At 47.8% G+C, this 144,179-nt stretch overlaps 1 pseudogene; it reads right to left on the bottom strand.

Annotated features, from left to right (window-relative positions):
- Positions 1-15,676: 15,676 nt before the first annotated feature.
- Positions 15,677-80,974, bottom strand: LOC146871098 (lactoylglutathione lyase pseudogene; annotated as a pseudogene).
- Positions 80,975-144,179: the final 63,205 nt, after the last annotated feature.

Raw genomic sequence — 144,179 nt, forward strand, 5'->3', positions numbered from 1 at the left:
TTTTAATTTATCTTTTGTTAATGACTTATGTCTTCCCCCTAAACCCTTTAAACCTACTTTTATTGGGAGAGGTTGTCATTCCACGATTGACTACTCACTTATTTTGTCAAGGTATTTAGGGTTGATTACTAACTGGGAGACCCTCGACATTCCTATCAATGATAATTATCCCATCGAGGTTACTTTAAAGTTAACCCCGAACATCAACGGCACGGTCAGGCAGAACACCTTTTATTCTCCCCCCCTGCAGTTGAGCACTACCACGGGCCTCTCTCTCAAATGGGACAAAGTAGTCCCCTCTACCTTTCTTAAAAGGCTGGTCACCAATACTTATGATCACTTCCAAATTTGCTTGTCATTAGAGGAAAACCCACAGTTAATATCTAGCTCTTTTTCCGTAATTTTGACAGAAATTAAATCTCTTCTGGCGCGAGCACCAAAGAAATCTGCTCCTTCCCCCCATGGCTGGTTCGACAGGGACTGCTCTAAAGCCCTGCGTTTGCTGAAAGCAGCTGTGAAATCCAACCCTAGAAACCGCCAAGAGATTCAGAATGCCAGATACAACTACCGCACTAAGCGCCAGGCAAGGAAAAAACAGCTGAAGCTGCTGGCATGGGCAGCTCTGGTGGAAGCCTCCGAAAAGAGAGACAATACTGCTTTTTGGAGGGCAGTCAATGCCCCTTTCTTCCGATCCTCCCAGCTTCCGACCTTGGACTTAGCCATTACTCCTGAAACCTGGGTTACTCATTTTAGTTCCTTATATAATCCTACTAACCTGGAAAATCCATCATCTGAGATTTATCCTGTTTCCAATCCCTCCCCCGATCCAATCACTTCTTCTTCTTTTCCCTTAAATATTACTTTTGACCATGTCGAAGTACTAATGGCTTTAAAAGATAGCCCCTCTGGGAAAGCCCCAGGCCCAGACTGTGTCCCTATAGATGTTTTTAAGTCACAGCCTGATTTATGGGCCCCACTGCTTACTAATGCACTGATTTCTCTGAACACCATCGGTTTTATTTCCACCTGGCCAGAGGCAATTGTCGTCCCGATTTTTAAAAAAGGCGGGAGGGATAATCCCGCGAATTACCGCCCTATTTCACTTTTAGACTCCCTCATGAAGGTAGCCGGGCGAATCATTTTAAACAGATTACATGACTGGCTAAGTACCCAAGATATTATTTCTGACATGCAATATGGTTTTAGATATGGTAAAGGAACTATCGAACAGGGCTTAAACCTGTCCCTTATAATAGCGAAATATACCCAGGCGAAAAAAGGAAACCTCTTTATAACCTTTGTTGACCTCAGTTCAGCATTTGATTGCGTCGACCATGGGCAGTTATGGGATTCCCTTACAGAGATTGGTTTAGATCCTACTATTATATTATTCATCCAAGAGTTGTATAGGGATGCATCGGCCCGCGTGAGATATGGCAACAATGGAGAATGTTCAGACAGATTTGCCATCAGCCGTGGTGTAAGACAGGGTTGTATATTAGCTCCTTTACTTTTTACCCTTTATATCAACTCTGTCGGCCACCACCTCTCTAAAACTTTCCACGATTACCCAACAATCAATGGTAAACCGATCCCCATCTTGCTTTACGCCGACGATGCGGCAATTATGTCCCAGATCCCCATGGGGCTTCAGAGGGCTGTTACTGAATTCACTGACTTTATGTCAATGAGAGGTTTAAATGTCAACACCTCCAAAACTTACACCATGTCCTGTGGCTTAGGGACTGGAAAAAAGCCATGCACTATTTTCTTGAATGGTAATAAACTATCCAATGTTGACAGTTTCTCTTACCTGGGCATCACATTTAATAAGAGGGGTACTTGGAGAGCCGCGGCCCAAGCCAGAGGCTTAGCAATGTCTAAAGCAATAGGTGCACTCACAAACTTTTCAAAAAAACTAGGGGGTCGCCCAATACGCCCTTTACTCCAGATCTATCGGGTGAAGTGCACCTCAACCGGCACTTACGGATCAGGGATCTGGGGGATCGAACCCGCCGAACAAATCCAGCGCCTTGAGAACGCTTTTCTACGCTACCTCTTGGCTGTTCCTCCCGGCACTTCCACCCATATGGTGCATAGTGAACTGGGCCTTACATATATTGTAGATTCGATTTACTCCTCTCCCCTTATCCTATGGCATAAAGTTTGGATTAATGAAGAAACCCCATTCAACAGGGAAATTATTACAGATTGCCTAAAATTGACAGAGGTCAGAAACATTAAATGGTTAAACTATGTAAAAGGGTTGTCCACTGACATCGGGCACCCGGAATTCTTTGCTGATCCATCCACTTTAACCCACATTTCTAGAGCCGAGCTAAAGCGACTTGTTTCAAATCATCTGCACCGTAAACGCTGGCTCCTAGAAACACAGAAGACTACCATTGTTGACTATCAAAATTTGATCACCGTCACTGGTATTCAGCAATACTTATTACTAGAACCATCCCCATTCACCCGCATGCTCCTGACCCGTTTTCGCACCAACACGTTTTTTAGACTCCTAACCTTTCCTAATCCAAACTGTTGGGTCACTGACCTACAAAAATGCCCTTGTGACGACCGCTCGCCCCAATCTAATATCCATTGCATCCTTTTCTGTAGATTTTACCAACTGCCAAGGACCATTTTCTTAAAACCACTGCTGAAATCTTGGGGCATACGCTCATGCAAATTGGCATATTTTAAATTAAAAACCCTGGAAACCCCTTTAGTCCTGGCAGCCATGGCATCATACTTGAAAATGACGATGAGGCTGAGGTTATCAATGCAACTCTAACCAGCCTCTTACTTCGTTGCCTGATTGTATTTATCTTTTTAATTCCTGTGATTTTACCATGTTATCAATCGTATGTAATTTTAGCCGCCTTAAGGTATTTTATATGTATGTACTTTTTTGATATTGTTGTTACATATCGAATAAAGTTCAGTGTCTATCTATCTATCACAGACAGCCAATACGCCTTCGGGGTAGTTCACCACTTTGGGCTCCTTTGGAAGGAGAGGAGATTCTTGACTTCCCATGGCACACCCATCCTGCATGGAGATCTAGTCTCTGCCCTGACCGAAGCAGTCCTCCTCCCCACACGGCTGGCTGTGATCAAATGCCAGGCACACAAGAAAGTGACAGACATTATAGGACAGGGAAATGCACTAGCTGACATTACTGCCCGAACCACAGCCGAGAATAGGTCCACGACCCGTATGTACGTAACCAGGTCACAAACTGAGAAATGGAAGGATGCTAGGGAAACGATTAGGGACATCCAATTAGCCAGCTCACCACACGAATTAACTGAATGGGCCCGGGTGGGATTGAAGGACGATGACGGTTGCTGGCGAACTAAAGACTCGAACAAATGGTTGCTACCTGACTCATACTTGATCCCCATGCTGACCATGGCACACTCCCCCGCACACATAGGGTCTGCTCCCATGATCGAACTCATCTCCAAAGTCTGGCACAACGACAAAATCTCAGACTCAGCCAAACGTCTGGTCCAACAATGCCTGGTCTGCCTCCAACACAACCCTGGGAAAGGAACTGCTGTACCCCGGGGAGGGTTTGGGGTTCCCAATCACCCCTTTGAAGTCCTACAAATGGACTACGTCCAGTTAGAAAGGTGCCAAGGTTTGAAGTACGTACTTGTCGTTGTGTGCGCCTTCAGCAAGTGGGTGGAAGCCTACCCAACCCGCGACAACACCGCTATGACTACCGCAAAAGTACTACTGAAAGAATTCTTCCCCCGGTACGGCCTTTGTCGAATTTTGTGGAGCGACAACGGCCCCCACTTTGTAGCCAAGGTTATCCAACTCATCTTAAAGGGGCTGGGTGTAAAACAGAAATTCCATGCGGTCTTCCATCCCCAATCTGCAGGCTTGGTTGAGCGACATAATGCCTAATTGAAGCTTAAGATAGCAAAAATAGTTGCCACCACAGTACTGAAATGGCCAGACGCTCTCCCGCTAGCATTGCTATCAATGCGTTCCACCCCCACCAAACACCACTTAACCCCCTACGAGGTCGTCTTCGGGCGGCCCATGAACCTTTGGACTGGACCGAAACCAACATCCATCCACGACGTCCCGGACGTCCTCATGTCTGACTATTTGTACAACCTAACTAAAACGTTGTCTGTTATCCATCAGCAGGTGCTGCAAGCCATTCCCGATGTTTCCAGAGGCCCCGGGCACGACATCCAACCGGGTGACTTTGTCTTAGTGCGTAACTTCCAGCGCACCAAGAGTCTGGAGCCCCGGTGGACGGGCCCTCTGCAAGTCCTGATCACCACCCGAACAGCTCTTCGAGTGGAGGGGAAGCGCAATTGGCTGCATGCACACCACTGCAAGAAGGTATCATCGACCCTGACGACCACGGACAACATCACCGCCCAAGAGGAACTACTGGACAAAGACCGACCATCCCTGAGCCACTGCCCGGATACAGAGACACTTGAATTAACGAAATATCCCGATCCCACTGTCCCATCCAAAGAAGGGTATAACCTACGACGAAAGGAGGGAACTTCGGCTAAGCAGACCACAAACTAAGTTGAAATCTCAAGAGCGGTTGCCTAGCCACCTCAAAGGCCACCAGGAGAGAAACTAAACAAAGTCTGTGGTTCTGCCCGCTACCAAGTCCCTTGAAGGTGATGGAAGCATCCGACATGAAGATGATGGAAGCAACCGGACGCCCAAAGATCCACTACAAAATCCCAAAGACTGACAAAATGCACAGCTCAAAGACTATTGCACTTTTCATTACCCTTCTCTTTTGCCTTCTCCTCATGGTCACCTTCTGGATCATGGAGGAGAGCGCACCCGCCCATAAGATATTGCTGACCACCGTTCCACCTACCACCATGAAAGAACACCATCTGATCTCACTTTCACCCCAAATCCGAGAAAGGCGTAAGGAGTTCTGGAATAACTCTTTTGTGCAGTTGCTCCACCAACACAATCTTGCCTCCAATGCCACTAATTGCTGGATCTGTGGATTGCTACCACATGCCACCGGACACTCTATCCCTTTCATCCCTTCACCTTTTTCGGTCCATGGTTCCTGCCTCGCCTGGCTAATCCTCCTGCAGGAAAGCTACAAGGACAATGCCACTTCCGGCAAAACTGTGTCGCACTTCTACCATGGGTTCTGGCTGAACAAAACTGGAAAAACTTCTGCCCTCTTCTGTCCTCTGAGATCAAACACTTCCTTTCACATGGACATCCCTGCCAAAGAACGAGTTGAAATGCAGGTGTTTAACAACCCAGCCAGACCCACCTTCTCTTACCTCCGGAAACGAACGGCCGCCACCCTAACAGTGGCCCTATCCGTCATCAACATCACTGGACTTGTGTGCCTCGAAGGCCTGGGGGCGCAGCTGGTGGGCCACAGCTCCTGCCTCATCACCCGAACATTGGACTCAGTTGATCCACCCTCCTTTGTTGCCTCCCCGAATATGTACTTCCTCTGTGGTACTAAGGCCTACACCTGGCATCCGAAAGGTTGGGGAGGCACCTGCTACATCGCTTTTGTCCTTCCTCCGACATATGTGGCTCCAGCAAACCATCACTGACAGAAACGTGCCAAAGACATTGCGCAAGCCGACTCCACCGGAGCACAGTTCATGGACGCAGTAAAAGGTCTTGTTCCACTCTGGGGTCCAATGGCAAACAGCCGTGCCATCCGCCACTTAACCCAGGCAGTCGAAACGGCGATGAACATTACGGCTGGCATCCTCGCCAACAACACCGCCGAGCTTCAGGCCGTCCGCCTGGTGGCTCTTCAGAACCGCCTCGTTCTAGATGTGGTTCTGGCTGATCGTGGAGGAGCATGCCGCATCATTGGTTCCAGCTGTTGTACCTACGTACCGGATAACTCACCCTCAGTCTACAAAGCAATTGAACACCTCCACAGACTTTCTGCAGAGGTTCATCAGGAGCAAGAAGAATGGTCACTGGGAAGTTGGTTTTGGGACACTATTAGAAGTTGGGGATGGAGGCTGTTTTCATTTATCCTAATACCAATTGTGATACTATGTGGATGTTGCTTGGGGATTCAGTGTCTGCCACCTTTATGTTCGCTTTTTATGAACTGCATCTGCCCTAAGACTTTGAACTTTGAAGCGGAGCGAATGAAAGCTTTGTATGAGGTGGAAGTTCGTAGTATTATGGGGATAGATCCGAACTAAACAAGCTGGTGAGATATGTTAAAAGGGAGGACTGTGGAAATTTAGCTTGCGAACTGAACATTATCTGCGCCATCTTGTCTCTCCCCAGCGCGACACACAGGAAAGCGCACGGCAGCCATTTTAGGCACCCTGGTCTCTCCCTGCTCATTGCCGATCGCCAGCGCGTCCCCCTGGCGCTGCAAGCATTCCCCCGCGCGCCGGCCACCCCCGCTCTCTCATACACGGGCCATAAACCCTCTCCTTCTGTGCGACCCTGCCATGGAACCACATCCCACGCCTGACCGACATCCCATACATGGTCATGCATCTCTTTGATAACCCCCTTCCTCTGCGCCCCATTGTCCGAACCGATCCCAGGCCATCACCTAGCCCTGCGGATGCAGTTTATTGCCCCTACTGTAAGGGAAACACCCCACATCAAAGGGATTACAGTAGATCAAGGCCCCCCACCCCCTGAGACCCGACCGGTCGCACACACCCCCGGGAATTGGCGGAATGTCCAGCTGTGTGATAGCCATCTCCTACTGTGGGTGGGGTGGGGACTTCCACTGTAGATATGTGTGGGAACGAGCTTGAAGTGGGGATTCTGAGGATGTTCTTTCATGTATCAAAGCGATCTCAAAAATGTGCCATGTATGATAAACCTGCAATAAAGTCATAAACCTGTGTATAAGAGGCCAGGCCTCAGAGATGCAGTTAGAGCACCTCGTGACGATACCTCGCTGTCTGATCTGATGTGTTCCACTCCGACGGAATAAAACTTTGTTTCCTGCCTTCCAGTCTCCGGCGCCTGCCTCTATTGGTTTAGCATCGAATGGTATAAGAGGCGATTACCGCCGGGCAATACTTGAAAGGTTATCGACTACGACTGCCGCTACCATTTAACAGAAGGTGGGAAAGCAAAACACAAACAAAAAGTATACATAGATACCGACACTACCGGCATGGACACGACTGATGAGGAGGATCCTCCTAAGAAGCGATCTAGAAAGGCAGTAATTTTGGTACCCGATATGCCGCCGCAAAATTCAAATACACCTTTCACCTTCAACCCGGCGGACATCGTGCATCCCCGATGGTCAGATTGGGCTCCAGCTCCAGAGATGGCAGACTATCTGCACGAGAATCTTAGGAAGGGATTCGATAAGGAAGTGTGCAACAGGTTGTGCTCCGAGTACTCTCGACCGGATATCCCGGCCAGGGTGGCAGAAACACCTGATACCGATGCCAGTCCCCTTACCTTCCTCAAAAAGTTTGCGAAGGATCCCAAAAAAAGGAATTGACCGCGCCTGGCGGGGGGTTGCCAGGACAAACTTCTAGATGTGGCAGGGCCTTTGGCCAAAATACTGGAGATGGCCCTTGTGGCAAAAGAATCAGCCACACCAGTGGATCCAGACATATTAGCGTGCTGAACACAGAGATCAATATGTCTTTTAGGAAACGCAAATTGCGCCATCTCTACGTAGAGGCGCAAATCTCTGCTGATGGATTCAAATCTGACGGAGTTGGCCTCGGCCGAATCTGGTCCACTTGCGGAGGGCAACCTCTTTGGAGAGAGATTCGTTAAAGACATTTCAAAGTATGTGGGCACCTTTACATCATTGGACAAAGCCCAATCCAGAATAAAAAGAGTGTTTCAGGCTGGCCTTTTTACCAGGGCCGGGCAAGGCAGGGGACGCTTGCCAGGCTGCCAGTATTATCAAGGTCCCCCTAGAGGAGACTACGAATGCGGCAGAGGTGACTGGGACTCCACCCGAGGTGGAACCATCTACCCCATAAGACAAAGGTTCAATAAGCTTTGCTTCAACAGGGGTGGACACCGAGCCGGGTTCCAAGCCCAAAACTCTGCAGGTAAGGGTTACCCAAATCTCTCATTTACCCTTGGGGGGGTTGTACTCAATTCTTCAGTCACAATTGGGGAATGTTGTCACACGATGCATGGATTTTGCAGACCATTCAGGGGTTTCACCTAGAATTTGATCAAACGCCATTCCAAGACACTCATCCCAGACAACTTAGTTTTGCCCAACAAGCAAGAGTGTGCTTTTATAGATGCAGAAATAGAGGAATTGCTGCAGAAGCGCGCGATTACTTACTGCGACAACGGGCCTCGAGGGTTCTGCAGCAATGTCTTCTTAGTACAGAAGAAGGGTGGTGGTCACAGGTTAGTGTTAAACCTGAGAGAGTTCAATCCGTTTATGACCTACAACCATTCCAATATGGAGGGTATACATCTTTTAGCAGACTTACTAAAGAAGGGAGGTTGGATGGTCAGATTAGACTTAAAGGATGCCCATCTGATGATTCCAATTTTCCCTCCCCATCGTCGCTCCCTGCAGTTTTGATGGCGGAACAGATGGTTGGAGTATTTGGCCCTTCCTTTCGGGCTTTCCTCGGCTCCATGGTGCTTCACCAAGTTAATGAAACCGGTGATAGTGCATCTCTGAGAACAGCGCATCCGTATGATAGTGTATCTGGACGATATACTTATTATGGCCAAGACACAGTCCCTGGCCATTCAACACTTACAAATGACCATTTCACTTCTGCAGAACTTGGGGTTTGTGATCAACGAACACAAGTCGTCCCTTTGCCCCTCTCAGACAGTGGACTTTCTGGGTTTTGTCATAGATTCACGGACAGCTCAATTGAGCCTTCCCTGATCGAAGTTGCGGGACCTCAAGAAGGAGCTCACATCGGTGCTAGCCAAGCAGACTGTCTCCCTAAGGACAATTGTCAGAATAGTGGGGCTATTAGCGTCCTCCATATAGGCGATCTTTCCGGGCCTCCTCCATTACTGAGCACTTCAGAGATTAAAAATCCAATACCTTCGAAAGGGTCTGTCTTATACGGATCTGGTTCCTCTGTCCCAGGAAGTTCGGGAGGAGATGCAGTGGTGGTTGGGTCACGTAGAGGCGTGGAAAGGCAGAGCTATCTTCGGCTCCCAACCAGAGGTTATCATAGAATCAGACGCCAGCCGTTGGGACTAGGGAGCTTGTTGCGGAGATATCTCCCCAGGAGGAAGGTGGTCCCTTCAGGAACTAGACCTCCATATCAATTGTCTGGATTTGTTAGCGGGGTTGTTGGCGATTCGGACGCTTTCCCCCAAAGAGGTCTCTTGTTGCATCCTTCTCAGGATGGACAATATCTCGGCAGTGAGATATATCAACAAGTTGGGAGGTATGAGGTTGTCTTTACTAGTGGAAATAGCGAAGGACTTTTGGCACTTTTGCCTTAGTCATCAGATATCGGTCATAGCGGAATACATTCCGGGACAGCAGTCAAACACTGTGGCGGACTGGAAATCCAGGTATCTGAAGGACTACAGCGATTGGCAGCTCTCCCCTCAAATATTCCAATGTTTGCAGGCAGTATGGGGTCTATGCAAGATAGGTCTTTTTGCATCCAGACTGAACCGACAATTGCAAACATTCTTCAGATGGAGACCGGACCCATTAGCGAAAGCCACAGACGCTTTCTCCCAGGATTGGTCAGTGGGCCTGAATTATGCCTTCCCTCCTTTCATCCTGATTCGCCGAGTGACGACCCAGATATTCCGACAACAGGCGGAAGTGGTATTGGTGACCCCCCTGTGGAAGTCGCAGCCCTGGATCCCAATACTATTGGAGATGAGCTGCGAATTCCCCAGGATGCTTCCGTGGTCTCAGACGATGCTGCAGGGCCCTCATGGAGAACTACATCCGATGGTGAGTCGGAGCAGTTGTCCCTGATGGCATGGAGGCTTTCCGGCAGCAATAGGAAATGCCATGTTTTTCGGACAAAGCTTCCGCATTTTATTAAACAAGCCTGGGTCCCTTCCACAAGGAAAATATATTCTTCAGCTTGGAAAGTTTGGGTATGTTGGTGCTTTGAACATCACGTGGATGCTGTGGGGGCAGAGTTATCCCATGTTGTCAACTTCCTGTCATATAAAGCTTCTGAAGGTTATATTTCCATGATTTTGTAATAAAGTACCCGCCCGTTTGTTTTATGCCTTCTGTTTAACAGAGGTTACGGGTTTCCGTATGTTTAATTTATTTCAGGTTCAGAAAAGAAAACGGAGTAGATGTTCTTCCGGTTGAAGAGGAGGTACGACGTCCCAGTTCTTGGTTATAGTTCTTCCACGTTGGAGGATGATACTTTGGATTTCAATTAATGTTCGCACTTGGACTAAAAGGACTCGAGCAAAGAAAGAGGCTCATGGGAAGGAGATGATGTCTCTTATAGGGTGTGGCAGGATATGATGGGTTGTAAGAGCAGCATTGGAAATGTAGTTTATTTTTTGTATACAGCGTTTTCATTGGCTGCTGTGATTTTAACAGTAAAGAAAGAGAAGCAATAATCCTCGCCTCCGTGTCCTTAATAGAATTGAAAATTCTTGGTGCAAATGCTAGCAAATTTTGTATTCTCTTCTTTTTAAAGCGTAAGGTGTGCCTGTCACCATTGATGCAGGCAGAAGAAGCAGCTAACGCACTAGGCAAATGCTCAAAGAAAAATGCTTCCCACAACGTCGAATGACGTGGTGACATATGAGCCAGGCCTTAAATTGAAGAAGCTGCCAGCCTAGCGCTGAACTGAGGCTGCTGCACACAGTGCGCGCATGCGCGTATATCGCTGAGTAAATTTGCGTGATAGAATCAAGTGCACAAACGGCCGCCACGCAAAAGCTAGCTGCCCGCCAGGAATACAAACAAGCGCGCCTCCCCAAACTTCATGCGAGTGCCGGCACCAGTACACAGGACTCCCAGGATTGCGTCCGGTAGGAGAGAGAATTCCCAACTTCTATGTGCTCCGCGCACACACACCATCAGATGAATGACTTCACTGGAACACACCGTGAGCTCCTCTTTAGATCGTCTCAGCTCGTCACCAATTTGTAGATAATAAACATTCCAGAGGAACGAAGGTAAGCAAGAAGTTTATTGGATATAAAGAAGACCCCACTGTAATGGTGCTGGGCCATAGGCCCTCATGCACTCATAATGAGGACACAGACACAATTGGTTAGATGGTAGAACTGGCCCAGGGCACGTGCACCGGGCCCCTTTTATTGTCAGGGTCACAAGTCCAGTGACGCCTGTGCTGGATGGGTGCGGGGTGGGTGTAAGCCAGCCCTCGGGGAGTGGCTGGTGACAAAACAACTAGACCAGTGATCAGAAGATCACTATATCCCTCCCAAACTTTATTCAAACTGGAATCAATAAAGTCCAACCTGTGGGAAGGAATATAACAAAAATAAAACAAGATAACAGAAACTTCTGCTGAGTTTCTGTAGCTGCTTGCAAACCAAAGTCTATGGTACAACATCAGCTGGGACTTCCAGTTCTATTTGGCACAGTTCATTAGTGCCCTGCGGGTCAAGTCTTCTTTCGACTCTGTGCATGGAAGTTGACATCACTGTCTTTCTCGGCATAGCTCTTGTGGTGACGGAGCGGGTAGAGTGCTGGTGGATCGGATGGATGTTACTTTCCACCAATCATTCCTGGTAGTCGTGGCGGTCCCACATGGGCAGCATTGCATCCCTCTAAGAAATGGTGGAGTAGTTGCAAGACATCCCTCTCACTAGGATGCCCCTCTCATGGGATGTCCCAGAAGCCCTCTTCACCAGGTTTCCACTGGACTGGGAGCACTTCGCCGTGTCGCTCCCACGCAACCTTCAGGATGTGTGGAGTAAGCGCTACGAATTTCACCTTCACGTCCATAGCTCCACCTGAAGGGTAGTTGTTTACGCCTGCCACTTAGCACGAGATCTTCATCTTCCTGGGACCTGCGGAAGAGAGGCTGCAGACTCATCTTTCGTGGCGGGACCGGCTCTCACTGGTGTCCCTGAGGCCTTTGCTCCTGGGTCGCCACGATCTGGTGTGGAGTTGTCGGATCCTCTTCTTCAGGATGTCTGAGCAGTCTCACTGTTCTTTGTGTCTTTTCGCTGTGGCGTCGTGCCACCCCATTTCCTCCGCGGTCTAGTCCCATCTTCTTGCTCGTCTACACTGACCAGGCCTCTCCGTGTGATGTGCACTTCACACGGGTCTCCCTGGTCCTGGTCTACCCCTAGGAGAATGCATTCACTTCCTTCGGTGACCAGACCTGTCGTCGCGACCTTCTACTTGTCAATACTCATTCTCGGTCTTCATTCTTTTATTCCAAGTTTTTCTTTCTCTGACCTCTTTGGTCACCGTCACTCTGACCTCTTTTCCAGTCACTGCTTCCCTGACCTCTTCTCAGGTCGCCGTTTCAGCGACGTCTTCTCAGGTCGCCGCTTTACCGACCTCTTCTCAGGTCGCAGCTTCACCAACCTCTGCTCAGATCGCTGCTTCTCGGACCTCTTCTTCAGTCACTGCTTTTAGTTCTCCACCTGATGGTTCACCCGCTTTGGGTGGCTTGTGCACTCGGTCACTTCTCTTGCGGTGCCGTCCTTACTTCACTGGATGCACCTTTCTCCAGCTTGCTTAGTTTGAGCTTCTCCCTCCGGGCTACACAGTTCATTCTCTGCTTCCCCTCTGCACACAGCAGTTTAGCATCATAGTGTCCCAGGGCTATCCCCACTGCTGCAGCGACCACCTATGGCCACTAGGTGTCACTGCATTCTCCTCACCAATCCTCGCTGCCTTTCCTCTTGGGGTTCCCTTCTCATGTCACTTGCTTAATGGGATTTCCTTCCTTCCTTCTCACATTGCATGACAAAATCTTGGGGTGGGGGTATCTGACACTTCAGTTAATTCCCATTCACTTTCTCTCTGTAGTCTCTTTGTACGCACTTCACCCCCCACCTCCCCCCCCCCCCATCAACTTTGGGTTGCTGCATCTGTCCTTCTGCTGCCGCAGTTTACTTTGCACTGTGGGAGCTTAATCTAAAACGGGGAGAACACTGCAGTTAGGGCTGCCCCTTCATCTCCTACATTTACCCAGTTACCTTTACTTTTACTTCAATAGGCTTTAATGCCGTAGCAGCATGCAAGCTGTCTTTCTGTGCACCATCCTTTTGCATAATTTTTTTATGCCAGGGCAGTCCTCACTATGTTCTAGCCACATATTGCTGTTTCCTTTCTGTAGCTGGTAAAATACTGCGAGATGGCCACTAGATGGTGGTGCTTCTTTATCTCATTTGTGGGCCAGGCTGTTTTCCTGAGATCAATGTCTCCCGCTTTCTCCACTCTTCTCTTTTAGGGACTCCGGCACCAGGATTTTCTCATGACCTCGGCTGCTCCCCGGATGCCCCTCGTCCCCTCACTCACTCACGCGGCGCAGGCGCTAGGTAGGTGCTTTTTTTTTTTTTTTTCTGTGCACATTCGACCTAGGCCCTTCTCCGCTACAGTCATTTACACGCCCGGCTGCCTTTGTGCTCTTTGGCCCTTTCCATTGGAGGCCGCCTGGGCTGAGATTGCACCTGCAGTGCCTAGATCGGCCTCGGCAGCTTTACAAACGCTGCGAGCCTCGCTTCACTGCCACCTCAATCTCGCAGCCACTCCGGTCTCTCTCCTTCAGTCTCTCATTTCACTGGCCGCGCTGGGACCTCGCAGCATGTTGGTGCGGCCTAATCTCTTTGTACCTGCCGGCCACGCCGCGTTCTTCCTGCGGGCGGGGCACTGACGCTGTAGGCTGCTCTGAACACACACACCGCCGGAGGCTCTCTCGTCAGCTAGCAGCACCTCCTCCCCTCTCCCAGTAAGTTTCTTTCACAAGTTCAGGCGGTGTAGGGAGGGAGAGTGAAACACCAGAGCTCCAGCAGTCTCACTATCGTTGCTGTCATTTACCTTGTGCCCCGATGGCCTCTCTTCACTCCTTTTGCTGCACAGCGGCCCTCCCGCTCACTTTCACTTTACAGCCGCACACGCAGCACTCCACCCCATGCTTGCTCACTCGATGGGGCTCGTTCCACCTTCAGCTGCCACACGTGCTTCAGGCAGTTACCTCTCCCCGCTCTTTCGGGTACTTTTCTAATGCCATTCCGATCGGCCGCGGGTAGGACGCTGTCTCCTCTGTACTCTACCCCACCGCAGCAGCCTCTCTCAGTTCACACGCTGCGTGGGGGTGGGGGGCAGTAGCTGCTAACGGAGACTAGCTAACGGAGACTATTGGGCATGGTTATGGGGCGGTGTTCTTCTTCGCGGGGGTGGGGAAGTGGGCAGCTGCTCCGCTCTCCGTCCTTCCCTCAACCGGCTCTCTCCGCTGCCCCTGATTTCCCGCACTCATGGCTCACCTTCCGCCTGATGTCTAATCAAGCTCCGCTCCACCTCGTGGCAGTCTGCAGCGGTGGCCGGTGTTGTGTAATATTTGGTATCCCCTTGGGATCCTGTATCCCCTGCTCTTCGGCTGTCTTCGGAGAATAAACTCAGCCTGGGCATGATCAGACAGAAGCAGTCGATCTCTGCTCGGGCTGAGTGCGGGGATACACGATTTCACGGGATACCAAACGGAGCTAAGGCTATTAATTACTCACGTTTCTTTAATTTACGAGTAAATGCTGCACATGAAGAGACAGGAAGCAAATCTCGAGTAGAACAAAGAAAGAAACGTGAAATAGATACAAAATTATACGCATGCACGGAGTGAAAGAATGAAATATATTTTTGAGGCATGTATGGAGTGAAATAATGGAGTAAGTTTTCGAGGCGTGCACGGAATGAAAGAATGGAACGAGGGATGCACGAAGAGAAAGTATGGAATACATTTTCAAGGAGAAAACGAAGAGATGCTCACTGTATGGAAGCGCAAATAATGGCTACATTACATAAACTCTTATTTCATGGATTTTACATTCTAATTCTTTTCGTTGTTGAAATTATAGTGGTTATTTATTGTGAATCTTTTTAATTTGCTCACACCGTGGCTCTTCTCTGAGCGTTCTGTCATTAGTACAATTAGTGCGACTCTGCTTTTAACACTTTTCTGACAACACATCTGCCCATCTTTGTGTACTGTGCAGTGCGGCTGAACTCAGATTTAACCCATTACAGCATCAAAAATGCAAGTGAACAATTTCCACCAGTCGAGTTTTGGATTTAAAAGAGGCCAAAAGACGGGAGAAAACAATGCTTAATCTCGAAATAAGAATATTTCTGCTTAAATATCAGACGACATTCTGAAACATGTGTAATAGGTTGATGACTGATGTGCTGTAGTGAACTGCATGCTGTAATGACACATTTGCGTAAAGTAATGTGCACACCACCACCACTCGGAACCATGTTTGCATTTTTATATATCTGTTATTTTTCTACAAAACATTAGAAAATATAGTAACACCATGTTCCTGAGGTTGTACAATATACAGACACTAGGTTACCTTTTTCAGCAGAAGGATGGCCTACACAAGATGTTCACAGCACTCAAGAAAGATGACAAAAATCACAAAAGAAAAAAAACGGAGCAATGCGGAGTTAGTCTTTTAAAAAAGTGTTATGTCAAGTACAACAAAGATTTAGAGTTCCAATATTGCTAACAGGTAGTGTTTTTATTGTACATGTGCATTTTCAGCCTCCTGGAGCGATCTCTTCGAACATTTGATGGCACTGACTCAAAAGATAAGATCTTTATATTATATTTAACATGTTGTTGGGACTAAGGATTTCAATCCAGAAACCGTCAGGATTCTGTATAAAAGCAAGTCCTTTCATTTTACCATCATCTGGTTTCTTCCCAAATGTTACTCCTAGATCTTCAAATCTTTTACAAGCTGCGTAGACATCTGAAACTGAAATGCCAATCTGTCCAAATCCTCGCAGGTCAGAGTTTCCGTTATGATAACACTTCTCGTCACTTCCCCACTTATGAGTCAGTTCTATTGTGTCCTTCCTGGAAAAGGTCCATGCTGTTAGTTCTTTTGTATCGCTGGGGATGTCCTTTTTGTCCTCATAACCCATGTAATAAAGTGAAAATTTCATAGATAAAAAAATCACATTTCTGCAAATGTCATTCCAAGAACTTTGGTGTAAAATGTTAATGACTTCTTGGGATCTTTTATCCTAAGCATAGTTTGCTGCATCAAGTAATCCTTAATGCTGGGGTCTGTGTCGATGCACGCGCTGGCCACGTCCTCTTCGGACAGGTCTGCAACTCCGTAGCCAGGACTTCGGACATGATGCAGCTGCAGTGGCAGGTTTCGGATGGAAAGAGAGGAGACCTGACCCTGGGACTGAACTAGGCGGAGAGAGGTGGGAGCTAGGTCCCTTACATTCTAATTTTTAACAAGTATTTCATAGAGTCAAGGTTTTAGATTGGTATGAGTGACATTTTCATAATGTCAGAGTAATTATGAGTGACATTTGAACGACTATGGGTGACACTTTCTCGCCAGCAGAATCGAGCAATACAGAGGAGGGACGACCGCACTGAAATGCGTTACGCCTGAGGAATGGTATTTGGCAGGAGTCGTTGATTAGGAAGACAGATCAGTATTTCTATCCTGTGACACTGTTTGTCTGCGTCGATATTTCATCTTTCTAGCAAATCAACATGCTGTGCACTTTATTGCTGTTAGATAACTTGTAGGCACTGAGTTACTGCTTATCTTTTAAAGGTAGAGCCAAATCCCATCTACGTGGACCTGTTTCTTCTTCTCAAATTCCATTCCTTTCTGATTAATTCATTCTATAGATTATCCATTCTCCCCGACTCATTTATGATTATTGTTGCAAATGTAATTGTCGCTCACCCTTAAACAAACCATACTGGGTGTACTTCACTTATATTAAATACTAGTGCGAACAGTTGCAGTTGCTAGTTTGACATTAAATAATTACCATGTAAAAGTATTGTTTTTTACCTTTATCATTTCTACATTTTGTAAAATTATATTGCTTTCTTTTATTGTTATTTATTACTACTACTGGTTTTTGGAAAAGAAAATACCGCCTTTAACTTGACTTCCAGTGCTTGGGGCAAGGGGTACTAAACTGAAATCTGCACTGTGTAATATGGCTAAGTAGGTTCAAGTCCCTGCTGCTAGGATCGGTGTGAGATCTGCCAGGCCCATGAATGGATATGGTCTCTGTTCTTCATTTTTATTTGACGTTGATTGTGTGGGGTGGTGTGCTGTTATTTATAGTGCTGCGAAGCTCCAGTGATGGTGACACCTCGAGCACTGTAGAAAAACAAACTTTATTATTACCAATACCACAAATCTGTGTCATTGTATGTCAATTGGACTTCAAGGCAGGAGTTACATTTCTTCCTTTGTGGATGTTGTCCCTGTTTTTACTTATTTCTCACAAAATTGATCTATGGTTACTGTGTGTAAAACGAGATTTGTACAAAGTATGGCTGAAGCACACAGGGTGAACATTGTCACATAGAAACTGCACTCCTAAAGGACACCAGTTCTTCTTTTTGAATATGATGTAAAGTGGAATGTCTGCTTGGGAATGTATGCAAATCATTCTATGGCGTGTTTCTGTCTCTGCAGAGTGCCTTTGACCAGGGAGTGTGGAAGTTGTTGACAATGACAGCAGACCCCACACACAGCTCGTCCGTGAGCAGAGGTCCACCAGGGGCTTACTATGGCACGCATTGCTCTGCAGCCCCGAGGAGGAACTGCAAGTTCTTTAGCCGTCGATGAAATGCTGCTGAGGGCAGATCACCTTATAGATGCCCCACTGGATGGAGCCCGCCCTTCGTGCCATTAGCAACTACTAAACTGAACTTAGGCACACTTACTTCTTTCGAGGGTGGCAATGATTCCTCACGCCGCTTGATTCTGGCTAAGCCAGGACCTGAGCACACACGCACACATATCTCAGGCACAGCCGGTGGGGTCGGGTCCGGTTGCGTGATACCGCGAGCGTGCACTGCAGCTGCAAGCTCTTTGCCATAGTGTGCACTGCAGCTGCAAGCTCTTTGCCATGTGCACTGCAGCTGCAAGCTGTTTGCCATAGTGCCAGCTGCAGCAGTGTGTCAGTGCCCCAGCAGGTACATGAGATGCTGGTTGGGTCGGGTCCGTTGCTGGGAACCCGCCACATGGTGCAAGGGGCCATCTAGGCAGCCATTGCCCCAGCAGTCGTTAGTGCAGGCAGCAGCCCGTGAAAGCTTGGCGAAAGGACGCCTGTTCAAGTTGCATGCCTCAAACAACACAACGTCTTGGTAGCCGATGGGCTGTGGCAGGCACTGACTTCGACATCCTGACGTCAGTGAACCCTAATGCTGCGCACGTGTCCTAAGAGTTACATTGTAACACTGTGCAGCTCTTGCAGCTGCGCCAGAACCCACAAGCCTACCTGGAACAGCGCACACTGCATGTTGCCACTTAAGCTTGTATAACGCTACATTATTATATAGCAGCCCTCCGGCTTGACAGTTGAGGTGGCACTATAATGCGTGACTTTGCATTTCAGTGCGGTGATGCGGATCACAACACTGAAATGCGTTAGTGTAACGCCTGATGCGTGGTACTTGGCAGAGCTGGTATTTTGCAAATCATGCTTGTCTTTACATGGACGGTTGGCAATGTGGGTCAGTGTGCATTCATTGACTTCCATTCACCACTGATGTGAAGCATGGTCAGTTTAAAATTATCTTGCAGTCCTGTAAGATTAGGGTTTATAAATGTTAAGATGTTTTCGATTCAAAGAGTGTGATTACAACGTGTGGTGGAGCTGTCGTGATTAGGCTGGGGAAGTGATCTACAGGTCTTATTTTGCTATGGATGGTGACCCTATATCGTTTTGCTTGCAAGGGCATTGTGCAAGGCAGTAAATTGACTGCTGGCACGATTTAGTACCTCTGCATTCTTGTAGGCATTATGCATTCCATCCCTTGTCTAGAAAGGGGTGAGGGTTGCTGGAATTTATATGGCGCAGTCACGTGAATCCTGTCTCTCAAATGAGTCTGGAGGAGGCTTTATAGACTGGATATTCCATATTTGAGTCGTGTATCAGTTGACAATAGCCATTAATACTTTGTAGTTATCTTTCTGATGGATACATCTGCCAGTGGATTCCTCATCTTGTGAATATCCCCTGCGCCAGCATTCCACTGAACTTTTCTTCCCCAGCACTCCACGTCGACGTGGGCGACGTTCAGAATGCGCCGGCTCCGCTCGCGACTCCGATCGACGTCACCGGAGCCATAAGAAGCCCACGTCGGCGTGATGACGTCAGTTCCCTTTTTTCCGCGCCTTCGACGCGCAACGTTTTTTTTTTTCAGTGCTGGTTGGCTACTTTGTAGTTTAGCCGTGTTAGTCTGTTAATTTGAGTATGTCTTCAACTAGAAAGTCGGGATTTAAGCCCTGTAGGGAATGTGGAGGTCTAATGTAGATGACGGATCCACACCAGAACTGTTTATGGTGCCTCTCTTCGGAACATGATATGGAGGAGTGCGGATGCTGTAGAAGCATGAACCCGAAGGCACTCAAGGAGAGGAAGACTAAGCTCTTCATGAAGAGGATCGGTGAGGAGAAGAGAGGAAGAAAAAAGGAGAAGTCGAAGAGGGGGTCATCGACTTCGAAGTCATCGAGATCGAAGAAGCACCACAAGAAGAGGAAACATTCTTCTCGACGTCGGTCCTCGAGGTCCAGAAAGTCGAGGTCGAGGTCGGCTTCGCCCCTTCGACGCCGGAGCAAATGCTTGTCTCCTTCTCCTTCACCTTTGAAGTCACCGAGGTGTTCTCCTTCGAAGAAGCAGACTCCGGTTCAGTCCCCGACCCGGTCATCGGATCCGTCTAAGGAGTCGACTCCGGTTCGAGTGGAGTCGGATGCTTCCATGCATGAAGATGAGCAGGAGGAGTCTGTTCCGGTGCCTGAAGAGTCTGAGGCTCCGGTTGAAGATACTGCGGAGCCGATGCCGGTGACTCCACAAGGGGATACAGGGTCTGTTCCTTTTCCTCAGTTCCCGGCTCCAGGTACAGATTCTACCAATTTCTTAAATGCTATGTATGGCATTTTTAATAGGGCGGCCTACCCATCTGGAGCACCAACTGGTCCCGTGGGTCCGATGGCATTTACACTAGGGGTGCCGCAGCAGTATGCTCAGGCCCCCTTTATGCCCTTTATGCCGATGGCACCATCTTGGCAGTTTCCGGCGCCGTCTGGGGATCCGATTCGACCTCGGAAGGACCAGCGGACTTCGGAGCCTTCCTCGACGCCGAGGCCGACTCCATCAGCGCCGCGTCCGGCGCCGCCGACTCCACCTATGGCGCCGCCGACTCCGGTACCTTTGGCTCCCCCGACGCCGCGTACGACGTCGTCTACGCCGGCTCCCCGGATCCGGTCGAGGAGGGAGGCCCAGAGGGTGTTTGAGGAAAGGAGATATCGGACAGATGTGGAAGAAGGTGAGGTTGACTCTTCCTCAGATGAATTTGAAGGCATTGATGAAGCTAGTGGTTTGGATACAACCCCAGAGTGGGAGCATGCATCTGCCAGGTCTTCTCCACCTCAGGAATTGGCTCCCTATCATGTAGTGATCAAAAAGGCGGCAGAACTTTTGGATTTGCAGCTGCCTTCTGTGGAGTACAAATCCAACTTGCTTACAGAAGTGTTGCATTCTCCGTCATCAACATCAGAGCCGTTGTTGCCTTTCAATGAGGCCATCTTGGAGCCGGTCTTGGAGGTGTGGAAGAAACCCCTTTCATCTCCGGCGGTGTGTAGGCAGGTGGCAAGAAGGTACAAGGTTGCACCAGGGGATCCTGACTTCTTGTCAACTCATCCATCTCCGGACAGCTTGGTTGTGCAGGCTTCATGTTCCAAGCATGCTTCGGGTGCCTTCCCTCAGTCTCCGGCTGACAGGGAATCTAAAAAGGTTGATCAGGCAGCCAAAAAGACCTTTTCCACTGGAAGTATGGCGTTAAAATCAACTAATGCTACATGCCTGTTGGGGCGTTATGTGCATGCGCTAATGGACTCCATTAAGTCTTTGGCCCCTAAGTTGCCTGAGGGGGATAAGTCGTCCTTTTTGGAGGTTGTGGCAGACACTCAGGCGGCTGCCAGACAGGTTACCCAATCAGGGTTGGATACTGCAAACTCTGTGGCAAGTATCATGGGGTCGTCTGTTGCCGCAAGGAGGCAGGCTTGGCTCCGTACCTCTGGGTTCTCACCTGATGTGCAAGCTACGCTGGTTGATCTGCCATTCGACGGACAGAAGCTGTTTGGGGAAAAGGCAGACTCTGCCCTGCAACGATTTAAGGACAGCAGGTTGACTGCGAAATCTTTGGGACTGCAAGCTCCAACTAGGGGTTCGTCTTTTCGAAAATTTAGGGGTTTTGGAAGATCGTCTTTTCGCTCTTACCGGCAGCCCCAACAGCAGCAGCAACAACAGCAGCAGAATCCCCTCTATAAGTCCTATAGAGGGAGACAAAAGGGTCGGAGAGGTTCTGGGCGCAACCCCTCTTCTTCCTCCTCCTCTTCTGCTCCCAATGAAGCTTCAGGGAAGCAGCCCTAGATCCCCCATCCCGGATCATGTAAGACCTGTGGGGGGTCGGGTGTCCTACTTTCTACGGGGTTGGAAATCTGTTACAACAGACCTTTGGGTTTTGAACCTCGTAGAGACTGGGTACGCCCTTCCCTTTCTGGAGTTTCCTCCCCCTTACCCTCCTTGCCAAGGTTATTGCTCGGAAGACCATCTGCTTCTCCTGCAGAAAGAAGTTCTAGCCTTGCTTCAGAAGGGTGCATTAGAGGTGGTTCCGGAGCAGGAAAGGGGTCAGGGATGCTACTCCCGGTATTTCCTGATTCCCAAAAAGGACGGCAGATTGCCTCCAATCCTGGACCTCAGAATCTTGAATTTTTACCTGAAGCAGGAGAAATTCAAGATGCTGACCCTTGCGCAGGTTCTTCAAGCGTTGCAGCAAGGAGACTGGATGGTGTCGCTCGACTTGCAGGACGCGTACTTTCATGTCCCAATCCTGAAGTCGCACAGGAAGTATCTCCGTTTTACGGTTGGGTCGCAACACTACCAGTTTGTGGTCCTCCCGTTTGGTCTTACTTCCGTACCTCGGGTCTTCACGAAGGTGATGGCAGTGGTGGCTGCTCATCTCAGGAGGTCGGGGATTCCGGTTTTCCCCTACCTGGACGACTGGCTTCTGAAGGCAGAGTCCCCAGAGATGGTGCAGCGTCATCTGCAGGTAACATCTCAGCTGTTATTCGACTTGGGTTTTTCAATCAATGTGCCCAAATCTCACCTGGTGCCCTCTCAACGCAACCTGTTCATAGGGGCGGTACTGGACACTACTGTGTGTCGAGCATTCCCTCCACCTCAAAGGATTCTCGACATTCAGGAGATGGTTCCTTTATTCCACAATGGAGCGGTTGTTCCAGTTCTGAAGGTCCTTCGCCTGCTCGGTCTGTTCGCTTCCTGCATTCTGTTGGTCAACCACGCACGTTGGCACATGAGGGCGCTCCAGTGGTGCCTCCGCAAGCAGTGGTATCAGCACAACGGGGATCTCGGGGAGTCGATCAGGATCTCCAGAGAAGCTGCAGCGGATCTGTCTTGGTGGAGCGTGGAGGGCAATCTGTCCCAAGGAAAGCCCTTCCATCTACCTCCATCGGTGGCCACAGTGATAACGGATGCATCCACTTTAGGGTGGGGTGCGCATCTGGGGGACCTGGAGATCAAAGGTCTTTGGTCTCCAGAGGAAAGGTTGCTTCACATCAACCTTCTGGAATTGCGGGCGATTCGTTTGGCGCTCAAGGCCTTCCTCCATTCCCTTCGCGGTCAGTCGATTCAAGTCCTGACAGACAACACGACCGCGATGTGGTATGTCAACAAGCAGGGAGGAGTGGGGTCTCTTTGTCTTTGCAGAGAGGCTTTGCGTCTATGGTCCTGGGCTCAGGACCATCAGATTTGTCTGATGGCAAATCATCTGGCCGGGGTGCTGAACGTGCGTGCGGACAGTCTCAGTCAGCAGTTCTCCGCCGACCACGAGTGGAGGCTCCATCCGGAGGTAGTTCGTCACGTCTTTCGGACGTGGGGAACTCCTCGGGTGGATCTGTTTGCCACTTTCGAGAACGCGCACTGCCCGTCATTCTGCAGTCTCCAGTATCCGATGCAGGGGGCGTTGGGGGACGCGTTTCAGTTGAGTTGGGGTTCACGACTCCTTTACGCGTTTCCTCCCATACCCTTGATTCCTCGGGTTCTGAGGAAGATTCGCCAAGAGTGGGCCCAAGTCATATTGATCGCCCCGGATTGGCCAAGAAGGGTATGGTACACAGATCTTCTCTACCTCTCCTCGTGCCCTCCGCTCCGTCTCCCTCTGAGGCAGACCTCCTCTCGCAGTCGGAGGGGCAGGTTCTACACCCCCACCTCCAGAGCTTACACCTTCATGCCTGGAGATTGAATGGGGCAACCTGAGTTCATTCTCTCTCCCACCTGATGTGGTGGACGTTATTTTATCGGCCAGGCGACACTCCACCAAGTCCATTTACTCCTACAGGTGGTCAAAATTTGTAAGATGGTGTGGAGAGAGATCCATTGACCCTTTAAAGGCTCATCTTTCCAATGTGCTCCAGTTTGCTCTTTCCTTGGCTCAGCAGGGCTTTGCTGTGGCCACGGTCAAGGGCTACCTTTCAGCCTTATCGGCATTACTGTGCCTCCCAGATCAACATTCACTGTTTAAAGCTCCGGTTGTTTTGAGGTTCATCAAGGGCCTTACAAACATGTTTCCTCCCACTCCATTTGTAATGCCTCAGTGGGACCTTAATCTTGTTTTAACCTTTCTAATGGGGTCCCCTTTTGAGCCTCTACATAGTTGTCCTTTGAGGCTGTTGTCCTTTAAGGTGGTTTTTCTTGTAGCCATAACCTTGGCAAGGAGGGTAAGTGAGCTTCAAGCTCTAAGTTCCAAACCTCCTTTTCTTACCTTACATGCTGAACAGATGGTTCTCAGGACCAGGGCTGCTTTCTTACCAAAAGTTGTCACTTCATTTCATTTGGGGCAGTCTATTACCCTCCCTGTTTTCTATCCACCCCCTCATCCTTCCAAAGAAGAGGAAAGACTCCATCGCCTTGACCCGAAGAGGGCTATGAGTTTTTATCTGGACAGGACCAAGGACTTTCGTCTTGATGACCAGCTTTTTATTGGCTACGTTGGTCGTTCTAAAGGTAAAGCGGTGCACAAGCGCACGCTGTCGAGATGGATAATACTGACCATCAAGATCTGCTACGCCCTGGCTGGTAAGACTCCTCCTGAGGGTATTTGTGCTCACTCTACTAGAGCTAAGTCTTCAACATCTGCTCTGGCCCGGGGTGTTCCTGTGGCAGATATTTGTAAAGCCGCGACTTGGGCCTCCCTCCATACTTTCGCAAAGCATTATTGCTTGGACTCTAAGATGAGGAGGGAGGGCCACTTCGCGCGCTCTGTCTTGCAGGATTTTTTGGTATAGGAAGGTGGACACCCTCCTCCGGGAGTGGGGACTGCTGTGGAATCTATTCACAATGTGAGGAATCCACTGGCAGATGTATCCATCAGAAGAACAAGTTACTTACCTTCGGTAACGCTTTTTCTGGTGGATACAGTATCTGCCTGTGGATTCCTCACTGGCCCACCCGCCTTCCCGTTGTCCATCCTTCTATACCTAATGTCCTGTTAATGATGTTTCAATCTACTAGTCTGATGATGGTGTTTCAAGATGTATTATTACTGTCAGAGGCATTATGTCTTTCTTTTGCCTTTTCATTTATTCTCCACACTGTGTGTGTTGCTTTGCATATTGTGTACTGTGTATACTGTGTATGTATATTGCTGTCAGTCCGTCCATGTGCCTCGAAGGCACGGAAAAAAGCGGCGGAACTGACGTCATCACGCCGACGTGGGCTTCTTATGGCTCCGGTGACGTCGATCGGAGTCGCGAGCGGAGCCGGCGCATTGTGACGTCGCCCACGTCGACGTGGAGTGCTGGGGAAGAAAAGTTCCGTGGAATGCTGGCGCAGGGGATATTCACAAGGTGAGGAATCCACAGGCAGATACTGTATCCACCAGAAAAAGCGTTACTGAAGGTAAGTAACTTGTTCATTGTGTATATAGTCAAAGTTCCTGTGATGGGTATAAGTAAGCATATTTGCACTCTGCTTTCATAGCTAATACCGAAGCAGGCGCATTTGGTTGTATGCACACCCGATTAATAAGAACAGCATGCATACGCACATACTTCATGAAAACTTCATGCAGCATGCCTACAGATGACGATACAAGTTTTTCCATGATTCAAGTGCCTCTCTTACCCTGTTTTAACAATCATCTGCAATGCAATGCAATAGGTCTCAAATTTACACGAGTTTGAGCTATTGGCATTGTAAATGGGAATGCCTTTTAATTATGTTTTGTTTTTAAAACATAGATAAAAGGCATTTTCATTTCCAATGCCAATAGCTTCAATTCTCGCAAATGTGAGACCTATTGCATTCCAAATGCTTGAAGGCATCGCTGAGTTGCCCCCTTCTGTCTCCCATGGCCCCTGAAGAGCTCCCCGTTTGCTACGAGTTGAATAAACAAGTCAGTGGTCACTCTTGCAGTAAGAAAAACTTATTAAAGAAAATAGTGCTTACAAACTAAAGAAGACGTACCGTGTAACAACCAAAGTAAAAGTGCCAGTCCTCATGGTAGGTTACAAATGAAGACAAGGCGGTACTAAGGAGGGACTAACAAGCCTAATAACGAATCAGAAGCCAGCATTTACGAAGGACAATGACACAAGTCAATGACAAATATTGGCAGAGAGTGGGCGGGGCTTCAAGTACATACTCCAATACAGCATGGCTCGCAGCGCATGCACTGCCCAGGCTGGACCTAAAAAGGCACAGAATACCCTGCCGCTCAGCTGTGCTCCTCTGTAGTGCTTCTAAGTACAAAACTGAAGTACTGGTTTGTGGTGCAAGATTAACACCCTTTTCAATATATCAACCACCTTAATCAGGGTTAGATTTCTTGTTTTTGCTGCTGTTTGGATGAAATGAACAGCAAACCCTTTTGATTCCCCTCCATGAATCCTTTCTATCGGTACAATTGGATTATGAGAGTGCTATCTATGAAACTGTGCCATTTTGAAATTTTCAACCAGCCAGATTCTTGGTCAATAGTGATAATGCCCTGGTGGACGAGAGGCTATGTCTAGCCACGATCTGAATACTGGCAGAACTAAAGTACAACAGCACATTACTCTTGAGACAAATAGAACAGCTTCTTACTCTTAAATAACGTAAATATCATCCTGTCGTGGGACCTTGTGCCTTTTTGTGTGTTATTAAGGATTGGAATGCAACTCAAGAAATATCTAATGCATTGTTTTATGTTTGAATATTCTGTTCAGGGCTCATATTTACTGTTTGTTTTTGTGATTTAAGTTAATTAAAAGACTAGTGCAATTGATAAGTGGATCTGATACCACAAATGCCTGCATTTTCCAGTTTGAAAAAAATGCATTCAAGGCAATGAAACAGTGGTGTTGGACCCAAAAATGTTCCAGTCGTATGATGCTCAAAAGAACTACCCAACCAAATTTAATAATTTATGGAAATATCACACACTGTTTATCCACAACTTCCCACTTCATTCTACAGTTTCACAGTTATGTTATTTTTATTTTTTATTATGAAACAGGTGTGAGAAGTTGGCCTGGTATATGATGTTCACTAGTTAAAGTGACCACCTTGTACCATGCCAAGCAACCCTTATGGTGTGGTTGTAAGTCAACCTTTTCGGACTAGCTGCCCTAGTGGTAGCGTAGGCTAAGCAGTCTTTGAGGCTAAACTCATTAAAGCATGTTAAGCAAGCTGTTTTACCATATGTAACCCCCTTTTATACCAATGAAAGGACACCACACAGATATATATTCAAAATATATATGTATTTATTACTCGAAGTATCCCCTAGACTCTTTATGAGCACAGGAGCACAAATCGTTAAACAAGAAAGTATTACAATATACAGAAGTTGCACTTTATATGGATGGGCCCTGGTGGCCACTCAAACCATATACTAAAATAGTGGTATAAGTACCACGAACAGGGAAGGGAAAAGGCCTAGGGCCTCTAGAATCGCTGGGCCTACAAGGAGCTAACGTTAGTTAGTGACCAGGAGGTCCACGGGTCGCGTGTGCAGTGAGGAAAGTTACATGTGGGCTCCCATAGGTTTTCAATGGGTGCGTAAAAGTTCAAAAGTTACTGCTAGAAGGGTCTTCTGGATGGACTACGAACTTAAGACTTAAAACACAGACACTAGAGATGTTTCTCTACACTTGGGCACCGGAGTGCCAGCTTTACCTCACCCACAGGAAGTCGGGTTTCGTCTATCTGTTCAATGGAGCCTGACGTCAAAGATGCTGCAGGCGACCGGTCCAGAAGAGATGCGGTGGATCCAAGGGTGGATCGGAGTTGTAGAAGACCTGAAAGCAGAGGGGACAGTGTTCACAGTCACTAGCCAGTGACCGGCGTGGCACCAGGTAGGTACCAGGCGATGTCGGGTGCAAACAGGTGATGAGGTGTAGCTTGTCTCTGCAGCCACGTGGTCCCTGAAGGTCGACGGCGTCCAGGAGTCGGTTCACGAGCTGTCCCACACAGGCTCTCGCTGTTGGCGGTGTCGGCGACTCGAAGGAGGCGAACAAGCCTTGGCAAAAGCAGATGTCGTGAAGAATGAAGAAAGCTGATTACTCTGACCAGCAAGGTCAGAGGGGCGGCTCCTTTGGAGGGGAACAAGGGCCAGTCTGGAGCAGCCAGACCAGCATCGTAGATTTCAAGGTTCGTCGCCAAAATGGCCACTAGTCAAAGGGCCAGGGACCGGGCAGGCGCGTCGAGTTGCAAAGTGCAGAGGGGCCCCACGCAGATCGTGGAGATGCTGGAGGGCTCACCTTTGGTGCAGATGCTGCTCGGATGTTGGGCTTCTCAGGACCCAAAGCACAACTCGGAGGGAGCCTCTGTTGTCGCGCTTGCAGCTTGTCGTGGGTCTTTCAAGATGACTGGCTCCACGTGTCTCGGTGCCTCCACAGGTTCCTTCTTTTCAGGGACTGTGGATCGGGCGGTGAGAGGTCTGGAGGTCCAGGTCTTGTCGGGCTCTGGGCTCTGGGCTCTGGCTCCGGCAGGAGGCGGCGACAAAGCAGACGTCGAGTAGCTGGTTGGTGTTTGCGTTAGCAAGATGGTCACTCCCTGACCATAGGGGAGATTTCCTTCTGTCCTCTGTGCAGCAGAGCGTCGAAGTTCCCGTCTTCTTCTTGTAGTTAAGTTGATTCCAGGATGTCTGAAGTCTTAGGACACAGCTCCTACCTTTAAGCGGATTCTAGGGGCCGGACTACCTGCTAGGTCCCTCCCTAAGGGTGGGACCAGGAAGGGGGTGGTTACACCCCCAATCCTTTGTCCAGCTCGCCCCAGGTCCGGGGCTGGTGTGCCCCAGGACCGGTTTGAACTGGCATATGCACCAAGGCTCCTTGTGAGCCTCAGGCATGTCTGATTCCATTCAAGCCCTACCTGACCAATACACAAAATCCTGTCTGGGGTGGTGCACGCACCTCCCCTGGCAGGAAACCCTTTGTCCACGTCTCCCAAGCTGGAAGGACTCCCAGCAGCAGGAGGGCAGACTTGTGTCTGTGGTGGCAGCATCCATTTTGTGGAGCTGAGGCTATGTCTGATTTTACCCGGGTTTCAGGTACTGTACATGTCGTGTCCCTCTAGAAGGGTGGAATGCTAACCCCGTCGCCAGAATTGGCGAGGGGTTAGTATTCCAATTCGTATGACACCTTACTCGACATGTTTTGATAAAGCCAAACCAAAGATAGCATTTAACCGCGAGGGTCATAATGCACTTAAGAGTATATGGTATGACGATATCTGGAAACGGTAGAAGGAAGTTGTTCCGACCACTGCAGACAGGCTCAGCTCATGCCAGAGCACCATCTCACATGGAACCAAGCACTCTGCCTTCAGGATTGTCAAGGCCTGCCATAGGAGTGACTTATAGGTTACCAGGTGTCCCATTTAAGGTTAGGTATAGGTATACTACACCTAAGTAAGAGGTGGTTACACCAACTTACCCCAGCTGAGTGATCAGCCAGTTGTGTCAAATTGCTAGGCCAGGCCAGGGGTGGCACAATACATGCTTCAGCCCCTGGTAGGCCTTAGATACACCAATGCCCTGGGTACCTAGTGTACACTGGTACAGGGGCTCACAGGGTGATCCAATTCCAATTGGTTATGCACCTAGGGTGCATAGTGTCAATTTAGTAGAGAGAACAGCAGGCTGGGGGTCTGATTAGCAGGCCCACAGCCTCAATATGTCAAAAACCAGTGAAGCAAAAAGCAAAAATTTGGGGTGACCATAGGATAGCAGACCCTACTCTCCTACAACAGGCTACCTGGCTCATCCCATATGGTTAAAGACTACAAAAACATTTATTCGGCCACTTATAAAATATATTAGTTGTCAGTACTAAGCCTAAATTTCTAGCCGTTTTTTCATAGTAACATGCATAGAAGTTAAGCTGTACTATAAAGGTTATTTTGATGGTGATGTTAACAAAGTACATTGACATATATGTTTAAAGCATGGTGTAGGATGATAGTCTCAGTAGTGGACACCCACCCTGTGCTGAGAAATCAAGAAACACAATTAGAGTTCATTCATTTATATTCAGAAGTTGCCACCTGGACTTATTAATTACTTTGTGTGTTATTAAAAGAAAGTCCTTTATTGCTAGTCCACCTTTTATCCAAGGAGTCGGATATTGGTAGTATTGTAAACAAGTAGTAAGTGTGTGAAATGAGTCCAATGCACAACAGTTTTCTCCTAACCCACACATGGTTGGTTGTTTTGGATACACATGTATTGAGTGCAATGAAAAAGATGCTGCTACATAGCCCTACAAGTCTCATTCATCTCCTGGGGCACGACTTCCTGTCCCTGATGACATTATGCTGGGCTGCGGGCTGCCAGGAGGACCTGCAACTCCTCCCTCCTCTACACCTTTTGGCTCACCGGAAACATCAGTTTAATACTAGGATCTCCCAAAGAACCCTACAAAATTCTCCCTGATGTTATCTCTCCTTTGACTCATTCCAAACCTAATTTTTTTACTCTTGATTCTTTCCCCCTAATCCCTTTCTACAGGCTCTTCCCTCCTCCATCTCTCCTTTACTCATCCCAGACTTCAACTTACTACTATGATCTCCCAATTAGCACTTATGAATTTCTTCCCTTCTCTATCCCTCAATTACACTATTCAATCCAACTAACCGACTTTCATGTCCTTCGCTCAAATTAGCTTATACCTTCGATTACAAATATTATGCTCATATTTCCCTATACTAATCGACCACTAATCCTTTTGGGTTCCGGAGTAGCGTGCTACTTGCCGAAAAGTGCTTTGACTCCTCATCAGGGTAGTAAGCTCTATATTGATACAATTACAATTGCTAGAGATGGAATCAGAATATAAACTAAAACATGAGGAGAGAGAATGAGAGAGAAGGGAAACAATGGCAGAGATAAAAAAACTAAAAGGGTAAAACACATCAATATGGCCAAAATATTAAAGTGTGACGGATAGAAAAAGGCAATGAGAAAAAGGAGAGGAAAATGGAGAAATAAAACATTGCAGATTTTATACAATGAATAATTTACAAATCTGTTTTCAAAACGTCACTGTAAGTGCATAACAATGATTCTTTCATTTTATACATACAATAATAAGGCTACCACCTTACTGACATATCACTAGCCTGCATTATATTTCTGGGCCCGAGCCCATTAAAACGAGCATTAGCAGAACCAATATGGTTTGCCTTTGAGAGAGTTATTTGTGTATGCTTTTAAGTAATGTTGTGTAGCAGCATGGCTGTAGAGCAGCATGAAAGAAAGTAAAACATGCATTTGCCATGCAAATTGGTGTTGCATTTGTGAGAGTTAGAGGTATTGGAGATGTAATTGACAATGTCTTTTTCCCTTTTGTTGTGGATTGGCGTGGAGTGGATATATGTGGTGTGTATAGTGGAATTGTGTATTGAATTGGAATTGTTAGATGTGGAATTGTATGGTGTAGAGTGGATTTGTGTAGTGGAATTAAGTGGAATGGTATTCAGTTGCAATGTGTGTATAGTAATTATATGGGATTGAGTGTATTGGAATTATGTGGAGTGTAATTGTGTTACATCGAGTGCAGTTACGTGGAATGGCACTTTGTGTTGTTGAGTTGAATGTTGTGGATTTTGATTATGTGGTGTTCCGTTGAAATCTTTGGCATGATGTGAAATTCTGTGGAGTGGTTTGGATGTATGTGGTGTGTTGTGTAATTGAGTTGAAATATGTGGTTTGTTGTAGAATTATATGGGTTGAATGAAAATGTGTAGATTTAAATTGTGTGGAGTGGAAGTGTGTGGTGTTGAGTGGAAATATGCTGAATGGAATTATTTTGCATGGCATGGAGTATATTTGTGTATATTGTGTTACTAAGTATTAAAATGATGAAACAATTAGAATAAAATGCAGCCTTTCATTGCGCACAAATTTACAAAATCTTATAATATGCAAAGATTTGTCCAAATATCTCAAATAAAACATGCATATTGAATAACCAGTGAAATTTGTGTTGGTGAATTTTAGGGAGGGCTTTAACAATGTGGGGTGCTGTTTGCTAATGGTGCTAGGGCTCTGCACATCGGTGGCATAGGGAATGTTCATCTTAACTCAGCCTGGCACATTTGATGCAGAAATTCTGATTCCGGGGGTCCAAACAAAGCACCCATAAATGTGTATGTAATTCATGGGATTTTGGATTAATTCACTGCTCAGGCGGCAGCAAGTGGGTTGCTTGTGAAACTGAAAACATATTAAATTCCTCAGCATTAGATAGCTATTGAGTGAGGTAAAAAAACAAGCATGAACATTTATATCACATTAAAGAGTGAAGACACCTGCATCATTGCTTCTGGCCGTGCAGAGTAGGCTTACTGTTCTTCCTGACCTTTCCCTCGCTGCATTCTCAATATGAAATTGCCTTGTTTACCTTTTGAGACATGAGGAGGGGGTTGGATCTCACTGGGGGCAGTCTTGTTTCTTTTATAATGATGCTGACCCACCTCAACGCCAATGTGATTGCTTCGTGTTTAGGGATGGTGTGTTTGGGATGGTCATTTGCCACTAGTGACTTAGATCAACTAACAAAGACAATAAATTACACTTTCTTCCAGAGGGCTTGGAAGACTTGTGATTTTATTATTACTGTACTTCCTGAGAAATGGTCATATTCAAGTGGATTTCTAGTCTTTCTGCCCTAGTTAGCATGTCTTCTCAGTAGGTTATGTATTCCCTGCAGATATTACTGTGTGACCTGCAAGGTTGAATTCTAGCAGGACCAGCTCAGCCTTGCATCCATTCAGGATAGATAAAATGAGTAGCATTAAATTGTGTAGCACTTGTTATAACAGCGCATACAGCTGCAAACCTCTGGCATTATGCTACACACTATATAAAACTATTTATCATCATCATTATTATAAACCTTCTAGTCACAGGTTTGATAGTGGCAGGGCCAACTGACTGTTTCATAGTTCTAAAATCAGATAAGTGAGTTGGGTTATGATGACCACTTGTTATTCACAGCGCTATAAACCGTAAACACGTGCAAGCACTGTAAAAATAACCAGTTTCTTATTTGATAGTAAGACCAACAAGTGCACCTAGCAGGTAATCTGCTTGAGATATCACCTGTGCTCTTCTATTTGCAAAATCAAACAGAGCAGAAATGTGTGGGTTTAATGTACTCACATGGCTATTGGGCAATAGTGCAGAAAATAGATGGCGAATCAGAAGGGTAACACAAAGCACATTTCCGAAGAGTTGGGAGAAGAGGGAAGCCTGCCTGACAATAGACTGAGCCAAGAGCCACATCATCACTACTGTGGACAGATTCTAGCCGCAGTGGAGGGCAGGGCATGCTATGGAGTGGGGGTTCAGTGTGAAAAAGGTCTTGTTTTCCAGATTCAGTTTCAAGAACAAGGCAAGAGCAGGTCGCTGACTTAAGTCTAGAGGAGCTGAAGACCATCTGCATTATCGTAAAATTAGCAAAGAGTATAGGGGATGAAGAGGTGAAAAAAGTAATTTTCTTTAGTACCCACTGTTTGCCTTGGAGAATTTTTGTAGGCAAGAGATGACTACAAAGCCCTTTAAGGTGAACTACACAATGCATCTTACATGGTGAGGTGTCCTTTCATAACGGAACACACATTTTCCAACAACTCTGCGCTATATCTTGGAGAAACAAGGGATCATGTGCATTAATAGTTACAGCTTTGAAACGACGTACAGTATCAGTTCTCCAGAAGCAGTCTATACTCACAAGCAAGCGAGGCACAGAGCGCCCTCAGTCTAAATCTCTAGAGTAACATTTCTATTCATCTTTTTTGCCTCTGGTGACCGGTCCCTCAGGTCTAAACATAAGAGCACTGTTAGAACTGGGGGTCTATAGTTGGCAGAGGTATGCGCCTTTGTCCAAGTAGGGACCCTTGCTTCTAGTCAGGGTAAGGGGGATACACACCTTAGATAGCGTCTGCTCACCCCCTAGGTAGCTTGGCATGAACAGACAGGCTTAACCAAGAGGCAATGTGTTGGACTTGGCCCTTTTTGCAGGGCCATCCCTGAACTTTTTGCCTTCTTCCTGTATTGTTTTCGGACCTGTTTTTGTTGGTTTTAGGACTCTGGGCACTTTACCACTGCTGATCAGTGCTAAAGTGCATATGCTCTCTGTATAAAGTGTTATGGTAATTTGTTGTCCATAATTGGTATGTTTGCCTTACTAGTAAAGTCCCTAGTAAAGTGCACTATGTGTGCAAGGGCTGGTAATGCAAATGCTACTAGTGGGCCTGCAGCACTAATTGTGCCACCCACACAAGTAGCCCTAAAGTGAGAACTCAGGCCTGCCACTGCAGTGCCTGCGTGCAGTTTGCTAACTGCCATGTTGTCCTGACAAGTGCACCCACTTGCCAGGTGTGAGAAGTTGGCCTGGTATATGCTGTTCACTAGTTCTAGTGACCACCTTGTACCATGCCAAGCAACCCTTATGGTGTGGTTGTAAGTCAACCTTTTCGGACTAGCTGCCCTAGTGGTAGCGTAGGCTAAGCAGTCTTTGAGGCTAAACTCGTGAAGCGTGTTAAGCAAGCTGTTTTACCAATAGTAACCCCCTTTTATACCAATGAAAGGACACCACACAGATATATATTCAAAATATATATGTATTTATTTCTCAAAGTAACCCCTAGTCTCTTTATGAGCACAGGAGCACAAATCGTCAAACAAGATTATCACAGAATACACAGAAGTTGCACTTTATATGGATAGGCCCTGGTGGCCACTCGAACCATATACTAAAATAGTGGTATAAGTACCACGAACAGAAAAGGGAAAAGGCCTAGGGCCTCTAGAATCGCTGGGCCTACAAGGAGCTAACGTCAGTTAGTGACCAGGAGGTCCACGGGTGGCGTGTGCAGAGCAAATAGTCACACGCGTGCTCCCATAGGTTTCAATGGGTGCGTAAAAAGTACAAAGTTACTGCAAAAGGAATCTTCCGGATGACCTAGGAACTTAAGATTTGGAACACAGGCACTAGAGATGTATTACTACACATGGGCACCGGAGTACCAGCTTTACCTCACCCACAGGAAGCGGGTGCATAGGCCTCAAAGTGCGTCGGGTTTCTTCTATCTGTTCCGTTGAGCCTGGGACAAAGATGCTGCAGGCGGTCGGTCGGGAAGGGATGCAGTGGATCCAAGAGTGGATCGGAGATGTTGAAGACCTGTAAGCAGAGGGGACAGTGTTCACAGTCACTAGCCAGTGACCAGCGTGGCACCAGGTGGGTACCAGGCGATGTCGGGTGCAAACAGGTGATGAGGGGTAGCTTGTCTCCGCAGCCACGTGGTCCCTGAAGGTCGACGACGTCCAGGAGTCGGCTCACGAGCTGTCCCACGCAGGCTCTCGCTGTCGGCGGTGTCGGCGACTTGATCGAAGCAAACAAGCCTTGGCAAAAGCAATTGCAGGAGGATTCGGAAATCAGCTGTTGGTTCTGACCAGCAAGGTCAGAGGGATTGCTCCTTTGGAGGGGAGCAAGGGCCAGTCTGGAGCAACCAGACCAGCGGTGTTTGTCGTAGATTTCGTCGCCAAGATGGCCACTAGCCAGCGGGCCAGCAACCGGTTAGGCGCGTCGAGTGGCAAAATGCAGAAGGGCCCCACGCAGATCGTGGAGATGCTGGAGGGCTCACCTTTGGTGCAGATGCTGCTCGAGGGTTAGGCTTCTCAGGACCCAAAGCACAACTTGGAGGGAGCCTCGGTTGTTGCACTGGTCAGCTTGTCGTAGTCGTTCCAAGATGGCTGGCTCCACGTGTCTCGGTGCCTCCACGGGTCTCCTCTTTGCAGGGACTGTGGATCGGGCGGTGAGAGGTCTGGAGGTCCAGGTCTCGTCAGTCTCTGGGCTCGGGCTCCGGCGGGAGGCGGCGGCAAAGCAGACGGTGATTCGCTGGATGGTGCTTGCGTTAGCAAGGTGGTCACTCCCTGACCACAGGGGAGATTTTCTTCAGTCTTCTGTGCAGCAGAATGTCGAAGTTCCCGTCTTCTTCTTAGTTTCAAGTTGATTCCAGGATGTCTGAAGTCTTAGGACACAGCTCCTACCTTTATTCGGATTCTAGGGGCCGGACTACCTGCTAGGTCCCTCCCTATGGGTGGGACCAGGAAGGGGGGTGGTTAAACCCCCAATCCTTTGTCCAGCTCGCCCCAGGCCCGGGACTGGTGTGCCCCAGGACCGGTTTGAACTGGCATATGCACCGAGGCTCCTTGTGAGCCACAGGCATGTCTGGTTTCTTTCAAGCCCTACCTGACCAATACACAAAATCCTGTCTGGGGTGGTGCACGCACCTCCCCTGGCAGGAAACCCTTTGTCCACACCTCCCAAGCTGGAAGGACTCCCAGCAGCAGGAGGGCAGACTTGTGTCTGTGGTGGCAGCATCCATTTTGTGGAGCTGAGGCTATGTCTGATTTTACCCGGGTTTCAGGTACTGTACATGTCGTGTCCCTCTAGAAGGGTGGAATGCTAACCCCGTCGCCAGAATTGGCGAGGGGTTAGTATTCCAATTCGTATGACACCTTACTCGACATGTTTTGATAAAGCCAAACCAAAGATAGCATTTAACCGCGAGGTTCATAATGCACTTAAGAGTATATGGTATGACGATATCTGGAAACAGTAGAAGGAAGTTGTTCCGACCACTGCAGACAGGCTCAGCTCATGCCAGAGCACCATCTCACATGGAACCAAGCACTCTGCCTTCAGGATTGTTAAGGCCTGCCATAGGAGTGACTCATAGGTTACCAGGTGTCCCATTTAAGGTTAGGTATAGGTATACTACACCTAAGTAAGAGGTGATTACACCAACTTACCCCAGCTGAGTGATCAGCCAGTTGTGTCAGATTGTTAGGCCAAGCCTGGGGTGGCATAATACATGCTGCAGCCCCTGGCAGGCCTTGGGTACACCAATGCCCTGGGTACCTAGTGTACACTGGTACAGGGGCTGACAGGGTGATCCACTTCCAATTGGTTATGCACCTAGGGTGCATAGTTGTAATTTAGTAGAGAGAACAGCAGGCTGGGGGTCTGATTGGCAGGCCCACAGCCTCAATATGTCAAAAACCAGTGAAGCAAAAAGCAAAAATTTGGGGTGACCATAGGATAGCAGACCCTACTCTCCTACACAACCCCCCCCCAAACGCTGGGACATTAAACTAGCCTTGACCAGTCTCGTCTTCATGTCCTAAGTGGAAGTACCTGGAGAGACCATCTGCATTCCCATGGTCAGTACCTGGCCGGTGCTCCACTGTAAAGTCCATCCCCTGTAGGGAAATGGACCACCTAAGCAGTTTGGGGTTTTCACCCTCATCTGATTTAGCCACAAGAGGGGCTTATGGTCGGTCTGAATCTTGAAGTGAGTGCCAAACAAGTATGGCCTCAGCTTCTTCAGGGCCCACACCACAGCAAAGGCCTCCCTCTCAATAGCTGACCAATTCTTCTCTCTGGGGGTCAACCTTCTGCTAATAAAAGCAATGGGTTGGTCTTGACCATCTACATTAAGTTGTGACAGCACAGCTCCCACACCCAACTCAGAAGCATCTGTTTGGACAATAAACTCTTTGGAGTAGTCAGGACTTTTCAGGATAGGTGCAGAGCACATGGCCTCCTTCAGGTCATCAAATGCCTTTTGACAGCTTACTGTCCACTGAACCTTTTTGGGCATCTTCTTGGATGTCAGATCATTAAGAGGAGTCACAATGGACCCATAGTTCTTAACAAACTTCCTGTAATACCCAGTCAAGCCCAAGAAAGCTCGAACTTGAGTCTGGGTGGTTGGAGGGGACCAGTCCTTGATGGATTGTATCTTACTCTCCAGTGGTTGAACTTGGCCTCCACCCACAAGGTGGCCCAAATATACAACCTTACTCTGCCCTATCTGGCACTTAGTAGCCTTGATAGTGAGGCCTGCCCTCTGCAGGGCCTCAAGAGCCTTCTTCAGGTGGATCAGGTGATCCTCCCAGGTGGAGCTAAAGACAGCAATGTCATCCAGATATGCTGCACAAAAGTCATCCAACCCAGTAAGGACTTGGTTCACCAGCCTTTGGAAGGTGGCAGGTGCATTCTTCAGACCAAAGGGCATCACCACAAACTGATAATGCCCACCTGGGGTTGAGAATGCTGTTTTGGCCTTAGACTCCTCAGCTAATCTGATTTGCCAATAGCCAGCTGTTAAGTCAAATGTGCTCAAAAACTTTGCAGAAGCTAGTTTGTCTATGAGCTCATCTGCCCTTGGAATAGGGTGTGCATCTGTCCTGGTGACAGCATTGAGTCCTCTGTAATCCACACAGAACCTCATCTCTCTCTTGCCATCTTTGGTGTGAGGTTTGGGGACCAGAACCACTGGGCTAGCCCAGGGGCTCTCTGAGGGTTCAATGACACCTAATTCCAGCATTTTATGTACCTCAGCCTTTATACAGTCCCTGACGTGGTCAGGTTGTCTGTAAAGTTTGTTCTTTACAGGCAGACTGTCACCAGTGTCCACAACATGGGTACACCAGTCAGTTTGACTAGGTATCAAGGAAAACATATGTGAAAATGATTGTAGAACCTGTCTACATTCAGTCTGCTGATGGGCAGTGAGGTTGCCTCCAAGGGTCACTCCTTCAACTGAGCCATCTTCAGGGTTCTGAGACAACAGGTCTGGGAGAGGGTCACTCTCTTCCTCCTGTCCCTCATCTGTAGCCATGAGCAAGCCCATGTCTGCCCTGTCAACATATGCTTTAAGCCTGTTAACATGGAGTACCCTGTGGGGACTCCTGGGAGTTCCTAGGTCCACCAAGTAGGTGACCTCTCCCTTCTTTTCCAGGATTGTATGGGGTCCAGACCATTTGTCTTGGAGTGCTGCTGGGGCCACTGGCTCCAACACCCATACCTTCTGTCCTGGCTGATACTCAACCAAGACAGCCTTTTGGTCATGCCAAGCTTTCTGTAAGGCCTGGCTTGCCTCAAGGTTTTTAGATGCCTTCTCCATATACTCAGCCATCCTGGAGCGGAGACCAAGTACATAGTCCACTATGTCTAGCTTAGGCTTTTTGAGAGGTAACTCCCATCCTTCCTTCACCAAACACAGTGGGCCTCTCACAGGGTGCCCAAACAACAATTCAAAGGGGCTGTAGCCAACTCCTTTTTGTGGGACCTCTCTGTAAGCAAACAGAAGGCAGGGTAGAAGGATATCCCATCTTCGCCTGAGCTTTTCAGGTAATCCTTTGATCATACCCTTTAGGGTCTTGTTGAATCTCTCAACAAGCCCATTGCATTGTGGGTGATAAGGGGTGGTGAACTTGTAGTTGACACCACATTCCTTCCACATAGCTGTCAAGTATCCTGACATAAAGTTGGTACCTCTGTCAGATACTACCTCCTTAGGAAACCCCACTCTGGAGAATACTCCCAGCAGGGCCCTGGCCACAACAGGAGCTGTAGTGGTCCTAAGGGGAATTGCCTCTGGGTACCTGGTGGCATGATCCACTACCACCAGTATAAATCTGTGCCCAGATGCAGTGGGAGGATCCATGGGACCCACTATGTCTATTCCCACTCTTTCAAAGGGAACCCCCACCACAGGTAGTGGTATCAGGGGGGCCTTTGTTGTGCCACCTGATTTGCCACTGGCTTGGCAGGTAACACAGGAGCGACAAAACTCCTTTGTATCTTCATTCATATGAGGCCAGTGAAAGTGAGGGACAAGTCTGTCCCAGGTCTTGTTCTGGCCTAGGTGTCCTGCTAAAGGAATGTCATGGGCCAAGGTAAGAAGGAAGCCCCTAAATTGCAGAGGTATAACCAACCTCCTGGTTGCACCAGGCTTGGGGTCTCTAGCCTCTGAATAAAGGAGCCCTTCATCCCAATACACTTTATGGGTACCTTGAGCATTCCCAGCAGCCTCAGCAGCAGCCAGCTGTCTGAGGGGTTCAAGAGAGGGACAGGATAACTGAGCCTGCCTCAAGTCAGCCCTTGAAGGTCCCCCTGTCCCCAGAAACTCAACCTGATCAGGTTCAAGCTCTTCAGGGACAGTTCCTTCAGGGTCCTCTAGATCAGCTTCCTGGGAAGGCTGATCATCACTCTGAGGCAGGGGGGAAGGCACAGCCTTGACCCTCCTGTTCTTCTTCTTGGTAGGTGCTTGGTCCATTGTTCCAGGATCCAAGACCTGTGGTTCAGTGAGGCACTTTTTGGCCTGTGACCTGGTCACAGCAAGGACATGTGATGATATCCCTAACATCTCTGCATGAGTCCTGTACTCCACTTCTGACCATAGAGAACTCTCTAGGTCATTGCCCAACAAACATTCTACTGGGAGGTCTGCACTAACCACAACCCTTTTGAGGCCAGTTACCCCTCCCCATGAGAAGTTAACAACTGCCACACTGTGTGAAGTAGTGGCATTGCTGGCATTGGTCACCAGGTAGTTCTCACCTGGTATGTACTGTCCAGGGTCCACAAAGCCTGGTGTCACCATAGTGACACTGGCACATGTGTCCCTGTAGGCTTGAGCCACTTTGTCATTAATTAAAGGAGTCTGTCTGTACTTGCCCAGGTTACTGGGGCTCACAGTCAGGGACAAATCAATGTCCCCATCACAGATCAAGACTGCCTGTGTAAGGGTTCTGTCTAAGTCAGAATCTCCTTCAGTTCCCATAGTGATTCCCACTACACCCTTTGTCTGGGGACCAACACTGCTAACAGTAGTACTGGGAGCAGGTGCCTTAGGGGCAACAGTGTTGGGGGCTCCACCCTTTTTGCAATCACTAGTCCAGTGAGTTGTATTTTTACAATGATTGCACCAGGGTTTCTTCTGACCTTCTTTCTTCTTCTTGGACTGTTGGGACCCACCCTCCTTAGCAGTAGTTTGGGGCCCTGTTGAAGACTTCTGGTCTTTAGGTTTCTGATCTCCACCCTTTTGGTCTGTTTTCTTCTGATCACCCCCTTGGCCCTGGTTCTGGTTCTTTTGCTTAACCCTGGTTCTGACCCATTTGTCTGCCTTCTTTCCCAATTCTTGGGGAGAGGTCAGATCAGAGTCAACCAAGTGTTGATGCAGTTGCTGGTTTTGACAGTTATTTAAAATCTGTTCTCTCATCATCAAATTATACAATCCTGTAAAATCAGATACCTTACTTCCCAGCAACCAACCCTCCAAAGCCTTAGTGGCACATTCAATGTATTCAGACCAGTCCTGAGTCTGTGTCTTTTGGGTGTCTCTGAACATTAACCTGTACTGCTCAGTGGTTAAGCCTAACCCATCAACTAGAACACTCTTCAGGACTCTGTAGTTTCTGACATCCTCTTCTCTAACAGTGAGGAGTCTGTCTCTGCCTCTTCCTTCAAAGGAGAGCCAGAGGATTGCTGCCCACTGATCTTCAGGAACCTGCTGTACTTTGCAGGCTCTCTCAAGAGCAGTTATCCACTTGTGGATGTCATCCCCACTTTTGTAGGGGGGCACAACCTTAGACAGGTTTCTATTGTCGAAAACCCTATCTTTGTCCTTAGGGACAATGCTGCCACCAGTGGGTATAGACCCACTCTCTTTATGCTGTCTAGCCTTGCTAAGTTTCTCTTCCATCAGGGCTACTTCTAGCTCCTGCTTCCTGATCCTCAGCTGGGCCTCTTGCATCTTGGCCTCATGTTCCCTCCTCTGAGGGGTGGTCATCCTTCTCCTGGAGTGACCTTGAGAGCCTCTAGAGCCATGGGAAGCATTGGAGTCACCTGAGCGATTCCTTTGCCTTCCAAGCCCTGTGTTAAGTCCACTGGGGAGATCCAGTGGGTTGAACCCACTGTCAGTCCCCAATAGCCTTGGTTTAGCTGGGCCAAGTATAATACTTGGCACTGGGCTAGTTCTCCCTTCATCCTCACTACTGTCAGTATCCTTTTCACTCTCATCCTCTGTGGTAGGCATCCCATCTAAGGGGTGACTATTGGGAAGGGGTACTTCAGTGGCATCTTTAGAAGGGGGGCCTCCTGTTCCTGTCCCTAAGGGGGCTAACTGGGAAGCTTTCTTGAGTGCTCTCTGATTCTCATCATTCTGTAAGAGCTCTCTGAGCTCAGCAGAGTTTGGGTTCTTGGGCTGTTTAAGGCCTCTAAGAGTTGCCAAATGCCTGAGCTCATTCTGATTAAGGGTAGCAAAGCTGGATGGTGCCCTCTGGGGGTCACTCTCAACAGAGATGGGTACAGTGGACCCCTCTGCCCCGGCCATTGCTCTTAAGTGTGGGTGGATGTGTTGCAATCTACCTACACTTGGGTTTACCTACTAAACCTATCTAGTAGTTGTAGTCAGGGTGTGCTACTCCCTTTGCTCTACAACAACTAAGTTCAGTAGAACTTAAGTATATCTAATCTTGTTTTATATGTACCTACAGGTACCTATGTGATCTTTCAATTGGTAACCAAGAGATTACAATGGTAAAACACAGCAAGCTCAAATCCAACCGCTGCTCACCAATGTGAGAAGTTGGCCTGGTATATGCTGTTCACTAGTTCTAGTGACCACCTTGTACCATGCCAAGCAACCCTTATGGTGTGGTTGTAAGTCAACCTTTTCGGACTAGCTGCCCTAGTGGTAGCGTAGGCTAAGCAGTCTTTGAGGCTAAACTCGTGAAGCGTGTTAAGCAAGCTGTTTTACCAATAGTAACCCCCTTTTATACCAATGAAAGGACACCACACAGATATATATTCAAAATATATATGTATTTATTTCTCAAAGTAACCCCTAGTCTCTTTATGAGCACAGGAGCACAAATCGTCAAACAAGATTATCACAGAATACACAGAAGTTGCACTTTATATGGATAGGCCCTGGTGGCCACTCGAACCATATACTAAAATAGTGGTATAAGTACCACTAGGGCAGCTAGTCCGAAAAGGTTGACTTACAACCACACCATAAGGGTTGCTTGGCATGGTACAAGGTGGTCACTAGAACTAGTGAACAGCATATACCAGGCCAACTTCTCACACCAGGCCTTACCCTTCCCTTTCCCTGCACATCAGACACCCCTATGGCAGTCGTAAGGTACCCCCTGGGCAGGGTGCAGTGTCTGTGAAAGGTAGGACATGTACTTAAGTCAGTACCATGTCCTGACAGTGAAATACTCTCCATTTCATTTTTCACTGTTGCAAGGCCATCTTGCCCATAGGACAGAATGGGGAAGGCTGTGTAATATGTTTCCAGCCTATCTTCCCATAGGTTTAAGATGGAGAGGTGAAGTTTAGTGTGCCTGAACTCACAATTTAATAACACATCTTTTTGTGAAGGTGGTTTTTGAATTGTGTGTTTAGAAACCACGCTTTTAGAAGTGGCTGGGTTTTTTGTTCTAACAATTCTGTGTGTCTTTGCCTGGCTGTGGATTGACTGTCTGGATTTGAATGTGATAGGATCTGGGAAGTGTCTTGACCCAGGGGAGGGGTAGGTGAGACAGCAACAGACTGATCTGCATCTGGAGTGGAGGGGGAAGGAGTAGCCCCCTGGAGGTGAAGAGGCCTAGGCTGCTGCCATAAAACAATGACTCCACCTCCTACTGAGTGATTGAGGAATCAGACCCCCACTATCAAAGGAAGAAGGTGCCACTGGCAGGGAGTCTCCCAGAACTGGTTTGGACAGGGGTCAGTGCCCCCTGAACACAAGTACTTCAAAGACATTGAGGTGTATATCTATGAGAGCTGAAACCCCTGAACATTGGACTGATCAAGACTGAAAAGGATTGAAATTACTTTGCGGTCAAGAGGAACCTCTGCCAAGGAAGAACAGCTGAAGAGACTGAAGAGAAGGACTGACCCTTGCTGTGTGTTCTGGGGCTGGCCTGCAGTTTGCTGATTTAACTAAGGAGAGGTTAAGTGACTTTGCTGTGTGCTGTGTCCCCCTGCTTGAAAGTACTTTGCTGTGTGCTGTGTCCCGAAGTAACTTGTCCCCAAGGGCCTGAGGAAAGCTGGCTCCCTGTTGTGGAAACTCAGGAACATCAAAGTTTCCTCAGTGGTGCTGTGTGCGTGTGCTTTTTGCAGACTAAGACCTTCGTAAGCATTGCCCTGGGACTGTGTGATCCAAAACCCATCCAAGTCTCAGCGACGCTTTGTGCATGTGCGTGTGCAGCCTGAGACTGCCGTGGGTATCCGTGGTGCTGGTTGGAAAGTGCCCCGTGACTGCAGTGCCACCGAAGCGTGAATCATCATCCACGCGGCTGTGTAGCTGTTTGTGGCCCAATCCGTCATCGTAACGGAGGCTGCAGATCAAGATCGCTGCCACCGGCAGGAGCCGCCACGTACTGAAGGATTTCGTAAAGCTGAGAAAGTTGTGAGGTAATTGTGATTGTTGTTCGCAAGAGGAATCTGCCCAAGATCATCAGCAACAGAGTAGGCAGCGCCGTAACCTGTCCAGCTACAGCGGCGCCTTGCATCGGAGCTGCATCGTCATGGGAAGCGCCCAGCAGGACGTCAGACAAGCGGGGAGAGAGAGAGAGGCAGCACATCCCCCAGGTAAGGCTTGGACTCCGGTCGGGAGCCGCAAGCTTGTGTGGCCTGAGGAGGCATGCAGGAGTAGTACAGGAGTGCTCCCGTCTATCTCCCGCTGCATCGCGTTAGACGCGCGGAGTTCTCGAGCAGCCCGGACTTGCATTGAGGATGGCATTAATCTTGCATTACGAACTGCATAGCATTGCATTGGGACTGCATTTGAACATCGTGAACTGCTCATTAATACCGCAGGAACCTACAAGTGTTTGTTGGCCTAATAACCGGCAAAGTGAAATATTACAAATACGCATATGTTGGATCTTTATCATTTGGTCTTACCGTATTTTTCTTCTTGATAAAGATACCGCTATTTTTATACATCAGTGTGGTGTCCATTTGTGGTTTTATCACTGTGTCACTGGGAGCGTGGTTGTAAATACTTTACACATTGAAGATAAGCCTGGCTTCTCGTGCCAAGCTTCCAGGGGGTGAGCTGGGGCTATCAAAGAGGGTGTCCCTCCTTTCCCTGACCAGAAGCAAGAGTCCCTATTTGGACTTAGGTAACTGCCTCAGCCAACTAGAGACTCCTAGTTCTAACACAATGTGTAATGTATTTGTACCTAAACTCGCAGTAACACAGTGAAAACACCAGAAATGGACACCACACCTGTTTAGAAAAATAAAGTAACTTTATCTAAACCAAACAAGGCAAAAATACAACCTATATGCATTAATACAACTTTAAAACAATTATCTTGGAAATAGAACTTGCAGAAAAAAATAGCTCCACCTGGGTCTATTATGACATTGTGACAGGCAATAATTCAAAGAATGGCGCCAAATGCGAAATGCGCGGCATCTGGCATGGAGTCACATGGACCCCCAAGCAGCAGTACCTTAGAACGAAGTCTTTGGATGATGCACGGTGTCATGGAGGTAAGGTATCGGTGCCGAGAATGAGGCCCGTTGCCTGGTTGCCATGGCTGAGGCGAGGCGTCATGTCCATGAGGAGACGATGCGTCGAGTCCAGGACAGGGGAAGTCAGTTCAGTCCATGGTGAGGTTTCAGTCCGTGGTGAGGCTTCAGTTCTAGTGAAGCGATGCAAAGTCGAAGACTCGTGAACTCACCCTTGTCGGCTATTGGCTCTGCAATAATGGGACTCAGGCGCTGATGGTGACGGTGTTGGTGTGAGAGCCGGAAAGACCTATAACTGCAGGCGTCGAAGGGCATCGGAGCTGCAGTGTAGACAGGGCGGTGCATCGTGTACTTCATGGGCGGTGCCCCGGACCTCACTGCTGGTCGTGGTGGCGCTGACGGCGTTGAAGTTGGTTTTCTTTGAGTTGCAGGGCCAACCACACAATTTTCAGAGCCCAGGAACTGGAATTGGTGCTCTTTCGAATGCAGCAGTCCACACAAGAGTCCAGGTGCTGGTCAGTCAGTTGTAGGTGAAGTCTTGGTGTCCCTGAAACTTCAGAACAGGAGGCTAGCACACACAAGTCCAGCTTTTGTCCTTTCCTTGGCAGAAGCAACAACTGCAGGCCAACCTAGCAAAGCAAACAGCAAAGGGCAGTACTCCTCCTCACAGCTCTCCAGCTCTTCTTCTATGCAAAGGTTCCTCCTGAATCCAGAAACGATCTAATTCTCTGGTGTTTAAGGTTCTCTACCTAGACTCCATTTTGTCTTTGTGATAAGGGTCTCTGAGCCCATTCTAATCAGTTCCGGCCTCTCTGGTGCAGCAGGTCCGCAGGAGGTGGAGACAGCATTGTGCAAAGGAGACACAGCCTATTCAGGTGCAAGGGAAACTCTTCCCACCACTCTAAAGGCAGCCAAGGTCTATTCAGCCCAGCAATGCATCTCTCAGGAAAGGCAGGACACACATGAACACCCCCACGGATGGCTGTCTACAGTGAATGCACATCCCTAGCCTCTGTCACTCCAAAACCAGACAGTCAATGCACAAAACCAGCAGAGGCACACAGAATGGTTAAACAAGAAAATGCCTACTTTCTAAAAGTGCAAAAAACGGGTTGACGAAGTGAGCTAAAGATTGATGATGGATTCAACTCAGATCTGTGACTGGGGTGAGTGTCTGAAAAGTTTCAGCGCTTTGTGTTTGCGCTACTTTCTAAAAATGGCATTTTCAAACACATAATTTAAAAACCATCTTAACTAAAAGTCGTGTTATTAAATTCTGAGTCCAGAGAACCTAAACTCCATTTCTATATCTTGTCCAAATGGAAAGTTATGCTTATAAGATGTTATAAAGCAACTCCCATGTTAGCCTATGTGACAGATAGCCTTTAAATAGTGAAAAACTAAATTGTCAGTATTTCACTATCAGGACATGTAAAACACACCAGTACATGTTCTGCCTTTCACATACACTGCATCCTGCCCATGGGTGTACCTCGGACCTACTTGAGGGGTGATCCTGCATGTAAGAAAAGGGAAGGTTAGGGCCTGGCAAGTGGGTGTACTTGCCAGGTCAACATGGCAGGTTCAAACTGCACACAGACACGGCAGTGGCAGGTCTGAGATACCTTTTCAGGGCTACTCCTGTGGGTGACACAATCAGTGCTGCAGGCCCACTAATAGCATTTGATTTACAGCCCCTTGGCTCACATAGTGCACTGTACTAGGGACTTACCAGTAAATCAAATATACCAATCACCAATTGTATAGAAATTTATACAGGGATCACTTTCACTTTGACACTGATCAGCAGAGGCAAAGTTCCCAAAGCATCTAAGACAGCAAAAACATATTCCAGCACAGCATCAAAAATACAGTAGGTTGAGGCAAAAAATCTGCGAAAATCACGCTAACAATGGCAAGTCTAACAACCACATTGGGAGATCCCTCATGTGACTCACAATCGCTATCTGTGAAAAAGAAAGGAAGCCTAACCTGCTTGAGCAGAAACATGCCTAATAAACAGAGAAACACGCAGCGGTCAAGAAGTACGTCTGTTTGAAGCATGCAGTTTATTGTGCAAATGCGTCCATGCTTAAAGTTGACGTGCCATGCAGAAGAATGCATGAAGTGCTGGGTGCTGTGCTGATCAAGGGGGAAAGAGAAGATGAAGCGTGCGTTGCGATGGCCGACCAAGAGGAACCATGAACGCGTATTGGCCAATCCGAAGGAATAATGAGTAAAATCGCCTGGGCGTAAACCAAGTCTCTTTCTATGTGGATACCAAATATTAAGGCTCATGCTTTGCTATAATATGTGGTATTTCCTACTTTTCAAGGTTTACCTTTTAGCAATTGACATTTTGAAATTGTTTTTTATTTAACACCAAATTACAATATCTTTTAGGTCTTTTGAATGTATTTCGCAACCTTTCACATCAAGGTAATTTTGGGGATACCAAATATAATGGCCCATACAGACTATAATATTTAGTATCACCTAAGATTTTAGGGTTAAAACATACCTGGTTTCAATTGGACATGGTCTAATGTTGACTCAGTGATCACAGTATTTTTCTGTCAACTGGCACCCTCCCTTGAAATTTCAAACATCTCTTACTATGGGAATACAAAATATTATGGTCCATGCATTGTCTTACTATCACGTATCCCCAATGTTTCATGGGTTATCTTTTAGTCATTGACCAGTTGAAGTTGCCTTTTATTCGATAACAGACTACGATATCTATTCATATGTTTAATATCTTTCCACAAGATTTTACATACAGTTCCCTTAGGGCCGTGGTACTCATAGTACGGCTCGCGGGCTGTCAGCGGCCCGGCAGGCCTTCATTGGCAGCCCGCCGACCATGCCTTAAACCGGTCTACGTTTCTAGTGAGGCCAGCAATAAACACAGAAGATGACAGCAGGAGCAAACGTAGTGATTACAAATTAAACAGGTATTCACTATGTATGCTCCTGCAGTCATCTTCTGTGTTTACTGCCAACCTCTGTGACCTGAGGGCACCATCGTAAAGCTTCCCAAAAGGCCCTTTAAAAGTCAGCTGTAAGCGCTTTCAATGCTGCCTTTTAAAGGGCCTTTTGGGAAGCTTCCTATTTGGACAGAGACAGATAGAGGCAGAGAAAGATAGAGGCAGGGACAGATAGAGGCAGAGATGCAGATAGAGGCAGAGATGCAGACAGAGACAGAAACATATAGAGACAGACAGATGCAGACAGACAGACAGAGTCAGAGACAGATAGAAACAGAGACAGACAAAGAGACAAACAGACAGAGAGAGAGACAGACAGAGAGACAGAGACAAACAGAGAGCGAGATAGAGACAGACAGAGAAAGAGACAGACAGAGAGAGAGAGATAGAGCTAGATAGAGACAGAGAGACAGATAGAGACAGAGGTAAAGGCAGATAGAGACAGGCACAGATAGAGACAAATGCAGATAGAGGCAGAGACAGATAGGGACAAAGACCGATAGAGACAGAGACAGACAGATAGAGATAGAGAGATAGACAGACTGAGACAGAGACAGACAGAGAGAGACAGACAGATAGAGACAGAGACAGATGGAGAAAGAGAGATAGAGAGAGACAGAGACAGATGGAGACAGAGACCAATGGAGACAGAGAGATAGAGAGAGACAGAGACAGACAGAGACAGAGATAGATAGATAGAAAGATAGATAGATAGATATAGAGAGATAGCGAGAGAGATAGCGAAAGAGAGATAGAGAAAGAGAGAGAGAGAGGGATAGAGAGCGAGAGATAGAGATAGAGAGATAGATAGATAGATAGATAGATAGAGAGATAGATAGAGAGATAGATAGATGTGTGTATGCCGGGTCTGGTGGCTCAGGGGACGAATGCGTCTGCTGTCGGGGCCTGTGTTCAACCTCATGGTCACAGGTATTTTTTTTGTTGCTCTAGCCCCGCCCCCCACACTGACACCGCCCCCACCGGTGCGGCCCTCAGCCACAAACCACACTGTAAATTTGGCCCCCGAGAGAAAGTTTGTGAGTACCCATGCCTTAGGTGATACCAAATATAATGCCTCTTTTGCCTATAATATTTGGTATGCCATGTGTTTCTTGAGTTAGAACGTACCAGGATTCAATTTGACATGGTCTTATGTTGAATGGGTGAGCACAGCATTTGTATGCCAACTAGCACTCTTCCTTTTCCTTTCCAACATAGTTTATTATGGGGATACCAAATTATATGTCTCACACATTGCTGTAATATCTTGTATCCCCTACGTTTTATGGGTTACTCTTTAGCTTTTGACCAGATGAAATAGCCGTTTATTTGATAGTAGACTACAGTATCTTTTCACATTTAACATCTGGTTCCCTTAGGGGATACCATATGTATTGGACTATACCGGATGTAATATTTGGTATCCCCTGTGTTTCTCGGGTTAGAACCTACCAGAATTTAATTAGACATGGGCTGATGTTGGATGGATGGGCACAGTATTTCTATGGCTAATAGCAGCCTTCCTTTTGCTTTCCAACATCGTTTACAATGGGGATACCAAATATTAGGACTTAAGCCTTGCTGTAATATCTCGTATCACCTACAATTCATGGGTTATCCTTTAGCCATTGACCACTTGAAGTTGCCTTTTGTTTGATAGCAGACGACAGTATATTTGCACATTTTTTACTTCATTCCAGAAGATTTTACATCCGGTTCCCTTAAGGGATACCATACGTAATGGCCTACAACGGCTATAATATCTGGTATCCCCGGTGTTTCTGGTATAGAACTTTCCAGGATTCGGTTTGACATGGTCTTATGTTGGATGGGTGAGCACAGTATTTCTATGCTAATTATAACCCTTCCTTTTGCTTTCCAACTTTGTTTACTATGGTGATACCAAATATTATGGCTCACGCATTGCTGTAATATGTCGTATTCCCTAAGTTTCGTAGGTTACCCTTTAGCCTTTCACCAGTTAAAGTTGCCTTTTATTGGATAGCAGACTACAGTATCCTTTTTAGATTTTTTTACATGATTCCACAAAATTTTACATCCCGTTCCCTTAGGGGATACGAAATATAATGGCCTTTACCAACTATAATATTTGGCATCCTTTGTGTTTCTGGGGTTAGAATTGAGCAATATTCAATCTCACATGGTCTTATGTTGGCTGGATGAGCACAGTATTTCTATGGCAAATAGCACCCTTCCTTTTGCTTTCCAACATTGTTTACAATGGGGATACCAAATATTATGGCTCACGTATTGCTGTAATATCTCATATCCCATACATTTCATGGCTTACCCTTTAGCCATTGACCAGTTGAAGTGGCCATTTATTTGATAGCAACATACAGTAGCTTTTCAAATGTTTTAAATCATTCCACAAGATTTTACTTCCGGTCCCCATAGGGGTATACCAAATATAATGGTCTCCACTATGTATAATATTTGGTATCCTCTGTGTTTCTCTGGTGAGAATCTACAAGGATTCAATTTGACATGGTGTTATGTTGGATGGGTGAGCAAAGTATTTCTATGCCAAATAGCACCCTTCTTTTTGCTTTCCAACATCGTTTACTATGGGGATATCAAATATTATGGCTGAAACATTGCTTTAATATCTTCCATCCCCAACGTTTCATGAGTTACCCTTCAGCCATTGACCACTTAAAGATGCCTTTTAGTTGACAGCAGACTACAGTGTCTTTTCAAATTTTTTACATCTTTCCAAAAGCTTTCTCTTCCGGTTCCCTTAGGGGATACCAAATATAATGGCCTATACTGCCTATATTATTTGGTATCCCCTGTGTTTCTTGGGTAGAACTGACCAGGATTCAATTTGACATGTTCTTATGTTGGATGGGTGAGCACACTATTTCTATGGCAAATAGCACCCTTCCTTTTGCTTTTCAACATCCTTTGCAATGGGGATACCAAATATCATGGATCACGTATTGCTGCAACATCTCGTATCCCCTATGTTTCATGGGCTACCCTTTAGACATTCACTAGTTGAAGTTGCCTTTTATGTAGACTACAATAGCTAATAGCTTCTCACATTTTATACATCATTCCACAAGATTTTACAACCAGTTTCCTTAGGGGATACCAAATAAAATGGCCTTTCCAGCCTATAATATCTGGTATCCCCAGTGTTTCTCGGGTTAGAACTTACCAGGATTCAATTTGACATTGTCTTATGTTCAATGGGTGAGCACAGTATTTCTATGGCAAATAGCACACTTCCTTTTGCTTTTCAACATCGTTTAAACTGAGTATACCAAATATTATAGCTCAGGCGTTGCTGTAATATTTCGTATCCCCTATTTTTCATGGGTTACATTTAGCCTTTGACCACTTGAAGTTGCCTTTTATTTGATAGCAGACTACAGTATCTTTTCAATATTTTTACATCATTCCACAAGATTTTACATCCGCTTCCCTTAAGGGACGTATACTGGCCATAATATGCGGTATCCCCGGTGTTTCTTGGGTAAGAACTTACCAGGATTCAATTGGACATGGTCTTATGTTGGATGGGTGTGCAAAGTATTTCCATGCCAAATAGCACCCTTCCTTTTGCTTTCCAACATTCTTTACAATGGGGATACCAACTATTATGGCTGACACATTGCTGGAATATCTCGTATTGCCTACATTTTCATGGGTTACCCTTTAACCACTGACCACTTGAAGTTGCCTTTTCATTGATAGCGGACTACAGTATCTTTTTACATCATTCCACAAGATTTTACATCCGGTTCCCTTAGGGTATACCAAATATAATGGCCTTTCCCGTCTATATTAGTTGGTATCCTTGGTGTTTCTGTGGGTAGAACTTAGCAATATTCAATTTGACATAGTCTTATGTTGGCTGGATAAGCACAGTATTTCTATGGCAAATAGCACCCTTCCTTTTGCTTTCTAAAATCGTTTACAATGAGGATACCAAATATGGCTCACGCATTGCTGTAATATCTCGTATCCCCCTACGTTTCATGGGTTAACCTTAAGCCATTCACCAGTTGAAGTTGCCTTTTATTTGATAGCAGACTAAAGTATCTTTACAATTTTTTTTTACATCATTCCACAAGATTTTATATCTGATTCCCTTAGGGCTTACCATTTATAATGGCTTATACCGGCTATAATATCTGGTATCCCTGGTGATTCTCGGGTTAAAACTTACCAGTATTCAATTTGACATGGTCTAATGTTGGATGGGTGAGTACAGTATTTCTATAGCAAATAACATCCCTCTGTTTGCTTTCCAACATTGTTTACAATGGGGATACCAAATATTATGGCTCAGGCATTGCTGTAATATCTTGTATCCCCTACGTTTCATGGGTTACCCTTTAGCTTTTGACTACTTGAAGTTGCCTTTTATTTGATGGCAGACTACAGTAACTTTTCATATATTTTACATCTTTCCACAAGATTTTACATCCTGTTCCCTTCAGGGATACCAAATATAATGTCCTATACTGGCTATAATATCTGGTATCCCCGGTGTTTCTTGGGTAATAACTTACCAGGACTCAATTGGACATGGTCTTATGTTGGATGAATGAGCACAGTATTTCTATGCCAAATGGCACCCTTCCTTTTGCTTTCCAACATTGTTTACAGTGGGGATACCTAATATTATGGCTCACACATTGCTGTAATATCTCGTATCCCCCACGTTTCATCGGTTACCCTTTAGTCACTGTTCACTTAAAGTTGCCTTTTAAATGATAGCAGACTACAATAATTTTTTTACATTTTTTACATGATTCCACAAGATTTAACATTCGGTTCCCTTAGGGGATACCAAATATAATGGTCTCCATGATCTATAATATTTGGTATCCTCTGTGTTTCTCGGGTTAGAATCTACTAGGATTCAATTTGACATGGTTTTATGTTGGATGGATCACTACAGTATTTCTATGGCAAATAGCACCCTTGCTTTTGATTTTCAACATCATTTACAATGGGAATACCAAATATTATGGCTCACGCATTGCCGTAATATCTCGTATCCTCTATGTTTCATGGGTTACTCTTTAGCCACTGGCCAGTTGAAGTAGACATTTATTTGACAGCAGGCTACAGTAGCTTTTCACATTTTTTAAATCATTGCACAAGATTTTACATCCGGTTGCCTTAGGGGAATACCAAATATAATGGTCTCCATGACCTATAATGTTTGGTATCCTCTGTGTTTCTCGGGTTAGAATCTACTAGGATTCAATTTGACATGGTTTTATGTTGGATGGGTGAGCACGGTATTTCTATGCTAAATAGCACCCTTCTGTTTGCTTTCCAACATTGTTTACTATGGGGATACCAAATATTAACTCACGCATTGCTGTATTATCTTGTATCCCCTACGTTTCATGGATTACCCTTTAGCTTTTGACTACTTGAAGTTGCCTTTTATTTGATAGCAGTCTACAGAACCTTTACAATTGTTTTTACATCATTCCACAAGATTTTATATCTGATTCCCTTTGAGCTTACCATTTATAATGGCTTATACCGGCTATAATATCTGGTATCCCCGGTGATTCTCGGGTTAAAACTTACCAGTATTCAATTTGACATGGTCTAATGTTGGATGGGTGAGCACAGTATTTCTATAGCAAATAACATCCCTTTGTTTGCTTTCCAACATTGTTTACAATGGAGATACCAAATATTATGGCTCAGGCATTGCTGTAATATCTTGTATCCCCTATATTTCATGGGTTACCCTTTAGCTTTTGACTACTTGAAGTTGCCTTTTATTTGATAGCAGACTACAGTATCTTTTCAATTTTTTTACATCATTCCAAAAGATTTTACATCCGCTTCCTTTAAGGGATACCAAATATTATGGCATATACTGGCCATAATATGCGGTATCCCCGGTGTTTCTTGGGTAAGAGCTTACCAGGGTTCAATTGGACATGGTCTTATGTTGGATGGGTGAGCTAAGTATTTCCATGCCAAATAGCACCCTTCCTTTTGCTTTCCAACATTCTTTACAATGGGGATACCAACTATTATGGCTCACGCATTGCTGGAATATCTCATATCGCCTACATTTTCATGGGTTACCCTTTAGCCACTGACCACTTGAAGTTGCCTTTTAATTGATAGCAGACCACAGTAACTTTTCACATTTTTTACAGCATTCCACAAGATTTTACATCCTTTAGGGGATACCAAATATAATGGCCTTTCCCGTCTATAATATTTGGTATCCTTTGTGTTTCTGCAGTTAGAACTTAGCAATATTCAATCTGACATGGTCTTATGTTGGCTGGATGAGCACAGTATTTCTATGGCAAATAGCACCCTTCCTTTTGCTTTCTAAAATCGTTTACAATGGAGATACCAAATATTATGGCTCACGCATTTCTGTAATATCTCGTATCCCCTACGTCTCATAGGTTAACCTTAAGCCATTCACCAGTTGAAGTTGCCTTTTATTTGATAGCAGACTACAGTATCTTTACTAATTCTTTACATCATTCCACAAGATTTTATATCTGGTTCCCTTAGGGCTTACCATTTATAATGTCTTATACCGTCCATAATATCTGGTATCTCCAGTGGTTCTCTGGTTAAAACTTACCAGTATTCAATTTGACATGGTCTAATGTTGGATGGGTGAGCACAGTATTTCTATAGCAAATAACATCCTTCGGTTTGCTTTTCGACATTGTTTACTGTGGGGATACCAAATATTATGGCTCACGCATTGCTGTAATATCTTGTATCCCCTACGTTTCATGGGTTACCCTTTAGCTTTTGACTACTTGAAGTTGCCTTTTACTTGATAGCAGACTATAGTAACTTTTCATATATTTTACATCTTTCCACAATATTTTACATCCAGTTCCCTTCAGGGATACCAAATATAATGTCCTATACAGGCTATAATATCTGGTATCCCCGGTGTTTCTTGGGTAAGAACTTACCAGGACTCAATTGGACATGGTCTTATGTTGGATGAATGAGCACAGTATTTCTATGCCAAATGGCACCCTTCCTTTTGCTTTCCAACATTGTTCACAGCGGGGATACCTAATATTATGGCTCACACATTGCTGTAATATCTCGTATCCCCCACATTTCGTGGGTTAACCTTTAGTCACTGTCCACTTGAAGTTGCCTTTTAAATAATAGCAGACTGCAATAATTTTTCTAATTTTTTCATGATTCCACAAGATTTTACATCCAGTTCCCTTAGGGGATACCAAATTTAATGGCCTTTACCATCTATAATATTTGGTATCCCTTGTGTTTCTGGGGTTAGAACTTACCAGTATTCAATTTGACATGGTCTTATGTTGGATGGATGAGCACAGTATTTCTGTGGCAAATAGCACCCTCCCTTATGCGTTCCAGCATCTTTTACAATGGGGATACCAAATATTATGGCTCACATATTGCTGTAATATCTCGTATCCCCTACGTTTCATGGGTTACCCATTAGACATTGACCACTTGAAGTTGCCTTTTATTTGATAGCAGACTAGAGTATCTTTTCACATTTTTTACGCCATTCCATAAGATTTTACATATGGTTCCCTTAGGGGATACCAAATATAATGGCCTATAACAGCTATAATATCTGGTATCCCCAGTGTTTCTGGATTAGAACTTACCAGAATTCAATTTGACATGGTCTTATGTTGGATAGCTGAACACAGTATTTCTTTTGCAAATACCACCCTCCCTTTTGCTTTCCAACATCGTTTACAATGGAGATACCAAACATTATGTCTCACACATTGCTATAATATCTCGTATCCCCTATGTTTCATTGGTTACCCTTTAATCATTGACCAGTTAAAATTGCCTTTTAGTTGATAGCAGACTACAGTTTCTTTTCACATTTTTGTACATCATTCCACAAGATTTGCATCCTGTACCCTCAGGGGATACGTCATACAATAGCTTATACGGCCTATAATATTTGGTATCACATGTGTTACTTGGGCTGGAACTTACCAGGGTTAAATTTGAGATGGTCTTATGTTGGATGGGTGAGCACAGTGTTTCTATGTCAAATGGCACCCTTCCTTCTGCTTCCCAATATCGTTTACTATGGGGATACCAAATATTATCGCTCACACTTTGCTGTAATGTCTTGTATCCCCTATGTTTTACTGGTTACCCTTCAGCCATTGACCAGTTGTACGTTGCCTTTTGTTTGATTACAGACTACAACACCTTCTCCCATTTTTTACATCGTTCCACAAGATTTTGCATCCGTACCCTTACGGGATACCATGTATAATAGCCTAAACAGCCTATAATATTTGGTATCCCCAGCACTTCGCAGGTTAGAAGGTACCAGGAGTCAATTTGACTTTGCCTTATGTTGAATGGGGGAGCACAGTATTTCTATACCAAAGAGCACCCTTCCTTTTGCTTTGCAACATCATTTACTATGGGGATACCCAATATTATGGCTCACGCATTCCTGTAATATCTTGTATCCCCTATGTTTTACGGGTTACCCTTTAGCCATTGACCAGTTGGAATTGCCTTTTATTTATTAGCAGACTAGAGTATCTTTTCACATCTTGTACATCATTCCACAAGATTTTACATACGGTACACTTAGGGGATACCAAATATAATAGCCTATAATAATTGGTAACCCCAGTGTTTCTCAGGTTAGATGTTACCAGGATTCAATTTGACTTTGCCTTATGTTGGCTGGGGGAGAACAGTATTTATATACCAAAGAGCACCCTTCCTTTTGCTTTCAACATCATTTACCATGGGGATACCATTGACCAGTTGAAATTGCCTTTTATTTATTAGCAGACTAGAGTATCTTTTCACATCTTGTACATCATTCCACAAGATTTTACATACGGTACACTTTGGGGATTCCAAATATAAGAGCCTATACAGCCTATAATATTTGGTATCCCCAGTGTTTCTCAGGTTAGATGTTACGAGGATTCAATTTGACTTTGCCTTATGTTGGATGGGGGAGCACAGTATTGATATACCAAAGAGCACCCTTCCTTTTGCTTTCCAACATCATTTACCATGGGGATACCACATTTTATGGCACAAGCATTGCAGTAATATCTCGTATTCCATATGTTTCATGGGTTACCCTTTAACCATTGACCAGTTGAATTTGCCTTTTATTTGATAGCAGATTACAGTATATTTGCACATTTTGTACATCATTCCACAAGATTTTGCATCCAGTACCCTTAGGGGATACCAAATATAATAGCCTATATGGCCTATAATATTTGGTATCCCTGGTGTTTCTCGGGTTAGAAGATACCAGGATTCAATTGGAAATCCCTTTATATTGGATGGAGGAGCACATTATTTCTGTACCAAAGAGCACCCTTCCTTTTTCTTTCCAACATTATTTACTATGAGGATACCAAATATTATGGCTCACGCATTACTGTAATATCTTGTATCCCCTATGTTTCATTGGTTACCATTTAGCCATTGACCAGTTGAAATAGACTTTTATTTGATAGCAGACTACAATATCTATTCACATTTTGTACATCATTCTGTAGTGAAGACAGGGTTTTGCCTGCAAACATGGCTATGTTAGCATAAGCGTTTTTAGAAGTTAAACGCCATCTTGCCACTTTGCTGCTTTTGCACGCAACACTACAGGTAGCTGTTATTATAAGTAAAACTGCTTGCTTTCTTTTTCTTCACTTGAGAACGGTCTATTGTTCACATCCCTAGACGTGCACCGCAACCTTAGTCTGAACACTGTGTGCAGAAACCGTCCAGGTCAAATAACAATGTATGCTGTTGAATTCAGGTTGATCGGCCCACACTCTGGACACAACAAGCACACAGCTGCAAATATCTGAAACTCTGTGCCTTTAATATTGCATTTGCAGATACAGAGAGCAGGGCTAATCCTGTGATGTGATTCACCTAAGCTGATCTTTGAGGTATGGGGTTCCCCATTCAAACCTAGAGACCTTCTATTATTATTATAAAACTAGCTTACTAGCCAGGGGAGGGTGGTACACAAGGTATTATAGGACCTGTTTCCACTATCATTGTAATATGATTTCTCCCTTTGTTTTTTATGGTATTGTAACAATGCTGATGGTTTTATTCTTGATCATTTGTTTGCTTATGTTAGCCAAAGTACTGCATCTTAGAGCACGTAGTTAAAATAAACATTTTAAACTTTTCCGTGTCTCTGATTACTCACGTTGTGGACTGATATGAGAACAATAACGAATCCTTACCATTAGTTTGCAGAAAGGCTTAGTCTCAGAGGTAACAGATTGTGAGAACTGGGGTAAAGTGTTTGCAGCAGTCTACACAAAGTCTATGACTGTATTGCCCTCCGTGATTAAGCGTGTTCAGGATGAGCACTGTCCGGAGGCGGTGGTCGAGTTGGGTATGAGGCTTGTCGGCGTGTTCGACGTAGTTGCTGATCTCATCCTTGCTAACGTCAAGGGAGATTCGGTTACCTTTCAAGTGTAGAATGCATTGCGTCTCGTCGACGATGTCGATAAACCCCGGCAGTTACCGAAAATTATTGCGGAGGCTTATAAGACCATTGGCCGCAATAGTTTTGGTGTTAAGACTTTTGCTAAAACAGCAGCGCAACTGCAAACTCAGACGGTTAAGTCTACTAAAGATGGCTGTCCAGCTTTTCCTAAACAAAATTGGAAAACTAAGAAACAGGGGAAGCAGCAACAGAAACCGGTGTCTCGTCCCGCATCACCGATACCAGTGACTACTGAACGCACATATGAATTGCGCGATCACACTAGAATTAGGTCTCCTGATAGATTTCAGGTTCCTGAACAACGTTCTCCTCGTTCTTCACTGGAAACATCGGTCTCACAGTTCAGTGGAGGTGAACGTGGCAGAGGTCGGGGTGTCCCACAAGGACGTGGTAAAGGCAAGCAGGACGACTTTGCTCGTCAACAACCTCCGTTTCAGAAAAAGAAAGTTGCTGCACTAACAGCGAGGTATGCCACAGATAGTGAGAACACAGCTTCGGAACCTGACATGGGCACTAACGCTGCTAGACAGCGCAGTGGAGGTTACAATAGTGCGGCAAGCACTGTGTCCATATCTGAAGGCGGCAGCAACTGACACATTTATTACTGTAGAAACTGCTGATACTAGAGTGGCTCCACCTGACAGACTATATGACATAGTCCTTTTAATTGAAGGTGACATACAACGTACCATAAAAGGGATTTTTTGGGAAAATCTGACCTCTTTATATGACATTTTACTGGCAGAGGCGGACTGGCCCCCAGCTTTCGTTTTGGCCGCTCCCAGAGGGGAGGAGGTAATCCTCCCATCTTTCGCGCACACTGTGCTGAAGGAGCAAGCTCAGAACTTTGCAGAAGAGTAGGCACAAGTGCTTGCTCCGGTGTTGTACCGTACGTACATAGGTTGGATGGGATAAATTATCACCAAGCCATGAGATTCCGTTATGGTCTATGCCACAGCCACAACCCCAATATCCCATGTGTCGAGAAGCTAGATCTCACGTCGCAAAGATCCTTGAACAATTGGAATATCAAGGTGTAATTGAAACGTGTGTCACCCATGAATAATCCTCTTTTCACTGTAACCAAACCTGATGGGTCATACTGCCTAGTTTTGGATTATCGGCATTTGAACTCTCATTGTCGAACGTGCGCGGTACAAAACACCCACAGTTCTGCCCTGGTTGATAGTCTCGTGAGAAAAAGGTTTAAGACCACACTTGACATCTCCAATGGCTTTTATAGCCATAACCTGTCCTCTATTAGTAGTAAATGGACAGCATTTACTTCAGGTGGCAAACAAAAACAGTTAAAAAGATTAGCCACGGGCTACCGAAAAAAGTCCAGGTGTCTTTGCCGCACATGTAGTCTCTCTGTTGGAGAGCATTGACCCTGATGCGTACTCGTATGTTGATGATATATATCTCGCAGACGACGAATTATGGCCGCATCTGTGTGTCGAGTTGACTGCATCATTGTTATGTTTGCGGACTTCGGTTACAAATTTAACTTTGCAAAATCACACATTGCAGAGTATACATTGTTGTTTTTGGGCTATAAACTCAACAACGAAGGACGAGGTTTAGCGCCTTACTTCCTGGACAAATGCACATGTTTGCGTGCTCCAACAACTCTGAAAAAACTACAATCTTTGCTGTGTTTTTTTAATTTCGGGCTTACTTACATTCCCGATTATGCTCAGCATATCAAGCCGCTATATGCCTCGGTACAACCTACTTTTCTGCACTCTTTGCAGGCTGATCTTTTTGCTTCTAAATACTTATTGACACATGATAACCACACAAACCTCGTAATAAGAATTGTGCCTGGCGCAGCACGTTTCACGTACCTGACATTTAATGAAGGGGACACAGTCCCTATTGCTTACAAGTCACACTTGTACACTTCAGCTGAAATGCGCTTTTCCACTGTCGAAAAAGTTTTGACTGCAGTGCAGATGGCGATTCTGAAAGAGAGAGCGCTTTCACAAGGGAAATGCATGTTGGTTGTCACACCGTATCCTGCCCTTGAGGCAGTAATGAAAGCCAGTGTACCAAATTCTAAAGTTTTGCATCCACGTTGGATACAATGGGCCACTTCTTTGACGTCTCCGGATGTCACTTTCATCTTTGATGCCTCATTGCAGACTCAGGAGTATTTGCAGTATGAATTTGTTCATCCAGCTCCTCTGTCCCTGCGCCCACTTGAGGATTACCATTGTATCATTTACACCGATGGTTCAGCGCAGCTGGCGACGAGATCCAAGCATGCTTATTCAGCGGCCTGCGCAATAGTGGCTGGTACTTTTGTGAATGGAGAATTCAAGTCTGATGTCGTGCATACGCAGACATTGGGTGATTGTACCGTCCAGTTGGCAGAGCTACGTGCTCTGGTGCTTGCACAGGAGTTTGCTGATCCTCGAGTGACTACTCTTATTGTGAGTGAGTCATACTACTGTGTTCAATCTTTCAATGACAATTTATTCTTTTGGTCTCAAAATGAATATCGTGATTCCAAAGGTAGCACAATCAAACATAAAATGCTTTGGGTGCGAGTAGCAGAACTTAAACAACGTCTGCCGCTCATGAATGTAATTCATACTCTTGGTCACCAGCTCGTAAGTGTACACGCTGTTGGCAACAGTTTAGCTGATGAAGCAGCGAAAACAGCAGTGGCAACATATCTGGTAGCAGCAGTTACAAGATCCAAAAGTAAGATTGATGATGACATCTTGGCAGCTATTGCTGTGACAGAGAAGGGAGATTATTACCCTGAGGTTTCCCTTCTAAATACTCTTATCATTTAAGTCCTGATAAAGTTCCCTATGTAAGAATTAACGACGTTGGTGACAGGTTGACTCCCAACGTGGACCGCAGACTTGCTTTGATAACAGACGCTCACGAAGGTATGGCTTCAGCCCATGCAAGCATCTCAGCAACTGTTACTATCTTACAACAACGTTACTGGTGGCGTGGATTGTATAAACAGACTCGTGATTATGTTCTTAATTGTGACATTTGCCAGCAGATTAAACCTTCGACTGCTGTGCGTCCACCTCAAACACAGTTGTACATATCTAATAAATCACTTGGGTGTGCTTATTTGGATCACTGCAGTCCTTTCTCCTCTGATACTGCGTACAAGTACATCTTAGTTGCAGTGAATTCGTGCACACGTTTTCTATGGGTCTGGCCACAACAGATTGCTGATGCTTGAACTGTCCTCAGAGAGTTGTGTGTCTTTGTGGGAATTTTTGCATGTGTTACCCTCCATTCGGACCAGGGTCCAGCGTTCGCCTCTAAGGCGTACAAGGATGCCATGAGATCTTTGGGGGCAAGTCAAATTTTTGTCTCCATACCGGCCTAAGGGCAATAGTGTTGTGGAACAAATGAACTGTGACTTAAAGCAATCCTTGACAGCTAGGGTTTTAGGTACTGGCAGAAACTGGTTGGCCCATTTGTATAGCGTTCAACGTGCACTTAATAATCTCCCTAGAAGGTCTCTGTGTGGGCGGACCCCATACGAAATGCTCTTTGGCATAAAAATGTTTGTCCCAGACCTTGATGGTCTAGACATGGCGGCGTTGGCCGCACCCTTTGACGTAGATGATCATTCTGCTGTGTTACAGAATCTACAAGAGACCCGAGTCAGTCTTGCAAAGGAACACTTGCCCTCCACAACTGATGCTGCACTTCAGATTCCGGTAGTTGGCTGGCTACCTCGAGTTGGTGACCTGGTCCGTGAGAAGGTGGAGAATAAGAAGGAGTTCGGCCGGGGGGCGTGGCCAGCAGCCGAAGCGAATGGCGGCTTGCTAGAGCGCCTCCTCAGCCCTCGCGGAAAATCCGCTATCATTCCTGACATTACTCAACTCGGTGCTTTCAAAGGGAATGAGTGCCTGCACCTCTGAGGCCCAGCGGGAGGCTCCACGGTGCTCCTGAGTGCTCGAACGGCGCACAGAAGACTAGACCTGCAGCGGCACAAGGGAGCAAGATGGCGGCGGTGCTGTAACTGGGTGACCGAGTCCCGAGATTCCGACGTGCATCGCAGCGTCCGGTCAATCTAGACTGCCAGCGTGGAGCGAAAGCCCCCTGCCACTCCGGCGCTAGGACTGGCGCTGCGGAGCGTGGGGCGTCTCCATCGGTGACTTCTCCGGCTGAAGGTGAGGCAGTGGTGCAGGGCACAAAATAAAATATTGAAGCACCGAATCCTTGGTTTGCATGGTCTTTCTGTTTATAAGGATTAAGAGGCGATTATCAAAACACACACACATATATATATATATATATATATATATATATATATATATATATATATATATACATTATCTACTGGCGGTCGCCAGTAGATAGTTATAGTTAGGACCGTGTTTCCATAGGAAATCCGCAACATTCTATTTGGAATAACTTTGGCGCCGGTTGACGAATCCTCGCGAAATTTTCAAAATAGGTGGGGCGCTCCGCCCCGCTCCTACCCTGAAAGTCTCGGGGGGGATTCGCCAAGCGGGGGCTGAGAAAAAAGGGGGGTCCCAAAACGTGTTTTCCCCATGCAATTTTCCATAGGGACCTTTAGTCCAAGATACAGCCCGAACGGCTGAACAGAATTACTTGAAATTTGGCAAAGAGGTAGTCCTCAGCTCAGGGGTGTGCCTTTTGCATATATGGAGTCAATCTGTTCAGTAGTTCCTGAGAAAATCAAAAGTAAAATCATATATATATCTGGGCGGAGCCTAACCACACATCTCATCCTGAGATCTGATTGGCTGTCAGCACTTCATCTAAGAAGTGTTGGCAGCCATCTTGGGACCAATATGCATGATAGCACCTCATTAAAAAGCATTGCAGTTAATAGAAGGTTTTAAGACTTTAGTTACATTATAAATCATTTGTTGATGGTACCATACTCATTTAAGGAATTGTGGTGTGTTCTAAGGTGATTTTACCATGTGAAAAAGCCTTCTGCTGTGATATCATGAACCATGTTTTAGAGAACTATTTTCTCATGCTTTTCCCACAGAGGTTTGGAAGGTGATCTATAAGCTAAACTGAGAGCATATTTTCTGTAAATTCACATTATCTTTCTCAGTCATGTGAGAATGAAGTCTGACATTCTCAGTAAAACATGTACATCCAACAAGGGCAGAGACTGTCAGTTGATTCCTTTGTGTTCTACTGCAGCTTCCCAGAGTGTTCTAAAGAACAACTAGAGCGCTAACAGTCTTACTTATGACAAAAGTATGGCACACCTGAAGCCATCTTGATTGGAATAAAGTGGTAACACTTAAAACATTTAATTTACAAAGGAACAAAATGAGGGGGTTCATTTTGCCATATAAATTATGATTAGTGCTGCAGAAAGAAAAACACATTTTGACTTCTGAAATCCTCTTTTATTTCATAAAAAAATTCTGACATGCAGACTGAAACGTGCACTTTCAATACCAGCAGCAGATTTGCCTGGTGAGCAGTAGCTTTACTACAGTGATCTAATGAGCAACTACAGTGCTAACATTCAGAATTTATGGAAAATGTGTGACACATCTGAATGCCTTCTTGATGGAATCAAAGTAAAAAACTGAAAGTATTTCCTACTGAGGAGACTGCAGTAAATGAGGAAATTAGGAAACTTCATAACAAATAAATATCCCAAGATGGCCACCAGAGACAAAAGAGCCCAAATGTAGCCCAAATGTAGCCCAAATATCACCCAGATGTAGCCCAAATGTAGCCCAATGACAGAACGTCCCAGAGTGTTCTTAAGATCAACTAGAGCGCTTACTGTCTTACTTATGACAAAAGTATGGCATACCTGAAGCCATCTTGATTGGAATAAACTGGTAACACTTAAAACATTTAATTTAAAAAGGAACACAATGAGGGGGTTCATTTTGCCATAGAAATTATGATTAGTGCTGAAGAAAGAAAAATTAGGGCATATTTTGAGTGACTTCTCAAATCCTCTTCTATTTCATTAAAAAATTCTGATATGCAGACTGAAACATGCACTTCTAATACTAGCAGCAGACTTCCGTGGTGAGCAGTATCTTTACTACAGTGATCTAATGAGCAACTAGAGTGCTAACATTCAGAATTTATGGCAAATGTGTGACATATCTGAATACCTTCTTGATGGAATCAAAGTAAAAAACTGAAAGCATTTCCTACTGAGGAGACTGCAGTAAATGTGGAAATTAGGAAACTTCATAACAAATAAATCTCCTAAAATGGCCACCAGAGACAAAAGAGCCCAAATGTAGCCCAAATATCACCCAAATGTAGCCCAAATGTAGCCCAATGACAGAAGTGTGCAAAACACTTATTTTTTTGTGTATTTGCAGTTTTATATAGTGCAGACTTGTCAGGTATTGGAGTGCTTTACATGAGCATTGATTACATCACACAAGATCAAATTCATTTTGGTTGTAGACATGGGGAGATTAAGTGATTTGACCAGAATCACAGAATGTTGTGCTGAAGCAGAAACTCCAACCTGGTTCCCCAGTTGCAAAGTCTGCAGCTCTGGAAGTAACACCACACCCTCTCCCCTTGGATGCAACATTTAATCAAGTGGTCAACTGGATAAAAAAAACTAAGATTACAAATAATTTAAAAGTTCTTTGTCGCTATTTGAAAACTCAGAAAATATGTCCTCATTTTAGTTTTTTAGAGCACTAACAATAATTTTGATGCAAATAAGACCATCTCATATATGTAATTTCTAAAGGAAATGCTCTAGGCATTACAGTTTTGATTACATCAAGATGACGTCAGGCGTTCCACACTTTTGTAATAAATATAGAATGTTAGCAATCTAGTTGTTCATTGGGATACTGTTGAGAGGCAGAGGCCAGGGGCACGGACTCTGAAAATTGAAGGCAGGTAGGAGAGTGCAGAGGCAACAATTTGACCACACTGGGCAGGCAGGAAGGGCCGTGGCAGCACAACAGACTATGGAGGGCAGTGGAAAGGGGGGCAGGGGCAACAGACCAACAATACAGTACTGGCAAGAGAGGCTGTGGCAATATAATAGACCATTGTGGGCAGAAGGAAGAGGCAGTGGTAGTACAACCATACATGCCAACAGACCCGTTTCAGCCAGGAAACGTCCAATGTTTTTAAGCTCAAATGGGCTTTATTTGATCTGTCTCCTGTTTACAATCTCCTCTTTTTCAATGTAACTCAAAGGGGAAAATCAATACCCCAGTTTTTTTTCAAAATCTCCCTCTCACTAAGTTCAAAATGTTCGCAAGTATGGTACATTGGCTCATGGTAGGCAGGAGGAATTGGGGTAGGGACATGGACTCGGATAACAGAGGACAGGAGGGACATGTAGAGGTGCACCAAACTGACCCTGCAGGGCAGGCATCAGGGTTTGCAGCAGCACAATACACCACACAGCGCATGTGGGACGGGAGTGCAGCACAACAATCCATAGAAAGCAATTTGGAGGGGACAGGACCATGCACATGGACAACAGAGAACAGAGGGGAAAGAGGCAATGGTAGCTAGCTGACCATAATGGACAGACAGGAGAGAAAGCTGCAGCATAACAGACCATAAAGGGCAGGAGGGACGGATCAGGGGCATTACAATGGAACCGACAAGCCAGGAAGGAGGGAATATAGGTCTGCACATGGAAACAGAGGGCTGGGCAGGGCAGGAGCAGCAAGATGACCATGGAGGTCAGGCAGGATGGGCACTAGAAACAAGACACACCATGGAGAGCAACAGTGAGACTGATGGCATACACACAGACCATGGAGGGAAGGTGGGAGGGGGTCAGGAGCAGCTAGCTGACCACACAGGGAAGGTGGAAGGGGCCATGGCAGCACAGAAAACCATGCATGGCAAGCGGGAGGGTTAGTGGCAGCACAATGGCTATGATGGGCAAGAAGGAGGGTGCAGGGGCATGCACAAAGGACCATGGAGGATAGAAGGGAGGGTCAGGACCACAGACAAGAGAGTTCAGGGGAAGGGGCCTCACAACAGACCGCGCGGGGAAGGCAGGAGGAGCAGTTGCAGCACAACAGACCAGGGAGGGCAGAAGGGTGTGGCAGTAAAATGGACCATGAAGGATAGGAGGAAGGGGATAGGGGCATGGCATGTGGACAGGCAGGGTGGACGTGGCAGGGACAGGTTAAAGTCATCGGACAATGCTAGGCAGGTGGGAGGGGAGTGGCAGCTCAACAGAACACTCAGAGTAGATAGGAGTGGCAGGTCTATGGAACATGGTGGTCAAAAAGGATGGAGCAGGGGCATGCACAAAGACATCGGAGGGCAGGGGGAAGGAGAATAGGGGCAGCAAGCTAAGCACAGAGGTTAAGCAGGAGGTCAATGATTGCCCATAGAATTGGGCAATGGAGGGCAGGAGGAGTGGACTGGTACATCATGCTAAATGGAGGGCAGTGGCTGCACATCAGACCATGCATGGCAGGAGGGAGGAGGCTAGTCCATGAATTCAGACAACAGAGGATAGGGAGGAGGTGGATGGGGCAGCAAGCTAACTGTTCATAGAAGGTGGGTATTAGGAACTTTATTGTTTTTAAAACGTGTGTCTGTGCGAACTACTTAAAATATGAACAAGTATGCAGCATAATCTCACTTTTATTCAGGAAGAAGAGGACGTTTGGGACTGTGACTCCGGGCTCACTTGGCAGAAACATCCACTGACCTTCCACCCCCATCGCAGAATGTAATGCCCGTGAAAAAGGTAGGTGGACGCAGTGTTATATAGAACATAGTCCTGAGAGCACGATTGAAAATGAAAACTAGATATAGTATATGGTATAAACTATGCACTAAAAAGTGTGACATAAGATGAACCGGGGCGTGAAATATAATATGCAATACATTGTGCGCAATGACAGATTCATTGGAGAGCGCAAGATAGCACAGGCACTAGCGCTTGCTATGTGATATGCGCCTTGGAGTGTAATATGCACAGGGCAGTGTTGTGTAACCTAAGTAGTCTCTAAAGTTGTAATATAAAATATGTGCTGGGTAGTGTAACATTGCATATGCACTGTGACAAAGATATGGATCCCAGATTGTAATAAGTATGGCATAGCGCTGTGCTTTATAACATAGGCATCGAGGAAGGCACGTTAGATGGGGCAATATAACCCGTGCGAAGGCAAGTGTGGCATGACATATTCACGGGGTGGTGTTACAGTGCACATGGGCTAGAGAGTGTCATAGCATAAGCACTAGATGGTGGAATACAACACAGAGGTGTGTGGCACTCGGCAGGCAATGGTGGGTGTAACACAGCATTGGGCTCAGCCAGGAGCACGCTGTGACTCTCAAGTGAGGTTTGTCTCCTTTCCAGAGAGTAGAATAAAAAGTATTACACATCCGGCGGTGGATGTGTGTTTTATTAACCGTGAGGGGGTTTCTTGCATAGTTTGGTCGAATTTTTGTCGAATCCCCTTTGAATGGCTTGGTGTGCATGTGTATTAAATGTGCCCGTCAATAGCTACCCATGTTTGTATAAATAAACGACAAGGGTGTCTACTTGGAGAGTACCCACCAGCGGGGGCGCCGGGATTAGGCACGGTAGGGTGTCAGACATGTCAGAGCTTCACTAGCGGTGTGAATACATTCTACGTGGATTCATTGTATGCATAGTCGCCTTTTAATGAATATCACGCAAATCGTCATGGTGATAGGTACATACGGTTTGTCCAGCAACACAGCCCCCCTCCTAAAGAATAAAAAAAAAAAAAAGGCCATGACCCGGGGGTTGGGGTCCCCGGGGCCGATTAAGGCCTTGGGAGGGCCAAATTAATTTTTTTCAACAAAAAAAATTAGGGTACAGGCCCTGGGGATGGGGTCCCCAGGGCTAATAAATTAGAAAAAGAAAGGGGGCCACACAGCCCTCCTTCTTAAAAATAAATAAATAAAAGACCGGCATCGCGCCGGAGGCCATGCCCCCTTCTTGCAGCACTCTGCAAACGCGCCCCCTGGCCAGTTGTAAGTTGAGGAATTAATTCCCCTTCAATACTGAGGGTCCCTGAGGGCCAACTAGCCCAACAGGTATCTCCAGTATGCGCCAGGGAGCTGCATTGCAGACAGGTGTTCTGACGCCACGCCACTTTTTACACCTCCATGCAACGCAGCTCTGTGGCGCTTACTGGAGGTACCTAGTGGGCTAGTTTGACCCTAGGGACCCTTAGGATTCAAGGGGACTTAATCTCTCAACTCAGAACGGCCACAGGGCGCGTTTACACAGTGGTGAAGGGAAGGGACGGGGCCTGAGGTGACGTGTGCAAACACGCCCTGTGGCACGTTTTTAAATTGGGGAAATAATTCCCTTTCAATCCTGAGGGACCCTGGGGTCCAACTAGCCCACCAGGTGCTTCCAGTAAGCACCACTGCTCTGCGTTGCAGAGAGGTGGTGCAGGCCGTGCCACTTTTTACACCTCTCTGCAACGCAGCTCTGTGGCGCTTACTGGAGGTACCTAGTGGTCTAGTTGGACCCTGGGACCCACAGGATTCAAGGGGACTTAATCTCCCAACTTAAAATGGCTACAGGGTGTGTTTACACAGTGGGGAAGGGAGGGGACGGGGCATGAGGTGACGTGTTCAAACACGCCCTGTGGTGCGTTTTAAGAGGTAGTTTTAATCCCCTGCCCTATTATATACTAGGGGCTTACAGAGGAGGTCATGCTAATCACAGGGGGACCCCAACGCATAGTGTGCCCTAGTGTATGTAGGTGTTTTCACTGTATTCTGAGTGCCTTTTAACATAGCACTGGCTCTAGGACTGCTTAGGCAGACTCAGTTACCACCAGTATCCGTCTGAAAAAGTTGAGGGTACAGGATGATTTTGCAACAAGGCTTCTTTCTGCTCTTCTGTTTGTTCTTTCTGCACGTTATATTTCTTCCTGCACTTTTCTTCGTCTTTGAGGACTTCTGTTGCTTCTTTCTGCATTTCTTTTTTTTCTTTCTGTGTGTTTTTCCTTCTTTCTTCACATGTCCTATCTCTGTAGGCATAGTTAGAAATTAGCATTTAAAAAACCTTTGAAATTCACTGAAAAAACCATAGGTTTCAGGCACGTTATAGCTAGGAATTAGCATTTAAAAAACCTTAGAAATTCACTGAAAAAACCATAGGTTTCAGGGGCGATATAGTTAGCTGGACTTTTAACTCGTACAAAACTATAGAAATTCCCCCGTTATAGTTAGTTCAGCTAACTATAACTCGCGCGCCCGCAATGCACTGCTGATGACGTCACATATTACATCACTCATGACATGGTCAGTGACATCACCCATGACATCACTGATGACATCTCAAATGACATCACTGATGAGATCATCCAGTTAATGTGTTTTTTCTGAAAATTATATATGTTTTATATATGTATATCTCAAGGTCGATGGAAGAATAAATGGGTATATAAATGTTGTAATGGTATCGCAAAGTAAAAAAGTTGTTGTAATGGCTGTTTACCGATTGAAGCTGGCCCCTGTTCTTCAGTGAGTCGTTTATTTGATAAATTAGGAGGAAGGAATGTGTTTTTTTACCGAAAAGTGCATTCTCGGCTGTTGTATTGTGAAAGTGTCCGCATGGCCTGGTTTCACTTCCAGTGAGAGAGTGGAAGAGTCTGTTTGGATCTAAAAGGGTTCTGCTGTTGGATGGGGCCGGCGCAACGCGTCATCAGAAAACACAGCTAATGGAAAGCGTTGTCCCCGAAGTGTGGAGCAGTGCCATGAGAGGTCAACAAGTGTGCGTCCCACCGCAGCATGACCGTACCGCGTGACCCATGTGCCGCCTCCAGTGTATGGAAGGCAGAAGCGGCATTCATCGCAGGTCCTCTTGAAGAATGTTGTAGCACTAATTCTACATTTTGGAAGTAGGGCATTTTAACCTTGTTGTTCCTGCCAGATACAAAGGGAAGATCCTGTGTTATTTAGTGCCCTTGTTACCTTTTTTGTGGGTAGTGATGCTTGTCACTTTGCTGCCCCGCCGGTGCACACGACTGGGCTCCCCACCTCGTGTGCCATATGCAAGGCCTCTGCCCTCGGATAACTGGTTTCGGTTCCTGGAGTAGCAACATAAACAGTTGCTCCCAAAGGGCTAGCCTGAACACTCAGGTGAATATCCCCAGCGCCAGCATTCCGCAGAAATTCTTTCCTAGCTCTCTCACGTCGACGACGATGTCATAATAGCTCCGCTCGCGACACCGTATGACGTCATAGGAGCCATAAGAGGACCTCGTTGGCGTGCTGATGTCAGTTCCACCCATTTTTTCCGTGCCACCGAGATAAACAGGTGGACTGACAAATTTTGACATGTATACATAGTATACTAAATATATATATATTCACTTAAAAAACCATAGGTTTCACACATGTTATAGTTAGCTGTACATTTCACTCGTAAAAAACCAATGAAATTCCACGTTATAGTTAGATCAGGTAACTATAACTTGCGCGCCCACAATAAACTGCTGATTACGTCACATATTACATCACTCATGACATGGTCAGTGACATCACTCATCACATCAATGATGACATCTGAAATGACACATTGTGGATTGCGGTCGCGCAAGTTATAGTTACCTGATCTAACTATAACGTGGAATTTAATTGTTTTTTTACGAGTGAAATGTACAGCTAACTATAACATGTGTGAAACCTATGGTTTTTTAAGTGAATTTGCAAGGTTTTTTAAATGCTAATTCCTAACTATAACGTGTGTGAAACCTATTGTTTTTTCAGTGAATTTGTACGGTTTTTTAAATGCTAAGTTATGTATTTATTTTTTATTTTTTTTTCTGATTTTTCACCGTGCGCACACCCTGCGCGCACGGTGCGCTTCGCGCATGGTGCGCGCGCTGTGGGCGCTCGGTGCGCTTTGCGCACCGAACGCCCACGTTGCGCAGTTCATACCGTGCGCGTCTCGCCTTTTTTTACACAGTATCAATTTTTTTTTCTCCCTTGCGGGTCCTTCAATTTAGTTAATAAATATGATTGTTATTTCGTTTTTTTTTTTTTAATTTTTTTTTGCCGTGCGCGTACGGTAAGCTTACCGTACGCGCACTCCGCGATTTTTTTTTAAAATTATTAAATGTATTTTTCGAACTTTTGGTCCTTCGTGGACCCCCTGACAAACGCTAGGGGGTCTGCAACTCTCTTCGTTGCCCCCTTTTCACGTTATCCACCTTTGTTTTTCAGTGCGAGAGACAGAAAATGGCGGCCGACACTTTCTGATTTCGACCGATTCGAATGTTTACAGTCATGTAACCACCAATCAGAATTGAGCTCGCGCACGGCACCGTACGCGTACGGTAAGCTTACCGTAAGCGCACGGAGCGCGCTTACAGATATATATATTGATTTAAATGCTATTTTCTCAGGACCTACTGAACAGATTTACACCAGACCTGCAAAAGGCACATCTCTGACCTGAGGAAAACCTCTCTGCCAAATTTCAAGTAATTCTGTTCAGCCGTTCGGGCTGTAGCTCGGACTAAAGGTCCTATGGGAAAATGCATGGGGAAAACGCGTTTTGGGACCCCCCTTTTTTCTCAGCCCCCGCTTGACGAATCCCCCCGAGACTTTCAGGGTAGGAGCGGAGCGGAGCGCCCCACCTATTTTGAAAATTTCGCGAGGATTCGTCAACCGGCGCCAAAGTTATTCCAAATAGAATGTTGCGGATTTCCTATGGAAACACGGTCCTAACTATAACTATCTACTGGCGACCGCCAGTAGATAATATATATATATATATATATTTATATATATATATATATATATCTCTCTACATATGCATAACCAATAAAGGCATAAAGAAATAGCAACAGATCAAGCATTTCTCACTATTAAAACATAAGCATGATGAAGACATATTAAAAACATTCATGCCGAACAGTAATAGCATCTTTTTGGTAGAAACAGGTGGACAACGGGGAGGCAGGTGGGACAGTGAGGAATCCACAGGCAGATACTGTATCCAGCAGAAAAAGCATTACCGAAGGTAAGTAACTTGGTCTTCTGATGGATACTTCTGCCTGTGGATTCCTCACCTTTTGAATAGAATCCTCAAGCCGTACCTCACCCGGAGGAGGGTGTCCACCTGACTAGACCAAAAAATCTTTCAAAGCAGAGCAAAATGGCCATCCCTCCTACCCTCCGAATACAATAATAATCGAATGATTTTTAGTCGAAATTATATTGAAATTAATACTTTAAAAATACTTTTATTAATAAATTTAGACAAACACTTAAAGGAAAACTTTTATTTATAATTAATTTAAAGATATTTGATACTTTACAAATTACGCCGAAGTCGCGACCCCAGTGCGACTTTTCAAAATGGCTACCAGAATGCGCGCAGCCATCGTGTAGGGTGTGCGGAGGGTGCGCGACTTCTGTATAATATTAATTTTAAAAAAAGAATGAAAATAGTTTTCCTAACTAAAAATTATTCACAATTTTTTTTAAATATCTATATATATGTATATAAAACAGAATTGAGGTACATTAGACTTACACATTTTTATTTAAAAAACCTTTGAAATTCACTGGAAAAACCATAGGTTTCAGGCACGTTATAGTTAGAAATTAGCAATTAAAAAACCATAGAAATTCATTGAAAAAAAACATAGGTTTCAGGCACATTATAGTTAGAAATTAGCATTTAAAAAAACATAGAAATTAACTGAAAAAACCATAGGTTTCAGGAGTGTTATAGTTAGTTGGACATTTCACTTGTACAAAACCATAGAAATTCCAGCATTATACTTAGTTCAGCTAACTATAACTCGCGCCCCCGCAATGCACTGCTGATGACATCACATATTACATCATTCATGGCATGGTCAGTGACATCACTGATGACATCACTGATGACATCATCCACGTGAAAATCTGATGCACCTCCTCACACCTGAATATAACCTTTGATGCACCCACTCTAAAATACAGACTACCATTTTCGAAAAAATAGACACATCGATACCAGTTACTAAATACGCACTGACTGATTCTTAGATCTACACACACATCCACTCAGTCACCCATACAGTCACTCATACATGCAGTCACTCATCAGTACAAAACTATCATAAGCACTCATACACCTATACAGACACTCACACACTGCCACATATCCAGAGTTACTCACAAACTTAGTCAGTCATGCAAAGAATCAATCATACTTCCATTTACTCACCTATACAGTTATACAGACACCACCTCACTTAGTCATACAGATACTAACATAATTACTCTCTTATAGAATCACTGATACAAATACACACTCTGCACATTCTGCAGCACACATAGAAGTAGCAAATTGTCATCATTCATATATTGTCATTATTTAATGATTGCTTATGTGCAGGAAGGGACACCTTCCGGCACATAAACAATGATTAATGGCATTTTGCTCTTTCTATGTGTTTTAGAGAATGCAGCACACATAGAAAAAGCAAAAACAAGGATAAATAGAAGTATTTCTCCTCGTTTTGCCATTCTAACGACTGCTCTTGGATTGCGTTACTTTTTGCCGCTGCCTCAGATGTACACCTCCTTGTAAATCTGGGGCAGCGTCAAAAGCAATGGGTGTTGTGGTTGAACTTCCTCAGCAAAATCCATTGCACACCCCTTTCACACTAAATGATGCCTGTAAATGGGCCATATTTACAAAGCAGCGTTAAGTCACAAAAAGTGGCTTAACGCTACTTTGTAAATATTGAGAAGGGTGTATGGCCACCAGAACATTGCTGAAGGTGATGTTCTGGTGGTGATATCCCCTTGCAAATATGCCCCTGGGTTTCTCTTTTAGCCCTGTGGGAGGCCCTGCATCCCTTGAAGAGTGACTAACATTGTCAGGGCATATAAACCAGTAAACCACCTTGTGGCTTGAGCTGCAAGGTGATTGGTCATGTAATCACATTGAAAGTGTGATGCAGGGCCTGTAATTTGCTTTCAATCGCAGGCATACAGTAGCTGCAGGCTATGTTTTCAGGCCACTAATCACTAACAGAGTGCAAGTGTGCCAGCGATCTATACAACACAAATAGTGCATGTGTGATAGGCTGATCATAGCCTGCCAATCATTCAAACAGGCTGGGTTTTTTTCCTGTCACATTGAGGGTCTGGTACTGTGGTGCTAAAGCAGTTCTGTGCAAGTTTAGACTATTAGAGTGCAATTGGAACAAGTCTGATGATTCACTGTATCAACCCCCCATGAAGGGAGCAATCTTTGCTTCAGAGCTTGTGGATGGAGTATCTCAACAAGGTCAGTATGGAAATATATGCTTTGTAAAGAGCACAATGACTCCCAGAGTAATCTCTTGATACTGATGGCAATGTGTACTGTTAAGTAGCTCTAGGGTGCTCATTTTATCGATTTGGGTAAAAGGTAGGCAAGGACAAAATTTAGTTTACAGTGGCATAATATCACAAATTGTCTTGCATTTCATGTCAGACTTATTCCACAAAATACCTATGTTAGAAATGGGGGTCTCTAGTTGGCAGAGGTAGGTACCTTTGTCCAAATAGGGGCCCTTGCTTCTAGTCAGGGTAAGGGGGATACACTCCTAAAATCACCCCTGATCACCCCTTGGGAGCTTGGCATGAGCAGACAGGCTTATCTCAGAGACAGTGTGTGAAGCATTTGTGAAGACACTACAAATGGACACCACACCAGTTTCAAAAAATAAATAATCTTTATCTATTTTTAAAACAAGACCAAAACAACAAAAATCCACAGTACAGTTATTAAGATATTCCCAAAAATAGGTTATTCACTTACATCAAGCTTGTAGCAACAAATACCTCCACTTTGAGTTATAACAACGTTGTGACTGGTAAAAATCCCAAAGTACGGTGCCGACCGCGAGGTGCGCGGCGTCGGGCCCACACAGAACAGTACCTTGGAAGATGGTGAAAACAAAGACAGTTCATTGCATTGGGGAGGTGCGGCTTCATTGGCGCTGCACGGCGTTCGACTCCTTACGACTCCAGGGGAGGTGCAGCCTCTGTTTCTTACTGCAGCGCAGGGGAGGTGAGACGACGGTTCCTTACTGCGTCGGAGAGATCATGTCACGTCGAGGATCGGCTCCGCGATGATGAAGTCGGCTTCGGAGTCGATGCAGCACAGCAGCAGGCGTCGGGCCCACGTCGCAGGTCGGAGCAGCACTCACGGCTTCAGAAAGGTTACAGCATTGCTCGCTGGCATCGATGTGGCACGGTGGCCGGCATCAGGTCTACTTCCCAAGTCAGAGCAGCGCTCATGGCTTCGGTGCAGATTACGGCATGGCTCGCCGGTGTCAGTGTTGCAATTTCCTTCTGTAGCAGCTAAAACAGCAGTTGTAGATGCAGGCAGACAGAAGGGGTGAAGTCTTTGTGTTCCTGAGACTTCAAAACAGGAGGCAAGCTCAGTTTCAAGCCCTTGGAGATCTTTACTTCAAGCAGGTGACAAAGCAAAGCAGCAAAGTGCTTTTTCTCCCTTCCTTGACATTGTACTAGGGCCTGACAAGTAAATCAAATAGCCAATCATGGAATCACTAATCCATTTACAGGGAGAGCATTTGCACTTTAGCACTGATCAGCAGTGGTAAAGTGCGCAGAGTCATAAAACCACCAACAACAGGTCAGAAAATATACAGGAGGAAGGCAAAATGTTCTGGGATAACCCTGCAAAAAGGGCCATGTCCAACAGCCTATGATTACAGTATTACACCATGTTGCATATTCAGTTTTCATTTATTTAAAAATATGATTGTGGGAGCATGGTAACAATGTGATAGAATAGAACATGAGTGGCTATTCGCGTTACATGACACTTTTCTCTTTTTTAGTGTCCAAATGGGCCCTGAAAATGATTGTAAGGAAGCATTTCATGCTAAAAATTGCACAAAATGCCGGATCAGCATTTTGCATAATTTCTGGAAACCTAATTGTTGGGACAGAAAAGTCCTCTGCATGGTAATGGACTTGTACCCCTACCCTGAGTGCCCAACCGTACTGTTGTCTGAATCCCATCTGCTGATTTTTGCTGTCGTAGGCAAACACGGATCACACGTGCATGCCATGACATAGGCCTGTCTCACGGTGGTCTTGTTGGACTTGGGGTTCCTAAAGCGCTACCCTCATAGTGGTGGAAGGCTACCACCTTCACCAGGAGTTAAGCAGCCCAGCGCTGTGGTGGAAGTATACTGTGTAGTGATCAGCAGTAGTGAACAGGTACTTTTTACCCTATCACTGGAGTGAGGCCTAAAGGTTAACTCACCTTTTTAAAAGTTCTGCAACTGTGTGCTTAACTCACCCTTACCCTACATCAGGTAGATGTGGAATTGCTACGCAGCGCAAAAGTTGTGACTCAGCTCTGGGTGTATGTGTGCCTGGGAAGAGTACAATACAGGGATAGGGCAGCACTGAGAAGTGCATGCATGGTGAGTGTAAGTGCTGGGTGTGTTTGTACCTGCGAGGAGAACAGTACATGAGGATGTAGTGCTGTGCAGTGCATGCATGGTGAATGCATGTACTGGGTGTATGTGTACCCACGAGAAGTACAGTACATGAAGGAAATAGTGTTGTGCAGTGTGTACATGGTGAATGTGTGTGCTGGGTGTATGCATACCTGTGGAGGCACGATACATAGAGGTAACAGTGCTGGACACTGTGTGCTGAGGCTGTGTACGTGCACCAAGTGCAAGTTTGTCTGTAATGTAGGACCTTAGGTTCCCTTTTGGAAGACCCAGGCATGCATGATAAAGACATGATGTGGTAGAGGAATCTTCCCAGACAGATTTGTGTATTGCTGCATTTCTGTGAGCTGGGTGGAACACACTTGGGAGAGGAGAGCTAGGCCCCACCTATACACATCAACGGGTGTTCTTTGATTCAGTGAGAGTGAGTTTGTACAGAGGTACATAATGTAGGGTTTGGTAGAGGGGTAAAGAGAGAGTGATAAGATAGAAGAGGTGATATGATGATCAAATGAGAGACAAGAGACAGACAGTTTATTCTTTAACTTAATTAACACAAAAATACCAGGGAGCATGAGGGGTTAAGGTGGGGTAGGTGGGTATGTGGTTTAGGATTCTCTGAAGTGTGAATGCCCATCAGACAAACAAAAATCTGTTCTTCTGGCTATCTTGATCACTTTACCAGGGGCCCTTTGCATGCTGGAAGTCTTGGGCAATTGGCCAATTTGCCCATGCCTTAAAATGACCCTGCAACAAGCACCAGAAATCCAAGAAAGATCAGAACTGATCTGGAAGAACATGAGTGCACCCAAGAGCAAGGATCAAAAGCTATTTGTATCAGGGGAGCATAGTGTGCTGTGCAATAAAGGCTTGAAGATGATATGCCGCAAAGGACTAACTGGTATTCTTCAAGATGGATGTGAAGGATAGCATGCTTCAGCCCAGGGAAGTGCAAGCCGATGTACATTGGGAGCAATGAATTCTGTGAATTTAGGAGGACAGGGTGATTGACAGTAAGGGGCACAGATGGGTATACATTGGAGGACATAGTGTGATGTGGAGCAGTGAGCACAGGCTGATGTGCACATGCTTAATATCCATTGGTAGACGTGCACATAGTGATATCAGAGCCTTCTGCAGAACAAAATAGTATATATGGGTGTTGGTCTGTGCACATGGATTCTGTGTGTCTGCATGCTTGTGTGTATTAGTTTCTATATATTTGTTGATCAGCAGCAAGCATAAATACCTTCTCTCATTGACTGGAAAGACTGCACCCCCCAGCCATGACATTTATTATATTTTAAGAGAGAAGAGATATTCGCTCTCGGTGTTTGTAAGATCGAAATCCATAGATGGACAGACGAACCTTAAAACAACACTCCCCTTTACCAGTATGGCATTCTTTCAAAACAACAGCTCCATCCTTTAGAAACAATTATTGAAGGTTTTTAAATACCACTTCCAGTTCCACAAGAAATTGCTACCGGAGGCAATCTACATACAGCCACATGGGCACACATTGATCAGACTGTTGGCAGGTGTGCAGAAGGCCTGTATCTGTTAGTCCGTCTGCATGGTTGTTATTTGTGACTATATATCTGCATGTTGGTCTGTGTGCATGGATATCTTTATGTTTGTGGTTCTGTCTATACAGGTGGATTTATGTATGTGTGCATGGCTGTCCATATGTTTCTTTGTGTAAGTGTCTATATCTGGTGTCCCTAGAGAAAGTTGTACGGAGGTTCCGTGCGAGATAGGAAAGTACAATTAAAAGATGTCAAGCATGGCTCTTGCTCAAGCTGGTATAAAAAATTGAGCAGAGGCCCAGGCCCCAATTCATCAGCCTGACTGGGATCCTCCTGCCACTCTTGTCAAAGATGCCGGCCTGACTGTTTTATGGCAGAACTGGTTGAAGTATACTATTTATGTGAGATCAGTGGAGTCAATGAGGGTTCCATAAGGCCTGTGTACATATACACAGTTCTTCCATTGTTGTCTTGTAGTTCTGGCTCTTTAATGAGCCTGTCTACAGACTGAAACACAATGTGCACATGTCTTACACCTTTAATAGAAACACAGTGCACATACGCAGCCCAACATGTCAACCCTTACAGTGACTTTACAACAGAGGGTCAGTGACAGTATTTTATTGTATCTGTTTTGGTTTAGATGTGCTATTAAAGAAACACAACTGTTAGATAGAAAACGGATGATGTGGGACTGTCCCAACCACATGTCAGGTGGCCCTGGTGTGTGGGCTCTGCGCAATTGCCCATTTTGACTATGTTTTAAAACATGATTGACTCCTCTACCATCCTGGACTTTGCTGGATAGATAAGAGGCCCAGAAGCATTGTGTTCACGCTGCATGTCATCCTGCTGCTGCATGCAGTGCCCTCACCGATGGTTGAGTGGCCTAGAAGCAGTGTGTCTACGCTGCATGTCATGCTGCTGCTGCTGCATGCAGGGGCCTCACTGATGGTAGGGAGGCTCAGAAGCAGTGTGTTCACCCTGCATGTCATCCTGCTGCTGCATGCAGTGCCCTCACCGATAGTAGAGAGGCCCAGAAGCAGTGTGTCCACGCTGCATGTCATCCTGCTGCCTGCATGCAGTGCCCTCACTGATGGTAGAGAGACCCAGAAGCAATGTATTCATGCTTCATGACATCCTGCTGCTGCATGCAGTTCCCTGACTAATGGTAGAGAGGCTCAGAAGCAGTGTGTTCATGCTGCGTGTCATCCTGTTGCTGCATGCAGTGCCCTTACCGATGATAGAGAGGCCCAGAAGCCGTGTGGCCACGCTGCATGTTATCCTGCTGACTGCATGCAGCACCCTCACTGATGGTAGAGAGGCCCAGAAGCAGTGTGTTCACGCTGCATGTCATTCTGCTGCTGCATGCAGTGCCCTCACTGATGGTAGAAAGGTCCAGAAGCAGTGTGTTCACACTGCATGTCAACCTGCTGCTTGCATGCAGTGCCTTCAACGATGGTAGAGAGGCCCAGAAGCAGTGTGATCACGCTGCATGTCATCCTGCTGCCTGCATGCAGTGCCCTCACCAATGGTAGTGAGGCTCCAGGAGAGGCAGTTCTGATGATTCATAAGTCATATTAGTATCATTCAGTGCACCAGGGTGTGCACGACAGACTGAGTCCAGCCCCCCTTCCTTCTGTCTGTCTCCTTGCCTCACTCTCTTACTCTGGAGACAGCAACAGTTCTTTCAGTTTCAGTATTGGTAATGCAGGCAGAGTTGAGGCTGCAGATCACGTGCACTGTCACAAATGTCAAGCTTAACCATATTTTTATCAAATAACAGAAACTGAAAGATCTGGGCTTTCAGTTGGGGGGGCTAGAGCACATCATGGCCTGGCTGGGCCTAGCTCGCCCTCCCATCCGTGGCTAAGACTCCAAAGCGTCATTTTGGAACCTGCACATCTCTGCAAAACTGACGCTGCCTGCACCGAAACAATGGACAATGTTCACCAAGTGCACAACGCAACGACCTTGACCTTGATTTTCAACAAAGCCCCGACTTTGCTGCAGCACCTCCGAAGAAATGCTTCTGCGTGAGTCTCGGACACAGCATCACTGACATCTGTGGTGCACAGTCTCGACTCCAATGCATTTCCCGGCCCTAAGCGGCTGTCGACTGACGCATCGCCTACAGCCCAGCGGTTCGACTCTGACATCACAAATTAAAGTCAATGCGCTCTTAAACATTGATACATCACTGACGCTGCACTGCCTCGCACCCGCAACTGGCGCTTCACCTACTTTGCGCAGTGCATTGCCCCCAAGTCTCAATGCCTCAACGACCTTGCACTTCCTCCAGAACCAACACATCACCTGCACCCGCAATGCATCCTCTCCAATGCGCATCGCATTGTCCCCAAGCATCAACGTATCCAATGTACTGTCAGCGGGTCTGTGTGACTCTTGTCTCTGGCCGTGCTCCATCGCGGTTGGACTGAACTTTTGGATTTGCCCTAGTCAATCGCTACTAGATAGCCCCAGTTGGAGTTGTTGCCCCGGTTACTTACCGGTAATCTTCATTACTCTGAGTATAGTCTCCCTTGCCACATGAGTAACACCCTTGACCCGGTACAAGAGGAGGCATGGCCAACCCCATTTCCTGTACAACTACCAAACCCAGCAAGCAACCACATGAAGATGATAGTCAAACAGGGAAGGAGGGATGGGAACTCATGTGGCGAGGAAGACTATACTCTAAGTAATGAAGATTACTGGTAAGTAACCGGGGCATTACCTCCTCGTAAGTCTTCCTCGCTGCCTGAGTTACACAGTGAGCATATACCAAAGCCAAGCAGCTTCATGGTCACCAACAAGAAATCACATACCAAAGATTGAAGCAAACATCAAGTTTTTAATCCAAACAACAAAACAGAGGGGAAAAAAACTAACAGACACCCAACAGAAGGAGCACCAATCAAGTGCAGGCAGAGCTAGTCTGGCGAACAGCCTCAGCAAAACCCCCAGCAGCAGGACCACCCAACACCACATGATAGTGGTCTATAAACATGTGTGGAGAGGCCCATGTAGAGCCCCTATAGATATTAACAATCAAGACCCCTCGAAAGAGGCCCAGGAGACAGAAATACCCTGGTAGACCAACCCTGGATCCAGGCCAACACCTCCGACCACTGAGAACCATAATCCAGAAGGATGGACAGCTTAATCCACCTACTCTGGGTAGAAAGAGAAGGCTTATGATCCAATCTCACCGGGCCAAAAGTGACAAACTATCACACTTGCAAAAAGCCAGAGTCCGCTCTAGATAAACCAACACCGCCCGCCGGACATCCAGAAGGGGGACACCAGCATCCACCCCAGGCACCGTTGAGAAAGTCTGCAGAAGGACCTCCCTGGAATGGTTGGCAACTGAGGGAACCTTGGGAAAGAACTTAGAATCGGGACAAAGGACAACAAGCAAGAAAGGAGGAGACCGCAAAAAGGACCCCGACTCTCCAATCCAACCAGCAGACGCAATAGCCACCAGAATCACCACCTTCATAGTCAATAATTTAATGTCCACTGACCCCAAGGGCTCAAAAGGAGCCACGTGAAGGGCCTGTAACACCAACCGGAGATCTCAGGCTGGGGTATGACAAATCACTCTAGGACGTTGAAGAAAACAACTACGTATCAACTGGACCACCAATAGATCCAGCCAATCCAAATGAGGACTGCAAAGCCGTCCACTGAGCCCGAAACATAGAAGGAGCCAGGCCCAATGCAAAGCCATCCGACAGAAAATCCAGCATCCTGATCGGGTCCGCTGAACCAGACTCCAGGCCTTTAGAAACATACCACCTAGAAAAAGATACCCAATGTCGGGATGTCGGGAACTCTGAAGAAAGTCAACCATTTCCTTGGAGTAGCCACGGAACAAGAGGCTCACCCTATCAAGAGCCAGGCATGAAGATGGCGCCAACGCAGAACCCCTGCAGGAAGAAGCAAACGCCTCAGCAGATAAGGAAGATTGGTAATCGCCCAACACTCCTGAATGGCCAGCTCCCTCAGAAGAGTATACCACGGACGGCGAGCTCAGCCCAGCACGATCAACAGAACAAATGCCTTGTCCAGGCGAATCTTGCACAGAACCCGAGCAATCAAAGGGATTGGAGGAAATGCGTAAAGCAGGGTGTCCGGCCACCTGAATGACATCGCATCCACCCACAATGCCTCTGACAGGGAATAACCGTGCACAAGCTGAGCATTGTTCTTGGCCACAAACAAGTCCACTGTCGGGCACCCAAACTTTGTTTGCAACACATGGAACACCTTCCCTGACAGCGAAATCTAAGACATGGGGGAAAAACCCTGCTCAGGTGATCTGCCACAAAATTCTCTCTCCCTGGGAGATACACCGCCCGCAGAAACAACACAGTGCCTTCCCCCAGGTCAGAATCTCCTGAACCAGGAGCCACAGGGACTGAACCCTGGAGTCCCTCTGGTGATTGAGGTAACCCATCACCACCTGATTGTCCATCCGGACCAGAACATGATGCCCTTGAACGGCCGATGCAAACTACAGACAAAGCATCTGAACTGCCATCAACTCCCAGAAGTTGGGCAAGCAACCAGCCTCCAGGCGGTCCCAGAGACCCTGCACAGACCAGGAATCCAACATCGTCCCCCAGCCCAACTGGCTGGCATTGTCGTCACCACCTGGGAGGGGGACACCTCAAAAGGAAGACCGCTGGTCAGATTTGACTCCACCATCCACCAACCCAGGTCGATCCTAATCTGAGGGGACAATACCACTGGCAGATCGTAAGCAGCGGAACAAGGGGACCAATGGGACAGGAGATGGTTTACCAACAGGTACAGATGCATTCGAGCCCACGGTAGTACATTTAGTGACGCCGACATCAAACCCTGCAACCTCAACCACTGATGCACCGGGCAGAATCCAAGGACAGCAGACAACCCAGTTTCCTCCTCAAGGTTTCCCTCCTCAGGGCCGGCAAAAACACCAACCGCTTGGCCATGTCCAGGTGACCCCAAATAAACACTAACTTCTGGGTGGGAACCATCTGCAACTCTTTGTGGTTGATCAGGAAGCCGTGCCTCTCCAGAATCTCACAGACCCTTCGGACTTGAAGAGTCCCCTTGGAAAAAGAATAGGCAGAATTCAGCCAGTCATCAAGGTACGGGAATACCCGAATTCCCTCCCTATGGATGAGCCCAACCAAGGGAGATACGACCTTGGTGATGACCCTCAGGGCAGAAGACAAATCAAATGGCAGTACCTGAAATTGGAAATGCTTGGGTCCCACACAAAACCTGAGGAACCACTGGGACGCAGGGTAAATGGGCACGTGGAGTTAGGCATCAAGCAGTTTCAGGGAAGATACCACGTCCCCCTGAACCAGTAAGGGAAGGATCTACTGCAAAGACAGAATCTTAAACTTAACATGAGGGACAAACGAGTTCACCCTTTTCAAATCCAGCACAGGACATTAGTCCCCGGAAACCTTCCTTACGAGAAAAAGAATGAAGTAGACCACTTGACCCCTTTGACAGGCAGGAACAGGACGAATGGCCTGTTTCTCAAGAAGATCCCGAACACCCACCAAAAGCTCCTCCCTCTTTGGCACAGCTGATGGTGAGGGAGTGTAGACAAAAAATTCTGGGGGTGGAGAGTTGAAGACAATCATGTAACCCTCCCTGACAATTCCCAGGACCCACTGGTCGGAGACCGACCTTTCCCAAGTCTCCACGAAAGTCAACAATTGCAGGACCCATGGATAGTCGGAACTTTTCGTGAAAAAAAAAGGGGCGGGCGGTGCCACAACCACCGGCCGCAATGCACGGCCCACACACTCCAGAATGAGCCCACTGTAGCAGGGCTTCCAACCTCCACAATGAGCTCACTCTGCCGGGTTCCTGCCAACCAGGTACCGAGGGCTTATGTTCTTTCCCTAAAATGTACTGCCACCAAACCCAATTTACAACTATCTGGCCTCATGTAAGACCCTTGTAAAAGGTACTCAAGGTACCAAGGGCACTGTGACCAGGAAAAGCCTCTGAGGGCTGCAGCACTTATTGTGCTACCCTTAGAGGCCCAGTGCCTTTACACTCTCACACTGCCATTGCAGACTGCATGTTTTGGTGCAGAGCAAAAGTGAAGGGTCGACATGGCCCACATCCCAGTGAGCCATGACTGCAAACCACTGCCCTGGCCCAGGTAAGCCACCCCTCTAGCTGGGTGCACTGTGCCAGTGGTGAGGGTATGGGTGCATGAGCCCTGTACCCCTACTATGTCCAAGTCCATTCTTGGGCATTGTGCAGTAATGCCATTAAGAGTATATGGTATGGGAGGCTGCCATTACGAACTCCACAGCACCATAATGGCCTTACTGAAAACTGGGAAGTTTGGTATCAAACTTCTCAGCACATTATAGCCACACTGATGCCAGTGTAGGATTTAATGAGAAATGCACTCAGAGGGCATCTTAGAGGTGCCCCCTGAAAATGACCTAACTCTAGAGCACTGGCTGAGTGGCTGCTTTTCAGCTGCCACCTCCAGACATGTTTCTGGACCTCTGGGTTGAGAGCCTGCCACTCTCGGGGTCCTGAAATAAAGCACATCCTTGGGCGCGGTGCCAATCCTCCTCCCACAGAAAGGGATGGTTCCACGAAGCTTCAAAGGCCTGCCGCCTTTGGTGAGCTACCCCAGCCATTTGCTGCTTTCAGCAATCTGCCCCCACTGGTGCTGACCCCCACTCTGGGCTGGAGAATCGGTGGGAAAACTTAGACAAGAAGAGAGGTGTGCCCACCTTTGCCAACCCCAACCCTCGGGGGGGAGGCGAGGTGAAGCACAACTTTCAGTCCCCACCATCTTGCAGATGGGGGACCCCACCAACCAGAGTGAAGCCTAGGTACCCCTCCCACTGGAGAATGGCATAATAGAGGGTGTATCCACCCAAAGTAAGGGGCCATTAGCCCGACCTGTCCGTACCAGTAACCCCCCTAAAACTAGTATTTAGGGGCAATCCCGAACCTTGCCTCCTTGGACCAGAGCCAAATAGGGGAAAAGAAGAAGAAGGACCGAACAGCTGTGTGGGGAGAAGAGGAGGAAAACTACTGACTTGGCCCCAGCCCCACCGGCCTCTCTCAACCTCAGACTCCTCCAAAAGAACCTCAGTGCATCCTACAGCCAGCAGTCCTCATAAACCCAGAGAACTCGCCCTGCCTTCAAATCCCAAACTGACTTTTGTCTCCCGTGAGAATTGGATTTGCTCAAGCCAAACCGATACTGACTCCGGCCGACTCTGTGGGCCACCTTCACTCCGCTCCTGACAAAGCAAATCTCAAAGAGGTCCTACCAACGATACAAGCCTGGATCATAGTGACCCCTGGCAAGCAAGCTCTTAAAAATCAACCTGCAGTCGTCAAGTGAAGATCTCCTATCAACCACGATCGAAGGCAAACAGCCCGAACGACTCTGAGCCGAAACGGTTCAGAGGAAAGAACCACAGCCGTTCGACTGACTCTTGTCATTCAACGAAGCGGACCCAAAAGCAGCAACTCCCAAAGATCTCATTTGCCTACAGCCAGTGACTGATTCGAAGGGATCTTCGATCGACTACTGCAACCACAGCCAAGACCGCATTCTACCCCCGACAACCTCTGTGCCGCTGACGGTGTAGTTCTTGTGTGGGCCATTTGGCCTTCATGCCGTCTCTAACCCCAGGAGTCCTTGTTTATCTAACTTGGTGGCCTGCTTGCCGCAGTCCTCAACTCCCACAGCCTTGCTAGCCCGTTGGCCAACATACGGACCCGGCACTCCACACCCGGCCGCCTCGGTGCCACTGGTGGTGCAGCTCGGTGTCCCCCTGTTAGCCGACTCCAACCCACGGCCCCGTAAAACCCAGGTCTGCTTTCAGAGAACTAAATATTCCCTCGTGAGAACATTATAAAAACTGTAAAGAATTTGCAGAAACATTGACCCTATTCTTCCTTCCCACAGGAAATGTAACAGCCTAGTATCTTGCGATACCTGGCTGAGTAAGAAAAGTGATTACAAAGTAATCCAACTGTATAATTATTCACTGTATTTAAATTGTCATTTGATTGCATATATCTCTACAAAGTATTGCTATACATACCTGTACCAAGCCTGGCATGGTTCTAGAAAAATAAACTACAACTAGATAATATTTTTGTACAAACAAATTGGTCTGAGTTCAGTCCTTAAGTGTGTGAAATCACTCCTTACCTGAGTGTGTACGATAAATGCTTAGCACTACCTTCTGACAAGGCCTTACTGCTCGATCACACTACCACAAATAGAGAGTAAGGTACTATCTACTTTTACATCTGCCTACCTTTGCGTATCTACTGGACTCTGCACACACTGTACCTCACTTTGGTATTGATAGAGCGTGATGGCGCTCTAAAAATTGTAGGGGTGCATCATAATCACAGATAGTATTCTTGTGTTGTATTAATTTCGGTTATTAGAATTGTGCTGTAATAATAATGTGCAAGTGAAAGATAGAAGGGTATTTCGTGCCATACATAAGAGAAGTGAAATGGTGTTTATGTTTAAAACTGTAACCTTTAGTATAATGCTATTGCTTAACGAAAAGCTCATGTGTAGTGAAATGCATTTTGATTTAAATGTGCACCATGATGAAGATTGCACGAAGAAATAACAAGAGATGCTTAAAATGTAATGATATTAGACGCTTGCAGCAAAAGCAGTATTAACATGTGTGTAAATTGACGTGTAAAGGCCTAAATGTAAAATGATCACGTTGTGCTATGAAAGGCCTATTCGTTTTGTTCTTATGTTAGCTGAATTGTGCAGGCCTGAAAATGTAATTTCCCTGGTAAGCTCTCATTTTAGAGGTAGTCAGCGAATTTCATGTGTATGCAAAGATGTTCTGTTCTCATGTTTCAGTTGTAGGTGTAAGAAGCTGCCTTTGTTAGTTAGAAATAATACCTTTTGTTTTAGGAGTTAGGCATGGAGGAGAAGTGAAACATTGTAAACATGCAATCGATAATTGGGAGTCGGTGTTCTTTCTCACTAAGCAGAACTGGGAACCAAGGTCAATGAGATGCACATGGAGAAGACAGTGGAAAACTACCTAGGAGAGGTGTCCATTAGCATGAGGTGATCTGTGGGCGTGTTCTGTATTTTTCACGTTTTGTATTAGGGAAAGCGCCTTGAGGGAGGAGAGTCAGAAGGAGTGTTAGAGAGGAAGAAGGAGACAGGACGAACTAGGAGAAGGGATTAGAAGATTGATCTGGGAAGAGTCAACACAAAAAAAGAGGGTAGAGGCTATAAGAATCCGCACCCAACAGATGACAAGTGTCTTTAAGTCCACATGATAGCGCAAAGAACCAAGGAGTACTCCCCTCTATACTCCTTATTTAGGAACAAGTCCTATTTTATACACAAAATACACAAAGGATTCAGCGCTATATAATGTACATTTGTTAATCAAAGTTCAGGATTCACACCAAAGAATAAATTATTCCAAAGTCTTCATTTCTTGATAAAATATGTTTCTTCTTTATTTCTCTTTAAAATGTTTTCTTTATTTTCAAGAAGTCAAAGATCATAGCTATGATCTTTGACTTAAAGAGAAATAAAGAAGAAACATATTTTATCAAGAAATGAAGACTTTGGAATAATTTATTCTTTGGTGTGAATCCTGAACTTTGATTAACAAATGTACATTATATAGCGCTGAATCCTTTGTGTATTTTGATCTGGGAAGAGTATCTTAGAACGACCTCTGTAGCTTTAGTTGTCTGAGTTACATTGTGAGTGTTATTCTTAGGAAGTCTTCACGTGCTGACACCTTTAATTGATTTTGTCTGGGAAATGCTAAGTAGGGATGTCACCTTAGAGGTAGTGTCGGGATAGTCTAATGTTTTTACTTTGCAACCGCAGATGAAGTCTGACATAAATGTTGGAGCAGTCCTATTCTGTTTATGATCCATCGGAGCAGAATTATACGTAGGTTTGGCTTTGTATTAGTTCCCATGTATTTCTATAACCTCGTCTTGAGGTGCTTGTACATTCAGTTGTTTTTGGCTTTGTAATAAATCCCCTAAAGTGAAGTCTGGAGTCCGTGATCTTTCGAGTCATGGTTATTTTTGGAAGTCAAACTGTTTAAGTTGAGCTGCTTTTCCCCTTTACACTTTTCAGCAGGTAAAAATAGACATCGACCTGGGGTTCCTTGTTAAAATATTGATAGCAGAACCCAGCTTTATCAGTATAGTATATACAGAGCCAGCTTCCTACAGTCGTCATCAATGGGGAGCTGGGGAGCTGGTCACCATCGAGCCCAGTGAAAATGTTTACCTCCGACTTAGCAAACACAAGGAGATGATGGACGGAGCGCTGAAACTTTTCAGAAACTAACCCCCAGTCACCGATATGGGTTGAATCCATCATCATTCACTCCTTACCTGAGTGTGTACGATAAATGCTTAGCACGATTTAGCTCACTTTGCCACCTCAGTTCAGACCCAGCTATATGCAAATCAGTCTTGACCCTGTGCCTCATGGGAACAGTCCAGCCTGAACTGCCAAGCCAGGTCTTCCCTGAACCAGAAACAAGCATCCTGGGACCGGTTTCGGGCTAACAGCCCTCATCAGCCAGGCTAGCTTGAATCCAGTGGCAAAGTGAGCAAGGGACCCACGTCTGGGCATACCCTGCCAAATTAGGGCGAACAAATCAAACACAAGGAGATGATGGACGCAGCGCTGAAACTTTTCAGAAACTCACACCCAGTCGCAGATCTGGGTTGAATCCATCATCATTCTTTAGCTCAATTTGCCACCTCAGTTCAGACCCAGTTATATGCAAGTCAGTCTTGACCCTGTGCCTCAAGGGAACAGTCCAGCTCGAACTGCCAAGCCAGGTCTTCCTTGAACCGGAAACAAGCATCCTGGGACCGGACTCGGGCTAACAGCCCTCATCAGCCAGGCTAGCTTGAATCCAGTGGCAAAGTGAGGAAGGGACCCACATCTGGGCATACCCTGCCAACATATGGCGAACAAAGCAAACACAAGGAGATGATAGACGGAGCGCTGAAGCTTTTCAGAAACTCACCCTCAGTCACAGATCTGGGTTGAATCCATCCTCATTCTTTCGCTCACTTTGCCACCTCAGTTCAGACCCAGCTATATGCAAATCAGTCTTAACTCTTTGCCTCATGGGAACAGTCCAGCCTGGACTGCCAAGCCAGGGCTTCCCTGAACCAGAAACAAGCATCCTGGGTCAAGACTGATTTGCATTTAGCTGTGTCTGAACTGGGGTGGCAAAGTGAGCTAAAGAATGATGATCGATTCAACTCAGATCTGTGACTGGGGGTGAGTGTTTGCAAAGTTTCAGCACTCCGTCCATCATCTCCTTTTGTTTGCTTTGTTTACCTTCGGACTTAGACAACATTATGGAAGTCAGAAACCTCCCGTGTGACAGAGCTACAATCTGTAGCAGAAGTGGGCTCCATGAGGTCAGACACTGTCACTGAGAGGTCCTGGTGAGCAGGATTTCTGCTGCATAGAATAACGTGGCAGGAGCTACTACAAAGTCAGACCAACTGGCAATTCACCTTGGGCGCATCCACTGTCAGGTAGCTCCTTGTCATCTGTCGATTCTTCTACTACCCCTGCCCGCACCATGTTTTCAACAAAGCAGACGCAACCATCGCACCCCAACTACGGAAGGTCATCAACATCTCCTTCGACACAGCGAGATTCCCGGAAAGCTGGAAGCACGCCGAAATCAACGCCCTCCTCAAGAAACCCAAGGCAGACCCCAAGGACCTCAAGAACTTCCGGCCCATCTTCCTGCTCCCTTTCCCGGCGAAGGTCATCGAGAAAATCGCCAACTTACAGCTGACCCGCCACCTCGAGGACAACATCCTAGACCCATCTCAGTCCGGATTCAGACGAAACCACAGCACTGAAACAGCCCTCATCGCCGCCACAGACGACATCCGGCGCCAACTAGACAACGGCGAAACTTCAGCCCTCATCCTCCTGGACCTGCCACCGCACACTAAGAACACGCCTCCAAGAAACCGGAATCCAGGAGAAGGCCCTGGACTGGACCACGTCCTTCACCTCCGGCAAGAACCCAGAGAGTCCGCCTCCCACCCTTCCGATCCAAAGCCAATGACCTCATCTGCGGCGTACCACAGGGCTCATCCCTCAGCCCAACCCTGTTCAACGTCTACATGGCCCCCCTCGCACAAGTGGCTCGCCAGCACGACCTGAACATCATCTCCTATGCCTACGACACCCAGCTCATCCTCTCCCTCACCAAGGACCCGCACACCGCCAAAACCAACCTCCACGAGGGAATGAAGGCCATCGCCGAGTGGATGAGGAGCAGCCGCCTGAAACTGAACTCGGACAAGACAGAAGTCCTCATCCTTGGCCCCACCCCCTCTGCCTGGGACGACTCCTGGTGGCCGACCGCAATGGGAACAGCACCGACACCCACGGACCACGCATGTAACCTAGGATTCATCCTCGACTTCTCCCTCTCCATGTCGAAGCAGGTCAACGCCGTCTCCTCCTCCTGCTACAACACCCTCCGCATGCTTTGCAGGATCTACAAGTGGATCCCGCCCGAAACAAGAAGAACGGTGACCCAAGCCCTCGTCAGCAGCAGGCTGGACTACGGCAACGCACTCTATGCAGGAATCCCGGCAAAACACCTACAACGGCTGCAACGCATCCAGAATGCCTCCGCCCGCCTGATCCTCAACATCCCTCGACGCAGCCGCATCACCTCCCACCTAAGAGACCTGCACTGGCTCCCCGTCAACAAGAGGATCACCTTCAAGCTCCTCACCCACACACAAAAAGCACTCCACAACATTGGACCAGCCTACCTGAACAACAGACTCAACTTCTACACCCCCGCCCGCCAGCTCCACCAGCCTCGCCCTCGCCGCCGTCCTGAGCATCCAACGAACAACCTCCGGCGGCAGATCTTTCTCCTTCCTCGCCGCTAACACCTGGAACACCCTCCCCACCCACCTGTGGCAGACCCAGGACCTGCTCACTTTCAGGAAGCTCCTCAAGACCTGGCTCTTTGAGCAGTAGCAGCACCCCCTCCCCTCAGCGCCTTGAGACCCTCACGGGTAAGTAGCGCGCTTTATAAATTCACTGATTGATTGATTGATTGATACTTTCGGTGAAACTTTTTAGAAGCCCCACGTTTTAGGGCCAGTCCGGAGCAGGACCTCTAACACCACTTCCAAGAGTACAAGACCTGGGAGGCACCATTTGGTGCAGGAGGAGGGATTAGCACTCACTCCAGACGAGCTGAGGTGTAGCTCTCAAGGTCTCTGGAGCTTGTTATGCCCCAGTAGCTCACACAGAAGGCCAGCCAACTATCCCTTGAATTCATGTCTGGTGGTCCTGCATCCATGGAGATGGTCCAGTTCTCCTTCAAGTATCAAGGCAGGCCTCTAGCAGCAGGGAAGTCCTCTGGGAAGCAAGGTATTCCTCAAGCAGCAGAGCAGTCCTCTGGTAGCAGCAGTGCAGACCTCTGGAACCAAGGCAGGCCTCTAGCAGCAGGGTGGTCCACTAGGGGTCCATGAAGTCCTTCTGAAGACTTCCACGAGGTCAGAAATGTACTGAAGAGGTGCTCTGGGGATGCAACATTTATACCTAGTGCCAGCTTTTGAAGAGGGTGGAATTTCCCATGCTACCCCCCATATCTGGTTCTGGAAAAATCTTCCCTTATCCTACCAATGCTCCAAGAAGTCTGGGGTGAGAAAAGGCCAGTACCAGGATCCTTAGTGTGTGTGCTGGACACAGCCCTTTGAGATGTAGGTGGGCAGGCAACATCTCTGCCCCCAGCCATCCTGGCAGGCTGGCCAAGTCTGCCAGCACCTAACCCTCTTTTGTCTCACTGGAAGGAATACATAAAGATCAACAGCAAGTAAATCGCAGTCATGTGACCAGCCTAGCCAAGTACCACGCATCAGGCAGTAGATCAATTCATTTCAGTGTGGTGGTCCGCATCTCTGCACTAAAATGCATTATCATGCATTCATAGCCCCTTCTTAGTAAGGCGGAGCTGAGTGCTGCTAATTAAACCACACTGACAGAGTAAAGCTTGTTAGTTGGCAGCAGCGCATCTGCACTGCTTGTGGCAGGCTTGGGGTCTGAGTCAACTCGCTCACTTGCCTACAAAGTATAACATGATATTCACCCGACACTCCAGTGCAGCACCTCTGATTAACGTCGCAAGCACCATTGCCCAATCGCTGCTGTTGAGAAAGCCTTGCAGGGCACACTGTGTGATACCCACACCTGTAGGCCGCAGGTGCAGCATAGTTTAACTTTGGAAGCCTGCCAGCGCAGGATCCAGCTGTGTAATGCTCACCCGGACGGACTCCCAGCGTACTCGCAGCCACCGCTGGAGTGGTGGTCTGGTGCCTTAGCAGTGCAACGTCGCCCCAGGTTTGTGATTTTTACAGCTTCAGAGCCTGGCAGCTTTCTGTAATGTCCTTCCTTTTGTAACTCACATCTCTTCCTCTGATATCAAGGTACGAGGTCCTGTGTCTTTCATAAAGCTACCTGTTCCTTTGGGCAAGGCTCCCTGATATGATTTTGGTCACTGTGGTGCCGCAATACACTGTGGAGGCTAGGGGTGAGCCCAGACGTAGAAATAGCAAGTGACAGGAGAACCTTGGGAGGCGGTGCAGTGCGTGCGGCCTCTGCTTCCGAATCCCCGGTGTAATGTAGCACCTCCTCATTCTGTCGGAGTATGTGCTGCGGGGGCAGAGTGCATGATCCTGCTGCCTAGTCTGGTGACATTGGATGCTCTAGAGGAACCCTTGCTCGCCTCTGAGGGCCGAGAACTGCCACTGTGGAGGACTGGTTGCCCCGCGGCTGGGTCCACCTAACCGAATCGGTCAGCAGAACTCTGGGCCAGTCTGTATGCATGTGTAGGCCCTCAACACCAGGATCCATCTGCAACCAATAGAAAGGTGAGAGCTGCCACAGATTTAGCAAGGGTTGCCAGCAGTAGTGCCTCTATATAAGGGCAGTGACCTGTCTGTGATGTTATATGTGCAGGAAGGGAGAACAGCGTACTCTAATTCATAACACAGAGACCTAGTGTGAGATAATAAGGTAATAAGGGGCATGAAGAGGCAATAAGAACATGCTCGGGGAATTATTTCTCAGAATAAGGGATACGCATGCTTTAAAGGACCAAAGATTTAGCCTCAATGCACAGTGTCAGCAACATGTACAAATGGGCTCTCTCATGAGTACACAACATGTGGAGCATCATGTTTCAATAACGGAATACATTCCATGTCTTCTTGTCTTTAAAACAACTTTTATTTATCATTGCGTAATCTGTCGTATCAAACATGTTCAGTAAGGTCTGGCTTTTTAGTCAACAGTACAAAGAAAATTTAAACTACATGTCAGAGAATGCAACTTTATATTTTGTTAAGAAATGTCATAAATGGCTGAAAATGTAACACATTATAAGGCTACTTTTGGAAAGCAGTACACCTGCCTTGGCACAACTTAATGTTGCTCAATTGCCATCAGCTAAGGTCTAACTCCCTGACCTTCCCATGTGTGCACCCGGCTCCCAAACGTAATTGTAATCAGCAATGCAGCTTTTCTTTGTACTTTATGCTACAGTTCATATTTGCATTTTTTAGAAGATATTTGATCCTACTTCTGTGCTCACATCACCAATCCTTCAGACTGTTAATATCATGGGTACACATTTGTTTAACTACAATCCGATTGCAAGGTCACTAATGCGCTTCCATTTCTGATACTTTCCAGCAGTTTTCAGATCTTTTTAGAGTTTCTTGTTGCTGAAATAGGTGTAATTTCTGATATTTACATATGCTTCCCTCGACTTCATTGCTTGATTTTGCGCGCAAGAAAGTGTTACTCATAGTCCTTGAATGTCACTCATAATTACACTGAAATTATGAAAATGTCACACATAAGCAATCTGAAACCTTGGCAGCTATGTGTGACCCAGGACACAGGCAGCAGGCACCAAATGCTCTACCCTTCTGCTCGTCTCTGCTCTAACCTGACATTTACGCCCAGAGCTGTTGGCATTGGAACTGGCTAACCAGGTTCAATTCTCAACATCTGCTCAACGTTCTAGGATTCTGAACAAATCATTTAACCTACCCATGGCAAAAGAAATGTGACCATGTTTAATGTAAATATTGCTGATATAAAGCGCTCCAATGTCTTGGGGGCTGAGTTGGCGTTATATAATAATTGCAGAAAAATGCACAAAGAGGTCAAAACAAAGCCTTAACATAATGAGACAAAATCATACCCATTTAGTGACTGATTTTCACGAAGTGAAACAAGAAAGCCTGCATAAATCCCAGCTTCCCTGCTTAAATTTTGTGATTTGCGGCATATTTTTTATTTCACAAGCACTTTCAAATATGTGATTTCAGCATACCAGCTGCACAAAAGCCTACTGTGTTTGTTTCAATAGACCATAATGTTGCTTGATAGTGATCTGGGACACAGACAGGGTTCAAATAAAAACTGCCCTGCCTCTTATTTGACTAATGGCACTGTCACCAGTGTATGGGCGGGGAGAAATTGTTCTAAATCCATGTTGAAGAAACTATCACTGTCATGTGATCTATTAATGTCACAGCTTCCAAATGTTCATACAAACATTTTCAGGGTCCAGCTTGTGCACGGGCTCTTATGTCCTTGTAAGATCTTTAAGGCTTTGAGTATGTTTTTTTATTAAAAAGCCACAATGTTTTCTTTCTCCATTTTCCTGTCAGGAATTCTCTCTCATTCTTTTTTGCATTATTTCCTTGCTTTTTCCATGACTGTAAAATTTCACCTACCTTTTAATTATGTTAAACTCGTGTTGATTTTATTCCGTTTACTTAAAGTAATGTTTTAATTTCGTTTTGCATTCGCGATACCCCGTTATTTTTCTCCATTGTTTTACATTTAGTTATTACCTTGAGGCTTTCTGTTCAAATAGTTAGAGTACACTGAAAGAGTTAAGTTATTTATTGACACCCTTTTTGAGTGTCCCAGTTAGCGCGTGAAGCAGATAGCTGTGTGCATTACTGACAGCTGCTGGGCTCGGTGCGTGGCTGCTTCTGCCTGCTAGAGCCGAGGCTGCCTCTCCTGGGGTTGGAGGGGCTGCTCGTGGGCCGTTCTCAGCTGTCCAATAGGCAGGACGTCCGGAGTCTTCCGAAGACCAGGGGATACAGGATACCGAGGGGATACCAGATATTACACAACACCGGCGGCTCAGCAGTCCGGCCTCGCTCGCATTTCTCTTCCGCCGCCATCATGGGGGCTTACATCATGCCAGATGGATGGGCAGCAGGCTCTTCAGATTCGGGATGGGCCCCCACCCCTTCACTACTGGGCTCTCGGGCGTTTCCTTCGCCTGCTGCAGGGGGTGCCGTTGACACAGGCAGCATTCTCCCCCTTCAACCACCAACAAGGCGGCTGCACATGCGGTTAAGTCCCGCTCGTTGCCAATGTAATGGTGCAGGGCCCTAGGCCCTCATGCATTCATAATGAGGACACGGACACAATTAGTTAGATGGTAGAACTGGCCAAGGGCACGTGCGCCCAGCCCCTTTTATTGTCAGGGTTACATGTCCAGTGGTACCTGTGCTGGATGGGTGTAGGGTGGGTGTAAGCCAGCCCTCGGGGAGTGGCTGGTGATAAAACAACTAGACCAGTGATCAGCAGATCACTACACCCACTAGTACGGAACCCTCTTCCTGGAAGTCCAAGAGCAACTGTTAGAGAAACGGTTGCACTGAATCTTCCATGATGATGAGTTCCAGAACACCTAACAACCAACATTCTAATAACATAATACTTGCTAAAGAGCATGTAGCAGGTGGCCTGGCGAAACAGGGCAGCGTACCACCCTTTCTCTCATCATAATGGATTTGGGAGTCATGGAATCTTTTCTTTAGGCTGCAGGTCAGCTGGAAAGGCGTTTGAGGTAAACACATAGTATACCGTAAATTAACGCAGCAGAGCTGTGTAGCGGCCCCTAAAGTTCTGTTTTGTTCTTGGGAGTTTCTTGAGGACGCTTAATCCACCACTGACAGCCTTGCATATACAAAAAAGAAAAAATTATAATTTACAAATCTTGAAAATAACTCACTTGGTGTGCTTTGTGTTACCTATTTATGAAGGAATGCTAAGAAATCGATCAACCGACAGAACCGGTTGTAGTATATTTTGTAAACGCCCAGTTTCTGAGGAATATTGGGTTACCCCATTACAATTCATGTAATTCACTGCTTCAGAGAAGTGACCTCTTGGCCTATGGCACACGTTGTGCTGGGCACTAGAAGCCACTTGGGATAAGCCAGTCGAGTAACTTAGAAGGAGGAAGCTAATGGGAAATTGGCAAGAGTGCCCTTCCATGGTGCTAACTCAACTACGTAGGTAGTGGGCTATGCAGCAAATGTTATAGGCCCTTCTAGGTTAGCGGGGGTTGACAGTGGCGCACAAGGGGCGCAAGCACAACAGGACAAAGTCACTGTGGGTCTCATTGCGTATCAGGGCAGAGCACACTACCAACGGTGAAACCCACAGCAGCACCTGCTTCATCACTAGGACCAGCGTTGGCATGGCAGGGGAACACATGGGCCACGTTCAACACAGAAGCTAGAGCAGAATAAGGAAGAGAATAAGGAAGAGAAAAAGAGGGTGAGAAAGGAGAGGAACATAAACAACTGGCTCAACACTTTTCGGGTAATGGCATGTGCAACTTGAAAAATTTCTGCAATGTGCTGCTGCTGGAGAGAGCTCTGGACGCGCAGTGCTTTCCAGGTATCGCATGCACCTTATTTGTGTTTTTAAGCAGCATTTTATTTGTTTCTAACACTGTATGCTCCCATTGCGCTTTTAACTTTAAGATACTATTTAGACCAACTTTGAAACCTCAAACATTAGCAAATAACCATAATCCTTGTTTTTATAGCATTCACACTCTCACTTACCTTCTGGATTCCTCAGTCCGCAATTTTGGCCTATTGAGCAGATGGAATTTACACACACATGCCACCAATTGAGTCGACAGCTGCCGCGTTTTTCCGAGCAGTTAGAAGTCAAGCCTTGCTGATTTCAACCTCTATAGCCCCATAAATTAAAAACCCTGGCATGGCGAGCCCATCTGCACCTGTCCGCTCCAGACCGCCGCCAGCCTCAAAGGAACTCTGCATCTCTGATCTCAGAGGTAAGAGAAACTGCTGGACTGCACTACTGTAGTGATACCCTAAGGAAGATTAGAACTGAGACCACACCACTAAAGACTACTCGGTCACAGAACCTTATATCTGGAACACGGCACACCCACTAACTGCAAACTCTGCAGCTACGCTTTTATTCCATGTCTCCAGCAGTTACCTTTAGGCCACAAGAGGGATACCACTGCTCAGGATCACTCAACAAGCATTCTGTGTTCATCCCCAAGCGAACAACAACATATCGACTCTTAACAAAACTCATCACTCGAGAAAAGGCCTTTACTGTAATGTTCGCTCCCTCCCTAAACACGCAATTGAGATAAGGGACCTCATCACTACCCATCAACCTGACATGTGCTTCCTTTCCGAAACCTGGCTGAATCCCTCCACTACACCGTGCATCCCCACAGCCATTCCCACAGGCTAATACCTACTTAGATTAGACAGAGAGACTAAAAAAGCATTGGCATAGCCAATAGGTCTCACCTGTGGGACCTTATAACTGTTTAGCTATGCACCTCCCCTCCAACCATAAAAGACCCTGAGCATCACTACAGTTAATTCCTCCAACCTCTACTCGCTACATCTGAATTATATTGACCATCTATCTATTCCACCCTCTTCTATATTACTATGTATGCCTACTATTTTTATTGTGTATTCCTTGTAAATGATGTCTGTGCAAGTTTTGCAAAGCGCTCTGTTACCCTCGGGTCAAGTTTGCAGTATATCAAATTTGAAAAATAAATACAAATGTATAACTCCTTATAACAAACATTCTGGATGTTACAGGGTGCAAGAGGAGGAAGATTGGGTTTAAGGTTTTAAGCAAAGACAAAACAGAAGTACCTTTTATTTTGAGAAAACAGCTCCATAGGTCATGGAAAGAAGCATATGAAGCTCTCTTGCCTCAGGTGACCACCAGGGTGAATATAGCATTTTTTTTGTTTAAGTAATGGCGGTGGTCACAATGTTTAGCAAGGTTTAAAGTTTTTGCAGGCCACTGGCTAACATGCCCAAACTGGTTTGATCCAGCGGGGTTAACAACATGCTTCCTTCCATATTGCACTAAGACTTGTTTTGGGGTGTTATTTGTGTGAAGGGTGAAAAACTTGAGTAGAAGGGCAATCTAGAATAATAAACACACGACACAGACTAATTACAAAACTACACAAGTGATGTGGGGGTAAAGTGTATATTTCCCAGGGGGCAATTCAAATTAATGAGTGGATGCATTAATACCTCTTGAATGCAGTGAGTCACAGGTACTGAATAAAAGAAAGCACGGGAGTGTGCTGAAGAAGGAGATGAGTGCGAGCGAACACGGACTACATTTTAGGTTATTTAAGACAAAAAAACATATTTACCAATTGATGGGGGGGGGGGGACCTAAGGAATTAAAATGAATCTAGCATTTTTAATTATGCTAAAAAGATGACCGTTTTTGCACGGAGAATGAATGCTCCTTGGACCCGTGTGGTTTCCCAATTAAGTGACATGGAGCGTGGGGCATGGCCATTTAACCAGAAAACAGACGATATACATATACCCCCTCCCCCTTTTATTGGTCATTTGGTCACACAAGCATGTTTACGGCGTGCCTACGGGATATGGCGTTGCTTGCCACACAGAAAGCTGCACCGGTTCAACTCACGCACAGCAGCGAAAGGGGGGGGGGGGGCGCAGAAGTGTAGCAATTACGTACAATACCCTACACCACACAAAATTGCACTCTTCACTAAATGGAGATTAACGCATTTGCCTAAAACGATTACAGCGCTAGTGAGGTACCTTTAATGAAGGCTCTTAGAAGCAGTCAACATGTGCCGCTGTAGCCTGGTTTTACTCCCCCTGAAACAGCCAACTGAAAAGCGCCGAACACCTCCACCAAAGCCCCGCCAAAACAAGACTGATTTTTTTTATTTATTTAATGCGATTTTATATAGCGTGAACTTTACCAGAAGGTATTTTCTTTAATTAAGTATTCAGGGATGGCATTTTTTCCTACCGGTTCTCGAATGGCTCTAAAAGTAAGGTAACTCATGAGGGAAGGAAAAGATATTAACAAGGCGGCTGCCATAAGGTCAATTTAAACACGCATCCACTTTAGCTAGAACGGGGCTTATAGTGCAAAAATTGTAAGATAATCATTAGGATTGGGGAGAAAAGGACGAGAGGCTGCGGAGGCGGGAGGAGGGAGGCATGGTCAGAAAGGAGAGGTTGGGAGTGAAAACAAGGAAGTTAATCGCGGGCCCAAAGTGAAAGTGATCGCGGGGGAAAATACTACCGCCGGCCACAGCTTGCAGTGCATGTGCACGAGTGGTGCACGCGCAGCAGTAATCACGCCATATGGCGCCTCTGCTCAAGCGCGCGCCTGCGCACATGCGCTGCAAGCTGTGGCCGGCGGTAGCATTTTTTGAAGCCCTTACTTAAAGTCTCGCCAGACCAGCACACGCGCTGGGTCAGACGAGACCTAAAATGGGGGAAGAGTTGCTATTGCTTTCCGTAACCCGGTTAAAGTCATTTGCTTGTATGCCCTTCTCGAGGATTGGGCAGAGCTTTGCATCTTCCATGCACAATTGGTCACATATTCCAAAACACCACAACTTGTCTCAGATATGGAGATGTTGGGGCTTTTTCAGCAAATAACTGGCCCTACACCTATTGCTGGTCACATGTAAGATCTTATCATCACAAATGCCTTGGACCTACAGGTGAATCCTCCCTCAGCCCAAATCTGGTCAGACCACTATATGATCAAGTTCCAGATCCCTTTCAAAGAAACACAATCTAGTAGGAAGATAGAATTCCGAATACAAACTAGGCCCTGCAGGAAAATCTCTGATTCCTCTTTCTCTTCTATCTTTCCACTCAACATATAGAATCCTCAAATATTAACAGTGCGCTCGCAAATTTCCAAGAGTCCTTTGCTCTGACCCTAGATATCGTTGAACCCTTCAGACCCAATCGCTGCAACTCCACCAGGCCTTACACTCCATGGTTCTCAGAAGAACTAAAACAAGCTAAATCAGCCTTTAAGAAATTGGAGAGCAGATGTTGTGCCTCCAAATCCCTTTCCGTTAAAATTACTTACAAACTAGCCTCAAACAGTTATCAGAAAAAGCTCAAAGACACTCGTAAGTCTCATCACCAGAATCGACACCGCTGGCAATTCAACTAAATAACTTTTTAGAGTATTCAATGAGTTTATGAGGCCCACTGCCTGTATTTCTTCCATCCCATCTTCCCAGGAATTGTGAAAAGTCCTGGCTAGCCACTTCGAGAAAATAATTGAGACTATATATCGGAACCTCGCGAACTATGCCTCTCCCACTAACTCTCTTCCCACCATTCCCCCTGTTCATATGTACCCCACCACTTTGGAGTACCTTGAACCCATTACCCCGGAACCCGCTTTAGAAATGATGAGCAGAGCCAAGTCCCTCTCCGATCTCTCTCCACCACATATTATGGTGACACTTGGCTAACACTCTGCTCCCAGACATCACAGCACTCTCTAAACACTGCATCTCAGTCGTGGAAGACAGTGCAAGTTATGCTCATTCTAAAAAAAAACAATGTGGACCATATGAAACCCACAAATTATAGGCCCACATCTCCTTTTCCCTACCTCAGTAAAATCTTCGTTTCAGAGACTCACACAGTACAGTAACAGCACTGATGGGGTCCTGGAAACCATCAGACTCTCCCTGGATGAGGGTTGTCCAGCCATGCTTGTGCTTCTTAACTTGTCTCCTGCCTTCGACACTATCTCACACTCAGTCATGGTCCAAAGACTCTGAGATTGGTATCAAAGGCAAAACCCAGGTCTGGCTTCAGAATTTCCTTAGCAATTGTACTCGAACGTTTAACCTAGGTCCCTTCAAATCTCGTGTCATGCCACTAGACAAAGAAGAACCACCGGGCTCTTCGTTGAGCCCCACGCTCTTTAACGTATATGTTGCACCACTGGCTCAAGTAATAAGGTCCTGTGGCACTGATGTCATCTCATATGCAGATGGCACAACATTGAATATTTCAATGGGCCCGAACCCCAAATCTACAAAACACAAATGCAGGGAATGTATGAGAAAAATTGCATCATGGATGTCCCAGAACTGTTTACAGCTCAACGGTGATAAAACAGAGATAGTCCTATTTGGCAAGGCCCGCGACTACTGGTCGGATGTCTGGTGACTATCCGATCTAGGCACCTCACCTAACCTAAAACAGAGGTCAAAAATCTTGGTAGCTTAACTGATGACAATATCACAAGTAGAAAGCAGGTAGGCTCCACATTCAGCACCTGTTTTGGTACAATGTGCATTTTGAGAAGAGCATTTCAGTGGTTGCCTTTCCACACAAGAAAAACTCTTATGCAGGATCTTGTGGTCAGCCGCCTAGACTATGGAAACACCTTGATGGTAGCAACTAATGAATCACTCTTATCGAAGCAACAGCTGGTTCAGAACACTGAAGCTCACCTTGTCCTCAAACTTCCTCCCTGCACTCCCTCTGAACCCACACAATAATCACTGCATTGGATTCCTATTAGAAAACAAGCCATTTTCAAACTACTATGCTGGTACAGATATCCCTATCAATGGTCTGGTGTATCTCCGAAACATAAGTTCTCCCCTATCTGCCCACCCGAAATCTGAGATCCAAGGTACAACTCTTGCTCCACCCATGCCCGATTCTCACAGCCAGATCCTTTTTCTATCTTGGCCCACATCACTGGATCAGACTTCTGCTGAACATCTGAGCATGCTCGGATTTTGTTTGTTTAAAAATCTTCTCAAAACCTGGCTTTTCCAACCACTCTTCTCTTCCTTTTCTCCTTTCTCTGGGTCAGCTCTCTAGCACCCAGATACCCCATTCAGAGTTGATCCATCACACTTTATCAAGTATCTGTAACATGGCATAACATTTATGGTTGATTTAACACAATAGGCACACAAAATGTATGGGGGCAATGCATGGCTTCACTATGACCTTGGCTTCCATTTGAAAAAGCAGAAATGGCTCACACTAGAATGGGAACGCAAGATTGTTGCAGATTACATGCGTAAGATGATGAAGGTGAGGGAAGAAGTCAGCAAGTCTGCACCAGTCCTTTTATCCACAATTCAAAAGCAAACAAGAAAGATTTTCAGCTTGCAGAAATTACCATGGAGCAAAGGGCGCTAGCGGAGCAAAACGGACCAATGCCATTTGCTGGAATATGAGAAGGGAGAATGTTCATCTGGACCTGTCTGTATTTCTTGGCATATGAGCAGCACATGCCTAAGGGGCTCCATCAACGGAGTGCAGTAAAGGTAAAAATATAGGAAGAAGAGAGCACAGCAATAATGGGGTGCTGGAGCCACACAACAACCACTGCATAACACATAAAGAATGGTTGTGGGTGGCAAATATTTGAACTGGCAAGGACACCAGTAAACCAAGTTAGACTTAAATCATTTCTGAATGATTACCACAGGAGGAAAGAGGCTGGAATTCTAATGAGGAATTTTGAGGTAGATCTTCCAATTCCCTACGAAGACCCCACGAGTAGGATAACTTCAAGAAAGAGCGAAAGCTGGACAGACTAAAGGGAACTTTTCACAAAACCCCCCTCCCAAACATTGTAGTATGCCCATTGAGTGTTGTCCCAAAAAAAGAATTGGGCCATTTCAGGCTGACCCGTCACATGCTCTTTTTAAGGGCGAGCCAGTGAAGCAATTAGTTGTCGCAAAAGCACTGCTCGGTTTTCTACAGCCCTTTTGATGAAGCAGTAGATTTGATGAGATCAGCCGGTATGGGGGGCCTTGATGGTGAAAGCTGACATAGAATCAGCATTCAGGCTACTGCCGGCACAACCTGACGGTTTCAACCTGGCAGGTTTCAAATTTGAAAGTCTACACTATTTTAATAAATGCAAGCCTACGGGATGCTCAGTCTCATGCATATACTTTGAGATGTTTAACTCCTTCCTGAAATGCACAACACAGAGGAGACACCTTGAAGGGTATCACTGCATTACCTGGTTGACTTCCTTCTAGTGGGAGAGCCATTTCAGTAGCATGTTAGCCTTGTTAAGGGAGTTCTCAGCATGATGGAAACACCCGGTGTCCCACTAGCGGAAAAGAAGATGTGTTATGTTTCATATAGGTACCCCAAAATAGGCTCAGGTAGCAACCTAACCTTTCACCTATATTCTCCCCTACCATTAAACTACATAACGGTTCTTGGGCCTGACCTTTTACCTAGTTACGGTACTGCTTACATGACGTGGGGTTTTCCCTGAAAACTAGCTTCATCCATTATGCATGAGGATTCTTGGAAACTTAGCAGGACTACCATCTCCTGCATAATAACTATGTATAAGGGTCATTCCTTCCGTCATCCTAAGTCCGACATGACACAGCAAGGTAGATCCCCTGAGGGTACCACTTTGGGTATATAAACACCATATCTTTGCTGAGGGAGGGAGAGGAGAAAAAGGACTTCCATGCTGACACACTTACGCAAGACGATGAGGTTCCTGCACGCACACACTCCAGCTCGCAGTGCTCTGACATCCCTTGCGGGGTGTCCATCTCGAGACCAAGACGGGGTCCCACAGTCTCTCACTTCATGTAATGGGGTTGACTTTATCCTTGAGGGATTCTTGGCTCCACACCTACATACATGCTAGGTACACTTAGGCCCATCTAGTTAGGGTCGCATCGTAGGAGTACACATTTTATTGTCATGTGTTTGTATACCTGCCTGTATTCATTGTTTTAGCACTATGGTAGAAATCTACCATCCTTTTACTCTGCTGGTGCTTATAATCATTTATATCTGTTTCTGTCTAATGGTTGTTTCAGCACACCTATTTTACACTAGAATGACGCTGGTTCAATAAATGCTTATTGAAAACGTCCCCACCGTTTATTCTATGTATCTCTCTGAGACAAAGTGAGCATGAGTGACTGAGCGTAAAGTATCGCACTGTTTCCACGATCCCTGATGGGACAGAGTTGTCATGTTCGATAGTTGCCAAGAACTATTCTCTCCTTGGTAAGAGGGGTTTCTAGTGGCACTGTGAGCTAGCTGGTATACAGGCAAACATACCCGGTGGGGGTGTCTGGAATTAGTCTGGACACCAATCCCACAGCCTATGTTGTCTAAACATGCAGATCCTATATAGGTTTATAGGAACTACACGACATGGCGCCACCAACGTTGGTTTGGTACTTATTTAACGGCCAAATCTGAGTAGTTCAGTAGTGCTATTCTCAGAGACCCCTACTCACATTCAACCAGAGACGTCTGGAGTGGGAAGGGAACTATCCGCCACAGCTGAGTAGGCTTATCCTATGTATTGGCTGTAGGTTTATCAAGCTTGAAGGACAAATAGTTCCTATTGTGCATAAAACCTTATCTCAGTTTCATTGTAACCTTTTCCTTCTTCAAAATAATGGCTGACGAAGACGCCGCTGTGCCAGCACAACGTGCAGTTGCAGCAAGGGAGGAAGAAGAAATAAACATTTCGGAAAATGTCAGAACTGCCCTTACTTAAAAGCTAGCAGACTATGGAGTCACAGCTAGGGATGGGACAGTCACAGTCGTGATTGAGGCACACAAATCATACAGAACAGAGGTTTTCTATTCATGGGTTAAATTCCCACAAGCAGATGCACAATCAAATACATTTCATTTTTATACTGAAGATGAAACACCAAATGATTACTGTCCATATGAGAACATTGAAATTATGCTCACCTACCAGGAGTACATAAACTTGTTTAAAGGCGCCCTTCCACACACAACAGAAAAAGGGCAGACTTGGTTCGCTTGGAAGAGATGGAGCAACTTAGGCAGTCCTATCTGCATACACACCACATCCAGACATTGACACAATGCCAGTAGTAGACTTACGTCCACTTCATAAAGAATAAAGCTTTACAGAAACCTGACACAGTTCGTGATGAGAACACTCACACTTCACCCAGCAACGGCTACACCACCAGGACAAATGCAGGGATCTACAACTAAAATAACACCACAAACTCTACACGCAGTTATGAGTTAAATGCCCACTAGACGTAAGCAAATGCCATTTGGATAGCTCAGAAAAAAGGTAGAAGCAGTATTTCCACACATAAACCCTCAAGAAAAACACAGAATGTTAACAATCTGCTTGCCAATGGGGATAGCTCCCCAGATAGAGGATTGTACCACTTGGGGTACAGTTTTTGCTGCCATATATACCATAACTGTCATATTTACCAGAACTCATGGTATCCCTTAATTAGCTGTAATACCAGATGTATTAAGTATGGAGCAGAACCTGCTCTGAACTTGGGGATCAAATTCTTAGGAAATGTTGCCCAGGTATCAGCTAATATATTAGCAAACATAAAAGGGAAGGCAGCAGCAGTGGCAATACGCCAACGCCTGAGGGACTTTACACCAGGAACATGAATTGCCTAAAATTATCGAAGATACCTATGCCGAATTAGGTAGAGATAGTTTGGGAGCTAGAGCAGCAAAACCTCAACTCATGGGTGGTCCTGAAAAGGATAACACTAAGCAAGCACCTGATTCTTCTATGAAGAAATGGGATAACAATAAAAAACAAGAGAATAGATCACAATCCAGGGGTGGGTCTCCTCAACAGGAGCCCTCCGAAAGGAGGTACAACCTTAGGAATCGTGATAGCATTAAAAAACATGACAGGTATCAGGATACTGATACCTGTTCCTCTCGTTCCTTTCAGGGTTCTTCAAAAAACTCTGAGAGGGAAGGACAGTCAGAACACAGACAAGAAGAGCGTACAAAGTCCAGAGATACGCAACGCGCTTCAGACTATACTTCCAAAAAAGAAGAGAAACCAAAATCAAAACCTCAATTTAAAAAGAAGAAAGTAGCAGGTCTTAAAGTTAGAAATGCCCATAATTCTGAGGACTCAACTTCTGAACAGGGAAAAGGCTCTGACGATGCTAGACAGCGCAGCAGAAGTACCAATAGCTCGCCAGAACCTGATGGAATATCTGGTGACAGCGGAGTTGAATGAACATATCACAGTGGAGACACCTGATACAAGGGTAATTGCCCCACATAAGTTACACGAAATAACACTCCAAACGGAGAGGGACAAACCCAGAAAAAACAAAGGTCTCTTTTGGGAGAACATGACTTATGGCTATGAAATCCTTTTAGGTGAAAAAGATTGGCCGCCTGAAATTGTTATGAATTGCTCAAAAGGGGAAAAGGTAATTCTACCGGCCTTTCCCGACCTTGTTCCAATATACTTACAACATACATACGTGCAGGAGTGGGCAATAGCACTTGCTCCAGCATTATATCGCAACCATGTTGGGTGGGATGCTGAGTCACCTCACCATAAAATTCCAGTAAAAACTACTCCAACTCCACAGAGACAGTACCCAATAAAACAAGAAGTGAAAAAGTCAGGGAGATCTTAGATCAACTTGAAAACCAAGGTGTAATTGTAACTTTCACCTCTTCAATGAATAATTCTTTGTTTCCCATAATGAAGCCTGATAATTCATACTGTCTAGTTTTAGAGTACAGACATCTGAACACATGCACTAAAACATTTGTAGTACAGAATGCACACAGTGCTGCATTAATGAATAACATTGTGCGGAAAAAATACAAAACAACACTAGATATCTCAAATGGATTTTTCTGTCAAAATATAGTGCCTGAAAGCAGATATTTGACAGCATTCTCAGCGCTAGGTTTTCAAGAGTCAATTTTTTCGACTCCCCCAAGGCTATAAGAATAGCCCTGGGTTGTTCTCCTCTAGGGTAACAGAGTTACTTCAGAATTTGGATGAAGAGGCATTGTCCTATGTAGATGATATTTATCTGACGGATGATGATTTGAAGGATCACTTGAACAGGGTGAGCAACATAAATTTTGGGGTTCACCTCTGAAGGCTACAAATTTAACTTTAAAAAATCAAAAATAGCTGACCTCAATGCCCTATTTTTGGGATATGAGCTTTCAAGTGAAGGGAAAAGCCTGCCAGCTAACTTTTTAGAAAAGTGTGCGCTGCTCTAACCTCCTAAATCGCTGAAAAACTTACAATCTATATTGGGATTCTTGAATTTTGGCAGAATTTATATTTTAGATTATGCAGAAAAAGTAAAACCTTTCAGCAACTTAATAAGACCTGATTTTTCAGTTAGGCATTGGACACAGGAACACACAGATATCCTTTGTTCCCTACAAGCTGACATGATAGCTTCCAAACACTTACACACACGTGTAAACACAACAAATCTGATGATCCGTGTTATAGAGGGTCAATCTGGGTATACTTACCTAGCCTTCAATAAAGGCGAAACAGTACCCATAGCATACAAATCACACTTGTACACAAACACTGAAACGCGTTTTGCTTCTACAGAAAGAATTCTGACAGCAGTACAGACTACTGTAGTGAGAGAAAGAGCACTGGCTCAGGGGAAGCGAATAATTGTCGTAACTTCGGTACCAGCCTTAGAGGCTGTCACAAAGGCAAGCGTTCCAAATGCTAAAGCTTTACATCCAAGACGGATACAATGGAAAAAGTCTCTCACTGCAACAGATGCAGATTATAAATTTGACTCTACACTTAAAACACAAGCATTCCTGCAATATGAACAAGAATATCCTTTCCCGAATGAAATAATGCCTCTGGATCAGTATGAATACATTATTTACACTGTGGATCTGCTCAGCCGGCCATAGGAAGTAAACAACAATACAGCGCCGTGTGTGCAATTGTGAAGGATCGTATGCAGGAAGGCATGTTCCATCCTAGCAGTACGAAGACACAGCCTCTAGGAGACTGTACGGCATAGCTGACAGAATTAAAAGCCCTGTTACTGGCACTAATAAATACGGATTGAGAATTCCTCACACTGATTGTGTGCGATTCATTTTACTGTGTCCAATCATACAATGAATATCTTCAGTACTGGGGTCAAAATGGGTTTAAAAACTCAAAAGGTGGCACTATTAAGCATAAATTGCCATGGGAACAGGTAGCTGAGTTGAAAAACGAACTGCCAAGAGCTCACGTAATACACACGCTGATTCATCAACGTAATGGCGTTCACGTTAAAGGGAATTCATTGGCCGATGAAGCCGCAAAGGGGGCAGTACACTGCTGCCGCAGCTGCAATCACTTGTTCAAAAACGAGAATAGACGGACAGATAATGATAGCTGTCATTGCTTCACACAAAAACAGCACAACCGTACTGAAAGGTTTTCCACTCAAGTACTCCTACAAGTTAGATGCAAATAACATTCCGTATACTCAAATTCGAGGAATGGGGGATAGGGCAATACCAAACATGGATCGCATATTAGGTTTAATTCTAGCGGCACACTAGGGTCTAGGTTCTGCACACGCAGGAGTTACGGCAACAGTTTCTTTACTGAAACAACTCTATTGGTGGCCAGGATTAACTAAACAGACAAAGAATTTTGTCCTAACGTGCAACATCTGTCAGCAGTTTGAAGGGTTCCACCTTAGCACGTCCCGCGCAGACACCATTACTTATATCAGACAGACCACTCGCTTGTGTCTATTTGGACCACTGCAGCCCCCTACAATTGGATGGGGCTTACAAGTACATCTAGGTGGCAGTGGATTCATGCTCTAGATTCCTATGGGTATGGCCTCAGTGCTCGGCTGACGCTCAAACTGTTATAAAAGATTTGCGAGTCTTTATAGGGACATACGCAGTTGGCACATTACATTCAGACCGCGGCCCCGCGTTTAGCTCTAGGGCCTACAAGGAGACCATGGTAAGTTTGGGTGTTGCATTATGGTACTCCTCTCCGTACCATCCCGAGGAAAATTCGGTCGTGGAGAGGAAAAACCGAGACTTAAAGCAATCTTTAACAGCAAGAGTGTTAGGTTCGGGTGGTAGTTGGGTCAGTCACTTATACGGGGTCCAAAGAGCCCTTAACAATATACCAAGAAATTCCCAACGAGGTGTCACTCCATACGAGTACCTATTTGGGACGAGAATGTGGTTACCCGATCTTGATTATGAAAGCACAGTGGCGGATAAAAAAAACATTTGACATCAATAAACGTTGGGCTGTTTTACAGGATCTCAATGAATTCAGGGCACTACAAAGCAACATGCAAGTAAAACGCACCTCCACTGGGGAAGTCAAATCAGTCATGGCAAGACCTGCCTGGATCCCTAAAGTCGGGTTTCTGGTCAGAGAATAGATTGTGGACAAAAAGGAATTTGGACCATCATACAGAAAGCCTGTCCCTGTCTTGGCTGCAGAAGGAACAAGAACAGTACTTCTTCCGTCTCTTGCCGGCAAAAAGAAAAGAGATTCGTCTCCATCGATCTGATCAAACCACACTATGTGGCCGATACTAAATAGTAGGCCTCGTGGGCTCCTGGGTAACCGACGCTCTCCTCTCGCTACCATACAGGAAGTTCAGACAGAAAGACTCATAACATTTGAAGAGTCACCAATACCAAGTAATGACATTTCCAACAATGAAATGGAACTCGCTCCTCTGGAAACAGAACATCAAAACACAAATGAAAGAAAAATATCAATTCAGCCTAACACCGATTTCTACATCAATATGTCTCTACAAAAGACATCTGCCAGCTCAACAAAACCTGCTGAGCTACTAAAAATAGATCGAACTGCATCTGGCTACTTCATTGATTTTGATACCTTCTCTCTGGATCCCAGTGAACCTGAAACAACGCCAGCTCAAGTTTCCCATAAACAACAACTTCATGACTTCTACATTTTTCTGAAAAAGACTTACCTAGTTTTACCATGGCTACAGCTCTGGATAATAACTGGAATATTGTTTTTTTCTATTCTGGATTGGCCTAGTGACTGTCTTTTGCTCACTCATGAATGGAAACTATCTCCCAGAACGCTCTGCAGTATCAAATGTGAACTTGGGACAGGGTTGATTATGATGTATTTGGTCCCACTGAACTTTTGAAAATATCTCATGTATTTAAAATTTCTCTAAATGATATCATTACCTCCAGTAAATTTTCCTACGATTGGGAATTTGAAACTGTAAATAATATGTTGTCTGGTTTAGAACAATCCGCTACATTTTCAAGCATTGAAATGTTAGAGGACACATCTGATTTTGACCCCATGTACTGTTACCATCATTATGGTCATCACTTTTTACACAAATTCAGTATACCACGTAACGTTTTCACATACCACCAATGGGAATGGTGCCCAACACCACCAAAAGGTAGTTCGAAAACGTTTGCACAGAAATTTTCTTATTTTTCAGGGTTTAACACTTCTGACCTGACCTCATATTACTATAAGGTTGCACCTACAACTGCACAGAAAAATATGCTAACTAACACCAAACAGATTAATTCTGCATCCCTTATTACCCAACTGTCTGAACAGGGTTTCGACTTATGGAAGGACACTATAGACATAAAATCAGTCTGGGGTTCAAAGGAATGGAAGGTACAGGGAACAGAAGCACTATTTTGAGCATGCCTCATTCCACAGCAGATATTTCTGAATGAAACTGTACAACAGACTTCCTTTCTTGGACTGGCCAAGAACAAGGAATTGAACACACCTCGGGTTCCCACACCATCACACATCAATTTTACATCACGTGGAGGGGATGCAATAGATGACATCATACAGTACAATTCGTCAGACCCCAATTAGAAGGGATGGTTAGTTTGGCACACAGACACGAACAGGTGTCAATCAAGATTCAGGGGTACAACCGAAGGGTTTAGCATCCATAGGCCAGACCAACGCTATGTACAATGAGAACATACGGGGGTGGTGACATCATACAGTGTTGGGAAGTTATGCCTCGATTGGCTAAAAACCTCGTCAGTGTCCCAGGTGAAACAGCACTTATCCTTACTCTCAGATGAGGTGGATCTAAGGGATTTTTTATTAGGTCTCTGAAAGCCATGTCAGAAACGTTTCTTATTCGCTGTCGATAATGAAATCTGGAAAATCTCTCAACAAGAAGCTGCGGGGAGACTTTGTGAAATAGATAGATTTGACCTAGAAAAGGCGTTAGCTGTAGTTGACAATGGTATGACTACATTGCCATCCAGGATTTATTCACTGGGCAACATTGTGGTGCCGATTACGATCCTGTAAAAAAATTCCCCGTACGACTCGTATCCGGTCTTTTTACCGTACGAATCGTACAAGTGCCGTACAAACTGCCAAGTACGATTCGCATGGGAAAAAGACCATACGAATCGCATTGGGAATTATTCCCCACACGTCCTCGGGTCGGAAAATGTGTCCAACACATCCTCGGACGATTTACCGCACAAATGTGAAAAGTGAAGTCCGACCGCGCTAGTACGATCCATCCCGTGCGTCCGATGTTACAACCGGATGGAAAAAACACCGTCCGCACCGAACTCACATAGCAACCATGGAGACATATGCCCACATACACGCCGAACACCCCCCCAGCCCCTGTATGTACACGCAGAACCACCCCCCCAGCCCCCGTATGTACGCGCCGAACACCCCCCCCAGCCCCGTATGTACGCGCCGAACCACCCCCCCAGCCCCCGTATGTACGTGCCGAACCCCCAGCCGTGCATGTACACCCCCGTACGTAAGGACCGTACACCCACCCGTGTATATACACCCGTGTACATACGGCCCATACCCCCACCCGTGTATGTATGGAGTGTACCCCCACCCCAACAGTGTATGTACGGACCGTACCCTCACCCGCGCATGTATGGAGCGTACCCCCACCCCAACCGTGGATGTACGACCCGTACCCACACCTGTGTATGTATGGAGCGTACCCCCACCCCAACCGTGTATGTACAGACTGTACCCCCACCCCAACCGTGGATGTACGACCCGTACCCTCACCCGCATATGTATGGAGTGTACCCCCACCCCAACAGTGTATGTACGACCCGAACCCTCACCTGTGTATGTATGGAGCGTACCCCCACCCCAACCGTGTATGTACGGACCGTACCCCCACCCCAACCGTGGATGTATGACCCGTACCCACATCCGCGTATGTATGGAGCGTACCCCCACCCCAACCGTGTATGTACGGACCATACCCCCATCCTCACCCGCGTATGTATGGAGCGTACCCCCACACCAACCGTGTATGTACGACCCTGTTGGACAGGCCACGTGAAGGGCTGGCTCCCTCCCCGCATGACAGGGCCCGAGCCCCGGCCCTCCAGGTGTTACCCACAGAAACAACCCGCACCCCGTCCCCAGACGGGACTCCTGCCCCCGGACCTCTCTGTATCATGGGGCCGAACCACTACCGGCTCCCTCGCCCGGCCCGGCCGCCATCTTGGACACTGCACCACGAGGCCGCGTGGCCTCAGCTCGACCCTAACCCTGGGCCTGGCCAGGCCCCGACATCCCGGCACCACCATCCACCCAGGAGGTGAACGGACCACTTGGCAGGTCGATGGGAGAAAGAAGTGTCGATGGCTCTCCCCCGCCAGGTGCCGATCGCCCCCCAGCTCCCCCGGGCGCTGGCTCCACCCCCCTGCTGGGTGTCTGGACTCCCTCATCCTGGACCTCCCGACCTCCAAGTGCGAGGGTCCGGACATCAAAGGGCGCCAGACCTATAACTGGGGCAGCTCCAGAGCAGGAAGGCAGTTGTATCCTGGAGTCGAGAGACACTGTGAAGAACTCATCCCTGACGGACTACTGGCGCTGCCGTAGCCCTGCCTTGCGAACTATCGTCCTGCCTGCTGGCGCTGCCGCGGCCTTCTGCATCCTCCATCCTCGTCGGGACCTGCTGGCGCTGCCGCGGACCGTTGTAACTACCACCTTCACTGGGACCTGCTGGCGCTGCCGTGGACCGTTGTAACTACCACCTTCACTGGGACCTGCTGGCGCTGCCGCGGACCGTTGTAACTACCACCTTCACCGGGACCTGCTGGCGCCGCCGCGGCCCGTCCATCTAGAACGCCGAGCTCGAGGATTGTGAGCTATCCATCATACCATCTCAGCTACCAGATTGGTAACAAGACTGTCCCGCTACCCCCTTTCCCAACCAAGAGACTAGAATCGAGGGGACCCCTGAGTCCTGACCTCCTTGTACCATTCTATCGTACCTAAAGATTGCTTATAAAGAACGTCAAAACCTTATCTTTGTGTGGTGTACATCTGTGGGGGGGAAGTTACTCGTCTGTACGATCGCTGGAGACGGCTCTCCCCGGAGACCTCTCCCCTTGTCCTCGGCCGGCCCTCCCGGTCCGTCTAACATTGGAGTAGCTCACCCCACGACGAAACCACAATGTCAACCAAAGAGAGCGGATCCACCGAGAAATTCCAGATGGAGAAATTGGAAGAGTACAGCCATCGTGAATTGAAACAATTCTGCATTGAACTAGGCTTTGCTACCACCGGCCTGAGTACCAAAGACGATTTCAAGCACGCCATTGAGTCGTGGGCAGAAACCGGGGCCGCCAGATCCCCGGACCAAAACATTGCAGCATAAGAGAGGAACACCACGGCTCCCGAGGAGCGAAGAACGGGTCTCTCGCAGGAAGAGATCCAAGAGAGAGAAAAAAGCAGACTACATGAGCTAGAAATGGCACGGCTCAAAATGGACGGTGAACTAAAATTAGCCGAACAAAAACTGAACCTAGAACATCTGCGGCTCCGAGAAGAACGGGAAGAAAAACAGAGGCAGAGAGAGCTCGAAGAAAAGAAATTAGCGTACGAACACGAGCGCAAACTGGCAGAAATAGACCTACGGAAGCAGAACAAAGAACTGGAGGTGCCCGAGCGACCGCGCACCCCGGGAGCGACAGAAAAGAAAGTCCACATCCCCAAGGATGTCGTTCGAGAGTATGTCCGAGAGGACGACATACAACAGTGGTTCAAGGCCTACGAGATCGCCATGACCTCCCACCGGATCGATCGAAGTGACTGGGGAGCCGGTCTATGGGGGAGGTTCGTCAATGAAGGCCGCGATGCCCTGTTACAGCTCCCAGACCATCTGATGTCATCCTGTGACCACATGAAGGCTGCCCTCCTCACCCGATATGGGCTCACACCCGAAATGTACCGCCAGAGGTTCCGAGACTGCACCCGGATCCCGGGTACAACTTGGGTGGAATATGTCAACTATTTCAGCCAAGCCTTCGAGGGTTGGATCAAGGGAAGCCACGTAACGACCTACGAGCAACTTTTTAATCTCATGGTGTGGGAGCACCTCTCTAACAACTGCTTCGTCGAGCTCAGGCAGCACCTCCTCGACAGTAAATTGACTGACCCACGGCAACTCGCCGCCGAAGCTGACCGGTGGGAAAGCACCCGAGTGGGCCGGAGAGGGCCGCACGAACAGAACCGGAACAACCAAGGTCAGCACCGTCCCCGAGGAGGAGGAGGAGGCCAGGGACGAGGAAGAGACACCGTCCCGGCCGCTCCCGCTGCCAGCACCCCGCCCCCGGCCAGCCGGGGCAACACCCCGATGCGCCCGGGGTTCCGAGCCAATGTCACGTGTCACCGATGCCAGCGAGTCGGCCACTACGCCAATGACCCGAACTGTCCACAGAACCAAACTCCGAGACCCCGCCAGGTAGCTGCCGCCGCCCTGGGGGGAGAACAAATCTCCGAAGAACAGGAAGAATACGAGCAGGAACAACAAGAGTGGGAACCGGCCGCCATGGTTCTAGCGTGCCTAGGGGGAAGAGACATGGTCCCGCGGGCTCCCCTACCCGCCAACACCAGAAAATATAGTCAGTGGGTGAACATTAATGGACGCCGGGCCGAAGCACTACGTGACACGGGGGCCAGTGTGACGGCCGTCCTCTGTCACCTGGTAAAACCAGAGCAGATCCTGCCGAACATTCTCTGCCCCGTCCGTTCAGCCGACAATTCGGAGAGTCTATGTCGGATGGCCTGCGTCCCCTTCGAATGGGGAGGAGTCTCCGGCATGTTGAAGGTGACGGTCCGAGATGATGCCCCCGTGGACTGTCTCCTGGGGAATGATCTTGAGAGTTCCCCGTGGGCCGCCGTAGAAAGAAGAGAGCACCTGGGGATGTTGGGCCTCCCGGACTGGGCGTGCGTAACCACCCGGTCCATGGCCGCCCGTGCCGTCCCCCGACCAGAAGAACCAGAATGGCCAGCACCTCCTCCCCCGATCGCTCCAGTAGAGGACACCAACCATACCGACCCCCCAGAGCAAACCCCCGAAGGGCTCGCTCAGCCCCAGGACCTTCCCAACCTGGCTCAGTGGCGTCAAGAAGGGGGGCCCACCCAGGAACAGTTCCGTGAAGAACAGAAGACCTGTCCCTCCCTCGAGGGACTCCGCCAGCAAGCCCTCACCCAGAGCGCAGGGGACACCACCGGAGCCCATTGGATCTATTGGGACAACGACCTATTGTACAGTGAACAGAGAATCGCGGAGTTAGGGGCCAGTCGAGTGCTGGTGGTGCCCCTCCGTTTTAGAGACTTCCTGTTAAATTTGGCCCACGATGTCCCTCTGGCTGGACACCTGGGCCAGGACAAAACCTACAGTCGCCTGGTGACCCACTTTTTCTGGCCAAAGATGAGAAACGACGTCCTCAACCACTGCCGGTCCTGCCCCACGTGCCAGGCCAGCGGGAAGAGCGGCCGCAAACTCAAAGCACCTCTGCAACCCTTCCCAGTTGTCACCACCCCGTTCGAGAGGGTGGGAATAGACATTGTGGGGCCCCTGGACCCCCGTACAGCACAAGGACATCGGTTCATCCTGGTACTGGTGGACCACGCCACCCGCTACCCCGAGGCTGTGCCCCTGCGAACTGTAACAGCCCCGGTGGTCGGCCGGGCCTTAATGGGGATCTTCTCCCGGGTGGGCTTCCCCCGAGAAGTCGTCAGCGACAGAGGCACAAACTTTATTTCGAAGTATATGAAGTCCCTCTGGCAACAGTGCGGGGTCACCTACCGATTCACGACCCCCTATCACCCTCAAGGAAACGGACTAGTCGAGCGGTTCAACCGCACGCTCGAGGGAATGATTGGGGGATTGGAAGAGCCCCTCCGTCGCCAGTGGGATGTACTACTTCCGTGCCTCCTCTTCGCCTATCGAGAAGTTCCCCAGAAGTCCCTCGGCTTTAGCCCTTTCGAACTCTTGTACGGGCACCCTGTGCGAGGGCCCCTCAGCCTAGTCAAAGAGGGTTGGGAGATGGCCCCCCTAAAGACCCCTCCAGACGTCTTCAAGTACCTCCTGACCCTACGCAATCAGACCAGGCGATTCAGAGAAATGGCGAAAGCGAACCTTGAGGCCAGTCAGGAGGACATGAAAAAATGGTACGATCAAAATGCCTCCTCCATCGAATTCGAACCTGGCCAACAAGTGTGGGTGATGTCCCCCACTGAACCATGTGCCTTGCAGGACAAGTGGACGGGGCCCTTCAAAGTGGTCGAACGCAAGAGCCCCGTCACCTATCTCATCGATGTGGAATCTCCACGGAACCCCCTCCGGGTCCTCCACACCAACAGACTCAAACCCCACTTTGTGCGCTCGGAGCTCAGCCTCCTGATGGCTACAGACAGTGGAGCGGAAGAAGACTCCGAGCCTCTCCCTGATCTCCTGAAGACTCGGGAGAAAGATGGTTCCGTGGACGGGGTCCGGCTCTCCGATGCCCTCACCCCGGAACAGCGCCAAGGCTGCCGGGACCTCCTGCTGCAGTTCGCTACCTTGTTATCCCTCACCCCAGGGGTCACCCCCTGGTGCTTGCACGACGTGGACACTGGGGACAGTCCCCCTATCAGACACCGGGCGTACCGTGTACCAGATCGGGTACGGGCCTGCATCCAAGAGGAGGTATCAAAGATGCTCACGCTCGGGGTCATCGAGCCCTCGGACAGCCCCTGGGCCAGCCCGGTCGTGCTGGTCCCCAAAGCTGCTGCCCCCGGCACCACTCCTGAACTCCGATCCTGCGTCGACTATCGGGGCTTGAATAATGTCACCAGAACCGACGCTCATCCCATCCCCCGAGCGGATGAACTGATCGACCGCATGGGGGCTGCCCGCTACCTCAGCATCTTCGACCTGACAGCGGGCTACTGGCAGATCGGTCTCACACCCCGGGCCCAAGAACGATCCGCCTTTTCTACCCCCGATGGCCACTACCACTTCAAAGTCATGCCCTTCGGCATGAAGAATGCCCCAGCTACCTTTCAGCGACTGGTGAACCAGGTCTTGGCGGGGCTCGAGGAGTTCAGCGCCGCCTACCTGGACGATATCGCTGTGTACAGCCGCCACTGGTCCGACCACCTCCACCACCTCCGAGAGGTCCTGCAGGCCCTCCAACGGGCCGGCCTCACAATCAAGGCCAGCAAGTGCCAAATTGGTCAGGGGTCCGTGACCTATCTCGGACACCAGGTGGGAAGCGGTCTGGTGGCCCCTCTGCAACTCAAAATCGCTGCCATCCAGTCCTGGCAGCCTCCAGTCATGCAGACCGAGGTCTGAGCCTTCTTGGGGCTCACCGGCTACTACCGGCGGTTCGTGAGGGACTATGGCAGCATTGTGGGGCCCCTCACGGGACTCACATCCAAAAACCACCCGAAGAAGGTCAACTGGACCCCAGACTGTCAAGCGGCCTTCGAGAAGCTGAAAGCCGCCATGTGCACTGCCCCTGTGCTCCAGGCCCCCGACTACAGTCGGGAATTCATCGTACAAACAGATGCCTCCGACCATGGCATCGGGGCGGTCCTCTCCCATCTGAACTCCGAGGGACTTGACCAACCGGTGGCCTTCATCAGCAGACGCCTCCTGGCCCGAGAACAGCGCTGGAGCACCATCGAGAGGGAGGCCTTCGCAGTGGTGTGGGCCCTCAAAAAGCTCCGGCCCTATCTCTTCGGTACCTACTTCCGGGTGCAAACAGATCATCGACCCCTGCAGTTGCTAATGCAGATGCGGGGGGAAAACCCCAAACTATTGCGTTGGTCCATCTCCCTGCAGGGGATGGACTTCACTGTGGAACATCGACCGGGCCAAGACCACGCCAACGCAGATGGCCTGTCACGCTTTTTCCGCCTCGACGAGGAGAGTCCCCAAGAGGATGGGTGACTCTCCCCGCCTTCAGCTGGGGGGGACGCATGTTGGACAGGCCACGTGAAGGGCTTGCTCCCTCCCCGCATGACAGGGCCCGAGCCCGAGCCCCGGCCCTCCAGGTGTTACCCACAGAAACAACCCGCACCCCGTCCCCAGACGGGACTCCTGCCCCCGGACCTCTCTGTATCATGGGGCCGAACCACTACCGGCTCCCTCGCCCGGCCCGGCCGCCATCTTGGACACTGCACCACGAGGCCGCGTGGCCTCAGCTCGACCCTAACCCTGGGCCTGGCCAGGCCCCGACATCCCGGCACCACCATCCACCCAGGAGGTGAACGGACCACTTGGCAGGTCGATGGGAGAAAGAAGTGTCGATGGCTCTCCCCCACCAGGTGCCGATCGCCCCCCAGCTCCCCCGGGCGCTGACTCCACCCCCTTGCTGGGTGTCTGGACTCCCTCATCCCGGACCTCCCGACCTCCAAGTGCGAGGGTCCGGACATCAAAGGGCGCCAGACCTATAACTGGGGCAGCTCCAGAGCAGGAAGGCAGTTGTATCCTGGAGTCGAGAGACACCGTGAAGAACTCATCCCTGACGGACTACTGGCGCTGCCGTAGCCCTGCCTTGCGAACTATCGTCCTGCCTGCTGGCGCTGCCGCGGCCTTCTGCATCCTCCATCCTCGTCGGGACCTGCTGGCGCTGCCGCGGACCGTTGTAACTACCACCTTCACTGGGACCTGCTGGCGCTGCCGCGGACCGTTGTAACTACCACCTTCACTGGGACCTGCTGGCGCTGCCGCGGACCGTTGTAACTACCACCTTCACTGGGACCTGCTGGCGCTGCCGCGGACCGTTGTAACTACCACCTTCACCGGGACCTGCTGGCGCCGCCGCGGCCCGTCCATCTAGAACGCCGAGCTCGAGGATTGTGAGCTATCCATCATACCATCTGTGAGAAGTTGGCCTGGTATATGCTGTTCACTAGTTCTAGTGACCACCTTGTACCATGCCAAGCAACCCTTATGGTGTGGTTGTAAGTCAACCTTTTCGGACTAGCTGCCCTAGTGGTAGCGTAGGCTAAGCAGTCTTTGAGGCTAAACTCGTGAAGCGTGTTAAGCAAGCTGTTTTACCAATAGTAACCCCCTTTTATACCAATGAAAGGACACCACACAGATATATATTCAAAATATATATGTATTTATTTCTCAAAGTAACCCCTAGTCTCTTTATGAGCACAGGAGCACAAATCGTCAAACAAGATTATCACAGAATACACAGAAGTTGCACTTTATATGGATAGGCCCTGGTGGCCACTCGAACCATATACTAAAATAGTGGTATAAGTACCACGAACAGAAAAGGGAAAAGGCCTAGGGCCTCTAGAATCGCTGGGCCTACAAGGAGCTAACGTCAGTTAGTGACCAGGAGGTCCACGGGTGGCGTGTGCAGAGCAAATAGTCACACGCGTGCTCCCATAGGTTTCAATGGGTGCGTAAAAAGTACAAAGTTACTGCAAAAGGAATCTTCCGGATGACCTAGGAACTTAAGATTTGGAACACAGGCACTAGAGATGTATTACTACACATGGGCACCGGAGTACCAGCTTTACCTCACCCACAGGAAGCGGGTGCATAGGCCTCAAAGTGCGTCGGGTTTCTTCTATCTGTTCCGTTGAGCCTGGGACAAAGATGCTGCAGGCGGTCGGTCGGGAAGGGATGCAGTGGATCCAAGAGTGGATCGGAGATGTTGAAGACCTGTAAGCAGAGGGGACAGTGTTCACAGTCACTAGCCAGTGACCAGCGTGGCACCAGGTGGGTACCAGGCGATGTCGGGTGCAAACAGGTGATGAGGGGTAGCTTGTCTCCGCAGCCACGTGGTCCCTGAAGGTCGACGACGTCCAGGAGTTGGCTCACGAGCTGTCCCACGCAGGCTCTCGCTGTCGGCGGTGTCGGCGACTTGATCGAAGCAAACAAGCCTTGGCAAAAGCAATTGCAGGAGGATTCGGAAATCAGCTGTTGGTTCTGACCAGCAAGGTCAGAGGGATTGCTCCTTTGGAGGGGAGCAAGGGCCAGTCTGGAGCAACCAGACCAGCGGTGTTTGTCGTAGATTTCGTCGCCAAGATGGCCACTAGCCAGCGGGCCAGCAACCGGTTAGGCGCGTCGAGTGGCAAAATGCAGAAGGGCCCCACGCAGATCGTGGAGATGCTGGAGGGCTCACCTTTGGTGCAGATGCTGCTCGAGGGTTAGGCTTCTCAGGACCCAAAGCACAACTTGGAGGGAGCCTCGGTTGTTGCACTGGTCAGCTTGTCGTAGTCGTTCCAAGATGGCTGGCTCCACGTGTCTCGGTGCCTCCACGGGTCTCCTCTTTGCAGGGACTGTGGATCGGGCGGTGAGAGGTCTGGAGGTCCAGGTCTCGTCAGTCTCTGGGCTCGGGCTCCGGCGGGAGGCGGCGGCAAAGCAGACGGTGATTCGCTGGATGGTGCTTGCGTTAGCAAGGTGGTCACTCCCTGACCACAGGGGAGATTTTCTTCAGTCTTCTGTGCAGCAGAATGTCGAAGTTCCCGTCTTCTTCTTAGTTTCAAGTTGATTCCAGGATGTCTGAAGTCTTAGGACACAGCTCCTACCTTTATTCGGATTCTAGGGGCCGGACTACCTGCTAGGTCCCTCCCTATGGGTGGGACCAGGAAGGGGGGTGGTTACACCCCCAATCCTTTGTCCAGCTCGCCCCAGGCCCGGGACTGGTGTGCCCCAGGACCGGTTTGAACTGGCATATGCACCGAGGCTCCTTGTGAGCCACAGGCATGTCTGGTTTCTTTCAAGCCCTACCTGACCAATACACAAAATCCTGTCTGGGGTGGTGCACGCACCTCCCCTGGCAGGAAACCCTTTGTCCACACCTCCCAAGCTGGAAGGACTCCCAGCAGCAGGAGGGCAGACTTGTGTCTGTGGTGGCAGCATCCATTTTGTGGAGCTGAGGCTATGTCTGATTTTACCCGGGTTTCAGGTACTGTACATGTCGTGTCCCTCTAGAAGGGTGGAATGCTAACCCCGTCGCCAGAATTGGCGAGGGGTTAGTATTCCAATTCGTATGACACCTTACTCGACATGTTTTGATAAAGCCAAACCAAAGATAGCATTTAACCGCGAGGTTCATAATGCACTTAAGAGTATATGGTATGACGATATCTGGAAACAGTAGAAGGAAGTTGTTCCGACCACTGCAGACAGGCTCAGCTCATGCCAGAGCACCATCTCACATGGAACCAAGCACTCTGCCTTCAGGATTGTTAAGGCCTGCCATAGGAGTGACTCATAGGTTACCAGGTGTCCCATTTAAGGTTAGGTATAGGTATACTACACCTAAGTAAGAGGTGATTACACCAACTTACCCCAGCTGAGTGATCAGCCAGTTGTGTCAGATTGTTAGGCCAAGCCTGGGGTGGCATAATACATGCTGCAGCCCCTGGCAGGCCTTGGGTACACCAATGCCCTGGGTACCTAGTGTACACTGGTACAGGGGCTGACAGGGTGATCCACTTCCAATTGGTTATGCACCTAGGGTGCATAGTTGTAATTTAGTAGAGAGAACAGCAGGCTGGGGGTCTGATTGGCAGGCCCACAGCCTCAATATGTCAAAAACCAGTGAAGCAAAAAGCAAAAATTTGGGGTGACCATAGGATAGCAGACCCTACTCTCCTACACAACCCCCCCCCAAACGCTGGGACATTAAACTAGCCTTGACCAGTCTCGTCTTCATGTCCTAAGTGGAAGTACCTGGAGAGACCATCTGCATTCCCATGGTCAGTACCTGGCCGGTGCTCCACTGTAAAGTCCATCCCCTGTAGGGAAATGGACCACCTAAGCAGTTTGGGGTTTTCACCCTTCATCTGATTTAGCCACAAGAGGGGCTTATGGTCGGTCTGAATCTTGAAGTGAGTGCCAAACAAGTATGGCCTCAGCTTCTTCAGGGCCCACACCACAGCAAAGGCCTCCCTCTCAATAGCTGACCAATTCTTCTCTCTGGGGGTCAACCTTCTGCTAATAAAAGCAATGGGTTGGTCTTGACCATCTACATTAAGTTGTGACAGCACAGCTCCCACACCCAACTCAGAAGCATCTGTTTGGACAATAAACTCTTTGGAGTAGTCAGGACTTTTCAGGATAGGTGCAGAGCACATGGCCTCCTTCAGGTCATCAAATGCCTTTTGACAGCTTACTGTCCACTGAACCTTTTTGGGCATCTTCTTGGATGTCAGATCATTAAGAGGAGTCACAATGGACCCATAGTTCTTAACAAACTTCCTGTAATACCCAGTCAAGCCCAAGAAAGCTCGAACTTGAGTCTGGGTGGTTGGAGGGGACCAGTCCTTGATGGATTGTATCTTACTCTCCAGTGGTTGAACTTGGCCTCCACCCACAAGGTGGCCCAAATATACAACCTTACTCTGCCCTATCTGGCACTTAGTAGCCTTGATAGTGAGGCCTGCCCTCTGCAGGGCCTCAAGAGCCTTCTTCAGGTGGATCAGGTGATCCTCCCAGGTGGAGCTAAAGACAGCAATGTCATCCAGATATGCTGCACAAAAGTCATCCAACCCAGTAAGGACTTGGTTCACCAGCCTTTGGAAGGTGGCAGGTGCATTCTTCAGACCAAAGGGCATCACCACAAACTGATAATGCCCACCTGGGGTTGAGAATGCTGTTTTGGCCTTAGACTCCTCAGCTAATCTGATTTGCCAATAGCCAGCTGTTAAGTCAAATGTGCTCAAAAACTTTGCAGAAGCTAGTTTGTCTATGAGCTCATCTGCCCTTGGAATAGGGTGTGCATCTGTCCTGGTGACAGCATTGAGTCCTCTGTAATCCACACAGAACCTCATCTCTCTCTTGCCATCTTTGGTGTGAGGTTTGGGGACCAGAACCACTGGGCTAGCCCAGGGGCTCTCTGAGGGTTCAATGACACCTAATTCCAGCATTTTATGTACCTCAGCCTTTATACAGTCCCTGACGTGGTCAGGTTGTCTGTAAAGTTTGTTCTTTACAGGCAGACTGTCACCAGTGTCCACAACATGGGTACACCAGTCAGTTTGACTAGGTATCAAGGAAAACATATGTGAAAATGATTGTAGAACCTGTCTACATTCAGTCTGCTGATGGGCAGTGAGGTTGCCTCCAAGGGTCACTCCTTCAACTGAGCCATCTTCAGGGTTCTGAGACAACAGGTCTGGGAGAGGGTCACTCTCTTCCTCCTGTCCCTCATCTGTAGCCATGAGCAAGCCCATGTCTGCCCTGTCAACATATGCTTTAAGCCTGTTAACATGGAGTACCCTGTGGGGACTCCTGGGAGTTCCTAGGTCCACCAAGTAGGTGACCTCTCCCTTCTTTTCCAGGATTGTATGGGGTCCAGACCATTTGTCTTGGAGTGCTGCTGGGGCCACTGGCTCCAACACCCATACCTTCTGTCCTGGCTGATACTCAACCAAGACAGCCTTTTGGTCATGCCAAGCTTTCTGTAAGGCCTGGCTTGCCTCAAGGTTTTTAGATGCCTTCTCCATATACTCAGCCATCCTGGAGCGGAGACCAAGTACATAGTCCACTATGTCTAGCTTAGGCTTTTTGAGAGGTAACTCCCATCCTTCCTTCACCAAACACAGTGGGCCTCTCACAGGGTGCCCAAACAACAATTCAAAGGGGCTGTAGCCAACTCCTTTTTGTGGGACCTCTCTGTAAGCAAACAGAAGGCAGGGTAGAAGGATATCCCATCTTCGCCTGAGCTTTTCAGGTAATCCTTTGATCATACCCTTTAGGGTCTTGTTGAATCTCTCAACAAGCCCATTGCATTGTGGGTGATAAGGGGTGGTGAACTTGTAGTTGACACCACATTCCTTCCACATAGCTGTCAAGTATCCTGACATAAAGTTGGTACCTCTGTCAGATACTACCTCCTTAGGAAACCCCACTCTGGAGAATACTCCCAGCAGGGCCCTGGCCACAACAGGAGCTGTAGTGGTCCTAAGGGGAATTGCCTCTGGGTACCTGGTGGCATGATCCACTACCACCAGTATAAATCTGTGCCCAGATGCAGTGGGAGGATCCATGGGACCCACTATGTCTATTCCCACTCTTTCAAAGGGAACCCCCACCACAGGTAGTGGTATCAGGGGGGCCTTTGTTGTGCCACCTGATTTGCCACTGGCTTGGCAGGTAACACAGGAGCGACAAAACTCCTTTGTATCTTCATTCATATGAGGCCAGTGAAAGTGAGGGACAAGTCTGTCCCAGGTCTTGTTCTGGCCTAGGTGTCCTGCTAAAGGAATGTCATGGGCCAAGGTAAGAAGGAAGCCCCTAAATTGCAGAGGTATAACCAACCTCCTGGTTGCACCAGGCTTGGGGTCTCTAGCCTCTGAATAAAGGAGCCCTTCATCCCAATACACTTTATGGGTACCTTGAGCATTCCCAGCAGCCTCAGCAGCAGCCAGCTGTCTGAGGGGTTCAAGAGAGGGACAGGATAACTGAGCCTGCCTCAAGTCAGCCCTTGAAGGTCCCCCTGTCCCCAGAAACTCAACCTGATCAGGTTCAAGCTCTTCAGGGACAGTTCCTTCAGGGTCCTCTAGATCAGCTTCCTGGGAAGGCTGATCATCACTCTGAGGCAGGGGGGAAGGCACAGCCTTGACCCTCCTGTTCTTCTTCTTGGTAGGTGCTTGGTCCATTGTTCCAGGATCCAAGACCTGTGGTTCAGTGAGGCACTTTTTGGCCTGTGACCTGGTCACAGCAAGGACATGTGATGATATCCCTAACATCTCTGCATGAGTCCTGTACTCCACTTCTGACCATAGAGAACTCTCTAGGTCATTGCCCAACAAACATTCTACTGGGAGGTCTGCACTAACCACAACCCTTTTGAGGCCAGTTACCCCTCCCCATGAGAAGTTAACAACTGCCACACTGTGTGAAGTAGTGGCATTGCTGGCATTGGTCACCAGGTAGTTCTCACCTGGTATGTACTGTCCAGGGTCCACAAAGCCTGGTGTCACCATAGTGACACTGGCACATGTGTCCCTGTAGGCTTGAGCCACTTTGTCATTAATTAAAGGAGTCTGTCTGTACTTGCCCAGGTTACTGGGGCTCACAGTCAGGGACAAATCAATGTCCCCATCACAGATCAAGACTGCCTGTGTAAGGGTTCTGTCTAAGTCAGAATCTCCTTCAGTTCCCATAGTGATTCCCACTACACCCTTTGTCTGGGGACCAACACTGCTAACAGTAGTACTGGGAGCAGGTGCCTTAGGGGCAACAGTGTTGGGGGCTCCACCCTTTTTGCAATCACTAGTCCAGTGAGTTGTATTTTTACAATGATTGCACCAGGGTTTCTTCTGACCTTCTTTCTTCTTCTTGGACTGTTGGGACCCACCCTCCTTAGCAGTAGTTTGGGGCCCTGTTGAAGACTTCTGGTCTTTAGGTTTCTGATCTCCACCCTTTTGGTCTGTTTTCTTCTGATCACCCCCTTGGCCCTGGTTCTGGTTCTTTTGCTTAACCCTGGTTCTGACCCATTTGTCTGCCTTCTTTCCCAATTCTTGGGGAGAGGTCAGATCAGAGTCAACCAAGTGTTGATGCAGTTGCTGGTTTTGACAGTTATTTAAAATCTGTTCTCTCATCATCAAATTATACAATCCTGTAAAATCAGATACCTTACTTCCCAGCAACCAACCCTCCAAAGCCTTAGTGGCACATTCAATGTATTCAGACCAGTCCTGAGTCTGTGTCTTTTGGGTGTCTCTGAACATTAACCTGTACTGCTCAGTGGTTAAGCCTAACCCATCAACTAGAACACTCTTCAGGACTCTGTAGTTTCTGACATCCTCTTCTCTAACAGTGAGGAGTCTGTCTCTGCCTCTTCCTTCAAAGGAGAGCCAGAGGATTGCTGCCCACTGATCTTCAGGAACCTGCTGTACTTTGCAGGCTCTCTCAAGAGCAGTTATCCACTTGTGGATGTCATCCCCACTTTTGTAGGGGGGCACAACCTTAGACAGGTTTCTATTGTCGAAAACCCTATCTTTGTCCTTAGGGACAATGCTGCCACCAGTGGGTATAGACCCACTCTCTTTATGCTGTCTAGCCTTGCTAAGTTTCTCTTCCATCAGGGCTACTTCTAGCTCCTGCTTCCTGATCCTCAGCTGGGCCTCTTGCATCTTGGCCTCATGTTCCCTCCTCTGAGGGGTGGTCATCCTTCTCCTGGAGTGACCTTGAGAGCCTCTAGAGCCATGGGAAGCATTGGAGTCACCTGAGCGATTCCTTTGCCTTCCAAGCCCTGTGTTAAGTCCACTGGGGAGATCCAGTGGGTTGAACCCACTGTCAGTCCCCAATAGCCTTGGTTTAGCTGGGCCAAGTATAATACTTGGCACTGGGCTAGTTCTCCCTTCATCCTCACTACTGTCAGTATCCTTTTCACTCTCATCCTCTGTGGTAGGCATCCCATCTAAGGGGTGACTATTGGGAAGGGGTACTTCAGTGGCATCTTTAGAAGGGGGGCCTCCTGTTCCTGTCCCTAAGGGGGCTAACTGGGAAGCTTTCTTGAGTGCTCTCTGATTCTCATCATTCTGTAAGAGCTCTCTGAGCTCAGCAGAGTTTGGGTTCTTGGGCTGTTTAAGGCCTCTAAGAGTTGCCAAATGCCTGAGCTCATTCTGATTAAGGGTAGCAAAGCTGGATGGTGCCCTCTGGGGGTCACTCTCAACAGAGATGGGTACAGTGGACCCCTCTGCCCCGGCCATTGCTCTTAAGTGTGGGTGGATGTGTTGCAATCTACCTACACTTGGGTTTACCTACTAAACCTATCTAGTAGTTGTAGTCAGGGTGTGCTACTCCCTTTGCTCTACAACAACTAAGTTCAGTAGAACTTAAGTATATCTAATCTTGTTTTATATGTACCTACAGGTACCTATGTGATCTTTCAATTGGTAACCAAGAGATTACAATGGTAAAACACAGCAAGCTCAAATCCAACCGCTGCTCACCAATGTGAGAAGTTGGCCTGGTATATGCTGTTCACTAGTTCTAGTGACCACCTTGTACCATGCCAAGCAACCCTTATGGTGTGGTTGTAAGTCAACCTTTTCGGACTAGCTGCCCTAGTGGTAGCGTAGGCTAAGCAGTCTTTGAGGCTAAACTCGTGAAGCGTGTTAAGCAAGCTGTTTTACCAATAGTAACCCCCTTTTATACCAATGAAAGGACACCACACAGATATATATTCAAAATATATATGTATTTATTTCTCAAAGTAACCCCTAGTCTCTTTATGAGCACAGGAGCACAAATCGTCAAACAAGATTATCACAGAATACACAGAAGTTGCACTTTATATGGATAGGCCCTGGTGGCCACTCGAACCATATACTAAAATAGTGGTATAAGTACCACGAACAGAAAAGGGAAAAGGCCTAGGGCCTCTAGAATCGCTGGGCCTACAAGGAGCTAACGTCAGTTAGTGACCAGGAGGTCCACGGGTGGCGTGTGCAGAGCAAATAGTCACACGCGTGCTCCCATAGGTTTCAATGGGTGCGTAAAAAGTACAAAGTTACTGCAAAAGGAATCTTCCGGATGACCTAGGAACTTAAGATTTGGAACACAGGCACTAGAGATGTATTACTACACATGGGCACCGGAGTACCAGCTTTACCTCACCCACAGGAAGCGGGTGCATAGGCCTCAAAGTGCGTCGGGTTTCTTCTATCTGTTCCGTTGAGCCTGGGACAAAGATGCTGCAGGCGGTCGGTCGGGAAGGGATGCAGTGGATCCAAGAGTGGATCGGAGATGTTGAAGACCTGTAAGCAGAGGGGACAGTGTTCACAGTCACTAGCCAGTGACCAGCGTGGCACCAGGTGGGTACCAGGCGATGTCGGGTGCAAACAGGTGATGAGGGGTAGCTTGTCTCCGCAGCCACGTGGTCCCTGAAGGTCGACGACGTCCAGGAGTCGGCTCACGAGCTGTCCCACGCAGGCTCTCGCTGTCGGCTGTGTCGGCGACTTGATCGAAGCAAACAAGCCTTGGCAAAAGCAATTGCAGGAGGATTCGGAAATCAGCTGTTGGTTCTGACCAGCAAGGTCAGAGGGATTGCTCCTTTGGAGGGGAGCAAGGGCCAGTCTGGAGCAACCAGACCAGCGGTGTTTGTCGTAGATTTCGTCGCCAAGATGGCCACTAGCCAGCGGGCCAGCAACCGGTTAGGCGCGTCGAGTGGCAAAATGCAGAAGGGCCCCACGCAGATCGTGGAGATGCTGGAGGGCTCACCTTTGGTGCAGATGCTGCTCGAGGGTTAGGCTTCTCAGGACCCAAAGCACAACTTGGAGGGAGCCTCGGTTGTTGCACTGGTCAGCTTGTCGTAGTCGTTCCAAGATGGCTGGCTCCACGTGTCTCGGTGCCTCCACGGGTCTCCTCTTTGCAGGGACTGTGGATCGGGCGGTGAGAGGTCTGGAGGTCCAGGTCTCGTCAGTCTCTGGGCTCGGGCTCCGGCGGGAGGCGGCGGCAAAGCAGACGGTGATTCGCTGGATGGTGCTTGCGTTAGCAAGGTGGTCACTCCCTGACCACAGGGGAGATTTTCTTCAGTCTTCTGTGCAGCAGAATGTCGAAGTTCCCGTCTTCTTCTTAGTTTCAAGTTGATTCCAGGATGTCTGAAGTCTTAGGACACAGCTCCTACCTTTATTCGGATTCTAGGGGCCGGACTACCTGCTAGGTCCCTCCCTATGGGTGGGACCAGGAAGGGGGGTGGTTACACCCCCAATCCTTTGTCCAGCTCGCCCCAGGCCCGGGACTGGTGTGCCCCAGGACCGGTTTGAACTGGCATATGCACCGAGGCTCCTTGTGAGCCACAGGCATGTCTGGTTTCTTTCAAGCCCTACCTGACCAATACACAAAATCCTGTCTGGGGTGGTGCACGCACCTCCCCTGGCAGGAAACCCTTTGTCCACACCTCCCAAGCTGGAAGGACTCCCAGCAGCAGGAGGGCAGACTTGTGTCTGTGGTGGCAGCATCCATTTTGTGGAGCTGAGGCTATGTCTGATTTTACCCGGGTTTCAGGTACTGTACATGTCGTGTCCCTCTAGAAGGGTGGAATGCTAACCCCGTCGCCAGAATTGGCGAGGGGTTAGTATTCCAATTCGTATGACACCTTACTCGACATGTTTTGATAAAGCCAAACCAAAGATAGCATTTAACCGCGAGGTTCATAATGCACTTAAGAGTATATGGTATGACGATATCTGGAAACAGTAGAAGGAAGTTGTTCCGACCACTGCAGACAGGCTCAGCTCATGCCAGAGCACCATCTCACATGGAACCAAGCACTCTGCCTTCAGGATTGTTAAGGCCTGCCATAGGAGTGACTCATAGGTTACCAGGTGTCCCATTTAAGGTTAGGTATAGGTATACTACACCTAAGTAAGAGGTGATTACACCAACTTACCCCAGCTGAGTGATCAGCCAGTTGTGTCAGATTGTTAGGCCAAGCCTGGGGTGGCATAATACATGCTGCAGCCCCTGGCAGGCCTTGGGTACACCAATGCCCTGGGTACCTAGTGTACACTGGTACAGGGGCTGACAGGGTGATCCACTTCCAATTGGTTATGCACCTAGGGTGCATAGTTGTAATTTAGTAGAGAGAACAGCAGGCTGGGGGTCTGATTGGCAGGCCCACAGCCTCAATATGTCAAAAACCAGTGAAGCAAAAAGCAAAAATTTGGGGTGACCATAGGATAGCAGACCCTACTCTCCTACACCATCTCAGCTACCAGATTGGTAACAAGACTGTCCCGCTACCCCCTTTCCCAACCAAGATACTAGAATCGAGGGGACCCCTGAGTCCTGACCTCCTTGTACCATTCTATCGTACCTAAAGATTGCTTATAAAGAACGTCAAAACCTTATCTTTGTGTGGTGTACATCTGTGGGGGGGAAGTTACTCGTCTGTACGATCGCTGGAGACGGCTCTCCCCGGAGACCTCTCACCTTGTCCTCGGCCGGCCCTCCCGGTCCGTCTAACAGACCCGTACCCTCACCCGCGTATGTATGGAGCGTACCCCCACCCCAACCGTGTATGTACGGCCCGTACCCTCACCCGCGTATGTATGGAGCGTACCCCCACCCCAACCGTGTATGTACGGACCGTACCCCCACCCCAACCGTGTATGTACGACCCGAACCCTCACCTGTGTATGTATGGAGCGTACCCCCACCCCAACCGTGTATGTGCGACCCGAACCCTCACCCGCGTATGTATGGAGCGTACCCCCACCCCAACCCTGTATGTACGACCCGAACCCTCACCCGCGTATGTATGGAGCATACCCCCACCCCAACCGTGGATGTACGGACCGTACCCCCACTCCAACCGTGAATGTACGACCCGTACCCTCACCCACGTATGTATGGAGCGTACCCCCACCCCAACCGTGTATGTACGACCCGTACCCTCACCCGCGTATGTATGGAGCATACCCCCACCCCAACCGTGTATGTACGGCCCGTACCCTCACCCGCGTATGTATGGAGCGTACCCCCACCCCAACATTCTAAGTACGGAGCACACCCCAGGCCCCAACACCAGCACCTTCACCCAACATCGCGCACGTACGAGTCGCACCAAGCCAGACACAAGGACAGCACTGTACAACAAAATTGGCGAAGTACACACCGTACACACGCTAAAAACGCACGTACACAACCAGGACAAAGCACAACAACACAAGAATACACTATTCGAATGGCACAAAGCCACAAAACATGTCCAACAAGCACAAATACAACACATTCACTGACCTGCAACTGCCAAAATCCCAAACAGAGGCCCAAAACACAACCACTCCTTATAACACACCCACCCAAACTTCAAACACAGCCACACCCACCAATGGACCAATAAAAAGGGCCCACACACACAAACCATGAGCCTTTGCAAAAGACTCACTGCTGCCAGACCCCACAGACAACCTACAGCACCATACTTGAACCTTTACTACACCTTACACTTGCACACCTTCACACACACACCTTCACAAACACCCCTTCATCACATTCACACACACCTGCACAACCACACCCACACACCCACAACCATCCACACCCACACCCCCCAAAACCATCCACACCCACACCCCTCACCATGCCCACTAACAAGAATCCAAAGTTCACTAGCCAAGAGTTGGAGGTCCTTGTCGACGAAATCCTCAGAGTCGAGCCACACCTCTTTGGAACATTGGTCAGACAGACCAGCATTTCTGAAAAAACAGCCATGTGGCAGAGGATTGTCGATGCTGTCAATGCTGTTGCGTCCACCAGAAGGACCAGGCATGAATGCTAAGCCAGGTGGTACGATCTGCGGAGGAGGGTCCGAGCCAAAATGACCGACGACCACAACCAGGCCAACATCACAGGAGGAGGGCCGCCCCGCAGACCCATACAATACCATCCCTGGGAGGGAGGGTGATGGCCATACTGCCGGTGGTGGCAGTGGACAGATTAGAAGGACTCCGAGACCCGGGTGAGTACACAAACAACTCACCTCACATGGAGGGAACGTCATCCACAACCAAACTCACAATCAGTCACGCAACCACCACAAGCTATCGCATGACTCAACCACACTCCATGAACACGCACATGCCACTAGCGCCACCATGCCCCATGCACCCAGCTGGACAATGCCAAGTCACAGGCCACAGAAAACACCAGCACAAGACACGGTAAGCCGGATGGCGGGAGTGTGGGCCCCAAAAATCACATAGTGCAACTCAGAAGCAGACAACAATGCCCTCTGCCCATATGGCCTAGGTCACAGCCAGACACACAGTGTGTCCCCACACAGGAAAGACTTGCCAGCAAATGGCGGACACCTTGCATTAAGACATGGGGGTGAAGGCACTTTTTGCACATGACAGCAGCTAATGAACAGCCAACACTGTGAAAGAGTGGCAGCACACACCACCACAGCAGCAGCGCAGACACACACACTACACCCAATGGGTGCCTGGAGATCAGAAACAAACTCACATCAACAAGCCAAGGGCCATTCAGAGATCTGCTAAAAGTGTGTGCCTAGGAAGCTGGGCTGAGGTGACAGAGGGTGACACACAGAGGGAGGGAGAGGGGGAGAGAGAGGGAGGGAGACACAGGGAGACGGACAGAGGGAGGAGGCTGACACACAGAGGGAGGGAGAGGGGGACAGAGAGGGAGTGAGAAAGGGACACACAGGGAGCCCAATTCAGCCTTGGGGGGTGTGGGAATGTCTGCTCGTCAGCAGGTGGACTGCGTGCATGTAGACAAGGGTGGCCAGTGCCTGAACCCCCCCTCTTCTCCATGGCAAAACACAGGGCCATGTCTCAACCTGTGCACGAGCACAACGCCAGCTACCTGCATTATCTAGTGTGTGGAACAACTCCATGTGCCCACGTACAGTGCAACACGGAAGGCGCCAATGCATGGCTCGCCACACCTGCTCACTCCACTGCTGACTGCAGTCACAATTGACGCAGCAAGTAAGACTGTGCCACACATAGGTAAAGTCGCAAAAGCTGTGGCCAAGGGACATACCCATGCACAAGTGCACTGTGAGTGGAATGCAAGACATATCCAAATTCCCAGAGGAAATGTGCCAACTTAGAAACAAATGAAACATGGATGTTGCATGGAACAAAAATAACCTTGTCTCTCTCACACACAGGTCAACGTTGTGGATCACCCCCCAACACTGGGGGAAAAGACTCACAGGACCCGGCTCGGCGGGATGACGGACCCACCGGCAGCGACGACTCTCACCACTCTGCAGACGAACCCGACCCCGACCAACCTGGCCCCTCTGGTGTCCAACCACCTGCAGCACCTGCGTCAGGTACAACTGGGCCAACCACCACCCCCACTCCTGCCACATCCCAGGAGACACCCAGGATCCCTGCCCCACCACCACAATGCAGCCAGGCTGGCCAGGAGGGACACGGTGTACCGGGCACCCAGGAGGAGGCAGGCGACAACGCCAATGCCACCCCTCAGGGCTCGCGTAGACCCGATGTGCCCACAAGGACAGGCCAGGTGCAAGTGGGCAGGGGTGGTGGGAGTGGAGGACGGCGGAGGCGCGAGCCTGACCGGTTGGCAGCGGAACCGGTATATTCCCATGTCAGAAACATCCTGGACACATACCGACAGGACACCACGGGCATGGCCCAGGTTGTGTCCATCCTCGAGGAGATAAAGACCCAGCAGGCCCAGCAACATGCGGAGCAACATGCCTGTCTACTGCGACACCAAGGGCGGATGGAGGACAGACAGTCTGAGCTCGTGACGGTGTTCACGGGAATTCACAGTACACTCCGTCGGATAGCCGACAACATGGGCAACCCTCCCTGTGCCACCAGGCGTAGAACATCACCACCCACAGGGAGGGATGAGGAGGAGGAGGAGACATCCGACGGAGCATCCCAAACATCGTCACGGCCTGCTTCTGAGGGACCCCGCAGGAGGGCAGGTCGTCCACGGAAAAGACCGTGAGGGTCAGCGCAACAGCACCATCTCCCAGGACACCTGGCCTGGCACCTGGCCCACTGGACCAACAGCAGCACAGCAGCAAAAGACATTCTCTGCCACATGGACTTGCTGGTCACTGTCTGACCAATGTTGACAAAGACTGTGGCATGGACTCTGAGGATTTCCAATGGCAAGGACACCAACTCCCCTAGTGAACTTTGTATTCCACACACCTGGAAAGCCCCTCATGTCATACCCCCCCCCACGTACCCCAACAAAAATAAAAAGTGACACCATATAGAGAAGATGCCTACATTTTGCATTATTACCTTACTTGTGTCTTGTAAAGTCTAACCATGCCTGAGTTCTCATTTGACTTCAACCATCCACACCCTGGGGCCTGAGTCTGGCACAGGACACACATGGGTCACATTGTATTAGGCAAGACAGACATGGAGCACCATACACACCCGTGATGGGCCCAACCAGCTGAGGGGGTGGCCGCACAACCGTGCCGACAGACATATTGAGTACAGCGACAGCCATGCGCAGAGGTCAGGGATCATGTGGAGTGTCCTGGGGCCACCCAGGTATGTGTGGACAGGTTGCAGAACCATGTCCTGCAAGCTTGAGTCAGGTGGATGCAGAGAATGGTGGCCTGGCCAACGTTGGATGCATGGGGATGGCACATGTCACAATACACACACAGTCATGGACATCATGCACAGTACACAGTCTAATCCCACACAAACAGCTTGCATCTTGCTACTCTACACATAGACACATAGCCACTATCACGGAAAACCATGCCAGACATGCCGGATGCACCGTGGCAACACACCAGCATTGACTGAGAAGAGGCACCTTGGAGGCATAGGGACACCTTTATTATTCGTGTATTCGGGAATGCAGAGGCAACTCGGAGTACACATGAACAGGTCATGTGGAGTAACATGTGGGTCCAACACTGGAACCCCCCTTCTGCAGCACAAATGCGTGATACCCATGGAACTGGCACACAAGTGTCGGCTAACAGCTAAACACCCCCTGCTGCTCACGGAGAGGCTGCCATACACCATTGATCCTCTGATGTGGAAGTCCCACACCATGTCAAGCCAATGCAAACCGTATGTGTCCAAGGGCAGTGTAACACTCATTGATGCCATCATCACAATCCACAATCCCATCACTGATGACTGTCAACAAGTCTGACCATCTATTCAGGTGTACCCAGCTGCATGTCATGTGTCCCATGGTGATGCGACATGTCTGCAGAGGAACCAAACATCGACAGGGGCAGTGTGCACACATCGTAAACAACTGCCACACCCAATACACCCCTGATGCATCCCTTACCCTAAGGAGACTTCCAAACTTGTCCGTGCGTGTAACGCTGAGTCAGCACACGATGACGTGTCCATGAGGAATAGCAGTGCCACAACAATGCAACCAGCAGACGGCATGCGCAAGTACCTGGGGATGAGAGACACACAAGAAGTTAGCCTCAAAAAGCACAGCCACTTTCATGTGCATGTACTCGACACATGTAAGGATGACAACATGCTAGGTCACAATTATGACTGGGGAAATACACTCATCACTGGCACCATCACTCCAGTGACACATCCACACACACCTCTGACTCACGTGGCATACATGCAGATGGACACACACAGCGCAACACATGCAACACGGGGACCAATGCGTGCACACACAGACACTGGTACTCACCACTAAGCAAAGAAGTCGCGTATGAGCCGACTCCGGATGTCCTCTTGCGGAACCACATCCTCCACATCACTAGTCCCATTGCCAAGACCTTCGTCCTCCACGGGTGGATGGTCCTGATCATCTTGATCCAGGATGAGTGGCACAGCTTTCTCAACTGCCATGTTGTGCAGCATGCAGCACACCATGAAGATTTTGCAGACCTTCGCCGGGGCATATGGGAGGGCGCCGCCGGTCTTGTGGAGGCATCTGAATCAGCTCTTCAGGAGGCCAAATGTCCTCTCTATCACTCGCCTTGTCCGGCCATGGGCGGTGTTGTAGCGGAGCTGGGCCGGCGTGATGGGGTTGCGGAGAGGTATGATCAGCCATGGCATGTTGGGATAGCCAGCGTCCCCTACATGGAAACCACATGGACATAAGTAGGACAGGAAAAGCGGTTGTGCTGGAAGTCTACGCAAAATACAGGACAGACAGAGTGTACCCACCAACAACACATGCTCGTTCGTTGCGCAGCTGCGTCATCATTTCAGGCACCCTGCTACGCCTCATGATGTAGGCATCGTGTGCTGATCCTGGAAAACAAGCACAGACATGTGAAATCACCATGTTGGACAGACACACCACAAGGGCATTGATGGAGTGGTAGTGCTTGCGATTCCTGTACGCTACCTCCTGTGCCTGTGGTGGTACCAAAGCCACATGTGTCCCATCTATGGACCCAATGACATGGGGCATCCCTCCCAGGGCATAGAATCCACGCTTGACCCCAGTCAACATTTCAGGAGTTGGGAAATGGATGAACTCATCCAGGTGAAGCAACATGGCCTCTAAGAAATCATGCAGCACACGGCTAAACATGCTCTGGGACATGCCACCAACATGAGCTATGGTATATTGAAAGGTACCCGTGGCAAGAAAATGTAGGGCTGCCATTACCTTCAGCTTGGGTGTCAGTGCCGTAGGATACCTGTGCAGTGGTTGCAGGTGTGGTGCCAGCCTCGCTGTCAACTCCTCAATCAACGGTTGGGGGAAGCGGTAGCACCGGATACAGTCATTCTCCCACATGTCAGCCAAGTCCGGAATTGGTCGGGGAAGAGGCGGCGCTCTGCAGTAATTTGGAAGTGACAAGGAAGAGTGAGTGCACTACAACAACAATTGATTTGTACTGAGCACATGTTAATCTGTCAATACACATATGCGACATACGGAGTCAGGTATGTGCCACATGCCCTGGACACGTATGGCTGCCAGGTGACACTCCTACCAAGACCCAGCTACACACGGAGATTGTGAACCTCCACATGCCATGGCATGGGATTAGCTGTGTCCCAGTGTAAGTGAACAGCAAGACGCAACACAGGAGTGACATACATCAACACATCAGCAGAAGTAGGATGTCGATTTCAGAGACTGGTAGCCACAGGTCACATGACATGACACTAGGACAGCCCACACACCTTGCCAATAAGGTGTACATGTAATGACTCACCACACATTCATTGAGAGGATGCAGACATGTCCTTGTGACGCTACTCCGTGTCCCATGCATACATACGCACCTCACATCCGATACCACATGTGGCCTGGTGTGCGTAACAGTGTGCCATGTCCATCTACACACAGACACATGTTGGTTGCTGCAACAGCTGATGCTTTTGAGGGAGCACCAACATCAAGCTAATGGGAACACCCCACACATACATGACATAGACACATCGTGCACCGTGGGTAGTGACATGTCTGGTGTGGTAACCCCTGTAGCGGGCATCAGGGGACACTTGCGTGTGTTGTTAACTGTGCCATGCCAGTGACTCTCATCCCAAGTGTGCAGTACGACATGCACACATGTCAAAGGAGTTAAGGGCATGCCTGGCACACATTGCACCGTCACACATGACATCTGTACACATCTCATCATACATCTGGTGCCTTCTCGACTCTGGAGTAATGTGCCACATCACAGCCTTTCACACCTGTGCCCCACACATGTAGTACTGCCCAGAAAATGCCTTGATGTCCATCCATGGGCAAGTATGTCAGCCCTATTCCTTCCTGTGTGCTGCCTGTCACCACTGTGATGTGTGAAAGGCACTGTACATTCGCTCAGAGGGCCTGTGAACGTTCCCTATCACTATGGGAGTGCTGCCGTATGCGTACCCATAGTGATAGTGAGCGTACAGGCGTGTGTACGGTCCGTACCACTATGGGTACGCATACGCGAGAACACCCATAGTGATAGTGAGCGTACAGGCGTGTGTACGGTCCGTACCACTATGGGTACGCATACGCGAGCACACCCATAGTGATAGTGAGCGTACAGGCGTGTGTACGGTCCGTATCACTATGGGTGTGCTCGCGTATGCGTACCTATAGTGACAGTGAGCGTACAGGCGTGTGTACGGTCCGTACCACTATGGGTACGCATACGCGAGCACACCCACAGTGATAGTGAGCGTACAGGCGTGTGTACGGTCCGTATCACTATGGGTGTGCTCGCGTATGCGTACCCATAGTGATAGTGAGCATACAGGCGTGTGTACGGTCCGTACCACTATGGGTACGCATACGCAAGCACACCCATAGTGATAGTGAGCGTACAGGCGTGTGTACGGTCCGTATCACTATGGGTGTGCTCGCGTATGCGTACCCATAGTGATAGTGAGCGTACAGGCGTGTGTACGGTCCATACCACTATGGGTATGCATACGCGAGCACACCCATAGTGATAGTGAGCGTACAGGCGTGTGTACGGTCCATATCACTATGGGTACGCATACGCGACTACACCCATAGTGATAGTGAGCGTACGCACGCACGCGTTTACGGTCCATACCACTATGGGTGTTCTCGCGTATGCATACCCATAGTGATACGGACCGTACACACGCCTGTACGCTCACTATCACTATGGGTACGCATACGCGAGCACACCCATAGTGGTACGGACCGTACACACGCCTGTACGGGCCGTTGCTATGCTTTTGGGGTGCCCTAGGGCCCTGGAACGCACCGTACATGTGTGTGAAACTCCAAATTACATAGGGGACACATGAGGGACAAGTATTAAGGCCTACATGCATGCTGGTTGTCATGGAGACCAAGTTTGAATTTTTTTCAGCAGGTGCACAGCAGAAGTCAGTTTGTATAAATCTACTTTGTTGCAATGTGGTTCTGGAGTTGACATCCTGCTCAAGAAAAAACACAATCAGAACCCAATGACTGTGCTAGGTTTGAAGGGATTGGAGGAAACATAGGATGCAAATGTGAGTGACCAATCACTCTGTACTCCTGTGCATGATACAGGCCAGCAAGGCAGATATAAGGCAGCCAGGTCCCATGAGGGAGCACTTGGCTGCACATCTTTGGATTCTACGCCCCAGCTGCTGCTACTGATTCCCTGGAACCATGTCAAGGTCTGTGGAGAGGTCACAGCCTTTCACCCTGGAGGAGAACCTGGCATTGCTGGATGTGATCCTCCCACAGTACCCCCTGCTGTATGGGCGACCAGGGTATCAGGTGAGTGCAGAGTCTACTAGCACAGACTGTGTTCCTTGTTTGTGACTGTGACTTCTGGCATTGTGTACAGGTGTGACACACATGCTATGTACTGTAGGGGGGGCCCAGGGGGGGGAATGCCTGATGTCTCCCAGCCATAGCATGCTGTGGTGCATGTCTGCCGTCCTCACTTGCATTGTGTTTACTGTGACAATCACTGCATGGTGCATGCCACATTCTGCTTGTCTTGTCCTCCTGGGAATGTAGCCTCTACAGTCCTCATGTGATTATGTGGTCAGCCCAGTGTGACAGGTGACTGTACCCACAGATGTGTGTTAGTTCTGTGTACCTGTGCTGAGAGTGTCCACATGATGTGTTCGTACCCTGGACATCGGTGTGTGTGTAAGTCCCCTGTCATGTGGGTGGGTGCATATGTGGAGTGTGGCACCCGGCTGCATGAGGGATGGATATACCCTGCCCATGTGATGTGAGCAGGGAGCAGTGCTGTGTGTCTGACGTGCAGAGCCAGCCCCACACCTGTGAGCCCCCCCCGTCTAGTGGCACATGTGCAGAGTGAAGTTTGTCGCTGCATTTGGCATTGGCAGGTGAATGTCCTGTGCCTGTGTGTGTCTGTGTACTCTGCTGAGGTAGCGTCAGTGGCCTGTGGCATGTGACTGCTTAGAGGTGCTGCACATTATCCTGGTGTAGCTTGTGATGCACAGTGTGAGCCTGGATCATTGATTGTGTCGTTGCCCTCATTCCACCTGTGTACTTTCAATGGCACGTACTGCTTTTGCCCTTCCCCAGAGGATCATGTCCCTATGACAAAGGTGCAATGCGTTGGATGCATACTATGCCTTGTTGTAAACAGCAAATTGGTTCTAATATGTGTCTCTGTGACATGTGCCAGGTGTATTGATGTAGTGTCACTTGTTCATCCTCACAGGTAGGCGCCTCTGCCAAGAAGCAGATATGGATGAACGCCGTCAGTGCCGTGAGGAGGACGGACGGTCGCAAGCGGCGCCTGGCCCAGGTGAGGAAACGCTGGCAGGATAGCCGGTGCTGGACGCGAAGGATCGCACGGGTCCTGCTGGGGGACTCACCTGAGACCCATAAGAACCGCGGGCGCCGCCGTCTGACCCACATCCACAAGCGTGTGCTGGCGGTGGTATTTCCAGACTTGGACAGGCGCTTACAGGAGAAGCGGCAGCAGGAAGGGGGTAGGTACCTGTGTGTTTGTTGCGTGTCACCAGCATTTGTAAGTGCACAGTTGCATGGATACACTGCCAGTGTTTAAAGGTGCTGTGCAGATCCTGTTACCCACAGTATAGCGGTGCTCTCCTGCCTCCCTTCCCCTCCTTGCAATGTGTTCCCTGGTCTGTGTGTAGTCACTCCTTCACAAGGTTATGTAGGCTGGCACTTTCTCCACGTGAACTATGCCTGTAGCATCATGTGTGGGGGTGGTGTGTAACAGGTTTTGGGACCTTGCCTGTGCCCTGTCCAGTTCAGTACTTGTGGGTTCCATGTCAGTTGGCACTGATGCTGAGTCCAGACATGGGAGTTAGTCTCTCAAGTGTCATGCCTTACAGCACGCATGTCCTATGTTGTGGCCTGTGACATGATGTGCATGAGTGTGCGATATGCATAGTGCAGGGATGGTGGCGTGTATTGCAGTCATTCCCATTCAGGACCATGGAGTTGTGTGGCCACTACTGTCCCCTGGGGCATATTTTCGTGTGTCATCACAAAATGTGGACACTCTCAGTGTCTACAGCATAGGTTGTGCTCTGTGCCATTGTCCCCTGGCACCATGTATATTGACGTAATATGTAGTACAAGTGTCCACTGTACAGCCTGACCTGATTTTCCTTGTTCATACTCACGGTGGCCAGTGCCTGTGTGTCTTGTTACAATCATCTGATGATGACCATTTGTATATGATTATTTGGACAGGCGCACCTTGGGTATTTGGTGTCCAATCTTGCATTTATGCAGCCCCTGTGTATTTCACCTAGGGGTGGGCGGAATTTGCGGAATTAACCTTCGCAAATTATCGCGAGAATGTTTAAAATTATCGCAAACAAGCAGAAATATCGCGAAGATGCGGAAGTTTTTTTCCGGCATGTTCGCGCGATTTTCTGCATGGTTGCGGGTCGCCAACTTACCCATGTGGCTGCTTGCGGGCGCGGCCATCTTGTTTTGAGTTGTTCTCGCGGTGCATGATCGCGAGAAGAAAGACGTGATCGCGCGACGCATGACGTCACTGCGGGCGCGAACTGTCGCGAGACAGCGCAAATGGCTAAAAACAATACAACATCTCATGGAGAACGCGACCGGATCAAGAAAACTTGTCGGCGAACGCAGGGAATCAGGTAAGGCGATCGCGCGCGCGCGAGAATGTATCATTTTACAGCGCGAGCAAGAAACAAATTATCGCCAAGCTGCGGAAACCGGAATTTTTGACATCTTCGCGCTCTCCGCGGAACGCTAAAATGTCAAATTATCGCAATTTCCGCGAACGGAACGAAATTTTTGCCCAGGCCTAATTTCACCCAGACTAAGAGATGTAAGTGCTTCCTGTGTCTCAACAAATTCTCTCATGTAGGGGGTGGTCGGTGCGGGCAAAGCCTACATGTCAAAACCTGATGTCTCCTTGCTAGGTCTGGCCAGTGTGTGATGTTTGTCTGGACATACACTCAAGGTGCAGTGAGCCAGTCATGGTGGGCATGTTTTCAGTATTACCTATGCAGCATGTGCCTCAAGTTCATGGATATGGTCCCTGCTCATCCCTATTTTCGGCAACGCTGTGTGGTGCAGATGCAGTGCTGGATTGTACCCAGGGCCTGGCTCCTCTGTCAAACTCCATTTGATGTCATTTGCTATTGTGTCATGCTCTCCATGGTTTTTCAGTGGCATGGTGGGTCAACCAACTGTGTGTTGCATGCCCTGCATCTGTACCTTGTTTTGTAGATGTTACTGATCTTTCTTTTCAGGCTATGCACTGTAACCTATGTAGATTGGACTCATGTGACATATGTATACAGGTGTATGATTAATTGCTGTCTCTTCACCTTGCCCACAGCATCGTCGGGGGACACGGAGGGAGACATGAGCACAGACGGAGCGGAGGGACCGAGCACCAGTGCCAGCGTTGACATCGTGGCTGGCACATTGAGTGGAACTGAGGCGGAGGAGAGTGAGGCCGAGGACCTGTCCACTGGCATGACAGAATATGGAGCTGACGGGTCCGAGGATGATCTCTCCGAGTGGGCGGAGGCTGCACCAGCAGCTGACAGCGGCACAACATCTCACCCCGCCCCCTCCATTGCCATCAGCCGCCTCCCACTTGCTCGTGTCCCTTCCCAGCATGCCCGGTCACCACATGTCTCCTTCCTGCCAGGCACCGCACCCCCTGCCCCGGTCTCCACTGCTGCCGCCAATGCCGAGTCTGTGGACATCCAGCGGCAGTTGCAGGTTGGTCAGGCTGCGATGCTTAATGTCCTCCATGGCCACAGCCAAGTGCTGAACAACATGGAGGCATACTTGGAGGGCATTTTCTCATCGCAGGCTGACCAACGCAACTTGCTGAGGTCCATTGACTCGACACTGACTGCAGCAGTGGGTCTCCTGCAGCGCTACATCCAACCCCCTACCCCTGACCCATCCACACTTCCCACTCCCATGCCTGTCCCACGTACACCCAGACGTCAGCATGCACCCACCACAACAGACACAGGCACCACACCAGCAGGGAAGGTCATACGCACACCTCCTGGCACGCACACACAGGGTGAAGTAGGCACACCCACTGGGTTGGGGGGCAAACGTAAGCCACGCAGCCAGAGTGGGAGTCCGCATTCCACCCAATCCACTCCCTCCAAATCCCCTCCCCTCAGCTCTCCTGGCCACATATCCGGCAAAGACTCCTTCATGGCCGCTCTGTCCCTGAGCCCCACTGTGACACCACCCCGCAAGCGGTCAAGGGAGTCCCCGGTCAGGGTGGTTGAGTCCCCCCCCCCTGTCCACACCCTCCCCCAGTGGTGCTGTGACCCATCCCTCCGCCCCCCCCTCCTTGGGGCCTGTGGTTCCTTTGGGTGCAGGGGAGTCTCTGGAGGACCTTGCTAAGGTGTGCAGCGACATCCTGGCCTCCGCCTTTGGCCCTGCCCCACCCCCTGTGGTGGAGTCCTCCATCCCTGCACCCACAACGCCTACCCTTCGCCCTCATGTCCCTGCGGTGCCTGGTCCTTCCCCCCCACATGATGCCCTCCCCGCTCTGGAAGATGAAGGAGTCTGACTGTGCAGGCAAGCTAGGGGACACGCGTCCCACTGTGTCCCCCACCTGGATTCGAACTTTGGATTGCCCTATGGGCATTGTACATTTTGAACTTTCAAGGGACAAACTGATTTTTGGATGCTGAATAAAGCAATTTATTTTTCCTTAGTACACTACTGTCTGTCTGGTACTGCTGTTGGTCGACCTGCCCCATTATTTTGGGTGGTGATAATGTGTTGGATGTGTGGGAATTGTAGTCTTGTGCTGGTCATAGGGTGGATCCTGGTATCTGTGTGCCATCACAAGCTGTTGGCTACATAACTTTGTTCATGTAAGCAGTTACTGC

This window comes from Triturus cristatus, chromosome 1_1 (genome assembly GCF_964204655.1).
Source record: "Triturus cristatus chromosome 1_1, aTriCri1.1, whole genome shotgun sequence".
NCBI classification, from domain to species: Eukaryota; Metazoa; Chordata; class Amphibia; order Caudata; family Salamandridae; genus Triturus; species Triturus cristatus.